This window comes from Pelodiscus sinensis, chromosome 22 (assembly GCF_052426305.1).
Source record: "Pelodiscus sinensis isolate ZL-2025 chromosome 22, ASM5242630v1, whole genome shotgun sequence".
Lineage (NCBI taxonomy): Eukaryota > Metazoa > Chordata > Testudines > Trionychidae > Pelodiscus > Pelodiscus sinensis.
The window spans coordinates 22398805-22520700 of record NC_143073.1 but is presented as its reverse complement, the minus strand read 5'-3'; the positions used below and the strand labels follow the sequence as shown (position 1 = coordinate 22520700).

General features: G+C 53.3%; 5 protein-coding genes and 2 long non-coding RNA genes across 14 annotated transcripts; 2 read left to right on the top strand and 5 right to left on the bottom strand.

Annotated features, from left to right (window-relative positions):
* The first annotated feature begins 12692 nt into the window (after positions 1 to 12692).
* On the top strand, positions 12693 to 16024 carry HAMP (hepcidin antimicrobial peptide). Its single transcript, XM_075907520.2, has 3 exons — positions 12693 to 12874; positions 14002 to 14064; positions 15739 to 16024. The coding sequence occupies exons 1-3, from the start codon at positions 12797 to 12799 to the stop codon at positions 15841 to 15843; spliced, it is 246 nt and encodes an 81-aa protein (XP_075763635.2). The 5' UTR covers positions 12693 to 12796; the 3' UTR covers positions 15844 to 16024.
* Positions 16025 to 19112: 3088 nt separating this feature from the next.
* LOC102448662 (uncharacterized) lies at positions 19113 to 35645 on the bottom strand. Of its 5 annotated transcripts, none has more exons than XM_089772264.1 (14): positions 35293 to 35645; positions 30498 to 30851; positions 30145 to 30277; positions 29278 to 29421; positions 27603 to 27815; positions 26888 to 27253; positions 26358 to 26657; positions 25312 to 25677; positions 24782 to 25081; positions 23541 to 23906; positions 23049 to 23348; positions 22558 to 22854; positions 21320 to 21405; positions 19113 to 20967 (listed from the first exon to the last, which is right to left on the bottom strand). In XM_089772264.1, exons 2-14 carry the CDS (start codon positions 30699 to 30701, stop codon positions 20464 to 20466), a joined length of 3579 nt encoding a protein of 1192 aa, XP_089628390.1. In that variant the 5' UTR covers positions 30702 to 30851; positions 35293 to 35645; the 3' UTR covers positions 19113 to 20463. The 5 variants fall into 5 exon arrangements, with proteins under 5 accessions (XP_089628390.1, XP_089628391.1, XP_089628392.1 ...); XM_089772265.1 differs by having other exon boundaries at positions 30498 to 30829; XM_089772266.1 differs by lacking the exon at positions 29278 to 29421.
* Positions 35646 to 35724: 79 nt separating this feature from the next.
* On the bottom strand, positions 35725 to 54187 carry USF2 (upstream transcription factor 2, c-fos interacting). 4 transcript variants are annotated; one of them, XM_075907890.2, is made up of 10 exons: positions 53382 to 54187; positions 48001 to 48047; positions 47698 to 47855; positions 47005 to 47124; positions 43742 to 43895; positions 42749 to 42836; positions 41839 to 41897; positions 39228 to 39322; positions 38055 to 38183; positions 35725 to 37525 (listed from the first exon to the last, which is right to left on the bottom strand). In XM_075907890.2, exons 1-10 carry the CDS (start codon positions 53432 to 53434, stop codon positions 37436 to 37438), a joined length of 993 nt encoding a protein of 330 aa, XP_075764005.1. In that variant the 5' UTR covers positions 53435 to 54187; the 3' UTR covers positions 35725 to 37435. The 4 variants fall into 4 exon arrangements, with proteins under 4 accessions (XP_075764005.1, XP_075764007.1, XP_075764006.1 ...); XM_075907892.2 differs by having other exon boundaries at positions 47698 to 47813; positions 53382 to 54181; XM_075907891.2 differs by lacking the exon at positions 53382 to 54187 and adding an exon at positions 48622 to 48653.
* Positions 54188 to 67992: 13805 nt separating this feature from the next.
* On the bottom strand, positions 67993 to 69302 carry C22H8orf90 (chromosome 22 C8orf90 homolog). Its single transcript, XM_075907671.2, has 2 exons — positions 69174 to 69302; positions 67993 to 68847 (listed from the first exon to the last, which is right to left on the bottom strand). Exons 1-2 carry the CDS (start codon positions 69229 to 69231, stop codon positions 68105 to 68107), a joined length of 801 nt encoding a protein of 266 aa, XP_075763786.2. The 5' UTR covers positions 69232 to 69302; the 3' UTR covers positions 67993 to 68104.
* Positions 69303 to 78075: 8773 nt separating this feature from the next.
* LOC102461094 (chemerin-like receptor 1) lies at positions 78076 to 79344 on the top strand. The gene has a single exon (XM_006129867.3). The coding sequence runs from the start codon at positions 78092 to 78094 to the stop codon at positions 79031 to 79033; it is 942 nt and encodes a 313-aa protein (XP_006129929.3). The 5' UTR covers positions 78076 to 78091; the 3' UTR covers positions 79034 to 79344.
* Positions 79345 to 82766: 3422 nt separating this feature from the next.
* Positions 82767 to 90934, bottom strand: LOC149521857 (uncharacterized). The gene is made up of 6 exons (XR_016347728.1): positions 90813 to 90934; positions 88445 to 88477; positions 87138 to 87158; positions 86626 to 86646; positions 85446 to 85469; positions 82767 to 83129 (listed from the first exon to the last, which is right to left on the bottom strand). It is a non-coding gene; the product is annotated as an uncharacterized LOC149521857 (long non-coding RNA).
* A 4377-nt stretch (positions 90935 to 95311) lies between these two features.
* LOC149521856 (uncharacterized) lies at positions 95312 to 97952 on the bottom strand. The gene is made up of 4 exons (XR_016347738.1): positions 97930 to 97952; positions 96857 to 96877; positions 96489 to 96521; positions 95312 to 95648 (listed from the first exon to the last, which is right to left on the bottom strand). It is a non-coding gene; the product is annotated as an uncharacterized LOC149521856 (long non-coding RNA).
* Between the last annotated feature and the right edge of the window lie 23944 nt (positions 97953 to 121896).

Sequence of the window (121896 nt, the reverse complement as noted above, 5' to 3'; positions counted from 1 at the left end):
GCTGCTGCCCCAGACTGAGTCCTTATGAGCAGCTTCCTGTGTTAACCCTTTCACTGCTGCAGTGAAATACCAGCCAGACCCAGCACCTCTCTGGCTGAAGTTTTATGTTGCCTCAGTTTCACTTTGGGGGGGAGGGGTCCCCTTGCTCTTTGACCTGCTCAGCTGCGGCAGGACATTCACTGCCCAGGCCTGAGAGCTACAGTGTGTTAGGAAGAGGCTCATGATAAATAATGCCTGGTGCTGAGATGCAGCCACCTCTGGGGTGGGGCAGCTGGGAAACAACCCCACAGAAACCCCACATGCCTGGGAGAGGGGGGGCGGAGGAGTGGCACATCCAGTGTTGTCGTGGCTGGGGGGAGGGGATGAAAGGACTCCTGGGTTCTGTAGGAGGGGAGTGGGGTCCAGTGGGTCAGAGGGGAGGAGCTGGGTGCCAGGACTCCTGGGTCCAATTTTAATAACCATGACGACAGGCTGGTGACTGTAAACCCCATGTTTAATGGCCAATAACAAAAAGGCAGAAGAAAGAGTCAATAAAAAAGGCGGGTGGGCGGTGCGGGAGCGGAGCGGCAGAGCTGGGGGGAGCAGGCCCGGCCAGGCAGCGTACTTGGGGCAGCGCTGCTGGGGTCTGTCCAGGTCCATCCGTTCATCCGGGTCAGGTGCGGTAGCAGAACCCGCAGCCCTGGTTGTTAGGGTTGCCAGGTGTCCGGTTTTCGGGCCTTCTGTCCGGTAGAAAAATTCAGAAAATAGCGGCCACGTGCAATGTGCAATGTCTGGTATTTTGTGAATTTCCGGCTGGGCACCGGAGGGAAGCCTGGTAGGGGCAGGGGAGCGACTGGGAGGCGGCGCGCGATTGGCGCTGGGAGCCCTGTGGTCGCGCGCAAACGCCGGGTGGGGCGGGGCAGGGTGGGGGCCGGGACTCCCAGCGCAGCTTTTGCACGGGACCAGAGGCTCCCAGCGCCAATCGCGGCCCCGCCTCCCAGCTGGGAGTCTCTGGTTGGGAGCAGAAGTCGGGGGGGGGGGAGTGGCTTCCAGCCCCGCCCCCGCCCGCCCGCCCCCGCCTTGTTTCTGCTGGCAAGTAAAGGGAGCGCCTGCCGGGGGTGCAACCGGAACGACTCCGGCTGCGGCCAGTGGCTGCACCCCCCCCCCCCACCATGTCTGCTTCCCGCCCCCCTTTCTCTGTCCCCCCCTCCTCCCGTCCAGCCCCACGGCCCCTGATCCCCTCCCAGCTCTGCTTCCCACCCCCCTCTTCCTTCCGGCCAGCCCCGCGGCCCCCTCCACCAGCCCTGCTTCCTGCCCCCCTTCCTCCGAGCCCCCCCATCCTCTCCTCCAGCCTCACAGCCCCCGATCCCCACCCAGCTCTGCTTCTCGCCCCCCCTTCTGGCCAGCCCTCCCCCCCGCCCCCGGGACAAGCATGTCCGGTTTTTTAGCAGGGTCTACCTGACAACCTTACTGGTTGTAGCAGCACTAAGATGGGGAAGGGGCTGTTGTGGGGCGTGGGCCATTGCAGCAGGCCTTAGGGCAAGAGCAAGGTCAGGGCTGCTGGGTGCTCCACAGCTCGGGAGTGGAATGGGGCCTAGTGGTTAGAGCAGGGTTGCTGGGAGCCAGGACTCCTGGGTTATCTCCCTGGCTCTGGGAGGGGAATGAGGTCTAGTGGTTAGATCCCATTCCTCTCCCCCAGGGAGAGAACCCAGGAGTCCCCACTGGATTTGGGGAGGGTCATGTTCCATTCTCTCTCCCAGTCTCTCTGTATTTGGATACAGCCCCCTCCCCCTCCTCCCCCCCCCCCCCCCCCCGCCTCGGCTCCTCAGCTGGGTGTCTGGTTACAGTGTCCTTGAGGTGTTTTGACAGTACCAGAGCAGAACCCACCCCCGGTGGGGACAGGGGCCTGGGGAGCGGGTGGGGGGCAATTCTGGCAGGCAGCTTGGCCAGCCTGGCTGTCGCCCGGCGCCGGCGCCACTGCTGCTTGGCCGGGGCTTGGCTCCGGCGCGGCCCGTCCCCGAGAGGTGTCGCAAGGCCCCAGGCGCTGTTTGCGCAGCGCGTGCCCGGCCTGCAGAGACAGCAACCCCCCAGGTCCTGGGTCCCCCCCAGTCCCTGCCCTCAGGCCTCATCAGTGCCCCCCAGAGGGGACCCGCCCCACCCCCGAGTTGGCCAGTCCTCAACCCTTGGGCTGCAGGGGAGCCCCCCAGAGGAGACAGGCCTTGTGTCCAGCCCCAGCCCCCTCAGCCAGCCAGCAACCGCCCCTACACAGCCAGGTCTGAACCCCCAGCGGGGACAGGCCCCAGGTCCCTCCCCCCAACCACTAAGCCAGGTCCAAGCCCCCCAGCGGGGACAGGCCCCAGGTCCCTTCCCCCAACCCCTAAGCCAGGTCTGAGCCCCCCAGAAGGGACAGGCCTTGTGTCCCATCCCCAGTCCCCTAGGCCGGCCAGTGCCTACCCCTGGCAGCTGGCTCAAGCCCCCTCCGAGGGGCATCCTGCCGCTGGCTCTGCTGCCAAGGGCTATGGGCCGGGGTGGTGTGCGGGGAAGGGGGGGTGAGGTGGGCTGGCGCCGTGGGGTCTGCCGCAGGGCGCCGGCACGTCAGGGCAGGCAGCAGGCACCCAGTTGACCTCGTGCAAGGACAGCAAACAAAGTGAGATAGGGCTGGGAGCAAACAGCCCCCCGGAGCCAGGCGCTGCCCCGCCCGAGATGCGAGAGCATCGAAATGATGCTCTCGCTGGGTCTGGGCAGCACCCGGCACAACGGGGCCCTGATCCTGGCTGGGCAGGGCCTGTCTCTCGCTGGGTCTGAGCAGCACCCGGCACAACAGGGGTGTCCCGATGGGGGGGGGGGGTTGGTTGGGCACAGCAAGTGGGATGCCCAGAAGCCAGAAAAACGGGCACTGGCTGGATAATATGTTAACTCACCTGCAGGATAATTGTTGTGCTAGTTAATTAATAGATCCATCGGGAATCACTGTTGGAATTAACATTAACACTTTTATACTCATCAATTAATGGGGAAGTTAATAATGTAATACTATCTTAATCAATATACTAGCTAGGAAACAAATATAGTCAATAGCTTCACTAATAATAGCTATCAAGGTGATGAATACATTAGCAATGAAAAGATTAGTTGTATCTCTATGTGTTTATTATATTTAATAAGCTAGACAGTTAATTAATCCAGTAGGTGATTAATACATTGATTAATATTTTATTTAACTATTTGTTTAGTAAATATACTAGCCAATTAAGAGATAAAAGTTAATGAGTATTGTTTAATATGTTAGCTAATTAATATACTACCAATACGTGCCTTGTTAATTAATGTATTATCTTAATCAAAGTAGCATATGATAAATTCATATAATATAGACTACACCATAGAGTGTATCAAAATGGAAGTTAATATCATAGCAAGTTAATTAGTATACCTTAATTAATGCTGTAGATAATTAATAAACAACTGATTATTATATTGTCCAATTATAATTTCTCTGTTAATTAATTGCGTGATTTCTTTTGAGAGTACTAGAAATAAATTACAGAAATAATTTCATAAATTAGATTGAAAAAGTCACTTCTGGAATCAGTAAAATTCTCACTTTTTAAAATGAATGTTCATTGTTTAAGGAAATCACTAGAAAAAATGTATTTAAATATTTTAATAAATACAATTTTTAAAATCCCTACTTATTTTTTAAAAAGTTGCAAAATGAAACTGCTTACCAAAGAAAATTCAAATGTTTCTGGTTTAACTATTTTGTTACCTATATTTAATGTTTTAAAAAATCATGTTTTTTTCTATGTAGTAATACTGTTTATTTTTTAAAATACTAGAAAAATGCAATTAAAATAATTTCAAATGTCTATCAATTAAAATAATATCCTGTGTTTAATCAATTAGCATGCATTAATTAGTTAAAGTTTAAACTATTGCAATAATGTAATATATTTTCATACCTTTTTTCTTCAAAAATTTCCAATGAATTTCCTTTTCTCCAACCAATAAAATAATTATGTTTACCTAATTAATTAAACAAACTACTGAAATAGTTTATGAAATTAAATTAAAATGCCCACCCCCAAAACATCTTCAAATTAGTTTCCTTTAGACATAAAATTCCTAGAATCAGCTAACTGAAAACAACTTGCTACACTGACTTTTTAAAAAGTCACAGTCTTTGCTTATTAATTTAATTAATTTAGTTCCTTTTGGCAAACAAACAAAACAAAGTAATTTAAGACATATATGTTTAAATAAGCTATTTACATTTGGTGGGTTTTGAAACAATAAGTCATTTTACACAGGTAGCAAAATTTCTCTTTCATTTGAACGTTCTGTTAATAGTTTGTGTGATTTGTAAAGGCCAGTTATTGAAATAAAGGAATAAATCAGTGTTTGGCTGCTGGGTCTGATGTTGCTAATATTCTCAATGCCTTTTGTGTCATGAAGCTGGGTCTGTAACGTTGTGACTTTTTTCTTTGTAATAGTGATTATTAAAAACGCCATGAAGCCACTCCAGGCTTCGGAGAGAACTTTGCTCTGTCTTTGTTTTTAAATTCTACTTTTGCAGAGACGTCCTGTTTAATCTCTAAATCTTCAGGCTTCACGGAACTGATGCAAACGACATGAAATATCCCTCCCTGGAAATTGTTTATTTCCCATAACCCGCCGGAAAGGCGAGCGCGGCTCTTAGCAGTCAAGGCGACGCTCACCTTTACCAAAAAAAAATCAATGTGGTTTTTGTTTGAACTTTGGCGCCGTTTCTACTAATCATCTGAGACGTGGCTCGCAGCAAGGTCCGTGAACCCCTGGGGGTACGTGCCATCATCCAGGGGTACATCAGCACACGTAGCTATTTGCCTGCTTTTACTCCAGGCAAGGTGAAAAGCCCCCGCGCAGTCATTCCATGCACATTTCGTGCAATGGTGCATTGATAGTGCACTGCAGGCTAGACACCGAAATGTCAAAATGCACCAAAATGCACTATTTCCATTCCAGTGGATCGATTTGGTCCCATGAGGGTCCCACTGAGGAAGCCAGCGCTCTGTCCATGCTGCCTCGCTGTGACATGGCACAGTCTTAGGCTTGACTCTGTACGTGAGGCATGTTTAAGGGCCAGGAATCTTGGGGGTACGCAAGTCAAACCCAGCTCCTGCACAGGGGCAGTCTGGAGAGCCGGAGATGTGAGCGGTGCCAGTCGCTTGGGTCTCTCGGTGCCATTCCGCAGAGCGGTGGTTGACTGACACCAGCTGGAAATCAGGCCATGAATTCCAGTGAAGCTACAGGTGGCTGGGGGTACAGCCCTGAGTGGCTACAGGTTGAACCTCCCAAATCCAGGACTCACTGGTCCAGCAACATCAGTGGATTGAAAGGGCCACGGATGTTACTGGACCAAGAGCCCCAGAGCCCAGGAGTGGGAGCCAGCTGGGAGAACACAGGAACTGGGGAGTCCCAGCTGGGCCAGAAGCAGCTAGGCTGGGAAACCCCAGCATCAGTGGGGCCAGAGCAGCCAGGAAGTCCCTGCCCCAGCCAGGACCCCCCAACATCTGTGTCCAAACTCAGAGTAGAGTGACTCAGGTCTACCACAGCAGGGACTCCCTTCCCCCAGCTATGAAACCCTTTCACACTTGTGACCAACCAGCCCTGTGCTCTTGGGGAGCCAGGGAGTGACATTCATGGAAATGTCATGTAGCCCCCCCCCCCCCCCCCCCCCCCCCCCCCCCCGGCCTCTGCTGGAATCAGACAAAGCAATGAAAAGGCCAGGGAAGACACACCTAAACAAACTGAGGAAACACCCCAGCCTCATCTGCATTGAAGATAGAACTCATTAGCATACAGAATGGAGAGCAGCTCTTCCAAGGCAGGAATCGCAGTGAACTATGGGACACCGAAAGCAGAGAAGCACTGCCTGATGGGAAATCTCTACTCCAGATGCTAATGAATCCTGGCCTGCTCACCCCCAAATTAGTCATTATCAGACCAATTCTAATAACGATCCTATTGACATCCAAAATACTGAAACTGCCTAGTTGCATTGTGAGCTCCTTCAAGGAACATCCCCCATAACCAGGGGTGATCAGTCTCTATCGTCTCGCCTCTTTCTCTTTGAACTATTGTCGTAGCCCTATAAAAACTCCTACGTTTGCCCAAGAAAAACTGTTCTGATACCTGGATTTAAACTGCATCAATTCCATTGAGACTTCATCATCTCCTGTCTGATCGGGCTGGGGACTCTGTCCTGCTTCTCTCCTGCCCTCTGGACCCCCAGTGCCCATTACCATCTGGGAATCCCGATCAGTGCAAGCTCCATGGAGTGGTGAGATCTCTCTCTCTCTCTCTCTTTCTCTCTCTCTCTCTCTCCTCCTCCCCCCCACCCCAACTACCTATCTCTAAGCCTCTGCCCTATGTAAACTGTTATATGGTTAGCTAGCCCTAACATTTGTATTCAGTTCCAATTTAGATTTAATATTGTAACTGTTTTGTGCGCTTGGCTCCCTATATATATAATAAATAACTTTCATTGTTAAGCTGGTTGCTTCTCTTTCTTTCTCTTTTGCTCACTCTGTGGATAAATCCCTGGAATATTATCATTCTCATATAACTTTGTATTAAGATCTTGTCCTTTTAGATATACCTTTGTTAAGTGTTCTTATAGAATCTCTGTAACATTTCTCCTATCATTTTTGTATTGAGAAACTTTCCTTTTCATATATATAGATCTTGTAAGAAAAAATGTTTTTTGAGCTCTCCCCCTTTCCTTGATTGTCCTGTTGAAATGAATGAGGTGTGAATGGAGAATGAAAGGTGAGCCCTTCTAGTAGCAGTTGCAAGGGTGGAGAAGGTCTGGGAGCCAGATCCAAGACAATACCTGTCTTGGTATTGTCTTGGATCTGTATTGAGCTCATTAAGAAGACTGGACATACAGACACCTTGGGAGTCAAGCAGCAAGTGCTGCCCTTGGAAGAACTCGCTTTGAAGCAGCATTAAGAAAGGCAAGGTGATGACTAATTGGTAAATATGAGGCATCTTGCAGAGGGACCCCAGGTTTTCGTCTTGTCAACATGGGAGCATCCATCCGGATCGGCAGAAGCCTCACTCCACCCCTCCCCCATCTAACTCACCTGGCCAGTGCAGTGAGGGGGGCAACTTTTGGTAACAAGAAGACAAGTGTGCTTATGTGTGAGAGAGAGTGCACGAGTGTAATATGTCATATGCATATGATAAGTATTGATTGATCTATGTATGTTCAATAAATGTGGCGTGTTGCATTATCCCGCTGAAAAAGATCCCGGGTGCTTCTTTTAAGCTCAGCATTCTGGTGGAGAATGCAAAAGGGGGAAGGTACCACGAGCATTTACAGGGTAATGAAAAGAAGTATTGAAAAGTATTGAGAAGTATTGGAAATTGATCGATCATTAAGGCATGCATACCCCCGGCTGTAGAATCCCCGGGTTAGGAAGAAGGATTAGAGTCCTTGCTTCCCCCTCACTAGGTGAGGGTGTTAAGAGAAACTGGTGAAGAATTGTTTTCAGGTATCTATACACTCAGCCATAGAGTCCTGAGAATTGGGGAGGTTTAGAATCCCTGCCCCAGTCCACGAATGGGTATAGTAATTGGTATAAGATACCCTCTGCCGTAGAGTCCTGAGACAAGATCGGAGCTTAGAGCCTCCAGCCATATGGTGGATTTGCAACACTGTGTGTTGGAGATATTTGCTTATAGCACAGTGTGCTGGGAATATTTAATTAGTAACATTGTGGGAGGCTTTTACTTTGGGATACTTTGTAACATTGTGGGTTGGACTATTCTTAATGTTTAGAAAAAGGGAATCTAAGGTCAGGCGAGGTGCTGTAGCCCTTAAAAGAGAGGGGAACTTGTGTAAAAGAGATTCCTTTTAAATATATCCTGCATACATTTGGGAATAATTCATGGATGAAACAGGCTCTTGTTGACATCCACATAATTTAAAACCTAGGGAGAAAAAAGCTAAATAGTGAAAAAGAAAAAAAGGAAAAGAAAAAGCAGACACAGTTTGGCTCCTATGAAACCTGTAATGAGGTGTTCCTCAAATTGACTGAATATAAGAATGCAAATGTGAAACTGCAAAATGTAAAAGCCTCTGCTGCAGAAGTGGAGAGGTAGAAATGCATGTCCCTCAGTATCCAGACACAGCAAGACTCCCTTAAGGATGGGTACTGAGAGTTAAAGCAACTCTCAGATTTTTCAGGAATATGCTTAAGAAAAAGGACCAGGAGGTGTGGGGCTTAGTGAACAAGGCCACCCTCCTTGCTAATCTGATAATGGGACAAAGCCTGAGTCTGTGGAAAGGAGCCACTTTCCATTTAGCAAGAAAAACAGGATCAGGCCCAGACAAGCAGGCAGGCAAAAGATAGATTGAAGGCATTGTGGCCAAACTGAGAAAAAGCAGTAAGTACAGGTACTGGAAATCTAAATCCTTAAAACAATACTTACAAGCATAATGTCTGAAACAAGGCCTGTTTTCATTTTAAGAGATAAGAAAGTGTTTTAAGAAAAAGAAAACTACAGAGAAGTTAACTCTACAGAGAATGGAGGGAATTGAGCAGTTGTGAAAATGCTAAAATGGTATAGGAAAAAAAATTGGTTTCTTTGCAGCCATTCTGAAGGAAAAATGGGCCCTTTTCCAAAAGAATGTCTGTAAATAATCCAGGCAAATGTGACTCAAATCCATACATTTGATTATAGATACTGCTAAAAGAACTTTAAGGGGGTTTCTGTTGGAACTTAACTACCCCAATGAATAAAGGGAAAGTAATCGTCGTGTAGCTATGTAGAAATAGTGTAAGAAATGTTCAGAGAGAATGTATGTGTATCTGTGTGTAAATATATATATAGTGTAAATAAGTGAGGTTTTTGAGATCCAGTAATCCTGTTTTGTAGGTTAGTGAACTGTTTTGTAGGCTTAAAACAAATTGGTTTGGTTTATTTTCAGTAAGACCATTTCAGTCCATCTTGTTCAATGAAAGTACAGGAAAACTCTGAGAGCATAAAAGAAAGAGTTACACCCTATGCAAAGTGTAATATGGCTAAGTAATGTTATAAACAAAGACTGCACATTTTCCTGTGGCATGCCATGTATATTGTAGAAGGGGTAAAAAACAAACAAACAAACAAAAACTGCAAACAAATCAAAATCCTGTGAAAGCTCCAGGAGCCACAATAGGTTGTACTTTCCTTTTCAGGTTGCTGTGTGTGAAAGCAGGACTTAAAAGTAAAAACTCAAAACTGTAAATCTCTGGCAAAAGTGATTGTGTCTCTTTTTAAGACAAAGCTACAGACAGCTTTGAATCTAAAAGCAAGCCAGAAAGTGTGCTGTGGTGTAAATGCCCTAGCTGGCAGCACAAAGAAGCATTGCAGGTAATAGCTAGTTTGATCAGCAAAATACCTGAGATCAGAAAGTTCAAACTGTAGCCCTCCAGAAAGAAAGGTGGGAAAAAGGAGTCAAACCTAAAAAGGAGAATCTAAAAATCTCAAGATCTAAAAACAAGCAAGAAAAAGGATTTATGTTTGTACAATGCTAAATGTGAAAACAGATACAAAAGGGGGTCTGTATAAGCAAAGATTTAAAGATGCTATTAACAAACTGGTCTCAAAGATAAGTAGTCTAAAGGAATGTTTTTAGAAAAATGGTCATTGGAAACACAACTGACACTGAAAATCCTCCAGAATTACAGTAATAATGCTTCTTGGCTATTCTCTACACATAAACCTAACACAGCAGAAACTTGCTAACCTAGTCTGCAGTACAAGAAGAACACTGAAGTACACCTCCTGAATTTGATGATTACACAATGGGGTAATTCACCCAAAAGAAGGGGTAGAAACCATTGAAACCTGTTTTGCCTACAAAACAAAAATATGTAACTATAGGAGTAATTGTAAGCAAAGAGAGGAATGAAAGCATATTTGTAAAAGAAAAAGTATGTAAATAATAATGTGCCACCCCCAAAGGGGTAGAAGTATGTTCTTTTTTTTTGTCTTTCAGAAAATCAGGACAAGCTGGTACCAGCTGAACTCCCCTACAATACCATGGATGTATTGTTGCAACAAAGATTGTTTTATGTTTTATGTTTGTCTAATGTCTGTCTGTCTTACTAGCTCGTATACTGTGTTAAAAATGATACTGCATTAGGCAGGAAAGGTTAATGAGCATTATGCATTTTGAGTGTATTTACAGAAACCAGTATCTCAAAAGAGTAGAGGCCAAGGAATTTGAATCTTGCTAATTGGAAAAATTAAGGTTCATTTAAAAGAAAAACTATGCATGAAACACAAAGTTTATCTATTGATAAAAAACTTGAAGGAATAAACATAAAGCACAAGGTTAAATTACTAAACAAAGAGGATAGATATGTGAAAACATTGGTCAAAAAAAATCAGTGTTCATTGGAATGTTTAAATCAACTTTCAGCCTGTAAGGCCAGGTGAATGCACCCGGATGTTGCATACACTTGGAAGTTTAAGGCCATTGTAACCCCATCCCTGACTGTAAGGGGCAGTACACTGCCAGTATTTCCCCCTCTGACAATTATGCTGTTGTTAGCAGGGAATTTATGGGATCAATACAGGAGGCATTTCTTTAAACTCCCTGTGCAGCAATGTATATGATGTAACTACATTTTACACATAAGGGTTGGTCACTCACTTGGACTTCCATCCTATTACAAAATATTGTTTATTAAAAGTGTTGTTGGATAAAGAGAATATTTATTGAATTACAACCACAAGCTCAAATTGCTTCTCAGTATATTGCCATTAATTAGTTATATAAAGTGTGACCCACTCAAGAATTGTTCTTGAGGGGTCAAAAGGGGGACAATGTGGATAAATCCCTGTAATATCATTCTCATATAACTTTGTATTAAGATCTTGTCCCTTGAGATATATCTTTAAGTGTTCTTAAACAACTCTTCCTCAAGGGGTGTTGTTTTGACTTCCCCATTCGCTCTGCAACAACACTTCTCGTACCCAAGCTAAAGATCCCTGTAGTGCCCAAAGTCCTGTTGGGTTTGCTCATCGTGTGGTTCACCAGTAAATGATTGTGGTGTGAAAGTGGGGATAGGGAAGTGCTGAACCTGAAGGCTTATGAGGATGGTAACTTAAAGTGCTGTTTAATCTAGCCCACTGAGTCCAAAGGCTCACGAGGGCATTGCTGTTAACCCAGCCTGCTGCATCCAGCGACATATGAGGGGTCAGCTTGTGAGTGCTGATTACCCTGTCCTTTCTGGCGTACTCTTTTAGTGGGTGTGAGTGTCTGTGTGTGTTGCTAAGGTGGGAAGGACCCCAGCCTGGGGAATCTAGTCCCTGCAGGAGAGCTCCAGCGGGACAGGGAATTGGCCGCAGGGAGAATTCAGCTCCATATGAGAGCACAAGTAAGCACAAGCAGCACACTGATAGAACTGATAACCTTCCCCAGTCCCATGAGCAGGGCTTGACAAGCAGCGGCGAGCCCCGCTTGCCAGCCGCGTGGTTTGGCACGCTGAGCATGCACAGACCATGCTGCGGATGCACTGATTGCGTTGCGGCGCCGTGCCAGCTTCAAATCTACTCGCCCCGAGTGAGTAGATTGACTCATTTGTGGAGCCCTGCCCATGAGAGTAACCCTAATAAATGAGCATACCTCATAGTACTAGGCAAATCTGGTAACACCCTGCTGTAAGCTGTCACATCACGTGTTAGGGCTGGGTTTTGCTGGGGGCTCTCACTGATTGGCAGTGGGAAGTGGCAGCATCTCCTGTGGAAATCACGAGGGAAATCTCTAGAAGACTGATCATTGAGACTGAGGGAAGCAAGCACCTGACTGGAATCAAACTCCCTGTTGCTTTTTGTGCCTGACTGGCCGTTTACCTGCGGAACTGCTCGCCACAGGATAGTCCCCCAAAGCGACATCCGACTTAGTGCATTGAAAACAGTAAGGCCAGGCTGCTTACCTAGATCACACAAACCCCCATTTGGAATTGCCAGAGTGAAATCAAGGGAGGGGAGTGTGGGAAGCGGGAGAAACCGGGTGAGACGGGCCCTGATGGTACGGGCCTATGCTCAGATTCGGGGCTGGTTGCTGATTAGGACATGCTCAGGCATAACCCGGGCTGTGATGGAAATCAGTAAAGCGCTCCCCTTCACCCTTAGAAATAGCCTTAGCTAATGGGCGGCCAGGACCAATCCCCCGATGGATGCCTGGCTCAGCGGGGGGCTGGGAGGAAAACTTCCAAACTTGGGCAAGTTGCAAACAAAGCTGAGGTGAGTTCCGGCCCGCTTGGATCCTAGCCGGGAGGATGAAGCGACAGAGAGTCTGGCTGTGAAATTTACTGTAAATGTTTTGAAATCCTACCGGGACCAACGCCAGTCGCAGGCCTGCAAGAGGGAATGTGGCTCCACTTCAAAAACGCCACCAGTGGAGGGGGAAGGGGAGCGGCTGGCCCCATTGACGCCAGGGGCGTCATGTCCCTTTGACACCATCAGGGATCTGGCCCCACTGACTCCAGCAGCGTAATGACCCATTGACACTACCCGGGGAGCCAGCCAATGGTACGTCGGCATTTCTAGCCCCGCTGCGATAACCTTATTGACGTGCTGTGGACGGTTTCCCTCTCCTCACCTGTCCTTTCCTGGCACACGGGGGATTGGCTGTGTCCCGGCGGGGGCAGGAGCAGCGGGGCTATAAACGCAGCCCTGCGTCCAGGCAGAACTCAGCAGCCAGACCAACCCTTCGCAGACAGAGCAGTGAGCCGGGCAGCGGAGACAGGACGAAACCAGGCAGAAAAACACCACGATGAGGCTTCAGATCACCTGCTTGATTCTCACCCTCATCCTCTTCTCCGCCCAGAATGCCTGCGGCTTCCAGGGCCAGGTAAACACTTTTTGGCCTTTTTTTTTTGTATGATGGCTGTCCCAGGTGCTGCCCCAGCTGGGGTCAGTGCCCTCTTGTGCCTGGCCCTGCCCAACTGGGATCAGGGCCCCGTTGTGCCAGGCACTACCCAGACCCAGCCAGAGACAGGTCCTGCCCCAGCTGGGATCAAGGCCCCCTTGTGCCAGACAGGATTATCAGTTCCTTTTTCCAGGGATGGGGAAACTGAGGCACGGAGCCACAGAGTAACTGGTTCTGGGTCACATGGGCACAGTGCTACAGAGCCAGGAACAGAACCCGGGAGTCTGACCTGGGGATGTAAAATCCCATTTAATTCAGTAATTGGTTAAACGTTAAGTTTAACCAATTAAATGGAGGTCTGGGCTGGAATCCGCCCACCCCCTCCTGCACCAGCTGAAGGCTGTTTTGGCCAGGCTGCAGCATCCCTGCCCCCAGGGGGGTCCGTGTCTGATCCCAGCACTGGCTTGGTTTGGTTTAGTATTAAGCTGATACAACATATAATGACCCACATACGCACAGGCAACCCCTCCCCCTCCCCCATCCTCGTTATTCCAGGCCCCGGCCCTGCGCCGATGAAAGCCAGCAGGACGTGTGTAGGGTCGACACATGTGGAGTTGTAGTGGTGTTGTGGGGGGCGGGGAATGACCCTTTCTTTTGCCCCACAAAACATCCAGCTTGGTTCCTAACCCGAATCTCCATTTCCTCGCGGTGAACATCTGCATTGTGGAATAAACTCCCTGCAGAGGCCCAGGAGCCCGACTGGGACACGAAATGGGGCTCGGAGTGAGTCTCCACCGTCTTTGCAAGGACGCCTTTTTAAAGCTGTTTTACTATTTTCCCAACTTTCCCAGGAGGGTTGGGGTCAGACTCCGGCCTTACACTGTGTGCGTCAGAATGGAGCATACCTGTCCTGAGGGGCAGAAATAGGGGGAGCAAGCTAGAGGAAGAACTGGAGCCAGAAACCCAGAGCCCTGATTCCCAGGCCCTTCCCCTCCCCCTACTCCCTGCCAGAGGCAGGGCAAAACCGAGGTCCCCTGGCTCCCAGCTCCCCTGGCTCCAGCCCTCTGCACCTAGCACTTAGCTAAGGGCTGTTGTCTCTGTCTCTGCAGACAGCCAAGCCTGCTGCTGTAACACAACACGTGGAACCCAGAGAAGAAACCCAGGGCCTGCAGGTAAGAACTGGATGGGGGCTCTCCCCTAGCAGGCAGGATGGGCTCCAATACCCCAGCGTGGCACTAGGGGGCGCTGTGCTGCAGGGAGCAGGGTGAGGCGCTCCCCTGGCTCCAATACCCCAGCGTGGCACTAGGGGGCGCTGTGCTGCAGGGAGCAGGGTGAGGCTCTCCCCTGTCTCTGATACCCCAGCGTGGCACTAGGGGGCGCTGTGCTGCAGGGAGCAGGGTGAGGCGCTCCCCTGTCTCTGATACCCCAGCGTGGTACTAGGGGGCGCTGTGCTGCAGGGGCAGGGTGAGGCTCTCCCCTGTCTCTGATACCCCAGCGTGGCACTAGGGGGTGCTGTGCTGCAGGGAGCAGGGTGAGGCTCTCCCCTGTCTCTGATACCCCAGCGTGGCACTAGGGGGCGCTGTGCTGCAGGGAGCAGGGTGAGGCGCTCCCCTGTCTCTGATACCCCAGCATGGCACTAGGGGGCGCTGTGCTGCAGGGAGCAGAGTGAGGCTCTCCCCTGTCTCCCATATCCCAGCATAGCACTAGGGGGCGCTGTGCTGCAGGGAGCAGGGTGAGGCTCTCCCCTGTCTCTCATACCCCAGCGTGGCACTAGGGGGCGCTGTGCTGCAGGGAGCAGGGTGAGGCTCTCCCCTGTCTCCCATATCCCAGCATAGCACTAGGGGGCGCTGTGCTGCAGGGAGCAGGGTGAGGCTCTCCCCTGTCTCTCATACCCCAGCGTGGCACTAGGGGGCGCTGTGCTGCAGGGGCAGGGTGAGGCTCTCCCATCTCTCATACCCCAGCGTGGCACTAGGGGGTGCTGTGCTGCAGGGGCAGGGTGAGGCTCTCCCCTGTCTCTCATACCCCAGCGTGGCACTAGGGGGCGCTGTGCTGCAGGGAGCAGGGTGAGGCTCTCCCCTGTCTCCCATATCCCAGCATAGCACTAGGGGGCACTGTGCTGCAGGGAGCAGGGTGAGGCTCTCCCCTGTCTCTCATACCCCAGCGTGGCACTAGGGGGCGCTGTGCTGCAGGGAGCAGGGTGAGGCTCTCCCCTGTCTCTCATACCCCAGCGTGGCACTAGGGGGCGCTGTGCTGCAGGGAGCAGGGTGAGGCTCTCCCCTGTCTCCCATATCCCAGCATAGCACTAGGGGGCGCTGTGCTGCAGGGAGCAGGGTGAGGCTCTCCCCTGTCTCTCATACCCCAGCATAGCACTAGGGGGCGCTGTGCTGCAGGGGCAGGGTGAGGCTCTCCCCTGTCTCTCATACCCCAGCATAGCACTAGGGGGCGCTGTGCTGCAGGGGCAGGGTGAGGCTCTCCCCTGTCTCTCATACCCCAGCGTGGCACTAGGGGGCGCTGTGCTGCAGGGGCAGGGTGGGCTGCCCCAAAAGCTGCAGCACCAGCAGCACAATCCTTGTTACTTACAACCTTCCCGATGAACTGAATGCCAGACATTCAGGCTCTGAGCCAGAGTGCTTCCTCAGGGGCAGCACTGGGGCTAGAAACCCAGCTGTCATGCCTCACAGTGCCCCCTTCCCCCACTCTAACCACCAGGCCCCACTCCCTTCCCAGAGCCAAGGAGAGAACCCAGGAGTTCTGTCTCCCAGCCCCCCTGCTCTAACCACTAGGCCCCACTCCACTCCTGGAGCTGCGGAAAACCCAGGAGTTCTGACCTTGCTCTCGCCCTCCAGGCCCTGCTGCGACGGCCCAAGCGCCACAACAGCCACTTCCCCATCTGCACCTTCTGCTGCAAGTGCTGCCACAACCAGGGCTGCGGGTTCTGCTGCCGCACCTGACCCGGATGGACGCACCTGGACAGACCCCAGCAGCGCTAGGGGGCGCTGGGGCCTCCCACCTCAAGCACCTCGCCCGGCCGGGCCTGCTCCCCCCAGCTCTGCCGCCCCCCCACCCGCCTTATTTATTGACCCTTTCTTCTGTTTTTTTGTTATTGGTCATTAAACATGGGTTTTAAAGTCACGAGCCTGTCGTCATGGTTACTGAATTGGACCCAGGAGTCCTGGCACCCAGCTCCTCCCCTTTGACCCATAGACCCCACTCTCCTCCTACAGAACCCAGGAGTCCTGCTTCGTCCCTTTCCCCCAGCCACGACAACACTGGATGTGCCACTCCTCCGCCCCCCCTCTCCCGGGCATGTGGGGTTTCTGTGGGGCTGTTCCCCAGCTGCCCCACCCCAGAGGTGGCTGCATCTCAGCATCAAGCATTATTTCTCATGAGCTTCTTCCCAATACACTGTAGCTCTCAGGCCTGGGCAGTGAATGTCCTGCCACAGCTGAGCAGGTTAAAGAGTGAGGGGTGAAACCGAGGCAAACATAAAACTTCAGCCAGAGAGGATCTGGGACTGGCTGGTATTTCGCTGCAGCAGTGAAAGCTGCTCATAATGACTCAGTCTGGGGCAGTAACTGCCTCTCGGGTGTGTTAGAGGAGCCCAGAGCAGCCCCCGGGGTGTGCTCAGAGGTTGGGAGGGAGGCACTGCCTGGACACAGTGAGAAGTAGGCCCTGCCCGGGCTGAGATCGGGGCCCCGTGGTGCCGGATGCTGCTGGAAACTGAGGCACAAAGCGGGGCAGGGAGTTTCTCACAGGAATTCCAAAGCAGAGCTTGGCATCTGGAAACCCAGATTAGAGCCTTAGTCACAAAGCCTTTATCCCACCGCTCCCACCAGCACTCTCCTCCCCCGCCCCTGCCACTCCAGCCTTAGATGCTAGACTAACTATTTTCTTTGGGAATGGTGCCCTGTCACCCCTATGCCCTGGCCAACTTCCTCCTCCTCTTCCTTCTTAAGGGTTCCTCCTCCCCCTGTGCCATCCTGTGTGGGAAAAATAAGGGTAGCTGGGCTGCCATGCCCAGGGGCAGGGACGGGCAGGGGAACCAATGGAGTGTACTGGGGGGGGAAGGGGAGGCCGAGATTCCAGCAGTGTAATTCTGGAAGCAGGGTATGGGGGGGTCCCAGAGCCCATGTGGAGTGGGAGGAGGGAACCTGGGGGGAGTGAAGGCTGGGAGAGAGGCTGGGGGGGCTCAGGCTCTGGATAACCTGCCGGAGGCCAGGAACCCACCTATCTGGGGGAGGGAGCTGTAGAGGCTGGACGTGTAACCCACACGCGGCTTGGTTGTGGCGCTGGCCCCTCTAGTGGCACTGAGATCACATGCAGAGAGAATGAATCTGCTCCCCAGCCCCAGCTACCAGCCAGCAGCTCTTAGCTCATGCCTCAGAGGCTCCTGCACTGAGGTCCCTGGTTCGATTCCACCTGCAGATGACTGAAAAGACCTGCCTGGTTTCAGTCCCTCGGCCCCGGTGGGCCCCTGCTTGGGTGAAACATACAGCACCCAGTCACCTGCAGCAGGTCTGTCCCCAGCAGGGGGATCGCTCTGAGGGGGCCGTTGGGAACGCCCTGCCAGGAGCAGGCTTTGGTGCAGAAGTTGACAAGTGAAGGCCCTTCTGTTGACGCTGCGGAGAGGAAATGTTTGTGGTGCCGGTCGGCTCTCCCCAGTCTGCAGCAGCGTCTCCCGGAGTCTGATCCGCCTCCCCGCGCTGGCTCCAGAGCCTGGCCTCCGGATACCCCCCCAGCAGAGCCGGCAGGAGCAGCCAGCTGAGATCAGTGCAGGGGGGAGCGTTTGAGCCCTGAGGGGAACAGCACCCGACAAAGGGAGCTGCAACTTTGGCCTGTCCTTTGCCCTCGCTGGGGGTCCACCTGCCCTGGGGGAAGGGAGAGGGATTCTGCTCCTGCTGCGGCCAGGCATGATGGCTCAGCCTCAACAATTCCACCGCTCAGCTGAATTGGCTGTCCAGAATGAAGCTGTATCTGCCCAACCACAAGGGGAACCGCGCAACACCAGGCCCAGGGGATGCTGCTGGAGAGGAAGATGCTGCAGCTGGCAAGCGCGTTAACAGACTCATGGGATCCTGCCCCTCTGTGCCGCCCATGAAAGCTCCGACCCTAATGGGCACGTTGGGCTTAGGGTGCCACCGGTTCCTTGCTGTCGGTGCTGAAACAGACGAAGGTCACCTCTCCGAAATGCCCCAGCCAGGCCGCTTGGCCAACAGGAGCTTAATCTCCATGCGAAAGGGGGCAGAGGGGTTGGTAGGGACATTGGGGCTCATTGCTGGGGGAGGGGGGTTCATGGGCTCTTTTAGGTCACCAATCTAAAAAGGGTCCTGAGTGAAGTGTCCTTAGACAGGGGTGTGATGGGTTGGATCACCAGCTTGGGATTCGTTGGTGTGTCCCCCAACCCAGGCAAAGAGTTGGGGTAACTGCCCCCCAGAAGAGCAATACAGACAGTGAACCGGCTCGCTCCTGGACATCTCAGCTGCAAGGCTGTTGACCGCTCCCAGGAACACAGCCCCAAAGGGACCAAACCCCAAATAAATCTGAGTTCCATGAGTAAAAGCTGTACCCAGAGAACGCTCATAAGCTTAGACCCCCTTTATCAATCAACAGGAGATACGCACAGTGGTTGCTCCCCCCAGGTAACATCAGAACATAAGAGCGGCCAGACTGGGTCAGACCAAAGGTCCATGTAGCCCAGTGTCCTGTCTGCCCACAGTGGCCTGTGCCAGATGCCCAGGAGGGAGCGAACAGAACAGGAATCACCATGTGATTCCCACCTGTCACCCACTTCCAGAGAAACAGAGGCTAGGGTCACCACTGCTACCCATCCTGGCTAATAGCCATTGATGAACCTAACCTCCATGAATGTAGCTAGCTCTTTTTTGAACCCTGTTAAAGTCCAGGTCTTCACAACATCCTCTGGCGAGGAGTTCCACAGGTTGACTGTGCTGCGTGCAGAAAAACTTCCTTTTGTTTGTTTGAAACCTGCTGCCTATTGATTTCATTTGGTGACCCTTCGTTCTTTTATTCTGGAAACAAGTAAATCACTTTTCCACATTCACTTTCTCCAGGGCAGTCATGGAGACCTCTGTCATATCCCCCTGAGGCTGCTGTTTTCTAAGCTGAAAAGTCCAAGTCTTTTTAATCTCTCGTCATATGAGACCCGCTCCAAACCCCTCATCATTTTTGTTGCCCTTATAAGCAATTGTTTACGAAAGGCCTGATAAAGAACAAAGGGTTTTATTAAGTTTAAAAGGTCAGACCTAAGTGGTTGCAAGTGAAACACTCAGATCAAGGGACGTTATTTGTGACATGCAAATTCTCACCCTGAGACTTGTTCTAATCGGATTCTCTCACCAGCTGGGAAACCACCTGGGTTGGGCCCAGTTCTGACCACTCTTCAATCTTAGATATTCCCAACTGGCTTCTTGGGGGGTAAATCGGGGGTCTCGTGTAATCTGGCCACTGCCCCTATTCCCCCCTTTCTACCTCTTTGCGCAAGGCAGGAATTCTTTGTGTTCAGTCCAAACTTGTCTCATCTTGAGTTGGAAAGTACCAGACCCAGAATGGGTTCCAGCATCAGCTGGCCTGGCCACAGGCCTTTGTAGAGCCAATTACAAAACAGGCTTACAGGAAAAACAAGCCCATTGACAGACTGTGATCTTGAGCACTGGGCCATTGAGTTCCCCAGTGCCACTACAGGCTCACATGCCAATGTCTAGATTGACCCAGATTCACACTTCACTTTTCCAACTGCTCACACAAGAAAGATCCCTGCACAGAAAGTGAATATGGACATGCAGCAGATCGTAGCTTTAAAAATGCTACGTCATGTGATTGATTTTGCCTTCAAGTCACGCTTATTCATACATCTATTTTCATAAACCATGGGGAGGGTGGTGGCTGTGAGTTCTTTGGTTTAACACTGATATGAGTGCTCCCCTCCTCCGGAGATAAATCTACTGATCCCCAGTGGCAGGCAGTCCTGCAGGCTAACTCCCCAAATAGCAAGAAGCAGGGAATCCCAGGGGTTAACCCCTCTAATTCCCAGAGGCAGGGAGGAATGCAGACAAGTCCAATTGATACAGCATGGCGGGAAGTCTTGTTAATAGCTATTGGCAGGGGGTTCCAGAATTTAAAGATGCTAATAGCCAGTGGCAGGGAGTCTTGCAGATTAAACTCAGTATTATAATATAATCAAGCCACTGTGAATGCACTGAAAGTACAAAAGCAGATCCATGTATTCTGAAACATTTTACAGTAAAATCCATCATTGACTTGGGGCAAAACAGTAAGGATGGCTCTCAGGATTTCAAAAGAAAGCATGGGGTGATACAAGCACTTGCTTAAATAGAAGCACTGTCAGCTCGTCCACTCCCGCTCTAGGGTGAGACACTGGAGTAGATGTGGTCAGATGGCAAATGTGTCTGCCAATTGCCAATACTCTATTAGGCTCCATCTCCTCCTTCTGCTAAATTCTCATCATTTTCCACTTGCTCTCTGTTCTCATAGTCATCAGTGCTCAGCTCTGCAAAAAGGAAGGGTTGGTTCACACAGTGTCTTAGGTGCAGCTACTTCTGGGGTGGAGCAGCTGGGGAACGGCCCCATACAACACCGCATGGGGACAGCTTATTAAGTGTCAAGCTGAAGCCAGGGGCAGGAAGGAAGACTAATGTATCTAGGGCACCAGCATGGCTGTTTGGAAGGCAAATACCATTAACTATCTGGGAATCCGGCAATATCAGCCAGATCCATGACCCCCAAACTCTGATAAACAGAGGAGACATCTGGTTACCAACAGCACTGGAAGGCTCTGGCCAGTATCTCAGGGAGAACAACGGCAGCACAGTGCCCCCTAGTGCTGCGCTGGGGCACTGGGGCCAGCCCTGCCTGCCAGGGGAGAGCCCCCACCCATCCAGGGAAGGCATGTGTAGAGGCCCGCAGCCCTCGTGTTCCCCACCTCTCCCCCTGCACTGGCCTTGTACTAGTTGAACTTCTCCTCTTTCTTCGCCTTGCTGGGCTTCTCCCCATTGCCTCTGTTGTCGTAGCTTGAAGGACCCTCTTTTGTGTCTTTCCTGCAGAAGTGAAAAGCTTTAGCTCAGTTCCCACAGCCCTGGAGTCCTAGAGGTTAATGCAACCAATCCCCAGTGGCAGGGAGTCCCATGGGTTAAGGATTCTATCATTTAGTGACAGGGGATCCTATGGGTTAAATTTGATAATATCTGGTAGCATGGAGTTCCACAGGTTATCCCTGCTACTACCCAGTGGCAGAAAGTCTGTAGGCTAATTCTGTCTTAGAGGAGCCTCATGCTACAGGAGAGCAGCATCCAATCCCTTCTCAGTTCCCTGTTTGTTAATGGATTCACCACCCTCAGTCCTCCTCGGCCAGTTCTCTTGGTCTGTCTGCCCTCATTTGCCTCTAGCTACCTTGCAGACCATGATCACCAGCATCAAGAGGAGTAAAATGCCGCCAATGACTCCACTGCAGACTCTAAGCAGGAAATTGCCATCACCTGAGGAGAGACACGGACACTGTTGGTGTGAGAAGTGGGATGAATGGCGTCAAGCAGGGCATGGGGAAGCATGTGTATGAGGGTAATTACAGTTAGCTACATCCTGCTCATGCATGGGGGGAAGGTGCTATTGTCCCCTCCCCTCAGAGACATTGGGCAGGGGCATGGTGTATATCTAAGAAAATACGGTATGAGCTCACTAGCTACCCACTGCTTCCTGGGTTTCCCTGGCCCTGAGGTAAGCTGGGGGTGGCTTCTGTTTGGGTTTGAGAATATACGGTAACCCCAACCCCAATCTCAGTCTATAATAAATAAAAGGCAAATTATATTTAGGCTAATCTGTGTAGCAGAGTAATTACGGTACTAGCAGACATGACTGTGTATGAGCATAATTATAACAGCAGGATGCCCCATGCCAGCCCCCACCACCCAGTCGCCTCAGCCCTGCAGCTTATACCCAGGCTGGGGTGTATATGTGAGTAATTGCGGTAGCAGGGGCCCCCACACCTGCTCCCTCGGGTCCTGGTCCCTGCAGGCATGAGGGGCAGATTGGCCAGGCTCTGCCCATGGGCGTTAGCGGCAGCACAGGACAGGTTGGCCAGGCCCTGAAGCTCCCCGCTCTCGGCTTGGTCTCCCAACCAGGACTTGGCCTGCAGCTCGGGGCCCTCAGAGCCACTGAAGGAGGGGAGGGGAGTTCCCCTCGGCCGCGCAGTAACACGTAGCCACCCCCCCGCCCACTGCCCCACACCGAGTAGTACTCCCCTATCAAGTGCTCAGGTGCGTCTCCCGTGGGACAGAGGGCATGTGGGGGATTTGCCTCCTAGGACCCCAATGACCTCCTGGCTCTTGGCTCCACCCCCTCCCCAACCACTAGACCCCACTCCCCTCACTTTGCCAAGCAAAGAACCCAGGAGTCCTGCCTCTCTCCATAACCACTAGCCCCCACTCCCTTCACGGCCAATCTGCGTAGCAGAGTAATTACGGTACTGGCAGACACGACTGTGTATGAGTGTAATTATGACAGGAGTACACCCCATGCCAGCTCCTACCACCCTGCTGCACCTGCAATGCAGCATATACCCAGGCTGGGGTGTACATGTGGGTAATTATGGTAGCAGGGACCCGCCCCCCACTCCCACGGGTCCCAGGTACCTGCAGGCACGAGGGGCAGCTCGGCCTGGCTCTGCCCATGGGCGTTGGCAGCGGCGCAGGACACGTTGGTCAGGGCCCCAGCCGGGCCCTGCAGCTCCCCGCTCACGGCCGGGCCTTGTGCCCAGGACTTGGCCCGCAGCTCAGGGCCCTCGAAGTCTCCGGGGACGGCGCGGTTGGGCAGGCGCCACTGGAGGTGGGGTGGGGGGTTCCCCTCGGCCGCACAGTAACATGTGGCCACCCCCCCGGGCCCGCTGCCCCGCATCGTGCAGTTCCCTCCCGGCAGCAGCTCCGGCGCGTCTGCAACAGGACACAGGGCGTGTGGGGGATTTGCCTCCTGGGACCCCACTGACTTCCTGGCTCTCAGATCCACCCCCTCCCCAACCACTAGCCCCCACTGCCCTCACATTGCCAGGCAGAGAACCCAGGAGTCCTCCCTGTCTGTGTAACCACTAACCCCCACTTCCTTCACGGAGCTGCACAGGGAGACTCACAGCCGACGTGGAGCCGGAGGGCTCGGCGGGTGGACAGCCCGACCTCAGGGTATGTGACGGTGCAGCCGAGCTCTTTGCCATCGTGCAACAGGGTGGGCGTGAAGTGGAGCACGGAGCTGTAGGAGACGCTGCCATTCCCCTGGGGCTCTGAGACGTCCATGGCCACGGAGTCGAACCCTCCTGTCCAGGTGATTTGAGGAGGGGTCCCAGAGCAGGTGCCTGGAGCCTGGCAGGTCACATTCACTGGCTGCCCGGGCTTCAGCACCTCAGGGACCCTCAGGACTGGCTGCTCCGTCAGCTCTAGGCAGGAGAAACCATTAAGATTCAGCCCTGTGGGAATTACTGTGGTGAATCCCTGGAACTCCCTGCTGCTGGATATTATTGAAGCTAACCCATGGACCTCCCTGCCACTGGGTATTTTCAGGACTGAGCCATGGAACTCCCCGCCACTGGGCATAGCCAAACTCAGTATTACTGGGGCCCCTGCTGCACCTGTGACGTTCACCAGCAGCTGGAACTCCAGGTAGCTGTATTTGCTCTCTCCCTTCTCGAAGCGGAAGTAGTAGCGCCTCCTGTCATCAGCCCACACGTCGCTGATGATCAGGGAGCAGTCGTCCTCGGCCTCCCCAGCCAGGCGGATCCGACCCCTGGACTCCTGTGGGGGCCTGTCCGGGTTGGTGCTGGCCACAGGCACACCGTGATCTTTGTCGGCGCCTTCAAGGAACCAGTATTTGTAGAGAGGCCCGGGGGACTCGAAATCGGCTGTGAAATGGCAGGGGAGCAGCACGCAGAGGCCCTGCTGCACCGTGACATGGGGCGCCACCTGGATCCGATAGACCTGCCCCTGGGAGAGCTGGGCTGCAGGGGAACAGACCAGCACTCCTAGTACCCCCGGATCCTGACCCACAGCCCCCAGCTCTGCCAGTACCCCCCCAACCCTGACCCACAGCCCCCAGCTCTGCCAGTGCCCCTCAACCACAATCCACAGCCCCCAGCTCTACCAGTGCCCCCCAATCGCGACCCACAACCCCTAGCTCTGCTAGTGCCCCTCAACCACAATCCACAGCCCCCAGCTCTACCAGTGCCCCCCAATCGCGACCCACAGCCCCCAGCTCTGCCAGTGCCCCTCAACCACAATCCACAGCCCCCAGCTCTACCAGTGCCCCCCAATCACGACCCACAGCCCCTAGCTCTGCTAGTGCCCCCAAAACCGTAACCCACAGCCCCCAGGTTTGCCAGTGCCCCTCAACCGTGACCTGTAACCCTTTCCAACTCAGCCCGTGGGCTTTGGCGGTGGCACAGAACACGTTGGCCAGGGCCCCGGCCGGGCCCTGCAGCTCCCCGCTCACGGCCCGGCCTCGCGCCCAGGACTTGGCCCGCAGCTCAGGGCCCTCGATGTCCCTGGGGTGGGTGCGGCTGGGCAAGTGCCACTGGAGGTGGGGCGGGGGGTTCCCATCGGCCGCGCAATAACACGTGGCCGCCCCCCCGGGCCTGCTGCCCCACACCGTGCAGTTCCCCCCGGCAGTAGCTCTGGCACGTCTGCAACAGGACACAGGGCGTGTGGGGGATCTGCCTCCTGCGACCCCAATGCCCTCCTGGTTCTCCACTCCACCCCCTCCCTAACACCTAGCCCCCACTCTCCTCACATTGCCAGGCATAGAACCCAGGAGTCCTGCCTCTCTGTGTAACCACTAGCCCCCACTCCCTTCACGGAGCTGCACGGGGCAACTCACAGTCAACGTGGAGCCGGAGGGCTCGGCGGGTGGACACCCCGACCGCAGGGTACGTGACGGTGCAGCCGAGCTCTGTGCCATCGTGAGCCAGGGTGGGCGTGAAGTGGAGCACGGAGCTGTAGGAGACGCTGCCGTTCCCCTGGGGCTCTGAGACGTCCATGGCCGTGGAGTCGAACCCTCCTGTCCAGGTGATTTGAGGAGGGGTCCCAGAGCAGGTGCCCGGAGCCTGGCAGGTCACATTCACTGGCTGCCCAGGCTTCAGCACCTCAGGGACCCTCAGGACTGGCTGGTCCCTCAGCTCTAGGCAGGAGAAACCATTAAGATTCAGCCCTGTGGGAATTACTGTGGTGAATCCCTGGAACTCCCTGCTGCTGGATATTATTGAAGCTAACCCATGGACCTCCCTGCCACTGGGTATTATTGGGGTAACCTTTGAAACTCCCCGCCACTGGGTATTTTGGGGACTGAACCATGGAACTCCCCGCCACTGGGCATAGCCAAACTCAGTATTACTGGGGCCCCTGCTGCACCTGTGACGTTCACCAGCAGCTGGAACTCCAGGTAGCTGTATTTGCTCTCTCCCTTCTCGAAGCGGAAGTAGTAGCGCCTCCTGTCCTCAGCCCGCACGTCGCTGATGCTCAGGGAGCAGTCGTCCTCGGCCTCCCCAGCCAGGCGGATCCGACCCCTGGACTCCTGTGGGGGCCTGTCCGGGTTGGTGCTGGCCACAGGCACACCGTGATCTTTGTCGGCGCCTTCAAGGAACCAGTATTTGTAGAGAGGCCCGGGGGACTTGAAATCGGCTGTGAAATTGCAGGGGAGCAGCACGCAGAGGCCCTGCTGCACCGTGACATGGGGCGCCACCTGGATCCGATAGACCTGCCCCTGGGAGAGCTGGGCTGCAGGGGAACAGACCAGCACTGGTAGTACCCCTGGATCCTGACCCACAGACCCCAGCTCTGCCAGTACCCCCCCAACCCTGACCCACAGCCCCCAGCTCTGCCAGTGCCCCCCAATCACGACCCACAGCCCCTAGCTCTGCTAGTGCCCCCAAAACCGTAACCCACAGCCCCCAGGTATGCCAGTGCCCCTCAACCGTGACCTGTAACCCTTTCCAACTCAGCCCGTGGGCTTTGGCGGTGGCACAGAACACGTTGGCCAGGGCCCCGGACGGGCCCTGCAGCTCCCCGCTCACGGCCCGGCCTCGCGCACAGGACTTGGCCCACAGCTCAGGGCCCTCGATGTCCCTGGGGCGGGTGCGGCTGGGCAAGTGCCACTGGAGGTGGGGCGGGGGGTTCCCATCGGCCGCGCAATAGCACGTGGCCGCCCCCCCGGGCCCGCTGCCCCACACCGTGCAGTTCCCCCCGGCAGTAGCTCTGGCACGTCTGCAACGGGACACAGGGCGTGTGGGGGATCTGCCTCCTGCGACCCCAATGCCCTCCTGGTTCTCCACTCCACCCCCTCCCTAACACCTAGCCCCCACTCCCCTCACATTGCCAGGCATAGAACCCAGGAGTCCTGCCTCTCTGTGTAACCACTAGCCCCCACTCCCTTCATGGAGCTGCACGGGGCAACTCACAGTCAACGTGGAGCCGGAGGGCTCGGCGGGTGGACACCCCGACCGCAGGGTACGTGACGGTGCAGCCGAGCTCTGTGCCATCGTGAGCCAGGGTGGGCGTGAAGTGGAGCACGGAGCTGTAGGAGACGCTGCCGTTCCCCTGGGGCTCTGAGACGTCCATGGCCGTGGAGTCGAACCCTCCTGTCCAGGTGATTTGAGGAGGGGTCCCAGAGCAGGTGCCTGGAGCCTGGCAGGTCACATTCACTGGCTGCCCGGGCTTCAGCACCTCAGGGACCCTCAGGACTGGCTGGTCCCTCAGCTCTAGGCAGGAGAAACCATTAAGATTCAGCCCTGTGGGAATTACTGTGGTGAGTCCCTGGAACTCCCTGCTGCTGGATATTATTGAAGCTAACCCATGGACCTCCCTGCCACTGGGTATTATTGGGGTAACCTTTGAAACTCCCCGCCACTGGGTATTTTGGGGACTGAACCATGGAACTCCCCACCACTGGGCATAGCCAAACTCAGTATTACTGGGCCCCCTGCTGCACCTGTGACGTTCACCAGCAGCTGGAACTCCAGGTAGCTGTATTTGCTCTCTCCCTTCTCGAAGCGGAAGTAGTAGCGCCTCCTGTCGTCAGCCCGCACGTCGCTGATGCTCAGGGAGCAGTCGTCCTCGGCCTCCCCAGCCAGGCGGATCCGACCCCTGGACTCCTGTGGGGGCCTGTCCGGGTTGGTGCTGGCCACAGGCACACCGTGATCTTTGTCGGCACCTTCAAGGAACCAGTATTTGTAGAGAGGCCCGGGGGACTCGAAATCGGCTGTGAAATGGCAGGGGAGCAGCACGCAGAGGCCCTGCTGCACCGTGACATGGGGCGCCACCTGGATCCGATAGACCTGCCCCTGGGAGAGCTGGGCTGCAGGGGAACAGACGAGCACTGGTAGTACCCCTGGATCCTGACCCACAGCCCCCAGCTCTGCGAGTACCCCCCCAACCCCGACCCACAGCCCCCAGCTCTGTCAGTGCCTCTCAACCCCTGCCCACAGCCCCCAGCTCTGCCAGTGCCCCTCAATCCTGACTCCCAACCCTCAGCTCTCCCAGTGCCCCTCTACCTTAACCCACAGCCCCCCACTCTGCCCGTGCCCCTCCCACCGTCCTGTATCTGACAGTCTCAGCTCTGGCACAGGAAGGCGTCTGAAGCCAGGAGTCCTGGGTCTCTCCCCGGCGCTGCGGGATTCCTGCCCCCGGCTCCCTGCGGCTCTTACCCTGGCAGAGCAGCGCGAGGAGGATTCCGAGGCCTCGCCTGGTGCAAGGGGGCGTCTGGCCGGCTCCTGGCCCCCACATCCTCTCGCTCTGCGGCTTTGGGGGCAGCCTGGGATCACGGGTGCCCCGATTCACCCTTTCCAGGGGGTCCCTGCGTGTGGAGACCCTGGGGAGGAATGAGCTGGAGGGTGTCCTTGTGGTTATAAAAGGGGCTGCTGGGAGGAGAGTGAGGGCTAGTGGTTAGAGCTGGTGCACTGCAGAGCCTGGGACTCCCACCTCTCTTGGGGAAGTCACATCCAGCCGGCCCCACCCAGCCCCATGTGCACACAGAGCTGGGGCAGCCAGCGCGCTCTGTGTCCATCCCCCACAGCCTGTGTCCTCAGCACCGCGTCAATCACACCACCGCTCTGGTTTCACACCCCCTGCTGGGAATTTCCCGTTTGACGGGGGCTGACACTGGACAGGATGCGAGTAGGGCTGGAGACCAGCCGTGTCCCTCCTGCCCCTCACAATGCTGCATCACTGGGAAACACTCCCCACTCCAGCCTCTGCCCACCCCTGTGGGAGCTCAGACAAAGTCCATTAATTTAACAAAGGCCAAAGCAGCCTGGGAAGGTGGTGGGATTTGAGCTTCACTGAGGAAATATACATTTCCCATCAATACCCTCCCTCTGTCCCTTCTGCCCTGCTGGACAACAGCTCCGTAACACAGGGCTGGGCCCCATGTGCCTTTGTCTCTGAGAAAATTGTGTAGGTGTTACCCGGAATTACAGCAACAGCCATCCCGTAGAATCTTCAAACTTCATAAAGTGTTGCTCCCTGTATTTCACCAGGACCATAATGTTCAGCGGGTTATGAGTTTTTGTATGATACCCCCACAGGGCTCACACCGTCCTAGTATTATCATAGTTTTATGAACATGGGAGAGGCAGGTTGTCACTCGGGCAGCCCACACTCTGTGCTGTATGTCAGTGTGCCCTACTTGTGGCCCACAGTCACACCCCAGCCCGCTAGCCCCCTCACCTGGGGGTGAGGTACAGATCACTATTTCTGGGACTTGCTTAGATCAGTTTCCAGAGCCTTCCCTTGGCTTTTCTTTGACTTTTTAGCTCATGCTCAGTCAGAGAACATTCACTTGGGGTTTATTATTCGCCCTTCCTCTTCGCTCACAGCCACTGGGATGTTACTCCTGCAGACAGATCTTGGCACCATCATGGGTAGGTCTCCCATAGTGTCACTGTCTGTGCAAAACGCTCATGGGGCAGGAAATGGTGAGCAAATTGCCTAAAGCCGCAGTAGAAATGTGCGGGATGCCCGCCTGCCCTTGGGGTGTGGCCGGTGGGTCTGTCCTCCCCCAGCTCCCAGAACAGCCCCGAGGAAGCAGCACGGGTGACGGAGGGTTGGCATCACGTTCCCCATGAGCTGAGAACCTGGGGATGCGTTGGAGTCCATAAGAAGGGAACAGAAGCCGGAGAAGTCAGTGAAAAGGGGGCCCTTGCTAATGGCATCCTAGGGTGCATTAGGAGGAGCATTGCCAGCAGATCTAGGGCAGTGATTGTTCCCCTTTATTCAGGGCTGGTGAGGCCACAGCTGGAGTAATGTGTCCCGGTACAGAAAGGATATGGACGCATTGGAGAGGGCAATGACAATGATGAGGGGCTGAAGTGCGCAACCTACCAGGAGAGGCTATTTCCAGCTTCTCACCCACTGCAATCCCCAGGTCCTCTTCTGCTGAACTGCTGCTTAGCCAGTCGGTCGACCTCCAGGAAGTCAGTGGCTCGGGCTGACCTGGTGCCTCATTTCCACGAGACCGGCGGCTCCCTGGGTGGCGGTCGCCCGGGCAGAGGGACTCACAGCGGGCTGGGACAGAGGCCGGCCAGGGCAGGGGGAGGGGATCTCGCCAAGGAGCCGGGCACACAGCAAGCGCAGGGGGAGACGGTTGCTCACACACAGCGGGGGTGGAGACCGGTGGGGGGGTGGGATGGGGTAGGGGAAGGGCTGTGGCCGCTCAAGGAGGGGTTGGCATGTGACCTGGCCTGACTCCAGCGTGGCTGTGGGAGGGGAGGCGTGTGTGGACTACCCCACTCCGCTGGGGTGGGGCAAACATCCCTGTAGAGGGTACCCGGAGTGGGGGGGGGGGCGGGTTGAACAGGCTGTGGGGGCTGGGAAATCGGGCCCCAGGCCACCCCCCTCTAGGGGGCGCCACCTCCAGGAACTCCAGACACTCAAATCCACCCCCCAGCACGGCCCAGTGAGTACAGCAGGGGGCCAATCAGCCGCCCAGGCCTGCACAGCCCGAGTGCCACGGCCCCAGCACCGAGCCTGAGCCCGGGCGTGTGCGCGCCCCAGTGCAACCCCCCACACGCCTGTGTCAATCGCCCGGAGAGCAGGGAGTGTGGGAGAGTCTGACCCGGGGGGTCCCGTTCAGCCCCGCAGGCAGACGGGTTCACGGCGGGTCCCACCTGCTTTCCTGTCCGCCCTTCCCCCCCGGCCCTGTTCACCCAGAACTGCCCCAGCCAGACAGGCCCTTTGCCCTCAAATTACCTTCCGCCTGGCCCACAACTGCAGCGTAAACAGGTGAGCGAAGGCACGTTCCTGGCCCACTCTGGTGCCTCAGTTTCCCTCGTGCACGACAGGGATCCCAGCTCCAGCCTGCCCTTGGGACGCGCCGCAAGTGCTGCCCTTGGAGAATGACCAAGGCTGATAGTGAAGTGACAGGAGCAGCTTGACTGCTGCTGTTTTGTCTGGCCAGAGGCCTGGGGGAAATGGGTCAAATCCTGGGGAGTTACCCTGGGCTGGCTTCAGGAAGCAAGGGGGTGGGGGGTGGGGAAAGGAAGTGGCTCCCAGACCACCACAGTGGAGGTAATTCTGAAGAAATTCCAGAGAACTGGACTCACCCATCTCCACTTCCAGTGGGGAAAACCAATCACACGGCTGGGCTGCCTGGTTGGAAGAGTAACCACAAGGCGAGGGTTGCCTGCACTACATCTGAGTTTGCCGAGAGCTTGAAACAGCAGCTGGGAGAGGCCTGAACGAGGCACTCCCAGAGGGCCTGGATTTGGAAGCACGAGGGATGGAAACAGGTGACTTCCCAGAGACATGGCAAGTTCGTGCCAAGGCAGAATTTGGTCCCATGGTGCGGTAGAAGGACGCTGACAATAATGCAGGAGCCAATGAGCAGGTGGCAAATCAGGAGCGTGGACAGCAGCAGGAGCATCAGAACAGCTGCCTGGGACACAGATAGACAGCGGCTGGATGGACACACAGGAAGACTCACTCAGACTTTGCCGTTTTTATTGCATTGCCATTTTAAACAGCCTTAAAACAAACAAAAGGAAGTTTTCTTCACTCAGTGCAAAACCTGTGGAATTCCTTGCCAGAGGATGTTGTGAAGAACAGGATTTTAACAGGATTCTAAAAGAGCTAGATAAAACTCACGGGGGTTAGGTCCATCAGTGGCTATTAGCCAGGATGGGTAGGAATGGTGCCTCTGGAGGTGGGTGACATGGGGAGGGATCACATGATGATTCCCTGTTCTGTTCCATCCCTCTGGGGCATTGGCCACTGTGGGCAGACAGGACACTGGGCTGGATTGATCATTGGTCTGACCCCGTCTGGCCACTCTTATGTTTAATCTCTCCCATAAGGCCACGCCGCTATGAAAAAGGAAAAGGAACCATCTAACAAATAACCCTCTGCCAGAAACCACAGCAAGTGGGAAAACCAAACAACAGGTTTTATAAACCAAAAAGATCATTTGCCACCCCCCCCCCCAGCCGCCACTCAGAGGCCGGAAGAGGCAGCCGCGTTACCGCATCCTCGCCCACAGCAAAGCCCGGGGCTGAGCAAGTGACTTAGATTTGTGCACGGTCCACTTCCAGCTGGCCTAGCAAAAGGGGAACTGGTCCTAGGGGCTCTGAGTTACTCCAGTTCCACACCCGGGCCAGCAACACCGCCTGCAGCCAGCCAGCCGGGGCCTGGCGCCCAACACCGCCTGCAGCCAGCCAGCCGGGGCCTGGCGCCCAACACCGCCTGCAGCCAGCCAGCCGGGGCCTGGCGCCCAACACCGCCTGCAGCCAGCCAGCCGGGGCCTGGCGCCCAACACAGCCTGCAGCCAGCCAGCCGGGGCCTGGCGCCCAACACCGCCTGCAGCCAGCCAGCCGGGGCCTGGCGCCCAGCACCGCCTGCAGCCAGCCAGCCGGGGCCTGGCGCCCAACACCGCCTGCAGCCAGCCAGCCGGGGCCTGGCGCCCAACACCGCCTGCAGCCAGCCAGCCGGGGCCTGGCGCCCAACACCGCCTGCACCCAACACCGCCTGCACCCAGCCAGCCGGGGCCTGGCCCCCAACACCGCCTGCACCCAGCCAGCCGGGGCCTGGCGCCCAACACCGCCTGCACCCAGCCAGCCGGGGCCTGGCGCCCAACACCGCCTGCACCCAGCCAGCCGGGGCCTGGCGCCCAACACCGCCTGCAGCCAGCCAGCCGGGGCCTGGCGCCCAACACCGCCTGCAGCCAGCCAGCCGGGGCCTGGCGCCCAACACCGCCTGCACCCAGCCAGCCGGGGCCTGGCGCCCAACACCGCCTGCAGCCAGCCAGCCGGGGCCTGGCGCCCAACACCGCCTGCACCCAACACCGCCTGCACCCAGCCAGCCGGGGCCTGGCCCCCAACACCGCCTGCACCCAGCCAGCCGGGGCCTGGCGCCCAACACCGCCTGCACCCAGCCAGCCGGGGCCTGGCGCCCAACACCGCCTGCAGCCAGCCAGCCGGGGCCTGGCGCCCAACACCGCCTGCACCCAGCCAGCCGGGGCCTGGCGCCCAACACCGCCTGCACCCAGCCAGCCGGGGCCTGGCGCCCAACACCGCCTGCACCCAGCCAGCCGGGGCCTGGCGCCCAACACCGCCTGCACCCAGCCAGCCGGGGCCTGGCGCCCAACACCGCCTGCACCCAGCCAGCCGGGGCCTGGCGCCCAACACCGCCCGCACCCAGCCAGCCGGGGCCTGGCGCCCAACACCGCCTGCACCCAGCCAGCTGGGGCCTATCACCCAGCACCACAACACCGCTTGCAGCCATGGGCCTGCCACCCACCAGCGCAATAACGCTGCCACACACTGGATTTTGCTTTTCTGAACTGTAGGCACAAAGGATGCTTCACGAACATCTTCCCCATGCGAGTCACTCTGCAGAGAGCCTGGCTCCTCTCGACCTGCCTGGGGGACTAGGCTTCTCCCCAAAGTTGTTCTCGTCCCCCCCGGCGAAGCGACTGACCAGGCCAAGTCGCTTGCCGGGGTGCGAGCCCGTGTCGATGACGTTTCACCTGGGGGGATCCCCGGTGGCGGATATAAGGCAGGGCGAGCGGGCAGCTGTGCTTCAATAGGCCCCGTGCCAGCACCGGGGGCGGACTAGCCAGGCGGGATACCGGGAATTTCCTGGCTGCTGGAGGAGGCGGGGGATTTTGACAGAGCACGGCAGCCCTGCACTTGAAATTCCCATGCTGGCCAGTACGGGCCACGTGGGGCCGAGGGAGCCCATGCACGGCATGCTGAAACGCCACGCAACAGCTGAGAGGGGAGATGCCTGGGCCTGACGTGATGTCATGGCCCAGGACTTTAAAACCGCGCTGCCCAGAGTTGCACCAAGTGGCCCGGCACGTTGTCTGGAGCCTGGGCCGGGGCTGCGGCCGCCCTGCAAACTGGAAGGCAGAAGATGGGTGGCAGAGGAAGGGGCTTGTGCTGAGGGGAGGGGGGCAGGTCAGGAGAAGAAAGGGGAAGGCACCAAGGGGCAGGGTGGAGGAGAGACAAATGCCAGGGGGCCAAGTGGAGACAGTGAGGAAAAGGGCAGGAGGGGAGGTGTCAGTGGGAGGGGGGACAGGGTGATGCTGGGAGAGGAGAAGGTAAGGGCATTGGGGGCTAAAAGGGGGAGGGGGAGGTGCTGGGAGAAGGCTTGAAAGAAGGGGTGGGCATGAGGAAGGTAGGGATGGAGCAAGGCACGTGTGAGGGCACAGAAGGTGGTGAGGGGGTGGGCATTAGGGAAAAGGAGGGCAAAGGGTGCAGGGGCAGTGAGGGAGGGGAGGCACCAGGAGGGTGCAGGACTAAGGGAAGGTGCAGGTGCCAGGGGATTCTGGGGGTGAAGCAGAAGGGCAGACACCTGCAGGGGAGGGACCAGCACCAGAGGAGAGAGGCAGGGCAGGTCTGGAGAGGGAGGTGTTAGAAGAGGGGATGAGGAGGGGCAGCTCACACGATCAGAGTGGGGCTATTGGAGGAGTGGGCACAGGGGGACGCCTTTTTTCTATTCTCCAAAAGGGGGCCCCATAAAATTATGCTGCCCTAGGCCCCTCAAAACTCTCATCCGCCCGGGATCCCTGAAGCCACGCGCTCGCCCCCCGGAGAGGAGCATCCTGCCTTCCGGTTGCTAAATGCAACGTCACTTTCCGCTGCCCTGGCCGGTGTTGGGAGCCAGGTTGAGGGGACCTGTGGCCAGACACAAACGGCAGTCAGGGCATTTCCCACGAGGCAGCCCGCTGGCCCCCAGAGGGGCCACTCGCAGCAACCTGGAGACCTTCCACAGTTCGTCTAAACAGCCTTGAGGCACTGCTGCGCCAGCCGCCCTCCCCCGGCAGGGAGCTGGGGCTGGGACCCTGCTGGAAAGCCAAGCGTTCCTGCCGCACACCCTGGCCTATGCCCACCGAGCTCCCCCCTGGAGTCAATCCAGAGTCAACCGCTCCTTGTTGGAGTGACTCCAGGCCTGGCAGAAAAGTGGTCACCCCTCACCTCTCCTCAGTCATCCCTGCACTGCAGCGTAAATCCAGAGTCACTCCGCCTAGGGAGGCTCCAAAGAGGCTGGAGAGGGTGTTCTCAGCAGTGGTGGATGCAGAACAAGGAGCAATGGGCTCAAGTTACAGCGGGGGAGGTCTAGATTGGAGATTAGGAAAAGCTATTTCCCTAGGAGGCAGGTGAAGCACTGGGATGGGTTCCCTAGAGGTTTTTAAGTCTCGCTTGACAAAGCCCTGGCTGGGTTGATTTAGTTGGGATTGGTCCTGCCCTGGCCAGGGGGCTGAATTTGATGACTCCAGGGCTGTGTCTAGACTGCATCCCTTTTCCGTAAAAGGGATGCAAATTAGACACATCGCAATTGCAAATGAAGCGGGGATTTAAATCTTCCCCGCTTCATTTGCATAAAAATGGCTGCCGCATTTTTCGGCTCGGGGCTTTGCCGGAAAAAAGCGCCAGTCTAGACGCGGATCTTTTGGAAAATAAACCCTTTCCCGAAAGATCCCATTTTAAGAGGAATAAGGGATCTTTCGGAAAAGGCTTTATTTTCCGAAAGATCCCCGTCTAGACTGGCGCTTTTCTCCGGCAAAGCTCCGAGCTGGAAAAAAGCGGCAGCCATTTTTATGCAAATGAAGCGTGGGGGATTTAAATCCCCGCTTCATTTGCAATTGCGATGTGTCTAATTTGCATCCCTTTTATGGAAAAGGGATACAGTCTAGACACAGCCCTGAGGTCTCTGCCAGCTCTAGGATTCTAACAAAACGACTCCACGTGACCGAAGCAAGACGTATGCCCAGCCCCCCACCAGGAAGCATTTTCATTTCTGCTTGGGGAAAGTGTCAGATTAAGGGAACTGGGCCCCCAAGCAGCAGATCTGAAGATGACCCTGCAGTCTCCAGAGGTGAGGCCGCGGGAGGCCCCTTACCTTGGCGGTAGCCCGAGAGATTCCTGGGGCGAGATGGATGGGTCCTAGAGGCTGGTTTAGCTGCTCTGCTCTTCCCTAGTCTCCTTGCAACTTAAAGCAGGGCAGAGAATCCAGCAGGGGGCGATGGTCCCGCAGGTGCCTGAGATGCCCCACCTAGCAAGGGACAGACAGCCCTAGCACAGCTCTCACACCCTCCAGCAGGGTGCAGAGGTCTGTCCCCCATGTGACGCAGCTGAAAGCTACTTTCTCCAGCCAATGGCATGTACCCCACCCCCTCCACCCTTCCCTTTTGCCCCCCCCAGCAATGCTCCATGTCTCTGCAAACCCCCCCTCCCCCAGCCTTTGGCACATCTGTTCCTCACCCGGGGATGCCCCATTTACCCCCCCTCTCCCTTCTGTCCCCACCCCACAAAGAAATCATCCCGTACAATATTACATCTGCACAGTTTTTTCCTCTTTTATATATAAACAGAATTAATTTCCTACTTTCCAACATTCAAACTCTGCAATTCAACTCATTCCACTTAGTTTTTTTTTTTTTTTTTGCTTTTCCTTTAATCTGATTCGCCTTTTTCTTTCCTTGATTCATTCATTCTTCCATTCTGTGGGAAGCGGGGACCAGGACAGAAAGGTTACACGTATTTCCAACTCCATCTGAAAGTCTTGCTTCTCTTTTTTTCCTGTTTTTTTTTTTTTTTTGCCGGTATATAAAAAAACCCAAAGCTAAAAGCTCGCTATTATAAACTTTTTTTTGTTGATTTTTGTGTATTTTTGGTTTTCTTAGAGCCATGCTTATTTAAAAAACAAAAAACCAAAAAAAAAAAAAACCAAAAAAAACCAAACACAAAGCCAAAAAATGTCGTGCTTGCAGGAGAGAAATCAAGCCCAATTGAAAAATCGCAAGAAAAGGGAACTGAAGAGATTTCCTGATTTTGACCCAAATATTGCAAGATCGATTGCTGATTTTTTTTGTTAAAAAATTATATATATATGTATATATATATATATGCAAAAACCCTCCACAGAAAACAACCATTTAGTCGACCTCAGTCAATATTAAACTCTCTGGGCTCGAGCTATGATACAGACGTACCTCTATACAAATGCATTTGGAACTAAAAAATAAAATATAGATTAATTACAAAAAAAAGTGTAAGGGTTTGCACTCCGACGTCCCTCTGTTAAAAACATAATTACAATAGAGGGAGGGATGAAGAGGAGATCAGACGAGTGGCCAGGTGCGGCAGCCACGGCTTTCGGGAGCGAACTGGCTGGCAATTTCGTGTCTCTCTGCTTTTGTTTCCGGCTGCTCAGCAGGAGATGCCTTGGGAGTTTTTATTGGAAGTCCCAAGAGGCCCGATTTCCATGGAAGAGGCAGCTGGGATTTGAAAGGCAGGGAAAAAAATAAAGTAAGAGCTGGAAATCCCCTAGCCAGGTACTGAATTGCTTCTGCAGTTGCCAGCTGGTGAAACACGAGCGGATTAGATCCCGCTGGGACCGCACCGGCTGGCGAGAACTTGCCAAACTGGGGTAGGAGTTTGGGGGGGGGGGGTCCCATTCCTGCCCCTCCAAGTTGCTACATTTGGGAAGGGGTGGGATTTTTCAGAGGCTTGCTGCCTGGAGAGGAAAAACACCCCCCCTCCGGGTGTCCAAAATGGATGGCAGTCACAGACTCCCCCAACGCCAGAGCGACCTGCCGGGAGACACGGGTGGCTGGCCCCACGCAGCCGCCTCCTCCTCACCAAGCAAAATACGTGCCGCGGCCTGAAGAAAAGGAACGCTAGGAAAATGCCACCGCGTGGCTACGACTCGAAGCCGGAAGAGGGAGGATTCAAACCTGTTGCTGGGCTGGGGGAGGGGAAAACACGCCCCGGGGCCGCTATCCTGTGTTAAAAACCTACTATAAAAAAAAACCCCGTTTGTTTGCTTGAATCTTAACATTTCCTACGCGTGGGGGGCGGGCGGGCAGCAGCCGAGGGGGGCCCCGGGGAAGGGGGCCCGGCCAAGCAGGGGCTGTGCGGCTGCCCCCCAGTTGAGTTTGGCCACGTGGAGGTAACACAGGGAGGTCTCTGCACCAGACGAAGGGCGGGCGGGGGGACGGAAGGAGGCGGGGGGATCCCGTGTGAAGGAGCAGGCGGCAGGGTCACTGCCCCGGGGCGTCGCCCACAGTTTCGATGCCGTGCTGCTGCAGCTGCGCGCGGAGGAGGGCGTTCTCGTTCTTCAGCTCCTCGACCTGGGCAGGAGAGAGGGAAACCAGAGAGTCAACCACGGAGCTGGGCAGGGTCGCGGGACAGGGGAGGGGGCTCTCCCTCAGCCGGCAGGGCCAGCCCTAATGCCTCTATGAGGCACCAGGGGGCGCTGGGCTGCAGGGAGAGGGGCAGGGGCTGCAGGGGGCGGGGTGGGGGCTCTCCTCAGCCAGTCAGGCCTTGAGGCAAACCATCCCAGACTTCTCCTTGGCATCAGAGATGAGAATACTGGTCAGATACCAGGGAATGGGTAGAGACAGGGAGGTCGCGGGCTGTGGGGGGTATCAGGGGACGGGCTGAGACGAGGGGGGAGGGTAGCAGGGGATGGGCAGAGACGGAGACAGCGGGGGAAGGGATGCGAGGGTACGGGGAGGGCAGGGGATGGGTGTGCGTGGGGGGGTAGCAGAGGGCAGGCTGAGATGGGGAGGGTGGGGGGGGGTGGAGGTGAGAGGGGGAGCAGGTAGCAGGGGACGGGCCGAGATGGGGAGGGCAGGAGACGGGCGCCTCCCTGGCTACCTGCTGCCGTAGGAGGTCGTTGTCCATCTGCAGTCGCTCGGCCTCCTTGAAGGTCTCCTGCATGCGCTGGTTGGTCTGGCGCAGCTCCCGGATGTAGTCGCAAGCCTTGGACAGGATGCCGCCTTTGCTCTGCATGCACGGACGGACAGACAGACAGGGGAACCCTTCAGCACACAATGCCCTGACACCCCCTTGGTCCCATCACCCGCCTTGTACCCCACAACCCCCCCAAAATCCACCCCGCCTCCGCTACCATGGAAACCCCTCTACCCAAGCTCCCCCACTCCCTACTGGCCCTGGAACTCCCCCCACGACCTCGGCGCTAGGGATGGAAAATCCCGTTGAAAACGTTAACGTTAGCTGGCTGAACGACACGGTTAACCGGCCGGTTCACTGGTTACTCTGCCGGCCAGCGGGGAGGCGTTCCCAGGAAGTAGGAGGGTGCTCGGGGGGTTCCAGGGCCAGTAGGGAGTGGGGGAGCTTGGGTAGAGCGAGTGCAGGGAGGGGCTGATGTCGGGGGAGATTTTAGAGCACTGGCTTACCGGGTGGCCTACTGGGGCAACCAGCTACCCCTTTACATCCCTACTCAGCGCCCCACCCCGATACCCCCCAAAACCTCCCCCACCCCTGAAATCCCCACAATCTCGGACATCCTTCGAACGCCTCCTACTGACCCTTTCCCCCCCCCGAATCTACCCGCCCCCAACAGGAAGGGACAAAGCCAGAACTTGGGGGCAACTCCCCCCACACTGAGGTTTTCATCGCTCCCCTCTGCTGTCTCCCACCTTCACCCCACAGGGCTCTCGGGCTCTGTGAGCCCTGGCTTTGTTATTGTAGAGTCTTCTCAGGCCCTGGGGTGTCACTCTAAGGTTTTGGGAGCCCTGGAGGAGTATGTTATTGTAGGGTCTCCTGGAAGCAGGGCGCCAGAGGCACCAGTTTGTTACTGGAGGGTCTCTCAGACATGCCAGGGCCCCTCAGCGAGAGATGGCTTTGCAGAGCGGGTGGGAGGAGTGGAGTTTTCCCATGCCCACCCCTCCAGGGAAGGCTGGAATCCTTCATCCCGCCCTCTGCACTCTGGTTTTTTGGGAGACCCTACAAAAACAAAACCAATGCACAGCCTTGGCCAGCCTCCCCCTCGTCCCCCGCCATCCCCTCCCAGCCCCTGCCCCTCACCGCGCCCGTCTTGCTGTTGTCAGTGTTGCAGTCTGGAATGATTTTCGATAGCTGGACAATCCAGTTGTTAATTTTGTCTCGCCTCCTCCTCTCCACTAGGGGGCAAAAGAGAAAAGCACACGGGTTATGCACAGCACCCCCACCTGGCACCTCCGCCCAGCCTCTTGGCAGGTCACAGCAGGGCTGGAGTCACCGGGAAAACAGGGAAGGAGGCCAGAAAATGAACAAAAAAACAAATTTGAGTTTTGGCCAAAACTCTAAAAAACTCCTGCAAGGGCCTTCTGGGAATTGTAGTAGAGATGCCACCTGCTGCAGCCCACTGTACTGAGTCATCTCTCTGGCAAGACTACACCTCCCATGATGCACCAGTCCTGCCTCCTGGTCAGATGTGATCAGAACAGTTGCCTGGCCATAGTGCATCTTGGGGGATATAATCTCACAAGGGAGCTCAACCAACCAAAATGCATGAGTCACCACAGTGCATCCTGGGAAATGTAGTTTCACCAAACAGCACAACACAGAGGCCAGCAGGCATGAGGCCACATGGTGGAATTTAAGAAAAATTGGTAGGAAAAAACCCTACCTAAAACCAGGTTTCCATTGGATACCTTCTTCCTTAAACCTGAAATCCTACTGAGATGGACGACATTTGGTTTAAAAATATTAGGGGGCTGTACCCCCCCTCTGGGGGTAGGTGTCCAGCTGGAGGGGGAGGGTGCAGGAGCAGGCTGGCGGGGTGGTATCTCAGCCAAGGCGGTGTGTGGGGGGGGGGGGGGGAAGAGAGAGCTGGGAGCACCAGAGGGGAAGGAAGATTCGGGGAAAAAAAGAAAATCTTTCAACTAGCTAAGTTTAAACGGTTAGTTTCAACATATTTTGATATTCTAAGTGTTTAAAAACAGAAAATGGTCTGTATTGACACCCCAAACTACACTTTAGAAAATATGTTTGGTGCAAAAAACAAACAAACAAAAACTACAACCACCCACCCAACACCCCACAACCCCCCCCCTCCCACACACACACACCCCCATCAACATTTTGGCTTTTTGGCCAGATTGGCAGAAAAAAATGTAATGTCTCCAAGGCTACGTCTACATCGAAGCTGTTTGCCAGCAGAGAGTATGCTAATGAAGTGCTCATTAGCATTTGCTGCACTGTCATTTGCATATTCTCCGCCGTTGCTTTTTGTGCAAGAGGTTTTTGCGCAACAAGCTGCTGTGTAGATGGCGCTATTTTGTACAAAAACCCACTTCTGCGCAAGAGCCTCAAAAAAGAAGGTATAACAATCTTGTGCAAAAGGGTTTTTTGGCGCAAAACAGCCCTGTCTACCCTGCTTGTCTTTGCGCAAAAAGCATTGGCAGAGAATATGAAAATGACAGCCCGACAAATGCTAATGAGCGCTTCATTAGCATACTCTCTGCCGGCAAAAACCTGCAGTGTAGACATAGCGCAAATGTTTTGCCGGATGGAAAGTCGGTTTTCAGAGCATTGAAATATTCAAGTATCAGAGGGGTAGCCGTGTTAGTCTGAATCGGCAAAAGCGACGAGGAGTCCTGTGGCACCTTATAGACTAACTGAAGTGTAGGAGCATAAGCTTTCGTGGGCAAAGACCCACTTCGTCAGATGCATGTAGTGGAAATTTCCAGAGGCAGGAATAAATATGCAGGCCAGGATCAGGCTGGAGATGACCAGGTGGATCCAATCAAGGAGGATGAGGCCCACTTCTAGCAGCTGATCTGGAGGTGTGAATTCCAAGAGAGCAGAAGCTGCTTTTGTAGTTAGCAAGCCATTCCATTCCACCTGGTCATCTCCAGCCTGATCCTGGCCTGCCTCTGGAAATTTCCACTACATGCATCTGACGAAGTGGGTCTTTGCCCACGAAAGCTTATGCTCCTACACTTCAGTTAGTCTATAAGGTGCCACAGGACTCCTCGTCGCTTTTGAAATATTCAGCATTTCTGCTTTCACCCAAACCAGGGCAGTTTTCAGATTCAGCAATTGTTTGCAGGAAAAAAAATAAATTATAAAAAAAAAAAAAATCAGAATTTCCTATAGGGAGGAAAATGGTTTTGCTGTTTTGTTGCCTCAAAAAAATTCATTTTCCATCTAATCCCATTCCAATAGCCAACCCCTTGCTACAGACACACTGACTGCTCCCGAGCCTAAGAGTTTCAGAACCCCAATAGCCCAGTCCTCTCTGTGATTTGCAGAGAGAGATTTCTCCCCTTTTCTCCACCGGCGCACACCGGTCAGTTTCACGTTCCCTCTCGTTGCTTGCACTTCAAAGGCCGGGATGGGAAACGACTCCCAAACCCAGACGCTCTGCCCAGGGCGAGCTGCTCTGGGGTATTGGCCAACTGCTCAGAGACATCCCAGCGCAGGGCCCTTGGGGGCCGGAAGATCCTATTCAAAGGACGAGACGTTTCTCCCACGGCCGAATGGCTTTGGGAATGACGGTCGTAGAGCCAGATGCAGTCAGCTTGTCTGGCAAGGGTCGGAAGAGCAGGAACCGCGAGGAGGGGGCTGTGTGTGGGAGGGGAAGTCCCGGGATCCCTGGAGTGAAATGGCACCATGGGGCCAACGCCCAGCGGGGGTCTGAGCCGCCACCCACCTTCGTTGTGCTGGGCTCGCCGCCTCTCGTCGCGGGGCGTCCGCGTCCCGTCCATCTTCCTGGGGTGGCACCAGAGGGAAGAGGACGTTATTGGGGGCAAAAAATATTTGTCCTGACACCAGATCGCCGTGCTGAGTCCAGGATGCACCAAGTATGGATCTTTCGGCTCTTGCCTCGCGCACACGCGACATGCAGGGGCAGCATGCACACAGAACAGATCCAGTAGGGGGCAGCGCTCACAACCGCCCCCCCCCCCCCGATTCAGCAGGGAGCAGCATATATGTGCGCGTACACACACACACACACACACACACACACACACACACACGGCAGATCCAGCACGGGGAAGCGCAAACATACACACAAAGCAGATGCAGCAGGGGGCAGTACACACACACACACACACACACATCCAACAGGGGGCAGTGGTGTCTCAACTCCTTTCCAAGCCCCCCTTTCCTCCTCCCAGCCACACTCAGTCCTGGGACCTAGCGCCCCCACCCGGTCACCCGCTGGCTGCTCTGCAGGGGGCTCTAATCCCCTTGAGGCCGATGCCCGCGTGGGTAATACCAGGGGCGGGGGAGAGGAAGGGGGTTACCCAGGGCCTGCTGGTTCCAGGCGAGCTGCTACGCGAGGCAGGTGGCAGAGGGGGGCAGAGCTGCAGGGAGGGGTTGTCTGGTACAGGCTTTCCCCTAGCTGGGGAGGTGGTTGGAGCAGGAGCTGGCCGGGGGAATCCCCAGGAGCGAGGCAGGAACCCAGGAGCCAAGACAGGTGGGGGGAGCCGGGCAATCCCCTGGGGCAGCCCCTCCCCCCAGCAACCAGCCCCATGGGGGGCCCTCCCCACATAGCGGAAGTTGAGCAAGTCGTGGATTTTCAGCCCCCCCCCCCCTCAACTCCACAGGCTACGTACGGGGAGTACGGGTGGGTGCGGGGAGCGATGGTGCGTTGCGTCCCAGTCTGCAACACCTCCTGGGGGGTCATCATCACGTAGAACTGGCCTGGGGGGGACGACAGAGGGGTCAGACGGACGCAGAAAGGGACACCTGGAAACCAGGACTCCGGGGCTCTATCCCCTGTGCTGGGAGGAGAGTGGGGTCTAGTGGCTAGAGCAGGAAGCGGGCCGGCTGGGAGCCAGGATTCGAGGGGCCAGGCGACAGAGGGGGAGGCTGGCCCCGCAGACGGGCTAGATGCTGTGGGGGCCGGACCAGGCCCCGACGAGGCATTAACGAGGGGAGAATTAACACCCTGCCAGTCACGGATACCAAGGGGACTGGGCAACTGGGAACAGTCACTGGTGCCAGGATCCCATCACACTGGCGCCCCCCCGAGCGGCTCGTGCACCAGGAAGAGGAAACTGGCTGCCTGTTTGGGGCATTTCCTTGGGGACCCTGGAGCCAGCCCGGAGGCGGGGAGATGCTGCAGCCGCCTGCTCAGGGCTGGGCTCAGGCAGCAGAGGCAGAAACCCGGCTCCATTCCCAGGAGTCTCTGCTCCCAGGGGCTGGGCAGAAAAGCCCCAAGCCGGGAACGAGCGAAACTGACACCACCTGGGTCTGCCCGGAGCCCGCGCCTGCCGCTGCCCTGAGCAGGACCAATGCAACCTGGATCTGCCGTGGCTGGGAGCTGCCCAGAGCCCACGCCCGTCACTGGGAGAAAAAGGGGGCTGCCCCACATGCAACTGATACAGATGCTGCTGAGGGCACCACATCCGCCCCCTCCTGTCTCCCCAAAAGCCCCCCCGGCTCTGCTAACCCTTTCGAGGCCCCTCAACAGCCAGCCCGGCTGCGCTACTCCAAGCCAGGTTAGCCCCTCCCAGCGAGGCACCCTCACCCAGGGAAGCAGGAGCCGCCCCCGCGGTGGCGAAGGCCTGGCCCCAAGGAGCAAGCAGACCCCCTGGGGCTCTCACCTCCAGCCTGTGCCAGGGACTGATCCGTGGTCTGGACCGACACCGCCGTGGCGTCCCCGACCGTGGAGGCGGGGAAATACGCGAAGCGGGCCTCCCCACTGACCGCGTCTGCCGCCGGGCTCCCGCCATTGCTGAACGGGTTCTGGATCACAGCCTGAGAGGGGAGTGGTGTGTAGTGGTTAGAACATGGCGGCTGACAGTAGGACTCCTGGGTTCTATCGCCGGCTCTGGGAGGGGCGTGGGATCTAGCCTGATTGCCTCCCTGCCCTCTGATCAGACCAGCCAGCCCATCTAGCCCGGCATCAAGGCTCCGGTACTGGGCAGAACGAGCTGCTGCAGACAAAAGCGCCCTCTAGTGGCCAATGATGGAATCGCCTGCCAAGGGACAGATTTCCTCCTGATCCCACCACCCTGCAGCCCAGACCCCTCCGTGCCCCAGTGAGGCTGGGGCAGATCCAGCCTGCGTGGCGCAGGGAAGCCAGGAGGGGCGCTGTGCTGCAGGAGGCAGGTGGGCACCACCACTGCTGGCCTGAAATCATGGCCAGGATCTAGAATGATGAACCATCCCAAGAAGGTTCATTCCCTGCTGCTGGTTAAAAATCTGCCCCTTAACTCCAGCCTGAATTAATCCGCCCTCTCCCCCTCACTTGGCCTGCCCTAGCCGGGTTAACGGGCCCTCTGCTCTCCCCCAGGGAGGTGCTGACAGACCCGGATCTGGTCCCCTCTGAGGCATCTCTGGAGAAACTTCCCCGATTGGAGCTCCCTCCACGCCTGGCCCTCGGGCAGGATTTCCAGCCCTCGGATTGGCCCCGCCGTTCTACCCTGATCCCTCCCAAATTTCCCCATGTCCTGTTTGACATGCGGCCCCCCCAGAGCTGGGCACAGTCTCTAGTCGGTGCCCGCACTTCCCAAAGTGGCCACAGGGGCCAGCCTATAGCCAGACAACAAATAGCCACCACCACCACCCCCGTCCCCCGAGCGCCTTAGCAGAAACACGCCCCCAGCAGCCAGCACCATTCGCCTCATGTCACTGGTGGGGAAACTGAGGCACGGAATAAGGGGATTTGGTAAAGTTACTCGGCAAACCAGGCTGGGAACACACCAGCACTCTGCTCAGCAAGCCGGCCTGCCCTTCACAGCCTTGTGATGGGGACGCACCCCCCTGGTCCTGGGCGCAGAGCCCAGGCCCTTGGGAAGGGCTGGGGAAAACGGTGAAGTCAACCACAGAGTGAGGGGGGGGGAGGAGTTTGCCCAAGAGGAGATGCACTTGGGGACTCTATGGACGGAGGGAGTGATTAGCCCCGCCCACAGCAGAGGGGCCCTGGTCACCCGTGGAGCTGGCCCCCGAGGAGCATCAGGCCCAGAAATCTCTGGGGTTCTAGGACAGTCAACACGGCAGCTTCCTGCCACAGAGAAACACCCTTGAGTTTGGAGCAAGACCTGCCTGAGATGGACCAATTGTCAGCACTGACAAGAGCACCCGCAAGGCAGTGCTGCCTAGTGGATAGAGCAGGGTGGGGCTTGGGAAATCTAGGTTCTGTTCTCATTCCTGACACCCCCCGCCTCAGTTTCCCCTATCTGGGGGGGGGTAATGCTCAAAGTGCCCGGCGATCCACTGACAGAAGGGAGTGCTATTATCGGCCCCCAGGCTGGTCCGGCCACCCACCGCGCCAGGCGCTGTACACGCGCCCCCACTGCACCGACAGCCCGTGCCAAGCAGCTGGCAATCCAGTGGGTGGCGCATTTGGCTGCAGTGAAGAGGCACCATGTGTGCTCCGTGGGCAGCCCTTGTCCCACACGACCAGAGCAGCAGGCAACACCTGGCCCCGACCACCTCTGAGCGAGCGCACGCGGGAGGAAGGCGCCTTCGCAAGGCCAGGCTAACCCATAACCACCAGCAGCATGTGGGGGAGGGAGCCAACCCCGAGCTCCAGCTCCCAAGGGAGGGAAACACTGGCTGGGAGCAGCCGACACCCCGGCTCAATTCCCTGCTCTGCCGCGCCCTTCAGATGGGCCCAGATCCCAGATAGGCAGCGCCTGGCACAACGGGGCCCTGATCCCGGCTGGGCAGGGCCGTGTCCGGTTGGGTCTGGGCAGCGCCCGGTACAACGGGGCCCTGATCCCGGCTGGGCAGGGCCGTGTCCGGTTGGGTCTGGGCAGTGCACGGTACAACAGGACCCTGATCCCGGCTGGGCAGGGCCGTGTCCGGTTGGGTCTGGGCAGTGCACGGTACAACAGGACCCTGATCCCGGCTGGGCAGGGCCGTGTCCGGATGGGTCTGGGCAGTGCACGGTACAACAGGGCCCTGATCCCGGCTGGGCAGGGCCGTGTCCGGTTGGGTCTGGGCAGTGCACGGTACAACAGGGCCCTGATCCCGGCTGGGCAGGGCCGTGTCCGGTTGGGTCTGGGCAGCACCCGGCACAACAGGGCCCTGATCCCGGCTGGGCAGGGCCGTGTCCGGATGGGTCTGGGCAGTGCACGGTACAACAGGGCCCTGATCCCGGCTGGGCAGGGCCGTGTCCGGTTGGGTCTGGGCAGTGCACGGTACAACAGGGCCCTGATCCCGGCTGGGCAGGGCCGTGTCCGGTTGGGTCTGGGCAGCACCCGGCACAACGGGGCCCTGATCCTGGCTGGGCAGGGCCGTGTCCGGATGGGTCTGGGCAGTGCACGGTACAACAGGACCCTGATCCCGGCTGGGCAGGGCCGTGTCCGGATGGGTCTGGGCAGCGCCCGGTACAACGGGGCCCTGATCCTGGCTGGGCAGGGCCGTGTCCGGATGGGTCTGGGCAGTGCACGGTACAACAGGACCCTGATCCCGGCTGGGCAGGGCCGTGTCCGGTTGGGTCTGGGCAGTGCACGGTACAACAGGGCCCTGATCCCAGAAGGGCCCTCAGGCGCTGCCCTAGACACCTAACCCAGCCGGCTTTCGCCAGGCGATTTCTCAGACGTGGTGGCTGTGGAGCGCTTTGTGAACGATTCATCTGGGCTTCCCCAAAGGGACAGCACGAGGAGGCTCCTGGACTGAGTCTCTGGACTCCTGAGCTCCATTTCTGGCCCTAACACCTGCTTGTGGGCTGACCCCAGCATGTCACCTCACTGCCCCGTGCCTCAGTTTCCCCAAATGCTCTAACAGGCCTGGGGATTCCAGCCTCCTTTGGAAAGCGCCGGGGGGCCAATGGAAGTGTCGTAAGAGCCCCCTCCTGTCCAGACCCCCATCCCTTCCACCGCACCCGGACGGGAAACAGGTGCAGCCCGTCCCTCACCTGGGCAACAGCCTGCTGGCCTCCAGCGAAGGCTGCTGTCGAGACTACGCTGACAGCCCCCGTCGCGTCCGTCTGTCCATCCAGCTGACTGTCCGTCACCTGGACCACTCTGTATGTCACCTGGGAGGATGAGAAAGAGAGAGCATTTGAGACAGAGAAATGGGAACAGAATCCCCAGATGCTGCAGCGCCCCCTAGTGCCAGGGGAAACCCTTCCCCCCCCTTCCTCCAGCACAGCGCCCCCTAGTGCCTGGGGGGGGAAGAGCCCCCCCCTCCAGCACAGCGCCCCCTAGTGCCAGGGGAAACCCTTCCCCCCCTTCCTCCAGCACAGCGCCCCCTAGTGACAGGGGAAACCCTTCCCCCCCCTCCTCCAGCACAGCGCCCCCTAGTGCCAGGGGAAACCCTTCCCCCCCCCTTCCTCCAGCACAGCGCCCCCTAGTGCCAGGGGAAACCCTTCCCCCCCCCTTCCTCCAGCACAGCGCCCCCTAGTGACAGGGGAAACCCTTCCCCCCCCCCCGCAGCACAGCGCCCCCTAGTGCCAGGAGAGAGCCTCCTCCCTCCAGTGCAGCGCCCCCTAGTGCCAGGGGAAGAGCCCCCTCCCTGCAACACCCCCTAGTGCCAAGGGAGCCCTCCCCCATCCTTGCAGAGCAGCACCCCATAGCGTCGGGGGAGCCTCCTTCCCCCCAGCTCTGACCTGTCCTCCATTGTTTTCTGTGCGGAACTGGTACTGGATATTGTGGTCGGCGAAGGCGGCCTGCTGGACACTGGCTATGGCCACGGCCGTCTGCTCCTCCGCGCTGGTGACGTCCCCTGCAAGGCCGGAGAGAGCAGAGCTGTGGTGCACACAGGAGCCTGCCGAGGGAGAGGGCGGGGCTGGGAACTCCTGGGTTCTCTGGGGTGCAGGGGCAGCCCGAGTCCCACCCCACTGGCTGAAAGGGACCAAGGCGGCTCTCTGGGCTCCCACAGACAGCCCAGGGCCGCCTGCTCCCTCCCTCACCTTCCTGCAGCTCGACGCCTTCCTCAGCTTCTTGTCCTTTCTCGTGGCTGGAAGACAGAAGGAGACAACACCCAGCGTGAGCTGCTGTGCCCTGGTTCCCACCCCTCTGCTCTAACCACTAGGCCCCTACTCCCCTCCCAGAGCTGGGGAGAGAACCCAGGAGGCCCCACTCCCCTTCCAGAGCTGGGGAGAGAACCCAGGAGTTCTGGAGCTAACCACTAGGCCCCACTCCCTTTCTCTGTTCTCCAAGAGGACGCCAGAGGGAGCAGCAGACCCTGGGAGCCGCTCGTGCTAGAGGAGGCAGTTAATTCACTCTGCGACTGTGCGCCAGGCCGTGTGGCTCTTGGCCACCCCAGGATGCGAAGACCAGACACACAGCCATGCCGCCAAGCCACCGGACTGAGCAGAAACCGAACAGGACCCAGCTGACAACATTTGAACCGTCCCCTGCACCCAGCTCGCGGCTGGAGAAGGCTTCGTTCGCCAAGGACACCCGGACTCCTGCAAAGAGCTAATCCTGCCCCCACCTCCTCCCCCTTCCCTTCTAACCTGCTCCGGGGCTCTCCTCGCCTTCCTGTCCTACACTCGGCACCGTTGCTGTGTGCTGTGGAAGCGCCTCACCCCAGATGCAGCTGCATTTGCGGCCGGATCAGTTTCGCCCGACCTCTTTTGCCAGCACTCGCTACCCTCTCCAGAGAGGTGGCGAGCAGGAAGAGCGACGAGCTACCGCCTGAGGAGCTAGAGTAGGAACTGGGTTTGAGTCCTAGTCTGTCAGACTCCCTGCCCCAGGCTCAGAGACTGTTTCTAAGTGTCTGGGGTGGGGGGGCACCCCCCATCTTGGCTGGGGCAGGATTTGCCTCGCGCAGTGGGTCTGACACTGACAACACTCCCTGTAAGTCCTACCATAAACACAAAGGAGCCTTAAATCCAACCCAGATACTTCCCAAAAGTTTCCAGCTCCAGTGCACATGGCAATTTTCTCAGCTTTCCCGCCGCGGAAGGCTCAGGCAGCTGCCTTCGCCATCGGGTATTAGAATTGGTTTAACTCTAACCCTGCCCGTGGGCCAGGCAAGACAAGGCCCATGTCCTAACCGGAAGCCAGCGTGGAACATAACTGCCAAGGGATGCTCCTATGCACGGGACTCGGACGGCGCGGAGATTTACTTAGCAGCTTACACCAGGCTGGAGCCCTTGGGTTCCTTTCCACCTGGTCAGTTTCGTGCGTGCCTGCTAGCCCCAGGTAAACCAGGGGCCTTTGACCGCACCCCTGAAACCTCACCTCACTGGCCATCCTCTTTCACACTAGGGGCTACAGCTATCAGATGGAGGCAACGGGTGGGCACTTGGCAACGCGGCTGCCCCACAACGTGCCCGGACTGTGTTTGCAGCTTTGTTTTTGTAGGGTCGCTCCTGACTCAGTGACCCTGAGGTGTGAGTCACTCCCGCGTGCCTAGGTCAGGAATGGCAGGAGTCAGCGACTTCCTCTGCATGGCTGGAGCAGGTGACGCCAAAGGCACTTGCGCTTTGAGATCCACTGGTCCCCTGGTTCTAGCCCTGCAGAGGAGGGAAGGGGGGGAATGGGGGAGCGGGCGTTACACACTGATTAACGCCCTGCGAAACATCACCCTAAGAAATGCTAACGCCCCAGGTCAGCATGCAGAAGGGCCCCAACATGGACCGGGCTCCGGCGCTGCTCCGGAACAGCCTGGCTCAGGGAATAGCAGCTAAGGACCATCACATTTCATCTGGCCCCAGGGCGGGGGCTCAGAGAGGCAGGGTGGGGGGGTCTTTCCCCTCCTCAATCGACCGGCAGCCCGTCAGAACTGGCTATGGGGGAGTGAAGGAAACCAGGGGATACATCCGGACCCTGTTTTTAGTGACAGTAAACGAGTCAGACCCTGACGCGCGGCCCCGCCCGGCCTTCACGCTGACAAGGAGCCATGCGGAAATCAACAGAGTTATTCTGGAATTATGCCAGACGTTGTGTTCACCGACACCCAGTGGAACACAACTGTCCCCCCTCCCCCCCTCGGCCTCTCAAGGCAGCCCAGACATCCCAGGCACTGCAGCTGGTGACTCCACATCTGCCATCCACCAGACCCAGGATGGCACCTCTCAGGGTGGCGTCAGGACTCAGATACTGGGCCTCGAGTCCCATTCTCAGGTCCACCGCACGCTCCCTGGAACACCCCCCCGCCTCCACTTCCCCCTCCCCCGAACGGGGGACAAACCCGCCTGGCCTGGAAAGAGAGTCTGTGCGAGGCGCATAAACACTGAGACCCCAAAGCAGAATCAAGTCGGAGAAATTGATTGGTTGGGGCTGGCCCTGCCTTGGTCAGGGGACTGGACTTGATGACCTCCGGAGGTCTCTTCCAGCCGTGGGAGTCTATGAAATGCAGCCGCCCCAGCCCCAACCCCCACACACATCTGTTGGTAAAAACTGGGGCCCTGAAATACTGTCAGTGGAAAATGCAATTGTGGTGCCTTGTGGGAGTTAGTGTCCTGGAGAGGTTGGACTACATCTCCCATCATGCACCAGGCTTCCCTGCTTGGATTAACCCTGACCCAAGCTGCGGCAGGGCCTGTCTCTGGCTGCGTCTGGGCAGCGCCCAGCACCCTGATCCCAGCTGAGGCAAGGAGTGGCTGCTTCAGTAGCCAGGGAAGGGGTCACTCACTGAGTTAATTACAGTTGGGGTAGCAGGGAGAGCCCCCCAGATCTCCCTAGCAGCCCGCGTTGCCAGCTGTGCCCGGGGAGGCACCTTCTGCAGGCTCTCGGCGTGCTCAGTGCCCATGGGCGCAGGGACCCATCTACTCTGACAAGAGCCAGATGTGTCAGCATCTTGTACTCTGCAGCACAGCGCCCCCTAGTGTTGCCCTGGGGTACTGGGGCCAGGCCCCTGCAGCACAGCACCCCCTGGTGCTGCAACGGGGCACTGGGGCCAGCCCCCTGCTTGCCCCCCCACAGCACAGCATCCCCTAGCGCTGCACCAGAGCACTGGGGCCAGCCCCCTGCCTGATGCCCTGCCCCTGCAATACAGTGCCCCTCAGCCCTGCCAGCTCCCTTCACAGGCATGGGCTCCGTGGGTTCACAGGGGCTGCTGCTTTGGTGGCCTGGGGGCTCCGTGGGTTCACAGGGGCTGCTGCTTTGGTGGCCTGGGGCTGGCCGCCCAACAGCTGCTCAGCTTTGGCCCTCTGCCTACCCTGCCCCTGCTGTACCCTGAAGGCAGGAGGGGGCAGCGAAGGGCCAGTAGCAAATAGCAGGCAGGCAGCTCTGGGGGAAGAAGCAGGCATGGGAAGAGGCAGATGGGGGAAAACCCAACCATCAGCACCTCTCACAGGCCCAAGAAAGTCCCTGGCTCTGAAGCGTATTAACCAAGTTTCCTCCCAGAGACCCCTCGATTCCTGGCCTGTCCCCACAGCGAGCGACAGCCTCTCCAGCACTTCGAGAGCAAGGCAGGGGAATTGATTCAGTTGCCTTACAGTGCAGGAAGCAGAGGGATGGAGCAGCGGGGGGAGGGGGAGCTGATCAGAGGACTAGGGGTGTGTGTGTGTGTCAGAGAGAGAGAGAGAGAAGAGGGGCGTCCCCTTGTGAGTCTTGCTCCATCCCAGTCTCAGCCACTAATACACAAAGCCTGGAGGCGTGAATGACCTTCAGAGTCTGCCAGATACAGGGCCAAGCCCCAGCTGTCAGCCATAGCTCCACCCAAGTCAATGGGGCCAGACCCCAGCTGGGTCAATGGGCCGTAGCTCCACTGAGCTGGCCCACAGTGTACGATTCCCCGCCCATACACTGAGTGTTTATCGCCTCCAGCCACCCCCCTCTTTCACACTGATCCCAAACAAGCATTTGCACCCCAGGTCTGCCCCTGGACAGACTCCAGGCTCCCACAGGCCTGCCCTAACCCTGCCCCCACCACAGTCACCGCCCCCCCCCCCACTCCCTCCCGTCTGCTCCCTGCAATCCCGCCCCAAAATGTGAGAGGGAGGGAACTGTCCAAGCACAGATTCCCACGCCTGTCAGAGCCTATGGCTGCCCCCTCCTCCCCAAGGCTGCCACCAACTGCAAGGGACAGATATGGAGCATGGGCCTCCCAACCCCCACCCCTCCATGACCCCCTGCTGCCCCCAGACTTTCCACCTCCCCAAGGCCATCAGACCGTCCCTCCCCTCCCCCCCTTATGTCTCTGCTCCCCCCCTCCTAGGTCTCCCAACCCCAGTCCCTTTGGCACAGAGGGCCCCCAGAAGATGCCCCCTAACTGCAGCCTCCCACCTCCAGCACATGGCCCTTCCCCCAACATACACACTCTTCTATCTCTCGGCTGCCTGCTTTCTCCTAGACCCGGGGCCCCTGGACAAATCCTTCCCAGAGCTCCACACTCTCCTTCCACCACCTGGGCCACAACCCTCACCTATAGTGGTGCCCTTTTCCCGCCACGGCCCCGACCCCCCCCCCCACTGCGAGGCTTTGGGGGGGGGAGATCCTGGAAGCTAACTACTTGGTGGGCACCCTCCCCTGCCTCTCAGTAGAGGTCACAGGACCCTTCCCTGCTCCGCCCCACCAAGACACAAGAGCTGGCTCCCTCCCCGCCCCACTTTCCCAGTCCTCTGCTTTGCCCCCTCATCCCAGACCCCCTCCTCACACTGAGTCACTAGGACCCCAACAGCCACCTCTGTCTCCGCCCCGCCCCCTCCCCACCAATTCACTCTGCTGGCAGACCTGGGAGCTCCCTCCTTCCCCATCTGCTCCCCCCTCATCTCCGCCCCCCACCAGCGTGAGACCCTCCCTCCACGCACCCTGCCTGTGCCCCGTCAGGTCCGTCCCCAGCAGCCCAGCCCCCGCCTGCCCCCAGCATAGACCCCAGCCCCCGCCTGCCCCCAGCACAGACCCCAGCCCGGCCTCCCGCGTCCCCCTCCCGACACCAGCTCTCTGACCCCGGATTCCTCCGGACCCAAACCACACAAGTCACAGGGCCCCATCCGCGCCCTTCCCAGCACCCCCCAACTCCCTGCCCCCCTGCCCACAGCGCGCCCCCGACTCCCTACCTCCCGGCTCACAGCGCGCCCCCGACTCCCTGCCCCCACATCTTCCCCTCCCCACCCCACACTCCACGTCGCCCTAGGTCATGGCCCCCCAGATCCGCTCCCTGTCCCCCCACCCAAGCTTCTCTCCCGACCCCAGCCCGCTTCCCCCCTTCCCCTCGGGCTCTCTCTGCCTCGTCCTCCATTTTGTTCTCCCCCTCTCCGCGCCGCGGCTGCAGGAGGATCATGGCTGGCTCCCTCCCCTCCCCCCACCCTGCCCCTCCGCAGGCCCAGCGAGGGGGTGGGAAGAAATCAGGCCCCCCAGAGAGGGGGTGGGGAATTTCCTCCCTTCTCCCCCTTACCTGGAAGCAGCAGAGGCGGTGGCTGTGTCCAGGCCGGGATCCAGCATGTCCATGGGGGGAGAGGGGGGGAGGGGAAGGGGAAGGGGGAAGGAGAGGGGTGGGGAGGCCCCTCAGCACCAGGCCGGGGCGGGGGGGGGGGAGGAGAAGAGGGAGAGGAAGGGGGGCGGGTGAGTTTAAATCTCACGCCGGATGGAGGCAGAGGGGACGCGGAGGAGACACGGGAGCCGAGGCGCTGATCACGGGGACAAACACTCGGGTCATGTGAGGAGGAGAGCGAGAGCGATCCTCTCCCCCCCTCCCCTTCCCCCTCTTCCCCTCCCTTCTTCCCCAGCTGGGAGCCCGGGACACGTGAGGGGGGAGCCGGCGGAGCCGCCGATCGAGCGCGGCCTGGACCCGGGGGAAGCGTCGCGGGCGGCGGCGGCAGCAGCGGATGGAACGTTGCAACAATCCGGGGAGGAGAGTGGGGGAGGGGATAGAACGTTGCGACGGTCGAGGGGGAGGGGTGGAACGTCGCGAGCGGATGGAACGTTGGGGAGCCCCTCGGGCCGAGCGTCGCGAGCTGCCGGCAGGGAGGGGGCGGTGGAAGGAAGGTTGAGGACCCCCCCCCCCACGTCCGCAGATGGAACGTTGCAACAGTCCAGCGGGAGGGGGCAGAAGGTTGCGGCGGGTGGAGCGGGAACGTGGCCAGCAGCCCAGGTCGCGGGTGGAACGTTGCTGGGGAGCCCCGGATCCAGCGTTGCCATTGGCCGGCTTGGGGAGGGGGTGCGTGGAGCGGGGGCTGGAAGTTAGGGACCCCCGGTGGAACATGGCGACACTGTACGGGATGGGGGGCAGGGCAACAGGACGCGGGTTGAGGGACGGGAGGGAGCCTGGGACGTGCTGGGGAGCGGAGGACACGTGGGGGACCCCCTTGTCGCTGGAGGGGTGGGGGATGGAATGTGGGATACCCCGATGGAACGCTGCGACAATCGGGTGGTGGCGGGAATAGAACGTTGGGGGGCGGAAGGAGCCTTGGCGATGGAATATTGCTCCGATCGCACGTTACTGCAGTCCGGGGGCGGGGGAGGAGACAGAAGGTTGCCTTGGTCAGTGGAGGGAGGATGTGTGTATGGGGGGGGGGGGAGGTGCGGAACGCTGGGAAGCCCCCAATGACTCGCTGTGAGAAAATAGCGGCGTCGGGGATGGGGGAGAGAACTACCCACGCGGGATCAAGGGCGCAGAGCCTGCCCTTGCCCCCGCGCCTGCGCGGTCGCTAAAGGGTGGTGCCAGCTGCTGCTGGTTCCTCCCCTTCCCGCGCCCACCTCTCCCCCCCCCCCCCCGGAAAAAAACAGGAAGGAGAAGGGATCTGTGCGTGTTTGACCGGCCCTTGCACCTACCTCTGCATGCAGGGCCTGTTCGATGTCTGGGCAGAGCAGCCCTTTCCCCCTCTTGGGTGAGATCTGAGCCCAGGGCAGAAGCAGGGGGCGCTGTGCTGCACGGAGCCTGGCGAGGGGCAATCTCCTGGGGGAGTCAGGGCTGGCCCCTGTGTCCAGGCTGGTGCTGGGGTCACTTGGGGATGAAATGACACTTTCCCCTCTTAGTCTCTCTAGCTAAACTGGGGCATGAATCGTTCCATCCTGCTCCCAATCTGCCCGGATCCAGCTGTCCTCACTTCCTGTCCTAAACTGCCCTCCCGCTTTCCCTTTGCTGGCTTAAAGTTACCGGCGCCAGCGTTCTGTCCCATGCAGATCTACCCACAGGCGCTCCCGGGCCTGGCTACCCTCCCAAGCCAGCCACCCAGCTGGAGTGGTGCCATTCTTCCAGCACATGGCTCTTCCAGAACAGCTCCCTACAGGCCCCTCCTGCTTATCACATCACTTTGGAAAGGAAGACGGTGACCCAGCAACCCCAGTGTTACAGCCAGAAGGATTCCAGGCAGAAAGAAGGCATTGGGTGTTCTCTGGGAGAGATGAATCGTTGAAGCAAAATCCACAGGGAAGCATTGGTTACTCTGTCACTGCTTGGACTGCGTGCCTCTTCAGATGTTACTGGGCTCAGTGCAGGGGCCAGGGGAGCTCACTGGTTTGGATCCCAGTGGTCAGATGAAATGATGTAACAGCCCCAGTCTGACGTCGCAGTTCGTTGGCAAATGCGAGGGATTTACAATTGTCAGGGATGGATCATCAAAACACTGACTGCAAAGGGGGAATACCATGCCTGGGGAAATGGAGGCACAAGGCGATCCTGTGTTTTGCCAGGCTCACTCAGGGCATCACAGATCCAGGAATTGAGCTCATAGCTCCTGCGCCTCACTCCTGCCACCAGGCCGCCCTTCCCAGTGACTCCTTGTGGTTGTCCCCAGCTGAGAGGCCAGCGATGGAGGAGGCCGGAGACTGATGATATGTGTCATCCCAGGCCAGGCAGGAGGCAGTTACAGGGGCATAAAAGCTCATGAGGGAGACTTGAAGTTTGGGGTTGATTCCTAGCTCTGCCAGAAAGGTTGGCAAGTGGATCATTTCTGAGTGCCTTTGTCCCTCCTCTCCTAAATGAGAATAATTTTGCCTTTGTCTGGATGGATTGTAAACTCTTTGGAGATGGTTTCTCACTGTGGCTACGTCTACACTGGCCCCTTCTTTGGAATAGCCATGCTAATTTAGAACTTTGGAATAGGGAAATGTGCGGGGGATTTAAATAAACATGGCCGCCGCTTTTTTTCCGGCTTGGGGAAAAGCCGGAAAAGAGCGTCCAGACTGGCGCGATCCTCCGGAATAAAGCCCTATTGAAAGTAGGAATAAGAGATCCTCCGGAATAGGGCTTTATTCCGGAGGATCGCGCCAGTCTGGACACTCTTTTCTGGCTTTTCCCCAAGATGGAAAAAAAGCGGCAGCCATGTTTATTTAAATCCCGCGGGGGATATTTAAATCCCCCGCGCATTTCCCTATTCCAAAGTTCTAAATTAGCATGGCTATTCCGAAGAAGGGGCCAGTGTAGACACAGCCTGTGTGTCTGGGCAGTGTCTGGCACAGCAGGGCCCTGATCCCAGCTGGGCAGGGCCTCAAATTAGGGATGTTAAGAAGTGGGTAATTTGCTAATCATCTAGTTGCTAAAATTTTTATTGACTACACGATTAAGTCCCCTGCTGTGGCTCTGTATTTAAATGCATGTAGTCGATAGCATTAATCGATAAGCTTTTGCTTATCGGTTAATCAGTTAATCGACAACACCATTGCATTCCTACCTCACACAACGGGTCCCTGATCCCAGTGAGGGCACGGCCTGTCTCTGGCTGGGTCTGGGCAGTGTCTGGCACAGTACAGCCATGATCCCAGCTGGGAAGGGCCTGTCTCTGGCTGGGTCTGGGCAGTGCCTGGCACAATGGGGCCGTGATCCCAGCACTGTATGAACAGTGTCCGTTTTGCCCTCTGCTGGCCATACCGGCTTGTGTTAAAGAGTCTGACCTGGGCTCCTAACCCCAGCACGTCCGATCAGGGGCTAGTGCATTTCCCTGCCTTGCAGCATGTGATACTGATACTTTCCAACAGCTGCTCCGTGTGCTCACTGAGAAGAGAAGGGAAGACGCAAACTGTCTCTGGAGCCAGTGCAGGCTGTTCACCGCGGGTGAGAAGTGCGGCTTTTTTTTACTCAACGAGCTGCAGCATGGAGATCTCTGTGCCAAACATGCTTTTCTGCCCCTCGGCCCAGTCCAGGGCAGTTATGACACAGAGCTCAGACTCTTAGGCTCCTTGAAGGGTTGGCTCAGTGGCACAGCTTGCCCTGCAGGGGGCGTTCCAGGGAGTGGCATGGACCATGTGCATCCCAGTCAAGTCAGACCCGTGGGCTAGCCCAGTGTTTCTCAACCTTTTTTTTTTTTTTTAATAAAGTATCCCTTTTTCCAAAAAATAAATAAGTACCCCCAGTGTCTACAATTTTCAGACAATTTTTTTCTACATTTGCAACAAATTTGTTCAAAGAACTTAATCGTAACTGTTTGGTTGGAAGACATTGCGTATGGGTAATAAACTTGCCAACGTACTTATGATTGTGCAAAAAGGATACATTAAAAAATGAGATGAACATAAAATAAGTCCAATTTTTTTATTTATACATACACACATATGTACAGGGCTCGCCAGCCGTGCGGTTCTGCGCTCTGCGCATGCGCCGGCTCTTCCGGGGTGTAATCTACTCACCGTGGGTGATTAGATCACACTGTTTGTCGAACCCTGCATATGTATATACTTTTATACAAACATCAATGAACAGTGATCAATAAAATTACAAGAAAATTTATAATTGAATGCAAAATTTGAGCTTGTTTGGATGAAATCAGATTTTCAGATCTAGGGTTCAAACTGCTGAGGGCCACAATTAAATGATTTTCTGAAGACATATGACTTCTTAATTTAGTTTTTAATTCAGTCATAGCCAAAAAACTTGCCTCACATACCTAAGTTGATGTAAATGGGCGGAGTTCTGTGAGAACCATGTTACTCAGTTGTTTATATTCACTTTCATTTTCTGCCAGAACATTGGAATGTATCCAAGTCCCATGCCTTGCATCTTTAGTACACTGTCAGTAGAAAGCTCAAAAAGTTGCTTCTTCATTTCTTCTGAAATCCCTGCTTTCTCAATAGCATTGTCATCAAACAGATTCAAAATTCAAAGCTTCTGCCTGTGTTCAGCTTCATCAAAGCTCAGAAAATATCATTCAAAATTTAATTCCAAATTTATCAAATGTTCCTTTATTGATGTTTTGACATGTTCATCCAAAATAATTTTATTTTCCACACAAAATTCCGAAAGATGTTGAAATGATACACAATTTCCAGATAAAGCATTATTTTTCCAGAATGTTAATTTTTTCTTGAATGCTTGTATTTTATCGTGCAAGATTGAGATATTTGTATTAAAACTTTGTAACTGTAGGTTCAAGTTACTGATTTTATCAGATGTCACAAAGTTAGGCTAATCTGCAAATCCATAATTCGTCTTGACAATAATTGTACTAACTCAGATTTGATTTCTGTGAGCAACTGCAACTTCAGCCTTTAGCTCAAATAGATCGTTGAATAATCTTCCACGGGACAGCCATCAAATATTGGAATGAAGTAATACAGTTATATGTTCAGATCCCATATCACGGCACCGTGATCGAAAAAGACGTGAATTTAGAGCCCACGACTTTGAGATTAACTGTCTTTGCTGCAATCTCTAGCATAGGGTTTAAATCTTTATTCAGCTGTTTTAAAGCCAACGCTTCTCCGTGAATGATACGAGTTCACTTTATTGAAGAGTTTATAGTTTTTAATTGAGCAATAAGACCATTTTGGCAACCTACCATTGCTGTTGCTTTGTCTGTACACACAGATATGCACCACTCCCATGAAAAATACATGTTTCAAAATCTGTTCATTTAACAAGTTAAAAATTTCTTCCCCCGTTGCTTTTATGTTAAATTCATTACAGCAGTATATTTTCTCACTTTTTCATCTTCATCGTCAATGTATCTGACAAACACCCTTAATTGTGTGCAATTGGAAATATCTGTTGATTCGTCAAATTGTAAAGTGAACTGTTTCTTTGAATAATTTTTTCCAGTAATTTGTTTTGTTTTATTACGTCATCTGCCATCTCTTCAATTCTTCTTATCCCACACTTGACCAATACAATATTTTTACTTTTGGCGACTTCTTTTTCACTAATTTCAGTGATTCTGAAAAGCTGGAATAACAGGTTTCTCAGCAGTGGTATGTGGGTATTTTGGTTTTGCTATCATTTGTGTGATTTCCTATGAAACTTGAAAAGCTTGTTGGGAGCTTTGTGTGTACACTTTCATAGCAGCACTAGATATATTGGTACCTTTACATTTTCTTGTAAAATAATCAATTGATTTATCTTTTAACATGGGCTGCTTTGTATTAAGGTGTCGTTTCAACAGAGACGGTTTCACACAGTGGTTAGATACAGTCAGCAAATCCCGCAAAGTGGCAAAGGGGGGTACACTTCCGTTTGTCGTAACCCGGAATTGTAACTGCGCATTTTGCTTATCTTAGAAGAATTTCCACTTCCAACACTGGCGCCTGGTTTTTTCACTACAGGTTTTTTCACTAAAATGTTTGATATGGTTTCTTGTGTCCTACCTTCTTCCAGATCTGCACTTTTATTCTTTGTTTTCACAAGAAATTGGCCCATTTAAAACACTTCAGTTTAAACACTCATCAAATGTCACCATATAGTAACCCAATACCCTTCCCCTCCCCCAGAGCCAGACACCTGCCTCGGTCACTTGTCTGCAGGGAGCAAGTGGCCTACCAGTGCCGGGCTTGCTGCGTGGGGCTGTGCGCTCCCAGCCTAGCACCCCCCTAGTATGGCGCCCGGGGGCAACTTCCCCCTGGCTACTCCTCTGGCCAAATCCACCCCCCAACTTGGAACAGCTCTGGGTCTCATTGGATCTACCGCTGCAGCAGCCACGTGCTTCATAATGAGGAGTGCTGACCAGCACCTGGTGACTAAGGGGTTAACTAATGTCTCCTGTACCTAGCCAGGTATTGGGTGGTCAACCAATAACAATGCAGGTAGGAATTTCAAACTGGAAGAGAGGGGTTTATCTTTCTGTTCTGTGTTTGAGAGGCAGAGCAGTTTCTTCCAAGACTGAGGGAGATGGGAGACACCTCTCTCGCCAAGAACGGACTCCTTACAATGTGTAAGTGGGGAAGAGTTTAGCTAGTCCATCAGGATTTGTTGGTTTCCTTGTTTGGGAATTTGGAACTAATGTCTGAGCTGATAATTGTGTTTTCTTTCTTTGTAACTAAGTTTTAGCCTGGGGTTTTCCCTGAGTACCTATATCAATTGGTGGCTCTTTCCATCTAGCCACTTTACTGTGCTTGCAACTGTAGTTTTGTTTTGATAATAAAGGATTGTTTTCTTTTCTAATGAACTGGGATTGGTTGATTGTTGTGTCCTTAGAACTCAGCGCCTAGTTACAAGGGCCAAGCCCATTGTTGTCTGAAAATTCCCTGTTTTCCCAATTCCAGGTAAAACAGGTTGAGGCAGGGGGAGAGTTTTACCTTAGGCAGAGGATTTCCCAGGTGATCTCTTCCCTGGTTTTCTTGGAATTACTTGGGTGGTGGCAACGGATACCCCAAACTCCAGATATAAGAATTTTTTGCGGGGTGGGAGAGGGAGTTTTGTGCCAGAGCCTGTAGAGATCGGGTGTTGGAGAGCTCTTGTGGGCTTTCACTTCTCCAATCGTTGTGCCAGAGTGGCGAACAGCCTTGACCATCTCACCGGAGTCGCTGCCACTGCTACGTGCTTTTCCCACCAGTGCTGGGGCGCGCGCACAGATTGGCTATTTATGTCCGGGCGTGTGGCTCCGAATGTTGGATTTGACAACCACGTGCCGCTGGTCCCTCCCTGTTCTCTTTTGAAGGGCAAAATCCTGGACATTTTTTGCAAAATGTCACTTGTGTTGACGTACCCCCAGACTTCTCTGGTGTATCCCTAAGGTACCCGTACTGCTGGTTGAGAAACACTGAGCCAGCTTAGCCCCAGGGCCTGCTGTGCCGTATGTCAGATCAGACCCCTGGGTCCTTCCAGCCCAGTTCCTGCCTCCTTGGATCAATGCGTCCATCTAGCCTGCGTCCCACCTCCCTGCTGCCGTGGATCTGGCCAATGGGGCCATCTGCCCTCGTACCCAGCCTGGGTCAGACGGACGCTCTGCTGGGGATCCACCTTTCAGGGGCGCATTGGGGGGCCCACAGACTCAGCCCCAACAGTGCCACTGTGTCACAGCCATGCTCTTGTAACCGCGAGAGCTCCCTCTGCTGCCCAAGAGAACCCCAGAGGCCTGGTTCCTTACCCCCCCCCCCCCCAACATCCACTGGATATTAGCCTCATGCTACAACTGGCACAGGGATAGAAACCAGGAGCCATGACTGGCAGGCTCCCCCTGCTCTAACCACTAGCCCCTTGTACTGATCACTACGCTAGGCGCTGCATAAACACCAGCAAGGCAGTCCCTGCCTTCAAGCTTCCAGCTCAAGCAGCCAGTGGTTCCAAAGAGGAGCACGCGCTCCCCAGTGAGGCTGGCATGGTAGACACGACTAGCCAAAATCTCAACTGCCTGAGCATTGGCAAGGGGTTCGTAGGAGTCATGGAAGAGGGGAGTTTGCTGGTGGTGGATGCTGGTAAGGACTCCCCCCTCCGCACGGAGCTGTCAAGCCATCTGCTCTCCTCCGGCCCCACATTGGAGGCTTTTTGTGAATCTGTCTCAATCTCTGTGTTATTTGCTGTTTTGTGCTGTAGTTGGGTTTGCGGCGTAAGCGAGGGATCGAACCGTAGCCTGCCTGAACTTGTCTGACAGGCCCTGTCAGTGACCCCGCCTGGGAAGGGAGGCAGAAGCTACATGACACACAAGCAGTAGCTGCTACAGCCCTGAAAACCAACTCACCAGAGAATTCACGCTCCAGCCATCAATATTTCTGAGTTTGATTGAGTGGGTCTAGTAAAGACCTGCTAAATCGAAGGCTGAGGGTGCCCCTGTTGACTGCGGTACTCCTTGCGAAGGGAAGTTGGTGGGAGAGTTTCTCCCTCTGTGGGGCCACCCCAGAAAATCGATGTGAGGTTCTCCAGCTATGCAATTGCACCGATTTTCTCCACTGGAGACCCGGCCTTAGTAACATCACCTTGCTGCGCTAACCCCTAGACCAGTGGAGGGCCAGACGTGGCCCATCAGTGCTCTGTTTCCTGACATTTTGCTTGCCGTTGTCCATGCGCGGGGTGGCCAGATTCTGCTGGTTTCCATCCATGTCGTTTTCCCTACCGGCATTGCAGACGTGACACACACGTGCAACGAGGTGGGTGCCAGTTGCACACAACACTGCGAGCCAGGGGCTTGCTCCTCAGCCAATCGTAACACTGCCATGGCTCAATCTGCATACCCCGCCCCCCCCATTCCAAGTCTGCAAGCGCCAGGAGCAAAACCGCTTGTCCCAGGAGACCGTCTTTTGTCATGACAATCTTGGGGCCCGCTGAGAGGAAGGGCCACTCTTGTGAGTCACTCCCTGGCTCAGACAGCCCGTCACTTTCCTAGACTCTGCCCCTCTCCCAGCTGGGAAGATGCCGGCCTTCTCCCAGGGCCCCTCTACCCAGCAGGGTTAATGTCAAATTAAGCGACGCAACTTGACCTACGTCAATTGCGTACCTGAAGTTGCAATAGCTGAATTGGGCTGTTGGCGCCGTCTGCACAGCAGGAAGTGGAAGGCAGCGTGCTCTTCCTCCGCCTTCCCTTACTCCTGGGGAAATGACGGTTACCGGAGACGTCCTCCAGCTCGACTGTATTTCGAAATAACGGCTTGAACCATCGACGCGCTCTTTGGTATTTCGGAATGACGCTGCTGCGTAGACGTAGGGCTGGAATGGAACGGAACCCTGCAGCTTCCCATGCTCTAACCACTAGTCTCCTCTCTCCTCCCCTAGTGAGGCCTGGCTTCCATGTTTTTTTGGGGAAAAAAGCCTTATTTCTATGTTTTGCCACGAGGTGGCGATCCAGCCATAAAAACCAAACGGCAGCCAAGTGTGCTTGGCCCGGAGCCAGGACAGAGAGGACGGGGCTAGAGGAGGTCATTCGGGGGCAATGAGGATGGGGCCCAGGGTGGCTCGATGCTCCGTCCAGTCCCCTGGAGAGCCAGGCTGGCCTGGAGTTAAATGAGGACACCAAAGAACTGAGTTTGAGCCGTGACTGTGCCACGGAATCCCTGTCTTGCCCTCCGCGAGCCCTGGCCTCCCTCTGTGCCTCAGTTTCCCCTCTGCACCGTGGGATGCAGACTGTCGCTGGTTGTGCCGCACCCAGCACAATGGGACCCTGGTCCCTGCTGGGCCAGGGCCTGCTTCTTGCTGTGGGTCTGCGCAGCACCCGGCCCCAGGGGGTCCTAAACTCTGTTACTCCTTTTAATACAAAACTAGCCTTCCCTTCCCCGGTAGGAGCAGAGCACCAGGGACTCCTCGGAATTACTGGCTTGGCTTAAATAGGGGGAGCAACTTTGTTCCCGAAAGGAAAGAGAGAACGTGCTGGAGACAGTGAACAGCCCCCGTGGGCTGAAAGGGTTGGGGGGGGGGCGTGACCGGGCCCCACACGGAGTCTTTGGAAGGCTGCACAGTTCTCTGGCGCCATGAACATCTCGGCATTTCTGGAAGCTGCAGGATAAACTTTGCTGTGCAGCTGTTACAGGGCATCCATGTTCCACCCCAGAGGCAACTGCATTCCTATGCCAGGCAAGTGAGCTCCTGATCTGCCCCGTTCCCTCCTCCCCCCGTGTCCCACCCACACTGCTGTATTTCTGCATTGGCTGAATCAGCCCTGGGCAGCGGCTGTGCTGCTGATCCCGACCAGACAGGGGTGCATGGGTGCAGGGACACACACACACACACACACACACACACACACACACACACACAGAGCAGGGCTCGCACCTCTCTCTCTCTCTCTCTCTCTCTCTCACACACACACACACACACACACACACACACACACACACACACACACACACAGACACACACACCCTCTCCCCAGGGCTCACACTTTCCAGCAGGGACAGACCCTCCCCCCCCCCCCCTGTGCACAAGCTCCAGCTGGGATCAGGGCTGGGAGGGGGGGAAGGATGACACTCTCCTTGTCTCTCTCTCTCTCCATCCAGCAGAGGGCAGTGTCCCCCTGCCGAGCAGGGCTCACCCCGGTTGACAGGGCCACACAGGGACAGAACAAGGATGGACACACACACACACACACACACACACACACTCCATCCTGCAAGGGGGCGGGGCTTGCGGCTCCTCAAGGCGAGGCCGGGTAGCGGCGCACGAGGGCGTCTCACGAGGCTGCCACTTTCCGCAAGGGGGAAGGTCTAAGCAGCAGGCACCTCTCCCAGCCCCACTCGACGGAAGCCCCTTTCCCCCGTGAGCCGACTCCGTCTCGTGTGGACAAGGGGCGTGAGGTTACTCGGCTCTTTTCCCGGACCCGCTCGGGTTGGTGCGAGAGGCTCCCTGGCGCTCGGCCTCGGGTGGTTTAGCCCTCGGGGTGGCGCCGGTGCCCAGAGCTGGTGCCCACCATTCCAGGAGGACGTTGATACAAGGGAGAGGGGAGTCAGAGACGACCCCTGAGCACGATCACAGGGTCAGAAAACCTGCCTCCCGTGGCGGGCCTCGAGGCCCCTGGCTTTGCGGTGAAGCTGAACGAGGAGGCGGGTGCGGGGCGATTTGATCCGTCTGCCGGTCGCCGCGTGGCGGGCCAGGGTTTGTGAGCAGGCTCTGACCCAGCCGGGAGAGATCAGTGGCCGGCGGTTGAAGCTAAACCCCCTCAGCCTGGAAATAAAGTGTCAGTTTGTAACCATACGAGGAATTCATCCCCAGGACAATTTTCAATCTGGTTAGCTCCTGCCAGTATATCTACCTGCTCAGCTGCAGATACAGGCGATCGCAGCTCCCATTGGCCAGGAACGGTGAGCTGCAGCCAATAGGAGCTGTGACTGTGATCTCCATACCTGCAGACGCACAGGTAAATATGGCGATGCCGGGGGGTGGATCGGGGGGCCCCCGCAGATCCCACCAGACCCTGACAGACTGGATCCGGCCTGCGGGCTGGTGTTTGCCCACCCCTGGGTCACAATGGTCCCATCTGGCCTTAGGAGTCTCTGAATTGATCTAACCGGAGCTGTGGGGAACCAACTTTCGGTGCCCCCGATTCAGTGTGGCCTTTATAGGGCGGATGGACGTGGTGCTGTGACATCAAGCCCTTGTGCTGGTTGGCAGAAGGGACCTTGGTAGGGTTGCCAGGTGTCCAGTATTGGCCTGAACAGGTCTAGATTTTGTGGCCTCTGTCCAGTAGAAAAACCAAAATACCGGACATGTAAAATGTCTGGTATTTTTTTTCTTGGATGGAAGGCCACTTGGAACATTATTCCCCCACCACGTCTGGCGGGGGCGGGGAGAAAAGGGAGCATGGGAATTTAAAGGCACAGTGACTCTTTTTTTGTGGTTTTTTTTTTGCTTAACAACTTTGGTCCCCTGTTTTTGTTTTTTTGCTCAACCAATTTTTTTCCCGCCATGTTCGGTATTTTTTTGTGAAAGTATCTGGCAACCCTAGCCCATGGTGGAGAAGTGGGAGGGGCTGTAGGGTTATACAGGGGTGCTTGGGACAAATACATGCTGAATAATTCACCGAAGGATGGCATGAGAGATCTCTGCCAGGAGCCAGCAGGCATCGCCAGTGGGAAATGTGTGTCGGATCGTGCTTCGGAAGCTAGGTGTGCAGCCGGGGAGGAATGCCTGGGTACATTGGGAGTGGCAGGCTCTGTTCAGGTGTGTGTGGGGGGGAGTTTTGTGCTTCTCTCTTGGGCTGATCCCCAAGTACCGTGTCCCTCGGAATGGTCGCCACATCTCACGAAGTCCCCGGCTAATGGAGATTGTGAAACCGACAAGCGTGCGTGACGCTTACAGGAAGGCATGCGCAGGGGGAGAGCGGTTGGGTTTGAACAAAGATCAAAGGCCTGCTTTGCCATAGCTGAGCTTGCAAAGAAGCAGGCCGGGGCCTTCTAGGAAGCAAGCGGCGTGTTTGCCTCTGAACACAAGATCACAGCCACACAGGATGTAGATTGCGGTGAGGTATTTGGGGAAGCAGCCCTTAGCTAGACAGAATGACTCGGTGAATTGCCGAGGCCCTACCATGCCTCTTAGGCGTTTATTTCACAGGTAACCTTGTATATTCGGTTACTCCTCCGTGCTGCTAGTTGAAAGCTGCTCTTTGTTCAAGACACTGGTCTTTGCTTTCCCCACTAGCAGCTCCCAGGGCTGGGATTAAGCAGAGTGCTGTTCGGAAAGTGGGGGATGCCGGTCTTCGGAGAAACCACCCTGGCGATGCCTGGCCACCCTGGGAGCTGTGCAGGGGGGCTGGGGTGTGCACAGGAGGAGGGCCTGCTCATGGTGGAGTAGGGCAGCTGGCCCATGGCTCGCTCATGTTAAGGGCGGAGGATAGCAGGGGGCCTCCCAGCCCTGGGTATCCCAGGAGCGACGGGGAGGGCAGAATTTAGGAATTTGTCCTCACCCTTCTGTGATGCAGAGCCCGCTGCAGAGAGGGGCTGGATCTGCCCCGTGGAGGGTAGCAATGGGTCTGGATTAGGGGTGGGAAATGGGTTCGGTGTGGAGTTTGGGGCAACACTTTCAGGCTGTGTCTAGACTGGCAAGTTTTTCCGTAAAATCATCTGCATCTCATGTAAGATCGTCAGTGTTCTTGCGGAAATACCGTGCTGCTCTCGTTCAGGCAAAAGCCCTCTTGTGCAAAAGGGCCAGTGTAGACAGCACAGTAGTGTTTTGTGCAAAAAAGCCCCGATGGCTAAAATGGCGATCGGGGCTTTTTTGCGCAAAAGCGCATCTAGATTGGCCATGGACGCTTTTCTGCAAAAAGTGCTTTTGTGGAAAAGCGTCCTGCCAATCTAGACGCTCTGTTCCGAAAATGCTTTTAACAGAAAACTTTTCCGTTAAAAGTATTTCCGGAAAATCATGCCAGTCTAGACGTAGCCTCACTGTATTTCCATTCTGAAATGGTGCTTCGGGCTCTCCTGCAGGACCAGCCCTGGCTGGAAATCTCCCCACAGGGGCCAGCCGGCTCCTCTCTTAGCAAGGGGGAGCCGGGGGCCGTTGTACAACCATGATGCAGCGTGGCCTCTGACCGGGGCCTCGTCCACAGAGAACACTCCGAGAACGAGTCCCCCAAACTGCAGCTCCCACAAGGCCCCTGGGCTGGATACCTGGGGCTTGGGACGTACCTTCTGTGACCGGCCTTCATCTGGGTGCTGTAGCCTCCATCTTCTGGGGCGGTTTTAATCTCTGACTGTGCTGCAACAGGTGCCAGTGGTAAGGGCCGCTGAGTCCTGCTGCCGGTACCAGGACTGGGGCCCTGGGCCCGACCGGGAGGGACGTGGCTGGCGGGTGGAAGCAGAGCCACGTGCCTGCCCACGTGCCTGCCCACGTGGCCACGACAGAAGCAGCATCTAAGATCCAAGATGAGCCCAAGCGGATTCCCTGTTACTAACCTTTGCCCCGGGACGCTCTGTGTTCCACTGGGGGAGGGTCCCTCGCCAGCCAAGGGGTGGGGCTTTAGGAAACTTTCCGGCCAAGCTGTAACACAAGGGTCTCCAACCTTTTGGAGCATGAGATCACTGTTTGAATTTAGGTGTAATCCAAGATCTACCTCAAATATCAACACCCTGGCCCTGCCTCCTTCCCGCCCCTGCTCACTCCGGGTATGTCTATACTACCCTCCTAGTTCGAACTAGGAGGGTAATGTAGGCATACCGCACTTGCAAATGAAGCCCGGGATTTGAATTTCCCGGGCTTCATTTGCATAAGCGGGGAGCCGCCATTTTTAAAACCCCGCTGGTTCGAACCCCGTGCAGCGCGGCTACACGGGGCACGAACTAGTTAGTTCGAACTAGGCTTCCTAGTTCGAACTACCGTTACTCCTCATTTCACGAGGCCGGCTGCGGCAGCTGGCGCCCCAGGTGGAAGGCGCGATTGGCGCCCCCGCCTGCACGGCTGTCAATGGCCATGACATGAGCATTAAGACGGGTGGCTGCCGGAGTTTGTAAACATCTGGAATATTATTGAGCGTTCACAGGGGCCATGTGATGGATTCGTAAACAGCTGGAGGGTCCAGAGGGGCAGCGTGCAGGGGCACCCCCCTCCCCCGGGGCCTAATGCATGGTTCCACGGGCTCCGGTGGGGGGCAGGAGCCTGGGGGTTCCTAGCGGTGGTGAGGGGGGGTTGGCGCCCCCCACCAGGGCAGCCTGGATATTCCGGAGGGCTTTGCCGTCCTGCAGGAGGAAGGCAAGTTCTCCGGAAGGGGCCTGGGGCAGGCCGGTGACCATGACGACGTCCGTCCGCGTCGGGGGCGTGGCGGCAGGTGCCCCCTGGGCAGCCTGGCTGGCGTAGCTGAGAGCCAGCTGCTCCAGGCGCCGCTTCTTGAAGAAGGCCTGGGTGGTGGCGTGCAGTGGCTGCAGGAGCCGAGGCACCGGCTGGCCTGGATGCAGGAAGAAGTCGAAGCCGGAGCAGTCGGCCGGGCTGCCGGACGGCTGCGGGGACGCCTCCCCTTCCGCCGGCCAGGTGAACGGGAAGGGCAGGGTGAAGTCCTCAGTCAGCACCCGGATGGCGAAGTCGTCCTCCTTGCCAAATTCCTTGTAGGCCCGCTGGATGCTGTGGAAATGCACCTCCCACTTCTTGGGGTCTCCGTCGTAGATGTCTGGGAAGGCGCCCGGCATGGTCTGGACCAGCACGGAGGGGGAGGACACGGAGGCCTCCATCAGGCTGCAGCTTGGCAGAGCTGGCTGGGGGCAGATGGGCGGTGGGGGCAGCAGGAATTCTTGCTGGCTGCTCCCTTCTCTTCCTCCCTTGGGCTTGGTGGCGGCTGGGGCAGGCGCAGCTGGGTTCCCACCATAGCCTGCAAAACAAGGCGAGAGTCCCAGTACGGAGAAGCAGGGAACAGGCAGCGTTGTGTGGACTGGAGACCAGCATGGGGATGGGGGGATGGGGAGGAAGGCTGGAGAGACCCGCTAGGCTGGAGAGACAGCCGAAGAGAGACAGGATGGGGAGGTGGGTCGAGAGGCAGAGAAGCTCGTGGCTGGCGTGACCAGGGGGCGGTGTACCTCCGCTGAGAGGGGGAGAACCATCCGGCCTGCATGTGGTCCTACCCCGTCCTCTTCTCAGGCACCCCCAGAGAGGACGGGGTCCCTCCCACGCTCCCGGCCCGGGTTTGCCGGTCAGTACCTTGGCTCGGAGGCAAGTAAGTAAACTGGCCTGGGGCAGAGGAAGCCATTGGCCCCATGGGACAGCAGAACCCCCGGGGACTTGTTTACCGCGTCGCCTGGGCGATGCCGGGCTGCGTGGTGACGTCACACAGGAGAAAGGCGAGGCGCGCCCAGCAAGGGAAGGGCTGCCCCAGCTAAGGCACGACTTGCCCCCTCTTGCACCGCACCGGAGCTCTCTGCGGAGGGGCAGGCTTTTCCCAAAGGGCTGCCCAGAGTCCACCTCCGGGATGGGCAGGTGGCGCTTCGTAGGTAGGTGTCCCCGGGCAGGGGCAGCGAGAGTCCGGTGCACCGTCTCCCGCACGAGCGTTTCGCACGTGCCACCAGCCCGCCCGCAGACGTGGGAAGACTTCCCATCCCTTTTACACACCAGCTGTTTGGCGGTAACTCTGCTCCCGATACAGTCTCCCCACGTCGGAGCTTTCAGCGTAACAGGCACCCGGATGAAACCTCCCCCCCTCGGATCCTCCGTCTGACACGAGGTCTCGGTCTTCGTAACACGTGTCCCTTGGAGTCTCCGCTGCTTGGGAAGCGCGGCAGCCCCTGTCCAGACACCTGCCTGCAATGTGGCAGGACTCTCTGTCACGGCGCCTCCTGCTGGTCACTCAGGGAATCAGCTTTTCCACCCTGGAGCGCCCCCTTTGGGCCGGTGTCTCACCTACTGTTACTTTTTTCCCTCCATTTTGTGATAGAACCTGCGTCCCTCCCAGACGGTGACTGCCCTGACGCAGGGCCCCCAATCTCTGGGGTCCTCCCTCCCAGGGAGCCCCCAACCCTCTAGACCAGGGCAACTCAACTTTGGCATCCCCGGGGGCCACAATGATACTCCCAGCACATGCTGAGGGCTGCAACTTACATGTGGTTGCATAGACATGCAAATATATATGCAAATATATGCAAATAGCTTCTTGCACACTGACGGGCATGAATATGAAGATTAAGGCAAAACTACCCAACACACAGGCCCCGTTTAAGTCAGTTCTGCTGATATTAATAAAATGCAACGTTGACCCAATTTCCACCCATACGACGGCACTTTTAATGAGCAATGACAGTCCTACGAAAATGCATCTCAACAGGAGACCGTTCTATTGACGCCTTTTTTGTTTTGGCTCCCACCTGGGGGCTGCGTGTTGAGCCCCACGGAAACCCAAACTGCACCACAGGCCACAGACAAACAGGGCACAGGCCATGTGTTGAGTAGCCCTGCTCTAGAATCATAGACTCCCAGGGCGGGCAGAGACCTCTGGAGTCATCGAGTCCAGCCCCCTGCTCAAAACAAGGACCGACCCCAACTCCATCATCCCAGCCAGGGCTTGGTCCAGCCGGGACTTACACACCCCTAGGGATGGAGATTCCACCCTTCCCTAGGGAACCCAGCCCAGCGCTTCCCACCCGCCTAGGGAAATAGTTTGTCCTAATCTACAATCTAGACTTCCCCAACACCCACCTTGCCTCAGTGACCCCCACCTGTTGTCATCTAGCCCCGGCCTGGGGGCAAACAGGCATCTGACATGGCCCCTCGTTGACAAGGGGGGGTGACCCTGCTGTCTTCTCCTGCCCTGGCTGTGTCCCTTAATACCCTCAGGCCTTGCCTCGGGCCCTGCAGCCTCCCCAGGCCTGCTTTGTCTCAGGAAGGCCCCAGCGTCCCAGGTCCCTCCTGCTCCCCAGCTGGAGCAAGAGTGAATCAGTCTCCCCTGCCTTCCAGGGCTATGTCTACACTGGCGGGTTCTTGCACCAGAAATATGCAAATGAGGCTAAGCGTGGAATATTGCCGAACCTTTGCATACCTAACGGGCCGCCATTTTTTGCAGAAGAGGCTCTTGCGCCAGAAGGAGCTGTCTACACTGCCCCTTCTTGCGCACGAAAAATCCTCTTGCGCAATGTCGCTACGCTGATTATTTTCAGGAAAAACGGCACTGCGCAAGAGGGGTTTTCTTGTGCAAGAAGGAGCCGTGTTGCCAGCTCCTTCTGGCGTAAGAGCCTTTTCTGCAAAATGGTGGCTCATTAGGTATGCAAATGAGGCTCGGTGATATTCGCCGCTAAGCCTCATTTGCATATTTCTCGTGCAAGAAGCTGCAAGTGTAAACATAGCCCAGGTGTTCTACAGCCCTCAGCTGGGCCCTAATTGGCAGTATCTGCCTCAGCTGTGGGCTCCACGCTCCGCCCTCTCTTTTAACCCTTAAAGGGGCAGTGCGGGGCAGATGCCTTGTCAGCAAACCCAAGTCTAAGGACTGGGCATCCTATATCCCAGCTCAGGGATTCATCACAGGTGAGGAAGATGGTCCCAGCTTTGACTAGCTGGCATCTGACTTTCCCTGCTCGGTGAGATCCAGCAGGTAGGAATTATTAGGAAAGGGATAGAAAATAAGACCCAGAATATCTTACTGCCCCTGTATAAAACTATGGTACCGTACTCCCACATCTTGAATACTGTGTACAGATGTGGTCTCCTCACCTCAAAAAAGATATTTTGGCCTTGGAAAGGGTTCAGAAAAGGGCAACTAAAATGATTAGGGGTTTGGAACGGGTCCCATATGAGGAGAGGTTAAAGAGACTGGGACTTTTCAGTTTAGAAAAGAGGAGACTGAGGGGGGATATGATAGAGGTCTATAAAATCATGAGTGGTGTGGAGAGGGCTGATAAAGAAAAGTTATTTATTAGTTCCCATAACAGAAGAACTAGAGGACACCAAATGAAATTAATGGGTAGCAGGTTTAAAACTAATAAAAGGAAGTTCTTCACACAGCGTGTTGTCAACCTGTGGAACTTCTTGCCAGAGGAGGCTGTGAAGGCTAGGACTATAATAGAGTTTAAAGAGAAGCTGGATAAATTCATGGAGGTTAGGTCCATAAAAGGCTATTAGCCAGGGGATAAAATGGTGTCCTTGGCCTCTGTTTGTCAGAGGCTGGAGAAGGATGGCAGGAGACAAATCGCTTGATCATTGTCTTCAGTCCACCCTCTCTGGGGCACCTGGTGCTGGCCACTGTCGGCAGACAGGATACTGGGCTAGATGGACCTTTGGTCTGACCCAGTACAGCCGTTCTTATGTTCTTATGTAGGTATCCCTGTGGTGCCCTCAACAGGCGGGTGGTGGAAAGTGTCCCTGGTTTGTGTCTCTCCCGTTCCGCTCTCCTGCCGCCTGGGCCATTTGAGGCAAGTAAACCCGACCGCTAGCCAGCTCTGGTGCTTCTTTCTGTTCCCGCCGGCTGCGTGGCTCCAGGTGGCCCCGTTCCCTGGTGTGTAGGGAATCGCTAGCTCCCCAGATCCCTGCTTTCCTGAGTCTTGCTGTGCTGTCCCCGTTGGACACTGAAAATGCTGGCTCTTTCCGTACACACAGCCAGGTCTGACATTTGCCCGTCTCCTCCCCCTGATGGGGATGAGGGCCAGACGCCAAGAGGTGAATCAGAGGCGCTGTCGGCTTAGCTCATCCGGCAGCACCTTCCCAGCCGTGGGAACCGAATCGTGGGCATTAGCTCTTCCGGGCTGTGGCACTGGGGCCCGGCACTCACGGACGTGTGGCCTCCTCACAAGGCAGAGACCTACACGGCTGCTTTGCTGGCTGCCCTCCTCACACAAGCCCTCCGGCAGCCCACTTGCTGGTGAGAGACGCCATGTTCAGGGAAGCAAAAAGAGGTCTCAGTAAGAACATCAGAATAGCCAGACTGAGTCAGGCCAAAGGCCCATCTAGCCCAGTGTCCTGCCTTCTGACAGTGGCCAAGGCCCGGTGCCCCAGAGGGAATGAACAGAAAAAAGACTCATCAAGGGATCCCCCTGTCGCCCATTCCCAGCTTCTGGCAAACAGAGGCTAGGGACACCCTCCCTGCCCAGCCTGGCTAACAGCCATCAATGGACCTAACCTCCATGAATTTATCTGGTTCTTTTTTGAACTCTGTTAACATCCTGGCCTTCACAACATCCTCCAGCAAGGAGTTCCACAGGTTATCTGAAGACATACTGCCTTTGGTTTGTATTAAACCGGCTCGCTATTCATTTCCTGTGGTGGCTCCTGGTTCTTGTGTTCTGGGAAGGAGTCGATCCCTTTTCCTTAGTCACTATCTGCACATCAGCCATGGGTCTATAATCCCTTCCTAGGGGCTGTTTCTCTGTTGACGCTGTGGATCCTGAGTACAATCAGCCACGACTTGTGCAGCAGCCTAATTAGAGCTGGTCTCATAGTATCCCAATCCTGTTCTGTACCCAGCCGCAAGGGTTTCTGAGGCTAAGCCCTGAAATCCAGTGAGGCTGCCACCAGGAGGTCTGCGTTTGGTTTCTGGGGGCCTAGCACTTAATAGATTTTGAGCACAGAAAGTGCCATGTAGTCTGGCTTCATGCGTGGCCCGGGCCAAAGAGCCGCGCCGGACGCCTCTGCAGCAAGCCCACATCTTCGCTTTGGGCTGTTAAGTACCTTTTAGGAAGATGCGCAGCAGGTGTGAGGGAAGAGGAGAGGCTGCGAGTCAGGATGCCTGGTCCCGCGCTCGGTGCTGCACGGGGAGTTAAAGCCCTAACTCCTGGGACTCCTGGGTTCTCTCCCTGGCTCTGGGAGGGGCTCGGGGTGCACGGTTTAGAGCGGGGTGCGACTGAGCAGCCCGTGTGCTCGGGACATCTGCCTGCCTGTAACACACAGATGAGACTGTCAAACCCCATCCCCCCATACACACACTTTCCACCACGAACATCCCTTCCTTCTCTTTCGGAAACCCACAAGAACAGCTTCCTGCCCAGTGCAGAGTGAGGTCCTGCCGGCTGTCTGGATCCTGGCCCGAGAGGAGATTACCTCTTAGATTAACCTGAACCACAGCCCGGCAGCCCGCAGGTAAGAAGGGATCTAACCCCTCAACCCGGCCTCCGTGCATTGGAGGCTGGATCCGTAGGGAGCCCTCGCTGGTGGTGGACACGCAGCTGGCTGGTCACGTCTTGCCGACCCGTCGTATTCCTAGCTGCTCAGCCTGGGAGCAGGAGCCAGAGGCACATGGGCCGTTTGCTGCAAGACGTTTTGTTGGAACCCATGCTCCTGGGCGTTCTGAAGTCATGAATGGGAGAGCCAAGGACCAGACAATGGGGAGCCACAGGGCGGGGAGGGGGAGGGGCTGGGCGACTGGAAACGGGACGGGAGACGGGGGTCAGGTGAAGGAGGCCAGGTGGGGAGATGGGGGGCAGTGAAGGGGCAACCAGAAGGCAGGTGGGGGTCCAGCAAGAGGGGAGGCAACGTCTGGTGAGGGGTGGTGGGAGTAGGTGGGGCTAGGCAAGGGAAGGTGAGGGTGGGGACAGTGGTGGCTGGGTGGCTGGGAAGGAGAGAGAAGCCGGGTGTCATGCGACAATGGGAAAAACTATTTCACTAGGAGGGTGGTGAAGCACTGGAATGGGATACTGAGGGAAGCAGTGGAGTTTCCATCCCTAGAGATGTTTAAGTCTTGGCTTGACAAAGCCCTGGCTGGGTTGATTTAGTTGGGATTGGTCCTGCCTAGAGCAGGGGGCTGGACTTGATGACTCCTGAGGTCTCTTCTAGCTCTATGGTTTTATGATTCTATGAATGGCAATGCGAGTGGAGCTGGGAGGAGTTTTCACCTGGCGATGGCCAATGAGCCGGCAGGTCTCTCTTAAAACACTGCCCAGTCCATGGAAGAGGTTGAGAAGCCCTGGTCAGATCCACAGACTTGGGGTTTATTCGAACCTCGAGCTCCGCCGGGACCGCGGCTGTGGAGGGGAGTTTATACAAACATTTCCTCAGTCGGCTGAGAGGTGTTTATAAATCCTGTGGAGCAGGGGTCCCCAACGTGGTGTCCACGGGTGCCATGGCACCTGCTGGGGCATTCATGTGTGCCTGCCGAATCATCTGGGCCGGCCCCGGGCGTGTGGCACATGGGCAGCCCCTGCCCTGGGTGAACGGCACATGCGCGGTGTCAGCCCTGGGCGCAGGGCATGTGGGTGCTGGCACCGTGCATGCGCCGTGCGCCCAGGGCAAGGGCCACCCATGCGTCTATACGTCCATACGCCCCGCCCCTGGATGCCCGGCATGTGAGCGGCCCCGCCCCCAGGCGCCTGGCAGCCCCGAAAAGTTGGGGACCACTGGTGGACGCTCAGTGGCCTTCCCGGGGATGGTATGGAGTAAGATACACAGGGGGCTTATTTTGATGCATATTAGCAACTTGATTTGGGCAAAATCAAATATTTCCTCTCTCAGGAAAAGCTGTGGCTACGGAGAAGAATCCCAGTCTGAACCGAAACCAAATAACACCACTTTACTGGGAAAGAAAATTCGGACTAGTCCCTTCGTTTTAGGCCCTTTGGAATGTTTTGTTTCCATGTCGATCTTTGGAAACATTCACTTTTTTGTGCAACGTCATGAATTTCATTGTTAAGTAAAAATGCCGAAAAGCTTTGCTTTGTTTTCAAAAAGGAAATTGGATCAACATGGGCCTGTTTTTCTAGGTGATGTGATTTCAACGAAACCGCTATTTTTGCACAGAAAAGTCTTTGTGATTAAAAATGTCCAGGAAGTTCTGTTAGGTGGCACAGTCCATAAATGGGTCCACAAACTCTAAGGGTATGTCTACACTACCCCGCTAGTTCGAACTAGCGGGGTAATGTATGCATACCGCACTTGCTAATGAAGCCCGGGATTTGAATTTCCTGGGCTTCATTAGCATAAGCGGGGAGCCGCCATTTTTAAATCCCCGCTGCTTCGAACCCCGTGCAGCGCGGCTACACGGGGCTCGAACTAGGTAGTTCAGACTAGGTTCCTATTCCGAACTACCGTTACTCCTTGTGAAATGAGGTGTACCGGTAGTTCGGAATAGGCACCCTAGTCCGAACTACCTAGTTCGAGCCCCGTGTAGCCGCGCTGCACGGGGTTCGAAGCAGCGGGGATTTAAAAATGGTGGCTCCCCGCTTATGCTAATGAAGCCCGGGAAATTCAAATCCCGGGCTTCATTAGCAAGTGCGGTATGCATACATTACCCCGCTAGTTCGAACTAGCGGGGTAGTGTAGACATACCCTCGAGGAGACAGGCAATTTGCACTTTATTTGGCCATCTTAGCGCTTTCTAGAGCTTTTAACAGAACTCAGCTAGAGTGTGGGTGTGTAGCGGCTTCCTGCTTGAGACAGCGCCACCTGCCACCGAGTTGGGGAATTAGCACTGAGGGCAGGTGGCCGGATCCCCTTCAGGACACTGCCCTCCGGCAATGTCCACAACAGCCTGAGCTTTTCCCCCCCTTCCGGGGGCAGTTTATGCTAGGCCGGTCGGCCTTCAGGAGGCAGCTCCTCCACCTCCAGCACCGGGAGAGGCATGCCTGTCTCCCTGCGTTACCGCACCTTCAACTAGTCCGGGCGGGCAAGTCTCTTCCCGGCCTTCCTTCAGGTCGGGCCAAGAGGTAATTGTTCACGCGCCCGGCCTTGCTTCAGGTCCGGGCCGCAGAGAAATAAGCCCACCGCTTGTCAGTCTAGTATCATCCAGTTTGGGCAGGGCAACCCTTCTAGTCCTGTCCCTTTAAGAGTTCCTGCCCGATGCACGGACGGTAAATGGCGGCCAGGCCCTGACGCCAGGCGTGGCGGCGCCCAAACTCCCGTTTGTAGACGCTTCTCGGTCAGGAGTGGGCCCGGGAGGGCACCAGCAGCAGCAGCGGTGACGGGGGAGACTGCCACCCGGTTAGGGGGTGACGGGGGGGAGGGGCGCAGGCCCACCCACCTCACTGCACCCCGGCCCAGGGGCCCTGATGGCAGCCGTGCTGCCGCGCTGGCTCAGCAGGGTTCCGGCCCGTAACTTGCTGGCCGCGGGCGGCTCTCCGCCCGGACTACCCCCTGGGCCACTTCTCATCTCCCCCCTTCCCGGTACCTGTAGCTCCAGCAGGTCCGTCAAGGAGTCGAGGCCGGTGTTGTCCCAGCAGGGTCCAGGTGGCCCAATCCAGGGGTCAAGAGGTCGGAGCTTTGTAGCGTCCCGCGGGCTTGTCTGGCCCCGGCGTTCCAGTACCCATCAGGGTTCCAGCTGGTCCAGCAGCTCGGTCCCGTCCGCTGGGTCCGCGGGTGGTTCTTCTGGCGGGCCTGGCCAGGCCTCCGTAGCCCGGTCAGGGAAGCCCTGGCCGGCCTCCTGGAAGGTGGCTGAGGGTGGCCTAGCCCAGGTCTTAGCCTCCCCAGGCAGGAGCTCTGGACAGGCCTCCGTCTCCTTCAGAGGCTGGGCACTGACTGAGCTCCCTGGCAGCCTTCTTATAGTCCTAGCCCCGCCCTTTGACTTCCGGTCAGCTGATGGGGCGGGGCTAGGCTGGGCCCAAAATGGCTCCCGGAGGGGTTCCTCCACCTCCGGCTCAGTGGGGGACCACTCTACCCCACTACAGGGTGTTATTTACAATTTGCTCGCCAACCTCCAACCTTTTATGTAGGTGCTAGAACTAAGGGTGCTGGGGGGGCTGCACCCAGGCCTGCCAATGTGTGTGGGGGGAAGGGGCAGTAGCCTTGAGGCCCAGAGATGAGGCAGTGGCTGGAGACTTGGGCCCCTTTGAATTGCTGCTGGAGTGTGCTCAGCAGGGCTCTGAGGGCTGGGGGATGGGGGGCAGAGTGCCATGGTCTGGGCAGAGCTAAGGGCTGACTGCCCTTGGCCCTGCCCCTTCTGGGGGCGTGGAACTGCCCCACCCTCCTCCACACACTCACCTTGCCTCAGGCCCCGCAGTGGCTGTCAGCCCCATTGACTGCACCCCTGGCTTGAAGGGTTTTCCTCCATATTCAAGATTTACAGTTTGGGTCAATGGCTCTGAGCGCCCCCCACCCCGATATATCATTCCAGCACCCCCATCCATCTCTCCTGACCGAGTTAAGCTTTTCAGAAACATGATATTTGTTCTTTGTTTGGTCCGTACAAGGGCTGCACTGCCTGAGCCTACCCCTAGATGGCAGCCTTCGGAGCAGAGGACATGATGCACCTGGTCTTCCTGATGGTCTATGGCCTGGCCTTCCTCCTGGGTGTGGTGGGAAACGGCTGCATCATCTTCCTCACTGGCTTCCAGGGGAAGAAGACAGTCCCTGATCTGTGGTTCCTCAACTTGGCCATTGCTGACTTCATCTTCTCCTCCTTCCTCCCCTTCCGAGTTCTGCCCAGAGCACTGGACTCGCAGTGGCCCTTGGGCAACTTTCTGCGCAAGTTGACCATTATCGTCACCTCACTCAACATGTTCGCGAAGGTTTTCCTGCTCACTCTCATGAACGCCGAGCACTGTATCTCCGTGGCCTGCCCCGGGCGGCCCTGGGCCCGCAGCTCACCCCACCTGGCTTCCGTCGCCATACTGGTCGTGTGGCTCCTGGCCCTTGCGTTCAGCTTGCGGTACCAGGATCTGTGGGAGTCCATGAGCTCATCTTCAGCCTGGAAAGTCGCCTCTGGCGGGCTGCACCACGTCCCCGAGAGCCTCCCGCTGACAGAAAGGTCGATGGGCAGCGCGGCGACCCACTTCCTGGCTGGGTTCCTCATCCCATTAGCCTTGGTTGTCACTTGCTACGTTCTTCTAGCTGCCACGCTGAGGAGAAGCCATTTCAGTCCGTCTGAGAAGCCCCACTCGGTCCTCCTTGTCTTGATGCTGGCCTTTTTCCTCTGCTGGCTCCCGTACCACATCTTCAATTTCCTGCAGGTCTCAGGGGACGCGCTGCCGGCGGAGATTAAAACATCCCTGGACATCGGCATCCTCTTTGCTTATGGCGTGCTCTGTTTGAGCAGCTGCTTCACTCCCCTCGCTGTCCTTTCCATGGGCCTGCCCATCCCAGCCTGCGGGCGAAATGGGGGGGGGGACCCTGTCACAGTGCAGTTCACCTGGGACCAAAGCCAGGTGAATGTCACATAAAAAAGCCATATGTAGGCCTGCAGGGGTTACATTTGTATTCCTCTAGGCCAGGGGTGGCCAAGCTGCAGCTTGCGAGCCGCATGTGGCTCTTCTCCCCCAAAAGTGCAGCTCACGAAGCCACTCCTGCCCCTCCCAAACGGCCCCTACCCCCTGCCCCCGGCTCCTCCCAGCCCCCGGCTCCCCTGTGCTCACCGGAGTGGAGATTCAAAATGACGCCCAAGATGGCGGCCATTGATGGGAGCCTGATATGGCCAAAAACCCTAAGCTTGTTTCCTAAAGGGGCAGCCTCCCTTTTTTTTCCCCTTGATAATTCCGGCGCGGCTCTTCTGCCGCTATTTCTGCTCTCTTTGTTAAATGGGGTGGCCACCCCTGCTCTAGGCCAGCCATGAGCCCTGCTGGTGAAAATACCAGGTGTTCTTTATCAGACGGCTTTCATCAGCTGCAACTCCCTATGCTTGCTAGCTGAGAGCTGAGTATAGGATAAATAACATGACCTCAGTTCTGAGCCCCAAGAGAACACTGAGAGTGGCATTGGGCCAACTCGCACACACTCAGTCAACAGCTAAAGTATAATATCACTGGGAGTCCCACCCCTTTGTGAGTCTCACCAGGGACCTAGACCTTGAAGGGTGCCCCGGGTCCCCCGCAGCTGGAGCCACATCCACTGTGGCCGGGTGTGAGATGACCGGAATGGGACTCCCCGGAGACTGAAGGGGTGTAAGCATTTCCAAGTGCCTGTTACACTTTTATGCATTGCTCTGCCTGTGCTTATTGGCGTATTGCTTTGCAGTAGCTGTGTAACCTTCTCGCAGTATTATGCCTGTAATAGTAGTGATGTAGTAGATTAATAAAAGCAACTATTTATCCCTAATCGACTCTGTCTTGAAGTGAATCCACAACCCTGTTGGCCCGTGCCCCAGAGAGAAAAGTTCCGAAGGGGGAGCTGGGATCCATTCACAAACCAAATGCTAGCGCAGGCTTATGGACTTCCTTAGGAGCCTTGTGTCCCTCTCCAGCAGGGGTCTCAAACTCAATCTACCTTGGGCCAGAGTCAGTCCTCTAATCCTCCTAGCAAGCCGGCGGGTCTCCCCCTCGCTCCTGGCAGGGCCCTAATCCTCCTAGTGAGCCAGAAGGCACCCCCTCTGGTAGGGCCCCAGGTGGGCAGGCGGTGGTGTCTCTACACGTTTCCTTCCCACCAGATTTAGAACCCAACAAGGGCCCCCCACTGCCAGCCCTGGAAATTCAGTAGGGCTAGAGCGGCTTCCTGCTGCTAGCCCCATGCGGCTGCCAGCACGTCCCTGTGGCCCAGGGAGGAGTGTGCAGACCCTACCCATCCAGAGCTGTCAGCTGTGACACTGTTCACTCCCTTTGTGAAACTGATTAGCGATCGGGGCTGCCGCCCCCCTGGTTGGATCACAAGCCGCCTGAGGATAAGTGGGGCTTTTGCTCCCCTGGAAAGCCCCAGCCATTAGAATGAAGCCAGATCTGGGCACTTCACGACCGGAGGCCTCCTGCACCGTTATCAGCTGCAATCGCTGCAGCTCTGGAGCTTCTGCTGGTTTGTGGTTCAGGGTATTCGAAGAGACACCTCCTGGCTGCCTTTTGTTTTCTGTTTTCAGGCAGAGACTTTAGATCTCGTGGTGTGTGGAGAAAATCTAGAACACGCCCCGAGTTCAGCCTGAGACCTCAAGCCCCCGATGGCAAATACAAGCCCCCAGGAGTGTTGTTAGCTGGGATTTCAAGATGCCCTTCCCCTGTGGAGGATTATGCTCTTGCTCTAGACTGGGATTTTCAGTCCTACTGAAGGAGGCTAGGGACCCAGCTCCTGTCACTCCTTTAGGGTTCTTTGCCAGTAACGACCCCAGTGCTTTCAGAGAAAGAGATTCTGGATCTCACGGAAGAGAGAGAGATACCGTCCAGACATATGGAGGTGGGGTGCTGAGGCTGAGATGCCAGTGGAAGCGGCTGATGCTCAAAAGAATTTATAACAAATGAAGCCGTCTCTGGTTTTTGTGCCATAATCTGTGTCCCTTGCAGCAACACTGATGTGTAGTTTCTGGGCTATTTTAAGGGAGTGGTTTGTGGTCTGATGTTCAGGCCAAAAGAGTGAAACTGTAGGAGAAAGCAAGGCCGCCTCTAGGCACCAGCAAATCAAGCACGTGCTTGGGGCGGCACATTTCCAGGGGCAGCGTTTCCAGGTAAGCAGCTGCCCCCGACAATGCCCAGCTCCGCCCTGCCAATTTTAAAGGCAGAGCTTGGCTCTGGCTGCGTGTCCCCGGGAGTTGGCTACGGAGCGTGTTGTGGCCAGGCTCTGCCCCACCCTGCCGGCTCCAGTACTGCTGCAGCCCCAGCCCCCTTCGCCAGCAAGAGACCTCTCCCTGCCGACTGCCCGGCTCGCTGTGCCCGCCCCGCTCCATGCCCCTCTGGCACGCTCTGCCAGCTCCCCACACTGCCCCTGTACTCCGCCCCCTAGTCCCCTGCACCCTGGACCTCCTGCCCTCCCTGTTCCCTGCGACTCTCTGGCTCTGCGCCCCCTCTGCACCCCACAGCCACTTTTCCCTGTGCCCCTCTTGGTCTGTGCCCCCCACTGTCCCTGGACCCCGTTCCCTCTGCCCCTCCCGTTCCCCACATCCCATTTCCCATGCCTCCTCTGCACCCTGCTCCCCCGATCCCTGTGTCCCTCTGGCTGTGTGCCTCCCGTTCCCCGTGCCACCCCTGTAGCCCCCCACTGTTCCCTGCACCCCTCTGGCTGTGTGCCATCCCTGCACCCTGCTCCCTCTGTGGGTTGGGAGTGAGGGGTGCTTGTCCATGGGGCGGGGCTGGACAGGCCAGGGAAAAGGCTGTTGTGATCCAGCAGCGTGTGAAAGGGGAGGGGGAGTTTACTTGAAGCACCTTGGCTTTTATGGAAAAAAACATTAAAATTCTATTTGCTATTTATAGGGCTAAAATGCCGGGACAAAAATGAAAACAAAATAAAAAATTGCAAAGTGAAAACATGTAAAAGCCAACAAAAAAGGGGGGGGGGATTTTTTGCTTGGGGCGGCAAAAAACCTAGAGCCGGCCCTGGTAGAAAGGGACCATTTTATGGAGTGCGGGGAAGCATCTCCAGACAGTTGGGAATTATGTGCTAGAACATCTACCCTGAAAGGAAAACTTGCCGCATGTTCTCCCGTCACAGCCCTGGTAATGTGGCAAATACTCTTCTCTCCTTTTCAGGGAGGCAGCCGCTCCATTGCTCATTTTTACCACAGTTAGAATCATAGAATCATAGGACTGGAAGGGACCTCAAGAGGTCATCGAGTCCAGCCCCCCGCCCTCAAGGCAGGACCAAGCTCCACCTACACCATCCCTGACAGATGTCTATCTAACCTGTTCTTAAATATCTCCAGAGAGGGAGATTCCACCACCTCCCTTGGCAATTTATTCCAATATTTGACCACCCTGACAGTTAGGAATTTTTTCCTAATGTCCAATCTAAACCTCCCCTGCTGCACTTTAAGCCCATTACTCCTTGTCCTGTCCTCAGAAACCAAGAGGAACAAATTTTCTCCTTCCTCCTTGTGACACCCTTTTAGATATTTGAAAACCGCTATCATGTCCCCCCTTGTTGCTTTCTGGGTTCCCCCACGGAGGGAGAGGGAGCAATACTGGAGAACATCCCTTCCCACCATAGAACAGTCATTGCTTACAAAGAGCGGGGAATTCACTAATGAAAGTGGCAGACTCTGCATCTACCGTGGTACAAATCCTATCCCAGCCTGGAAGGAAACGTAACTTACTAAAAACTAAGAAACAGCTTTTTGTGCATTTCTATTTATTTTATTTGAAGATTTGCAAAGCTCTCACCTCCCCCAGGCAGGCGTGGGACAGAGCTCAGTGTCCCTCCACCCTGTGTTACATCAAAAAGCAGCACAAATCAATGACCATCCCAGGAATTAGCCAGAGGCCCTATCGGTCGGATTGACGTTTTCATTCAGCGTGTGATTGGTGGAAAGTTGTCCGGCAGCAGCATGGGAAGGGGAATGGCAAGTAACGTGCTCGAAGTCAGCCAGGCCGGTTTCGTCAGCATTGGATGGTTAACTCCAAATTCTTAGTGCTGGGGAGAGACGACAAACAGTCATTATAGCCCCAGTAACCCACGGGGAGCAGACAAGAGCTCTCCCCCCACTCCCAGATATCATTAGTCCTTTCCTGCCCAGATACAGCTGTGCGTAGCCCGTGGCCCACTTACACTAGTGTGCGTTGCACAGCAGTGCCCTTTGCAAATGGTGACTGATGGCACTGGATGGGCCAGAGAGGGAGGAGAGGGTCGGGGGAGTTTTGGGAGGGCTGGAACTGAGGCCGAGGGGTTATTTTAGAAAAACTGAAACTGTCTTTGGGGATGTGAGCGGGCACTAGGATTCACGCAGTGGTTCCCACACGTCTCAGATCCCTGCCGCTTGTCAGCACTCCCTGTGAGAGAGTATTCTGAGTGCCACGGGGCTGCTGTTTCGATGAGACAGCATCGCACTTCCCAGCATTACAGCCAGTGGAGGATGGGGTGACCGGGTGACGGCAGAAGAACTTTGCTGCTTGAAGGGGGCAGGCCAGTGCTGCGGAGAGGAGCCCTCTGTCCCTCTGTCTCCTGCTCGGTGGTGCATGAAGCTCATGGGGATGTGGGAACAGAGCTCAGCACAGCAGTGACATGGATGCTTTCTCCCCCTCAGTGCTGGCTTTAGGGATACAGCGACTTGGGGTCATTGGAGAGAACTGACTTTAATTGCAGATCCCAGGGACCCCCCCTTCCTTCAGCCTGATCCCCGCACCCTGTTGGAGAGATGCTGAGAAATGCAGGAGGAGGTACTGTCTTTTCTGTCCAACAGTCAGCTCCCTTTGGCCAGAGCAGGCCACCCTGTTTCCAACACCCACAGCAAGTCAGGTTCCTCCACATGGGCTCTTTGGAGAATGGAACCCCGGGATCTCGGCGTCTGAAAGCAGGACGCTCAGCTGCCTGAATTGAAAGGCAATGGCTGCGAGGTCAGAGGCCCCAGAAACACCACCCAGGGCCTGGCCCGTAACATGGACAGACAGAAACACCGGATTGGCCTGGATGACCGTTCTCTCCCTGCCCCCTCATGGCACAGATTTCGTGAACTGTTTGAGGAACTTGCCGGCAAAGCCCTTGAGAAGGGCCGAATAAGATGTAATGACTTGGATCTAAACAGTCAGTGGTGTTCTCACCGGATCCTTTCATGTTTGTTCTATCCCTTGTGTCTAACCTGAGCGCGGGATCAATGGGAGTAACAGAAATAAATTTTGTCGTTCATTCCCATAGGCTACTGAGGATGCCACTAAGGGACTTAGAAGTCCAAGTCCCATATTCAACGTTGAGGTGAGCCGTGTGGAGCCTAAGTCCAGGGATATGAGGAGCTTAAGTTTATCTCACATCTCTAAAAGCAGCTTGTGAGCTTAAAACATGTAAGTGCTGGAGAGGACTTTACGTCCTTTACAAATCATGGGGTAAATGCAGGGACGGCTGGTTGAAATTCTCTGTTTTATGCAGGTCAGACAAACTGACCAGAATGGTCCCTTCTGTCCTTAGAAAGTAAGGGCATGTCTACACTGCATTCCTCCTTCGAGAGAGGAATGCAAATGCAGACAAATGAAATTGCAAATGAAGTGAGGATTTGAATTTCCCATGCGTCATTTGCATAATGGCAGCCAGTCGCTTTTCCGAAATAGCATATTTCAAGAAAAAAAGTAGAGTTATTTTGAAAAGAAACCCTTCCTTCGAAATAACCCTTACCCCTTAAAAAATGAGGTTTAAGGGTTATTTCGAAGGAAGGTTTCTTTTAGAAATAACCCTGCGTGGACCATATTTTTTTCCTCGAAATATGGTATTTTGGAAAAGCAGCCGGCCGCCATTATGCAAATGAAGCACAGGAAATTCAAATCTGTGCTTCATTTGCAATTTTGTTTGTCTGCATTTGCATTCCTCTCTCGAAGGAGGAATGCAATGTAGACATATCCTATGAACCATGAATTGTGCTAGTGCTGTTCTCTGCTGTTAACATAAATGTGAGCCTGGTTCTTACCAGCTTCTCTCTGACTGCCAGACAAGCAGGAAAACAACACCTCAGATGCTGACAGGTAACGGTTTGTTTCTGCTCACTGGTTGTTACGCTGTGGCATGGACTAAAAGCGGCAGGTGAGACAAAGAGCTTCATGCCATACTCGGTGGGGGGCATGTCTGGGTTGAGGCTGCTGTGCAGCAGCTAGGGGGGGGGGGGGCACTTTTCTCCTTCACTGATTTGCACCATAAACTGTACTAATGGTGCCTCCTTCAACTCAAAGGGCTCCAGTCTCAGTTCCCACGGTGAGAGCAGACAAGAGACCACAGAAGCTTCTGAAAGAGAGAACCGGAGATACTCACCGCAGATCATTTCCCTGATTAGCCCTTTAAGAAAAAAACAAAGAAGAAAGTTATTGGTTCCACTGAAGTCCTGTGCCATTGCAAGGAGGGTGGTTAGCTCCTCCCAGGACAGAAGCAACTGAGTTGCTTGTGCCTTGAGAAATATTTGTTACTGTCCCAAAGTTCCTACAGACTCTAGTGTAGCCCCGGGTGTTTGGTACCTTTTGAAATCAAACCCCAGACATCTGTGCTTGAAGCCCACAAATGTGAAATCCTGAAATGAGGGACCACTTTTCCTCTTGGTGACTTAAATGTGTGAGGGAAACGGCACTGTGGGCTCTTGACAGTCAGGGAGGGCCTCTCTCTTTCTCCAGCACACAAATTTCTTAGAGATATGGGCTGAAGCTGCTCTTAATTTATTAGAACACAATATTAGATGTAAAGAATATTTTGAATAGGCGAGGAGAACCCTGGATCCAACGCAGACAACCCGAACTCAGACACAGGGGATGCAAAGATACTGTCCTTGAACAGTTCCCCTTTGGGAAGAACAGGAAAGATCTCATTTCTGAGAGAAAATCATCAGTATTATAGACTTGGCTGGAACTTTTGGGCAGGGACAGAGACAAAGAAGAGTGGCAGCAATAGATTGTTACTGTCTACCAGGCTATGCAGCAAATTCTAAAACTCCACATTTTGAAAGAAGAGAACCAATGTACTGGTCTGATTTCCAATCATGAGGCATATGAGGACTACTTTTAGCTGAATGTCACCCATTGTTGTTCTATCCCCAAATATTTTATGGGAGTGAAACTGATTTACTTCTCAGATCTCCAATCTGCTCCCTTATACAGATGAGATCACGTTTGTGACACTGTTGTGTCCTGTCTGAGGTGTGGAGATTCACAGGATTGCCAGGGATGCAAAACACACATTAGATGTTACTGCATCTGGGAAGTGGTTGTGATAAGCAGCGATCACAGGCACGCAATGTCCTGCCTACTTGTGTAATGGGAGAATTGAAACAGCAAAGAACAATTGTATGAATTCCTCAGCATCTCTGATGAGTGAGGAGTTTTGTGCTTTGCCTCGCTCTTTCCTTGTGTTTCTTGGCTATTCCAGCAGAACACTGGGCTCAGGGTCCAGGCTAGCAAAGGGGTACTAAGGTAATATAAACAGTAAAGTAATGTTGAGTACTCACCTGAAGGCCACCTGGGAGCTGCTGGAAGGAAATAGAGCAGGATCAAGAAAGTCAGTTCTGATATCAATTCAGTGTAGTTGATTCCTCACCATGACAATGGCAACCGCTTTACTAGCTGGCTCTGCACTGAGAACACGTTACCAGTACAGGTCTACCAGTGTATTAGTGTGCTGTAACCAGTATAGCATGTGACACTGTTGTATCCTGTCTGAGGTGTGGAGATTCACAGGATTGCCAGGGATGCAAAACACACATTAGGTGTTACTGCATCTGGGAAGTGGTCCTGATAAGCAGCAATCACAGGCACTCAATGTCCTGCCTACTTGTGTAATGGGAGAATTGAAAGGGCAGAGAACAATTGCTCAGCATCCCTGGCGAGTGAGGAGTTTTGTGCTTTGACTCGCTCTTTCCTCGTGTTTCTTGGCTAATACAGCAGAACATTGGGCTCAGGGTCCAGGCTAGCAAAGGGATACTAAGGTAATATAAACAGTAAAGTAATTTTGAGTACTTACCGGAAGGCCACCTGGGAGCTTCTGGAAGGAAATAGAGCAGGATCAAGTAAGTCAGTTCTCTGATATCAATTCAACATAGTTGATTGCTCACCATGACAATGGCAACAGCTTTACCAGCCGGCTCTGTGCTAGGAGCGCTTTAGCAGCACAGTTCTACCAGCGCACTAGCGTACTTTACAAGTATAGCATATTACAGTCTGCCAGCAAAGTGTCCACTTTATAGCCTCTGTCCACAGAGTTTCTAGAGTAGATGTGGCGTATGCAGACAGAAGGGCTTTTTCCGATATAATAACATCACCTCCCTGATTGATGTTCACTAAGCCAACCGTCACGCTTGTGTGTTTGGGCAAAGTTTGTAAAAAAAGCTGTTTCGGTATTTTTTCCAAAAAGGGATTTAAGAAATCAAATAACAAAATCGAAAATATTTGGGGTTTCATTTTCATTTTTTCCATTTAAGAATGAGAGAAAATGGAAGAAACTCTTCTATTAAAATATGTGTTTGTTTTGGAAAAAAACATTCTCTCATAAAATGACAAACTTCCAGCGGTTCTACATTATTCCGGTTGCAAAAATGTCCGAGCATACTGCTTGTTGTTTTGAAAATTAACTACATTTGTTAGTAGCATGAAAGTGCAACTTACAAATGTAGCTATATTTGTAAGAACTGCACTCGGTAACTAAGCAATAGAAAACATTAGTGCCTGCAAGTACACTCAGTCCTACTCAATCCGAATTTTAAGAGTCTGCAGTGTCTTCCCAAAGATGAGTGAAATGGGATGCGGTGTATGTTGTCAGAAGTGTTAAAAAAGAAAAATTGTCATATAGAAGGTACCGACCCACCGAAAATGAAAATTAACTGTCTCTTGGTGCAATCTGAGTCAGATGATGAGAATGAACGTGTGTCGATCTGCACAGCATTAGATCATTATTAGGCAAAACCTGTCATCAGCATGGAAGCTAGTCCTCAGGAATGATTGTATAAAACAATCACACTGGAAAGTGGTTCAGAGTATCCACCCCAAGAACACCCTGAAGGGGAAGCAAGGCTTCCTGTAAGAATATGGCAAGAGGAGGATGAAGAAACGCCCTTCTCCAGTATCACATCAATGTAGCTGATTCCTCCCAGTGGAAATGGCAAAGGCTTTATCAACCTGTTCTACACTAAAAACACTAGGCCAGCACAGTTCTACCAGGAGACTACTGTGCTTTTTATGGTATATCGAGCAGAACCAGAGATCAGCATGGAAGCATGGCCTTGGAACGGTTATGTGCAACAGCTGGAAAGCACCGTAATTCTGAATATTTACCGGAAGAACATTTTCTACTGGAACTGCGTCCTTCTGCATGGAAACAGAGCAGGAGAAAGAAATTCAGTTCTTGGATATCATTTCAATGTACTTAGCTGTTCCCAAAGAATATGGCAATAGCTTTTTACAGGTGAGTTCTGCACTCAGAGTGCTGTGCCAGTACAATCCCACCACTATAGCACATTCTCTGCTGCAGGGGATATGAGGCCATGTCTATGCTACAGAGCCTGTGCCTACATAGCTGCTAGCGTAGATGCTGTGTATGCAGACTTAAGGATTTGTTCCGAAATACCACCACCACCTCTCTGACTGACATTCAGGAAGGTGACAGACTTGCTCTTGCATCGATCTAGGTCATGATAAGCAGCAATCACAGGCATGCAATGTCCTGACTACTTGTGTAATGGGAGAATTGAAACAGCAGAGAACAATTGTATGAATTCAACAGCATCTCTGACGAATGAGCAGTTTTGTGCTTTGCCTCACTCTTTCCTTGTGTTTCTTGGCTTTTCCATCTGAACACCAGGCTCAGGATCCAAGCTAACTAAGGGGTTTTAAGATAATATAAACAGTTGGCCAACAAAGTAATTTTGAGTATTCACCAGAAGGCCACCGATTAATGAACCCGAGAGCTCCTGGAAGGAAATAGAGCAGAATCAAGAAACTCAGTTCTCTGATATCAATTCAGTGTAGTTGATTCCTCAGCATGACAATGGCAACAGCTTTACCATCCGTCTCTGCACTGGAAACACTTTACTAGTACAGCTCTACCAGTGTACTAGTGTGCTTTAATCACTATAGCATATGGCACACTTCCACCAATATGAGGCTGTGTCTACATGGCACAGCTTCTGTCCACCGAGCTCCTAAAGTAGATGTGACATATGCAGACAGAACGGCTTGTTCTGGCATAATAACACCATCTCGTCGATTGATGGTTATTAAGCCAACCGTCACCCTGGTGTGTTTGGGGGAAATTTAAAAAAAATCTGTTTCAATATTCTGTCAAAAAAATCAAATAACAAATAAAAAACATTTTTTGGTTTCATTTTCTTTCTTTCCATTTAAGAATGTGAGAAAAGAGCAGAAAATGTTCTATTAAAATATTTGTTTTTTTTGTAAAAAATATTTTCTCATAAATTGACAAACTTCCAGTGGTTCTACATTATTCTGGTTGCAAAAATGACCGAGCATCCTGCTTGTTGTTTTGAAAATTAACCAGATTTGTATGTAACGTGAAAGTGCAAATTACAAATGTAGCTATATTTGCAAGACCTGCACTCAGTAACAAAGCAATAGAAAACATTAGGGCCTGCAGTTACACGCAGTCCTACTTCTTGTTCAGCCAATCGCTAAGGAAAAGAAGCTTGTTTAGTGGAAATAATGCTGCCCACTTCTTATTTACAGTGGGACCTGTCAGTGTCACCAGGCTCAGATATTCACATGGCACTTTTGGAACTGGATTGGCAAAGTATTTACATGCCAGATATCTTCAACATTCATCGGCCCCTTTACCCTTCTGCCTCTGCTCCAAACACAATATTTCATGCTGATGATGTTTGTTCAAAAAAAAGTGTCAATTAAATTTGTGACTGAACACCTTAGGGGAGAAAAGTATGTTTCCTGATCTGTGTTAACTCACATCCTGCCATTTGTTTCATGTTCTAGCAGTCTTGGAGGATGGCCCAACATATATTGCTCATTTTGAGAACACTTTCACCGCAGATTTGACAAAAAGGCAAAGAAGCCACCAATGTGAGATTGCTAAATATCGCTCCAGCACTCAATCCGAGTTTTAAGAGTCTGCAATGTCTTCCCAAAGCTGAATGAAATGAGAGGCGGTGTATGTTGTCAGAAGTCTTAAAAGAAACATTGTCATACAGAAGCTACACACCCACCAAAAATGAAAATTAACTGTCTCTTGGTGGAATCTGAGTCAGATGATGAGAATGAACGTGTGTCGATCCGCACAGCATTAGATCATTATTAGGACCAGCATGGAAGCTCGTCCTTAGGAGTGATTGTATAGAACAATCAGACTAGAAAGTGGTTTGGAGTATTCACCCCAGAACACCCTGAAGGGGATGCAAGGCTTCCTGTACGAACATGGCAAGAGGAGGATCAAGAAACTCTCTTCTCCCCTATCATATCAGTGAAGCTGATTCCTGACAATGGAAATGGCAAAGGCTTTCTCAGCCTGTTCTACATTAGTAACACTTGGCCAGTACAATTCCACCAGGACACTACTGTGCTCTACGGTATAAGAAACAGAACCAGTCATCAAGCAAAACCAGAGATCAGCATGGAAGTATGGCCTTGGAACGGTTCTGTGCAACAGCTGGAACGCACCGTAATTCTGAGTACTCACCTCAAGAAGACTTCCTGCTGGATTCACGTCACTCTGTACGGAAACAGAGCAGGAGAAAGAAATTCAGTTCTCCGATATCACTTACGTACTTGGTTCTTCGCAAAGAAAATACACAAAAGGGGCAAAACACTGCTACCCTTTGGCAGAGTTAGCTGCGAATTTTCTGAGGGTGCAACCCATTCCCTCAGCCAGGTCATTAATAAAGATGTTGAACAAAACATTTACAATATCCCCTGAAAGTGAGAACAGGAGTCAAGATAAGATCTTTGCATATGACGTTCATGGTATTTACATGCCAGGTTTGGTAAACATTCTTCTGCCTGTTCAAGCTTTTCCACCAACAGTCCAGAGGACATGCTGACGATATTAGATGTAAAGAATATTTTGAATAGGAGAGGAGAACCCTGGATCCGCCTTCCCGCTCACATAGGCAACATGAACTCAGACACAGGGGATGCCCAGATACTGTCCTTGAACAGTTCCCATTTGGGCAGAACAGGAATTGTCTCATTTCTGAGAGAAAATCATCAGTAGAATAGACAGTATGTTCCTCCTGCCATTGCTGCCATTTTTACCAGTCCCACTTGGATGGGACTTTTGGGCAGGGACAGAGACAAAGAAGAATGGCAGCAATAGATTGTTACTGTCTACCAGGCTATGCAGCAAGTGCTGATACTCCACATTTTGAAAGAAGAGAACCAATGTACTGGTCTGATTTCCCATCATGAGGCCTATGAGGACTAGTTTAGCTGAATGTCACCCATTGTTGTTCTATCCCCACATATTTTATGGGAGTGAAACCGATTTACTTCTCAGATCTCCAATCTGCTCCCTTATACAGATGAGGTCACGTATGTGACACTGTTGTGTCCTGTCTGAGGTGTGGAGATTCACAGGATTGCCAGGGATGCACAACACGCATAAGGTGTTACTGCACCTGGGAAGTGGTCATGATAACCAACGATCACAGGCATGCAGTGTCCTGCCTACTTGTGTAATGGGAGAATTGAAAGGGCAGAGAACAATTGTATTAACTCATCAGCACACCTGATGAGTGAGGAGTTTTTTGCTTTGACTTGCTCTTTCCTTGTGTTTCTTGGCTAATCCAGCAGAACACTGGGCTAAGGGTCCAGACTAGCAAAGGGGTACTAAGGTAATATAAACAGTAAAGTAATGTTGAGTACTTACCAGAAGGCCACTCGGGAGCCCCTGGAAGGAAATAGAGCAAGATCAATGAAATCAGTTCTCTAATATTAATTCAACATAGTTGATTCCTCACCATGACAATGGCAACAGCTTTTCCAGCCGGCTCTGCACTAGGAGCTCTTTAGCAGTACAGTTCTACCAGCGCACTAGCGTGCTTTAACCAGTATAGCATATTCCAGTCCGCCAGCAAAGTGTCCACTACACAGCCTCTGTCCACAGAGTTTCTAGAGTAGATGTGGCGTATGCAGACAGAAGGGCACTGATTGATGTTCACTAAGCCAACCGTCACGCTTGTGCGTTTGGGGAAAATTTGTAGAAAAACCTGTTTCGGTATTTTTTCCAAAAAGTATTTTTTCCGTATTATATCAGTGAAGCTGATTCCTCACCGTGGAAATGTCAAAGGCTTTCTCAGCCTGTTCTACACTAGAAACACTTGGCCAGTAAAATTCCACCAGGACACTGCAGTGATTTTTACGGTATAAAAAACAGAACCAGTCATCAAGCAGAACCAGAGATCAGCATGGAAGCATGGCCTTGAAACGGTTCTGTGCAATAGCTGGAAAGCACCGTCATTCTGAGTACTCACCTCAAGAAGACTTCCTGCTGGATTCACGTGACTCTGTACGGACTCATGTGACTATCCCCACATATTTTATGGGAGTGAAACCAATTTACTTCTCCAGATCTCCAATCTGCTCTCATGTACAGATGAGGTCAGATATGTGACACTGTTGTGTCCTGTCTGAGGTGTGGAGATTCACAGGATTGCCAGGGATGCACAACACACATTAGGTGTTACTGCGTCTGGGAAGTGGTCATGATAACCAACGATCACAGGTACGCAGTGTCCTACCTACTTGTGTACTGGGAGATTTGAAAGGGCAGAGAACAATTGTATTAACTCATGAGCACACCTGACGAGTGAGGAGTTTTGTGCTTTGACTCGCTCTTTCCTTGTGTTTCTTGGCTAATCCAGCAGAACACTGGGCTCAGGGTCCAGGCTAGCAAAGGGGTATTAAGGTAATATAAACAGTAAAGTAATGTTGAGTACTTACCGGAAGGACACCTGGGAGCCCCTGGAAGGAAATAGAGCAGGATCAAGTAAGTAGGAAATAAAGCAGGATCATGACAATGACATCAGCTTTACCAGCCGTCTCTGCACTGGGAACTCTTTGCCAGTACAGGTCTACCAGTGTATTAGTGTGCTGTAACCAGTATAGCATGTGCCACTGTTGTATCCTGTCTGAGGTGTGGAGATTCGCAGGATTGCCAGGGATGCACAACACACATCAGGTGTTACTACATCTGGGAAGTGGGCGTGATAAGCAGCAATCACAGGCACTCAATGTCCTGCCTACTTGTGTAATGGGAGAATTGAAACAGCAAAGATCAATTGCTCAGCATCTCTGACGTGTGAGGAGTTTTGTGCTTTGCTTCGCTCTTTCCCTGTGTTTCTTGACTATTTCAGCTGAGCACTGGGCTCGGGGTCCAGGCTAGCTTAAGGGTACTAAGGTAATATACACAGTTGACCAGCAAAATAATTTTGAGTACTCATCGGAAGTCCACCCAGGACTCAGGAATGATTGTATAGAACAATCACACTGGAAAGTGCTTCAGAGTATCCACCCCAAGAACACCCTGAAGGGGAAGCAAGGCTTCCTGTAAGAATATGGCAAGAGGAGGATGAAGAAACGCCCTTCTCCCGTATCCTTACAGTGGAAATGGCAAAGGCTTTCTCAGCCTGTTCTACAGTAAAAACACTAGGCCAGCACAGTTCTACCAGGAGACTACTGTGCTTTTTATTGTATATCGAGCAGAACCAGAGATCAGCATGGAAGCATGGCCTTGGAACGGTTATATGCAACAGCTGGAAAGCACCGTAATTCTGAATACTTACCGCAAGAACATTTTCTACTGGACCCACGTCCTTCTGCATGGAAACAGAGCAGGAGAAAGAAATTCAGTTCTTAGATATCACTTCATTATACTTGGCTGTTCCCAAAGAATATGGCAATAGCTTTTTACAGGTGAGTTCTGCACTCAGAGTGCTGTGCCAGTACAATCCCACCACTATAGCACATTCTCTGCTGCAGGGGATATGAGGCCATGTCTATGCTAAGGAGCCTGTGCCCACATAGCTGCTAGCATAGATGCTGCATATGCAGACATAAGGATTTGTTCCGAAATAACACCACCACCTGTCTGACTGACATTCAGGAAGGCGACAGACTCGCTCTTGCGTCGGTCTAGGTCATGAAAAGCAGCAATCACAGGCATGCAATGTCCTGACTACTTGGCTACATCTAGACTGGCATGATTTTCCGGAAATGCTTTTAACGGAAAAGTTTTCCGTTAAAAGCATTTTCAGAAAAGCACGTCTAGATTGGCAGGATGCTTTTCCACAAAAGCACTTTTTGCGGAAAAGCATCTGTGGCCAATCTAAACGCGCTTTTCCGCAAAAAAGCCCCAATCGCCATTTTCGCCATCGGGGCTTTTTTGCAGAAAACAAATCTCAGCTGTTTACAGTGGCCCTTTTGCGCAAAAGTTTTTCAGAAAAAGACTTTTGCCCGAATGGGAGCAGCATAGTATTTCCGCAAAACACTGACAATCTTACATGAGATTGTCAGTGGTTTTGCGGAAATTCAAGCGGCCAGTATAGACAGCTGGCAAGTTAAGATGAGGTCTTTGCACATGGTGTTCATGGTATTTACTTGCCAGGTTAGGTAAACATTTTTCTGCCTCTTCAAGCTTTTCCTCCAACAGTCCAGAGGACATGCTGACGATATTAGATGTAAAGAATATTTTGAATAGGCGAGGAGAACCCTGGATCCGCCTTCCCGCTCACGTAGAGAACCCGAACTCAGACACAGGGGATGCCCAGATACTGTCCTTGAACAGTTCCCCTTTGGGCAGAACAGGAATTGTCTAATTTATGAGAGAAAATCATCAGTAGAATAGACAGTATGTTCCTCCTGCCATTGCTACCATTTTTACCAGCCCCACCTGGCTGGGACTTTTGGGCAGGGACAAAGACAAAGAAGAATAGCAGCAATAGATTGTTACTGTCTACCAGGCTATGCAGCAAGTGCTGAAACTCCACATTTTGAAAGAAGAGAACCAATGTACTGGTCTGATTTCCCATCATGAGGCCTATGAGGACTAGTTTTAGCTGAATGTCACCCATTGTTGTTCTATCCCCACATATTTTATGGGAGTGAAACCAATTTAGTTCTCCAGATCACCAGTCTGCTCCCTTGTACAGATGAGGTCAGATATGTGACACTGTTGTGTCCTGTCTGATGTGTGGAGATTCACAGGATTGCCAGGGATGCACAACACACATTAGGTGTTACTGCGTCTGGGAAGTGGTCATGGTAACCAACGATCACAGGCATGCAGTGTCCTACCTACTTGTGTACTGGGAGAATTGAAAGGGCAGAGAACAATTGTATTAACTCATCAGCACACCTGACGAGTGAGGAGTTTTGTGCGTTGACTCGCTCTTTCCTTGTGTTTCTTGGCTAATCCATGAGAACATTGGGCTCAGGGTCCAGGCTAGCAAAGGGGTATTAAGGTAATATAAACAGTAAAGTAATGTTGAGTACTTACCGGAAGGACACCTGGGAGCCCCTGGAAGGAAATAGAGCAGGATCAAGTAAGTAGGAAATAGAGCAGGATCATGACAATGGCATCAGCTTTACTACCCGTCTCTGCACTGGGAACACTTTGCCAGTACAGGTCTACCAGTGTATTAGTGTGCTGTAACCAGTATAGCATGTGCCACTGTTGTATCCTGTCTGAGGTACAGAGATTCACAGGATTGCCAGGGATGCACAACACACATCAGGTGTTACTACATCTGGGAAGTGGGCGTGATAAGCAGCAATCACAGGCACTCAATGTCCTGCCTACATGTATAATGGGAGAATTGAAACAGCAAAGATCAATTGCTCAGCATCTCTGACGTGTGAGGAGTTTTGTGCTTTGCTTCGCTCTTTCCCTGTGTTTCTTGACTATTTCAGCTGAGCACTGGGCTCGGGGTCCAGGCTAGCTTAGGGGTACTAAGGTAATATACACAGTTGACCAGCAAAATAATTTTGAGTACTCATCGGAAGTCCACCCAGGACTCAGGAATGATTGTATAGAACAATCACACTGGAAAGTGCTTCAGAGTATCCACCCCAAGAACACCCTGAAGGGGAAGCAAGGCTTCCTGTAAGAATATGGCAAGAGGAGGATGAAGAAACGCCCTTCTCCCGTATCACATCAATGTAGCTGATTCCTCACAGTGGAAATGGCAAAGGCTTTCTCAGCCTGTTCTACACTAAAAACACTAGGCCAGCACAGTTCTATCAGGAGACTACTGTGCTTTTTATGGTATATCGAGCAGAACCAGAGATCAGCATGGAAGCATGGCCTTGGAACGGTTATGTGCAACAGCTGGAAAGCTCCGTAATTCTGAATACTTACCGCAAGAACATTTTCTACTGGACCCACGTCCTTCTGCATGGAAACAGAGCAGGAGAAAGAAATTCAGTTCTTGGATATCACTTCAATGTACTTGGCTGTTCCCAAAGAATATGGCAATAGCTTTTTACAGGTGAGTTCTGCACTCAGAGTGCTGTGCCAGTACAATCCCACCACTATAGCACATTCTCTGCTGCAGGGGAAATGAGGCCATGTCTATGCTATGGAGCCTGTGCCCACATAGCTGCTAGCGTAGATGCTGCATATGCAGACATAAGGATTTGTTCTGAAATAACACCACCACCTCTCTGACTGACATTCAGGAAGTCGACTAAGGTAATATAAACAGTAAAGTAATTTTGAGTACTTACCAAAAGGCCACCCGGGAGCCCCTGGAAGGAAATAGAGCAGGATCAAGTAAGTCAGTTCTCTGATATCAATTCAACATAGTTGATTCCTCACCATGACAATGGCAACAGCTTTACCAGCCGGCTCTGCACTAGGAGCTCTTAAGCAGTACAGTTCTACCCGCGCACTAGCGTGCTTTAACCAGTATAGCATATTCCAGTCCGCCAGCAAAGTGTCCACTACACAGCCTCTGTCCGCAGAGTTTCTAGAGTAGATGTGGCGTATGCAGACAGAAGGGCACTGATTGATGTTCACTAAGCCAACCGTCACGCTTGTGCGTTTGGGGAAAATTTGTAAAAAAGCTGTTTCGGTATTTTTTCTAAAAAGTATTTTTTCCGTATTATATCAGTGAAGCTGATTCCTCACCGTGGAAATGTCAAAGGCTTTCTCAGCCTGTTCTACACTAGAAACACTTGGCCAGTACAATTCCACCAGGACACTACAGTGGTTTTTACGGTATAAAAAAACAGAACCAGTCATCAAGCAGAACCAGAGATCAGCATGGAAGCATGGCCTTGAAACGGTTCTGTGCAATAGCTGGAAAGCACCGTCATTCTGAGTACTCACCTCAAGAAGACTTCCTGCTGGATTCATGTGATTCTGTACGGACTCATGTTACTATCCCCACATATTTTATGGGAGTGAAACCAATTTAGTTCTCCAGATCCCCAGTCTGCTCCCTTGTACAGATGAGGTCAGATAGGTGACACTGTTGTGTCCTGTCTGAGGTGTGGAGATTCACAGGATTGCCAGGGATGCACAACACACATCAGGTGTTACTGCGTCTGGGAAGTGGTCATGATAACCAACAATCACAGGCATGCAGTGTCCTACCTACTTGTGTACTGGGAGAATTGAAAGGGCAGAGAACAATTGTATTAACTCATGAGCACACCTGACGAGTGAGGAGTTTTGTGCTTTGACTCGCTCTTTCCTTGTGTTTCTTGGCTAATCCATGAGAACATTGGGCTCAGGGTCCAGGCTAGCAAAGGGGTACTAAGGTAATATAAATAGTAAAGTAATGTTGAGTACTTACCGGAAGGACACCTGGGAGCCCCTGGAAGGAAATAGAGCAGGATCAAGTAAGTAGGAAATAGAGCAGGATCATGACAATGGCAACAGCTTTACCAGCCCTCTCTGCACTGGGAACACTTTGCCAGTACAGGTCTACCAGTGTATTAGTGTGCTGTAACCAGTATAGCATGTGCCACTGTTGTATCCTGTCTGAGGTGCGGAGATTCACAGGATTGCCAGGGATGCACAACACACATCAGGTGTTACTACATCTGGGAAGTGGGCGTGATAAGCAGCAATCACAGGCACTCAATGTCCTGCCTACTTGTGTAATGGGAGAATTGAAACAGCAAAGAACAATTGCTCAGCATCTCTGACGTGTGAGGAGTTTTGTGCTTTGCTTCGCTCTTTCCCTGTGTTTCTTGACTATTTCAGCTGAGTACTAGGCTCGGGGTCCAGGCTAGCTTAGGGGTACTAAGGTAATATACACAGTTGACCAGCAAAATAATTTTGAGTAGTCGTTGGAAGTCCACCCAAGAGCTCCTGGAAGGAAATAGAGCAGGATCAAGTAAGTCAGTTCTCTGATATTAATTCAATATAGTTGATTCCTCACCATGATAATAGCAACAGCTTTACCAGACGGCTCTGCACAGGAACACTTTACCAGTACAGTTCTACCCGCGCACTAGTGTTCTACAATATCACTTCAGCGTACTTGGTTCTTCCCAATTAAAATGGCAATAGATTTGTACAAGTCAATTGTGCATTCACAGCACTGTGCTGATCCAATTCCACCACTATAGCACATTCTCTGCTGCAAAGGAAATGTGGCCATGTCTATGCTACCGAGCATGTGCCTGCCTAGCTCCTAGTGTAGATGCTGCGTATGCAGACATAAGAACTTGTTCCTACACACCAACACCGCCTCCCTGACTGACATCCAGGAAGACAACAGACTCGTTCTTGAGTCAGTCTAGGTGCCTCTATATTGGGGATTGTTCAGCACAGCTGTTTTCCAGGAAGGCTGATATATTTACCCTGCTGGTTGATAGGGCTGTGCTGGAAGATCTTTCAAGTGCGGCATTTCAGTCAGGAATGAAATTTCATCACACCCTGTACTGATAGAGCTTTGCCAGCAGAATTCTGCACTGTAGACACGTGCACAGCTCTGCCATAGGAAAACGTTCTCCCTACCTTGCTTCCCACAGGGCAGATTAAACTCCTTCCGGGGATTTGGTACCTTCCTCACTTAGCTCTGACTGCTCAAGCTAAGGATGACAATTGGTGGAAATGTTTTCAACAACATTTTTGTTACATAATTGTTGATTTTTTTTCTATAAAAACTGTATTTTCTTGACTCAGAAAGGAAGGTGTGTGTTTGGTCATTTGCTTCCTTCCCTGCCCTCTTCCCTCTTTTCTGGAGCTGTTTCAAAAATTGGAAGTTTGTTTTGGAGAAATTTCTAAAAAAATGTTTCTATACTTTTTCCATAAAGGAGGATTGAATAATCAGATAACAATTTGATCTTTTTTGGTTTAGTTTTCATTCTTTCCATTGAAGAATCAGGAAAATGGGGAGGGGGATCTAGAAAAAAATATTTATTTAAAATGTATTTTCTCATGAAAGTGACCAATTTCAAGGAGCTCTCGTTTACAATGTAGTTTTGCTCCCACGAGATTTCAGTGTGGAGCTGTGGTCTCAGAGAATACAAGCTCAGCTGCAGGTTGAATAATTCATTCAGGAGGAAAGGGAAAAAGTGACATTTCACAGCAAAACTCCTCATTGCAATCGAAAGTGTAACTCCTGGTCGTGTTTCTATTTTTAGCAGTTGCGCTTCAAGTGGCAAAACACTGGTCCCCTTTGCAGGGGGTGTAGGCGTGAATTGAAAGGCAGGCATGTTCGGAAGCTGAATCCTGCTTCCCCTTCCTTTCTTCCAAAGTTCAGATTAAAACTTGGGGAGGGGTGGTGATAGTAGCTCTCCCGAGTCGTACCTGTCATTGGAAACCTGACTGCCCAGACCCAACTGCCCAGGGATCAATGGGCAGTGTCAATAAGAAAGGTTGGAGAGTTCATGTCACTCCCCTGCCATAGGGCTAAGCGCTGTCCCTATTGCTTCGGAGCAGAGCCTCTATGGTGTGTAAGGGGGGTGTAAACATACCTGGGCCTCTGATGCCTCTTTTTCCAGTAGCACCTGTTCAGGACCCTTTTATTGCTTCCTGTGGTTTTCATTGGGGTGACAATGGGGCTGCTAAGGCTCTCTCACCCCATAGATTGCAAAGCCCACCCGGGAGGGGAACTGGTTTCCAGGCTGTAACTGGCCTTTGGCTGCTAAACGTGTCAGCGTCGTGGACCAGACTCTTTAGCAAAGGGGATTTCCAGCAGCCCCACGCACAGCCCCCCGGCATTGCCAGTCCCTGCCCAGCCTCCACTGGAAGCTGCTCGGCGTAGCCGGGAGCACTAACTGCAGGGCAGCCGGGCTGACTTACACCCCTTTGCAGTCTGGCCCATTGACGGCAGTGACTATCGATCATTCACCCAGCTGGGGATCTCTCGTTCTCATACGCCCCAGTGGGACAGGGAAGCCCATTGCTGTGGGTTTCACCTTCCTCTTTCCACATAGAGCTAGGCTTTTGCTGCTGGCCACTGGGCTCAGGCTGGCTAAGAGGTCCTGAGAGATATCAGGTAGCTGCACAGCAAAGTACTCACTCCTGCAACATCTGTAGAGCTACTGGCAATGCTCCTCGGAATGCACCCTCATATGCCATTAGCCTTCTAGGCCACAAGGGCCCCCTGTTGACTCATATCCAGCTTCTCATCCACTGGAATCCCCAGGCCCTTTTCTGCCAAACTGCTGTTTAGCCATCAGTCCCCTGCCTGTAACAACACTCGGGATTCTTCCATCCCAAAGGCAGGACTCTGCACTTGAACCTCATCAGATTTATTTTGGCCTGTGACGGGTATTAAGGGTGCGACCACCCTCTCCCACCTGGAAGGGGGGTTCAGCGGACCCACCACCTAACTTGAGTCTGGTCCTTGGGTCCCTGGCCCCTTGGGACCGGTCCCTTGGGTGTGATCTCCCTCTCCTGGGTCGGGAGGAGGGGCTCAGGGAACCCGTGGGTCCCCCTGGGAAGGGGTTGAGCAGGGTCCCCAGCCCTGAAGTCTAGCCCGTCCCCAGGCGGGGTCCCGAACACGTATATAGGATCTGGGTTGGGGTTCTGGCTTACTGGTGTGCCAAGAACCCTGGAAATAGGCCTAGGTGGGGGAAGGGGGACCCGGTTCTGCTCTCTCCTTTGGGTCCCAGCCCGAGGCCTAAGTGCAGGGTGAGATGCTCCCCTTGCACGACGGATGGGGGTTACTCTCGAAACCCATCTGCCAGCGGGCGCTGCCCCGGGCTGCTTCCTTCCCCCCTCCCGGGTAATCGGGCCCAGGAAACCGTCGCGAGGCCTCATCCCCGCTTGGTCCAGCTCTGGTCCTCCTGGGCAGTCCAGTGACCTGTGGATCCTGCACAGTTTCCTCCAGGATGGGGGCAGGTCCTCCCTTTCTCCGCCAGAACAGGGCCGCCTCCTCTGTGCGCGCCCCCCTCGTCTCTGGCCCGGCCACTTTTCAAGCAGCCCGGGGCCGGACGCTGCGTGATGGTACCCTGCCCCCTTTGTGGTGTCCTGTGCCGGGATGTCGGGCGGCGTGATGGAGGCCCTGCTCCCTGAGCCTCCCAGCGTTTGCTGGCTTGTATGCTCTCCCGGCCTCATGCCGGGGAGTGCCGGCGTGGCTTGGCCCCGCCTCCCATGCGGTGGAGCTGCACCGCTTCCCTGCTTGGCCCTGGCCCCGCTGAGGCAGAAGCTGGGGCTGTTCTGGCCGGCTGTGGCACCAGCTTGCCTTTCCCGCTGCGGTGGGGAATGGGGCCTCCCCCTCGGCAGTGCGGACGTTACATGGCCCAATCCTCCAATTTGTCTAGGTCACTCTAGACTCCCATCCCCACCCTGCAACAAATCTACCTCTCCCCAATAATTTATTGTTATCCGCGAACTTGCTGAGGGTGCAACTCATCCCCTCAGCCAGGTCATTGATAAAGATGTTGAACAAAACATTTACAATGTCACCTGAAAGTGAGAACAGGCGTTAAGATATTTGCACATGGCGTACATGGTATTTACATGCCAGGTATGCTAAACCTTCTTCTGCCGCTTCAAGCTTCCACCAACAGTCCAGAGGACATGCTGACGATATTAGATGTAAAGAATATTTTTAATAGGCGAAGAGAACCCTGGATCTACCTTCCTGCTCATGCAGAAAATGCAAACTGTTTTCTTATAGGGTCTCACGGCTCCATTTGAACAAACCTTTGTACTGTATTGTCAGGCTGGTTTATATTATTTCAGTACCCCTGAGCCAGTCAAAACCCAGGCTATGTCTACACCACAAGGTTTTTGCGTAAAAAAACCTGCGGAGCATCCACAACTCAAATGTGGTTTTGTGCACGAAAGTCTAGTCAATCGACAGAACAAAGAGCTTTTTGCGGTGTAGGTAAACCTCCTTCTACAAGGCATAACTCCTTCTTGCACTACAGCTCTTGTACAAAAACGCATGTGTGAACTCTCAACAGGGGTTGCTTGCGCAAAAAGAGCCTATCCGAAAAAGCACTGATGCTCTGATGGCCATTCTGTGAATGGCCATCAGCTTTCTTGCGCAAGAGCATCTATTCAGTGTGGACACTCTCTTGAGCAAAAGCACATTGCCTTTGCAATGCGCTTTTGAGGTGTAGATACACTTTTGCGCAAGAAGATTTTGCAGAAGATCTCCTTTGCAAAAGGCTTCTTGTGCAAAAACCCTGCAGTGTAGACAAAGCCTCTGTGATTTTCAGAGCACATCTACACTTCAGAACTATTTCAATGTACTGGAGTGAACCCGAAATAGCTATCCCATGTCTTTTAAATGCACCCATATTTTCAAAATATTTTTTGAAATAATGGGCGCGCTATTTCGGCATCCCTGTAACCTTTGTTCCACAAGGTTTAAGGGAAGTATTGAAATTGCACGTTACTTTGAAATACAATCGAAATAAGATTCTTTCTCTTCTCAAACGTGGCATGGCATCCTGTTTGTGACTTTTGCTAATTTTAGTAACAGGGAGATGGGGGATTTCTTTGCACTCCCCAAAATGTTCAGCAATTTTTGGGAAAAAGACCAAGTCATCTGATCATGGGGGTACATCTTGGCCTGAGGTATAAGGGACATGCATCTGACGAAGTGGGTCTTTGCCCACGAAAGCTCATGCTCCAACACTTTAGTTAGTCTATGAGGTGCCACAGGACTCCTCGCCACTTTTGGAAAATACATAGTAAGTCCTGTGGTCAATGACGGCCTCTCTTTCTCCTACACACAAACTCCTTTGAAGCATATGTACACATTGAATCGGAACTAAGGAACAGAATGAGCTTTGGAGATATCGCAGCATTATAACAGCGCTAAAGAATTTTCTTAATACATGAGGGAAGCTCTTTAACCTCTTCCCCCCAATTCCTGCTGCTTGGCCAATTCACACTCAGCTCAGCTCTAAGATACCGTCCCAGAACCATTCCCCTCAGGAGAGGGAGGAAAGAGGAGACATTTCAGATCAGATCTCACAGAGGAAACTGTCATCCTAATAGAAAGTACCACACAGCCAGGAGTGAGGTGTCCTTACCTTTGCGCTCACCGGCACACTGTTCCCTTGTGGGGAAAGGATGGTGATGAGGAGAACGGCAGCCAGAATCTGGACCTTCATCTTGGCTTCTGTGTGGCTCTTCCAGGTCTGATGTCCCAGAGTGCAGGTGGTGGGCTGAGCGGCTGTATTTATACCCTGGGTGCTCTGTGGCTTGATTGCCCAAGCCCAATGCCTGCATTGTGGAGGTGACCCATCACCTTTATCTACACGTAAAGGTCAGATGCTTCATCTGTCACCCAGACTCACCCTGCGGAATTTGAGTTCTGTTTCCAAAGGCGAAGCGCCAACTTCAGCTTGAAGAGTAAACTATTATTCTCCCTCAACTCGTTATCAAAGTGACTCATCTTTTCCATTCTAGCGTGAAGAAGCAGAAACGGCTTTATCTTCCTCTTTGCCCCATTCCCGATGCCCACAGAACAGAAATCATTTGTACAGGGGTACAAGCTCTGGGCTCACTGTTTCAATATTATTTCACATCTGTACAGAGGGAGGCTGATGTTGTGTTGTGCCAGGCGCTGCACAAACATGGCCGACGTGATTCTCTGTCACATGGGCTGCTCCTCACTGCACAGCTAACATGAGCGATCGCTTTAGCGCTGTCCCAGTCCCCACCCAAGCACCTTTCGCTTGAGGGCGGGGAGCTTTTGCTAAAGCTGGGTAAAGGTGCGGGCTAACACTAGGGATGGTGCCACTCGGGAGCTGCTAACATGACAGTTCTGTAAAGTGGATGTAGTCTCCTGAAGAACTGCTGGTCCTCCAGTGCCTTCCCACAGTTCCCCTGGTGCCTAGAAAGGACAGACAAGTTGTCCAGCCGCCCCCTATGGAAGTATCCCTCGGGCAGCAATCCTGACGGCAGGTCAAAGAGCCATAAGCGGTGCAGAGCGTCACACGGGGACGTGCGGCTTCAGGGTGGACATCGCAGGGGGAGGGAAATGGCTCGGCTCTTGTACTGAGGTGGTGACTGGTCCGAGTCTAAACACGTTTCCCTTGTGTATCGACTGGACAGCTCACTGGGTTTTGAAGAAGGGATCAGTCAGTCCCTACGAGCAGGCAGCAGTCTCTGAGCAGCGTGAGATCGGCGTCGGTCGGGGATGAACATGGCAGGTGGGGAGGACAGGCTGTCCGGTGGGGAGGTGTTTTCACAAGAGCTCCTGCCTGAAAGAGCTGTGCCAGCAGAGCAAGGCCACCAGCAACAGGTGAAAGGTGCTGTGCCCAATGAGGCACAGTGGAGCCTCGCATGTTTGTGCTGCACTTGGCCTGGAGTCCACGGGGAGCACACAGTGAGAGAAAACAGAGGCCCGGATTCTCAGGCTTTGTCTACACAAGAAAGAGACATCGTTTGAGGCATGGTGGGATTTTAATTGAGCGAGTTCAACCAAGAAAACCCCTAAAGGGAGGATCTTCTCTCCTTTCCCATCAGGCTTTCTAAAACTGAGCAGGGCCCTGAGCTCTGCTGGGGCTGGAGACCGTCTATCCCTTCTCATGTGTGTGCCACCTGACACAACAGGGCCCTGATCTCATCTGCCTCCTGTTCCCTACCAAGATACAGAGATAAATAGTAATCAGAATCTGATTTGGTATGAGAATTCCGGTCTGCTTCGTGATCCCACCCAGTTCTGTGCCACACAGCTGCACCAGGGCGGGGCTTTGCTGATGTTTCCAAGGGGTTGCATGCACAAGGAGGTCAGACTCAGCGTTCTGGGCGTGATGGTTTAATGAGGTGGGGAGAGAGGGAGTTTGTCGTTACAGGGTCCGACACGGAACTTGGCCCCAGTGAGCTGGGGACTGGGAGTCCCAGCTTGCAAGGCACAGCCGTTCGGGCCAGGTGAGGACAATGGGCTGCCGAGGGAGGACCCCCATGACCTGATCAGCTGGTTTAAGGACGGATGAGCAAGCTGGAGAAGAGAGGGCTCCAGGTGACCTGGATTACCTGGACAGAAGACAGAGGATGAGGGAGCAGCTGCTGGAGAGGGGTTTCAGAGACTCTGCTGGAAGGAGGGGGCTTCCTGGACTGGGCAGAGAAATCAGGCAGAGTTCATCTGGATGCAGGGGAGACTCAGATGTGCAGTACTGAGAGAGGCCAGGCCGGAGGGCCCTGAGAGTTCCTGTGCTGGGTTCAGATGCTCAATAAAACTTCCTGTGTGACACTGCCCGAGGGTCGCTGCAGTCTGGAGCACAGGGCTGCACTGTTTCCTCTGGGAGTGCAGGCCCCGGGTGCCCAAAGCAAAGGGACTCCCCGAGGGGGCCAAGGCGAGAGATGTGCATGCTGAAGGCTGAGGGCCCAGGAGGTGGAATTATTTAACCACCAAGAGTGGCCCCCCCAAGAAGGGCTGTTGCACTGAAGGGGGTTCCTTCTAGGTAGCACATGAGGCCAAGAGTAGCCAGGACCTGTCAGTCGGTGACATGAGGTAAGCGCCAAAAGGGCAGGTCCTTGGGGTTCAGTGACGCACCTCAGACCCTAGAGCATCAAGAGCTGCACAGCCTGCTAGGATCTGAAAAAAAGTCTCTTGGGACAGTAGGGTATCAGCAGGAGTGATCCTGAGAACCTCTGACTGCGAGGTCATTTGGGGTGGGTGACCCATGCTAAGTGTCCTTTCCAGTCGCTGACGTGGACAATCCTTGTTACATCACCACTGCGGAAGGGCAAACAGCTAAGTGCTTGTTTTGAGGTGATGCCCGATCAGACTCTAAACAGGCTCCTATTGTTTCTCCAGTGGACACTTCATTGGGTTTTGAAGAAGGGAACAGTCAGTCCCTAAGCGCAGGCAGCAGAATCCACGTCTCTTATCAGCGTGAGATTGGCATCTGCCAGAGATGAACACGGCAGATAGGGAGAACAGGCTGTCCGGTGGGGAGGTGTTTTCCCAAGAGCTCCTGCCTGAAAGAGCTGTGCCAACAGAGCAAGGCCGCCAGCGACAGGTGAAATGTACTGTGACCAGCATAGCAAAGATAGGGCTCACATGTTTTTATTATACGTGGTTTGCGGCCTGGGGATGGGTGGAGAGAGAGAAAAGAGAGGCCTGGGTTCTCAGGCCTGGTCTACACAAAAAAAGAAACGTCATTTGAGCCAGGGTGGGATTTTCATCTGAGTTAATCCATGAAAACCTCAGTGTGGAGACTCTTCTCTCCTTGCCAGTCAGGCTTTTGTTTTGTTACCCTCAACTCACCCGGGATCGGTCTCAATGGAACGGACATAGAGTCATGCTAAAGTGAAAAACGTATCCATCAAACAGTCCGTAGCACTCATTCAACCGACTCACGTTATATGCTCTGTCATCAGTATTATGTGGCCTGCTAGCACAGTACCTCAATCATTAGCATCTGTCTTCTGAAAATACCACTGAGTTGAGGAAATGCTGCCTCCCCCACATTGTGCAGATGGCAAACAGAACCTAGATCATGTGCCCCATATCTCATGAGGGTCCTGTAGTGGAACAAAGAATTCAGCTCCTGACTAGGCCCGAACCAATGGACCAAGCTTCTTGTCTTAAATATGTTGAACGGAAACAAAGGGTAGGGATATTTATAAATGATCCAGAAAAGGGGGCAAACAGTGAGATGGCAAAATTAGCAGATGATACAAAACTTCTCATGACAGTTAAGTCCCAAGCATCTGCTATTATTTTCCCCAGTCACCCTGTTTGGGAAACAAAGAGTAGGAATAAATAAATGCTCAGCTTGCAGAATGGAGAGAGGGAGCTAGTGGTGTCCTGTGGACGGGTCAGTCCGCTGGGACCAATCCTATTCAACCCGATTCATATTCACATCCACACAGCACAGACAGTCATGGTTACACCTCCACTAACATGCCCACTAGCTGGAGAACCTAATATATGGATGATATATTTACACACATTAGGTTAACCTAAGGGAACCGGGTAAAAGTATGTTCAAAATAATTGGGAAAGAGTAGATGGGGAGGAAGATTCTGTCCTCCTTGTCTTGCCATACAAAAAAAAAAAGGGGCGGGGGAGAGAAGGGATACTCAATGAAATTGAAAGGAGGTAAATTCAAAACTGATTCAAGGATCACACATTGTGCAGTATGCCTGTGGAACTCATTGCCACAGGATGCTGCTGAGCCAAGAACTGGGCTAGACTGTTCATTTATGTAGGTCAAATTATATAGGACTAGGAGGATGATGTTAGAGGGAGATAAAGCAGGTGCTGTGTATATTCACTGTGTAGCCGTTATCTCACCGGGAGCAGGGACAGTCTCCCACTGCGTGCCTGTGCAGTGCCTGGCATAACAGAGTCCTGATATCGTCTGCCCACAACTGCTATCATAATGCAGTTGATAAGTAATGATATTAATAATCTCATCTGGTATGGGAATTCCTCTGTGGTTTGCACAGACTACTTAGTGATATCACCCAGCTCTGTGCCACACAGCTCTGCAGGGAACCCCCAGGTAAGAACGGAAAAGGCAGAAGCTTGGGATTCAGGTGCACGTCTAAGCCTAGAGTACTCTAGGAGCTGTGCAGCCTGCTAGAATCTGGAAGGAAGTCTCTCTGATGAATGGGAAATCAGCAGGAGTCATCCTGGGAACCTCTTACTGCAAGGCCATTTGGAAAGAGTTATTCACACTAAGGCCTGGTCTACACTACATGGCTAAGTAAACATGAGCTGTCGAGTCAATCGATCTGTGTGTTTGTCTTCACTTCAACTTGGCTTCCACCAACATAAGTGCCTTTCTGCTGCCTTAGTAACATCATCTCCCTGGGCGGTGCAGAGTCACAGCTGATGTAGTTAGGTCGACACAATCTCAGGCTACGTCTAGACTTCATCCCTCTGTCGACAGAGGGATGCAAATCAAGCACTTCGAAAGTGCAAACGAAGCGGGGATTTAAATATCTCGTGCTTCATTTGCATAAACATGGCTGTCACTTCTTTTTGAAACAGAGCTTTTTCAGAAAAAAATGGCAGTCTAGACACAGATCTTTCAAAAATACAACCCTGTTTCGAAAGATCCTTTATCCCTCATAAAATGAGGTTTCCAGGATCTGTTGAAAAAGGGTTGAATTTTCGAAAGACCCGTGTCTAGACTGCTGGGTTTTTTTTTTTTCGAAAAAGCTCAATTTCCGTGGGATATTTAAATCCCCCTTCATTAGCAATTTCTATGTGACTAATCTACATCTCTCTGTTGATAGAGAGGTGTAGTCTAGACACAGCCTGTGCTGCTTAAACCAAGTCTGACTGACTTTCATCAGCCAGCCCATATTGCCCCACACAGAGAGTACAATTGGTACAAGCGCTCCTGGTGGGTATGTACAATCCTGCCCTATGGAGCCAAACATGCACACACACAAGCAATTTAATAACTGTGGTGGCTGTGTGCTGACATCAGTGAACTCAGCATCATAATGCAGCATAGACCTGGCTTAAGGAATGTTCTTTCAGGTCTCTGACGTGGACTGTCCTTGTTGCATCACCATTGCTGAACAGCAAACGGCGAAGCTCTTTTTGGGAGATGATACCTGTAATAAACAGGCTCCTATTGTCTCTCCAGTGAACAGTTCACTGGGTTTTTAATCACGGGAACAGTCAGTCCCTAAGAGCAGGAAGCAGAACCCATGTGTCTTATCAGCGTGAGATTGGCGCCGGCCAGAGATGAACATGGCAGATAGGGAGAACAAGCTGTTGGGTGGGGAGGTGTTTTCACAAGAGCTCCTGCATGGAAGAGCTGTGCCAATAAAGCAAGGCCTCCAGTGACAGGAGAAAGGTGCTGTGCCCAATGAGGCACAGAGGGGCCTCACAAGTCTTTGTTGTACTTGGCTTGGAGACCTCAGTGTGCACACAGTGAGAGAAAATGGAGGCCCAGAGTCTCAGGCCTTGCCTACACAAGAAAGATACAGCCTTTCTCTGAGTTGATACGGACCAAACACTTGGCCATAACTCAAAGTGTTCATAACTCAGACCCCATTGAGTTACATAGTGACCACGCTGCTTGTAAGCACGGATCATGTTTGTAAGTTGGGGACCGCATTTACGACCGCTTCGGTTGTAAATGCGAATGGTTGTAACTGAACTGTTCGCAACTCAGGGACCACCTGTACTTCGTTTGACCCGTGGTGGGATTTTAACCTGAGTGAGTTCAACCATGAAAACCCCACTGGGGAGACTTTTCTCTCCTTTCCCATCAGGCTTTCTTGTGTTTTCCTGAACCTACCAGGAATTGGTTCCAGCTGAACTAAACACACCAGAGCTCACCTGAAGTAAGTGTCCACCAAGCAGTGGGTAGCTCTGGTCAACCAACCCGCTTTACACTGCTCTGTCTTCAGTACCTACGTGGCCACCGGTGCCATACTAGCTGGAAGGTCACAACCATTGATGTATTTCTCCTGAAAACACCCCCGTGACACAGGGAAGTGCTGCCACCCTCATTATACAGCTGGCAAAGAGACAGCCTGCTTGTGTGCCTGACATCACACAAGAGCTCTGTAGAAAGTTCAAGGCTTGACTAGAACCTATTGGCTGGATCAAGCTTCCTCTCTAAAGGCCTTACAAGGCGTGAGAATTCAAGGCATCTTTATGTCGCCATTAGCGTCAAAAGGACATTAAAGAGCATCTTCACTGCGGGGTTAATTTGTGTTATCTACATTCATGTTGCGCCTCTCAAGGGAGAACAGCCAGGCTGTAAAATTCTCCTCCTTCTACTGTGGGCACTGAGTCTGCACTTCCCCTGCCTGGTGCTAGTGTTCCTGGGGGAAGAGCTCATGGGTCTTTGAGCTGAAATAAGCAGAGATGCTCCAGGGATACTTTGCTGGTGAACTGTAGGACCCTTGACTGTCCCTACTCCGCCCAGCTCGGGAACTATGGGAAGGCACAAGAGGACTAGTGGAACTTGAGTAGCTTACATCCACACTATACAACCATCATGAGCAGCTGACAAGTCACACCTACCCTAGCTTTAGCCTGTACTTTGTGACTGGCAAGACACCTCCCGTGAAAAGCTCATCCCACGGAAGCTAAGGGGCGCTGTGAGTGGACAGGACTTGAGTGAGGGGCAACGCTGAACTGATTGCTCAGGTTAGTTTTGCAGCAAAGACAAGCCCATGGACCTGGGAATCACGTCTGCCATGTTTGTACAGCACTTAGAACGGCAAAACACCGACCTACCTCCGTACACATGTTAAAAATCAGAATGAAACAATGAGGGTCCAGCTGATCTGCTTTGGGGGGTCTCTCCAGACTGACTCCCGATCTACATTATAGCATGGAGGGTTAGAGTCACACTTCACACACATCACTGTTTTAGTCAGTTACGGCTGGTTCTCAGCAATGTCACAAAATGACTCTGGTCTTGAGAACTGCCAACAGAGGCATGTAAATTAGACATACCGACATAGTCAATGAAGGGGGATTTAAATATCCCCCGCTTCATTAGAATAAAAGTGGCTGCCGCATTGTGCCGGCTCAGCTGTTTGTTGGTTCAAAGCAGCAGTCAAGACGGAGATCGGTCGACAAGGAAAGCTGTTGTCGACCGATCCTGTAAACCTCATTTCACGAGCCATAAGGGATTGGTCGACAACAGCTTTCCTAGTTGACTGATTCCCGTCTTGACGGCCGCTTTGAGCCGACAAGCAGCTGAGCTGGCACAATGCGGGAGCCATTTTTATCCTAATGAAGCAGGGGATATTTAAATCCCCGCTTCATTGACTATGTCGTATGTCTAATGTATATGCCTCTGTCGGCAGAGGCATGTAGTCTGGACATACCCCAACAAGTGTCCCAGACATAGGGCCCAGGGCAACCCTCCTGCTTCAGGCCATTCCCCACCACACCTCAGCTCAATCCCCCGCCCCACACCTTCCCCCAATTCCTGCCCCAGCTCCGCCTCCACCTAGCCCTGCTCTGCCCCCTCCTCCGAGTGCCTATGTTAACACTACCAGACCAGGCTCCAAACTGCTTGTGGGGGCACCTCCACCAACATCCCCACCAGCTGCTGAACCACGTACGTGAGATTTACCTGCAGGGGCCCGATTCAAGTGTGTTACAAATGAATGGGAAGGCGGCTCCTGTTCTCCTTGTCATGTAATACGGCAAAAAGGGGCTCTAGCCAATCACATCGAAAGGAGGTCAATTCAAAACGAATCCAAAAATCACATGACATGTACTTACACCGTGGAACTCATTGCTACCATATGTTGTAGAGCCAAGAATTTAGCTTCTCTGGACATTTATGTGCATAACATTATACTGGACAGGGTGGGGATAATGTTTGGGAGAGGTAAACCAGGGTCTTCTTGTACACACTGGGGCTACGTCTACACTGGCATCCCTTTCCGGAAAAGGGATGCTAATGAGACGAGTCGCAATTGCAAATCCACGGGGGATTTAAATATCCCCCGCGGCATTTGCATTTACATGGCTGCTGCTTTTTTCCGGCTTGGGGATAAGCCGGAGAAAAGCGCCAGTCTAGACGCGATTCTCTGGAAAATACGCCCTTTTCCGGAGGATTTCTTATTCCTACTTTCAATCACGTCTAGACTGGCGCTTTTCTCTGGCTTAACCCCCTAGCTGGAAAAAAGCGGCAGCCATGTAAATGCAAATGCCGCGGGGGATATTTAAATCCCCCGTGGTTTTGCAATTCTGACTCGTCTCATTAGCATCCCTTTTCCGGAAAGGGATGCCAATGTAGACGTAGCCTGGCTGTGTCTACACAGGCCACTTATTCTAGAAAATCAGCTGCTTTTCTGGAATAACTTGCCAGCTGTCTACACTGGCCCCTTGAATTTCTGGAAAAGCACTGACAATCCGATATAAAATCGTCAGTATTTTTCTGGAAAAACTATGCTGCTCTCATTTGGGCAAAAGTCCTTTTCTGGAAAACTGTTCCGGAAAAGGGCCAGTATAGACAGCCCAGATTTCTTTTCCGCAAAAAAAAGCCCCGATCGCGAAAATGGCGATCGGGGCTTTTTTGTGGAAAAGCGCGTCTACATTGGCACAGACGCTTTTCCGCAAAAAGTGCTTTTCTGGAAAAGCATCCTGCCAAAGTAGACGCGCTTTTTCCAAAAATGCTTATAACGGAAAAGTTTTCCTTTTTAAGCATTTCCGGAAAAGGGTGCCAGTGTAGATGTAGCCACTGTGTGCCTGTGCAGCGCCTGGCACAGCGGGGCCCTGGTTCAGCTGAGGCTGGGGACTGTCTATCTCTTCTCATGTGTGTTCCACCTGACGCAACAGGGTCCTGATCTGGTTTCAGGATTTGGAATGAGAACGTCTATATGATTTCCCTGGTCTACTTGGTGATACCACCCGGTTCTGTGCCTCACAGCTGCACAGGGAATTGCCAGGTAAGAAAGGAAAAGGCAGGTCTTTGGGTTTAGCTATGCACCACAGACCCTAAAATACCAGGAGCTGCACAGCCTGCTAGAGTCTGGAAAGAAGTCTCCCCGGACAGTGGGGAATCAGCAGGAGTAACCTGAGAACTGCCTACTGCGAGGTCATTTGGGGTGGGTGACCCAGGCTAAGATATTTCCTTTCTGGTCACTGATGTTGTTACATCACCATTGCTGAAGGGCAAACAGTGAAGTTCTTGTTTTGAGGTGATTATAGGCTCACTTAACTGGGTTTTGAAGACGGGAACAGTCAGTCCCTAAGAGCAGGAAGCAGAACCCATGTCTCTGATCAGCGTAAGATCAGGGTCTGCCAGAGATGAACATGGCAGATAGGGAGAACAGGCTGTTGGGTGGGGAGGTGTTTTCACAAGAGATCTTGCATGAAAGAGCTGTGCCAACAGAACAAGGCCTCGGTTGAGAGGTGAAAGGTGCTGTGTCTAGTGAGGCAAAGCGAGCTCTCCGTTGCTCTGCGTTTTTCTTGGATTGAGTCCTGGGGGTTGATGGAGAGAGATTATTTACATCATCTCTTCATTTTCCTATGTCTAGTAAACTCATCTACATGGTTCCGTCGACGGAGCCATGTAGTCTAGACATACCCTGCCAGTGCTGGAGGGGGCTGCAGAGTGAGATAGGTCTCAGGTCGAATCCAGGCTTGCCATTTTTTCTTCTGGAAAAACACTCGTGATTTGCTAATGGGGCCGGGACTGACGGATGTTTCTGGTGGGGATGGCCGGAGGCCATGGCTGTGAGAGGGAAGTTCAGGGAGCATTACTTGGAACTGGGAGACTTGGAGAACTCTCGGCCTCCTCTTTCTACACTATTGTCAGCTAACCAGTAGACAAGTACAGCCAGTGGCAGCACACTCCACTGGTATCTCTGCGGTAATAGAGTCTGAGCATGCTTGGGAGCAGATCTGAATCTAGTCCTGGCTCTGTTCATGCCTCCAGGGATGGCTTGCGGAACTCAGCCAGTGGAGAAAGTGTTGCCCAGTGGTTACAGCATTAGCTTAGGACTCAGAACACCATGGCTCAATGCCCTGCTCTACCTCAGACCCCTGTGTGGCCCTGATAAAGTCACGGAGTCACTCTGTGCCTCAGTTTCCCATCTGTAAAAATGGGGTTGGGAGGTAAAGCACATGGAAGACTGGAAGGTACTTTAACTACAGGGGGGCATATCTGTACCCCTGATAGACACATATCTAGGTTGAGGGTAGACTTTGGTTCTGGACCACAACCAGGGTATGTCTACACTACAGCACTAATTCGAACTAATTTAGTTCAAATTAGTTAATTCGAACTAAGCTAATTCGAATTAGCGCATCTAGACTTAAAAACTAGTTCGAATTAGCGTTTTGCTAATTCGAACTAGCATGTCCACATTGAGTGGACCCTGAACCGAGGTTAAGGATGGCCGGAAGCAGTGCCGGCAGAGCATCAGGTTAGGACTTAGAGCGTGGAGCTGCTGTCTCAGGATAGCCGAGGGCTGTGATTAAAGGGTCCCAACCCCACCCCGATGAGGTCCACGATGTCTGCACTAGACCAGGCGGGCGCCCGCCTCTTGCGGACCTGGGCAGGCTCCTGGGAGCCGCCAGCCTGGTCCCGGGAAGAGGCAGAGGACTGGGTGGCAGCGGGTGGCTGGCTTGAGCCATGCCAGGTGCAGGGTCTGCTGGCTGGGTGCTGGCAGGCTTGCACCTGGCACGGGCACCGTAGCCAGCCCGTGCCCCTTTAAGGGCCCCAGGGCCGGGAGGGGGGCAGACGAGTTTCCCTGGTGGTGCCCAGAGTGGCCACCAGGGCAAGCTGGGGAGGGCTAGCCTCCCACTAGTTCGAAATAAGTCGCTACACAGCCCTTAATTCAAACTACTTAATTCGAACTAGGCATTAGTCCTCGTGGAATGAGGTTTACCTAGTTCGAATTAAGCGCTCGGCTAGTTCGAATTAAGTTCGAATTAGCGGTTTGTATGTGTAGCGCCTATCAAAGTTAATTCGAACTAATTTCTGTTAGTTCGAATTAACTTTGTAGTGTAGACATATCCCAAGAGAATAAAGAAGCAGGAGTGGAAGACTACAGGGTCTGGGCTTAAGAAGAGGGTAAACACAGACTTGTTGGTTGTACTGGACAGATCGATGGTGGACTTGAGAGCAGGTTAGATCAGACTCATTGCCCCTTCACGGTAACAGGCCATGGGGCCTGGGAGAAGCAAAGAGGCTGCAGGAGTAGCGATGGGATTTCTGATTTGTTAGCAGAAGCTGTGGGCATCGGGAGGAAGACAAAGCAGTTTCTGCTTCTTCATGCTAGAAAGGAAAAGATAAGTCGCTTTGATAACGAGTTGAGGGATAATAATAGTTTATATTTGAGGCTGAAGTTGGCGCTTCGCCTTTGGAAACAGAACTCAGATTCCGCAGGGTGAGTTTGGGTGACAGATGAAGCGTCTGACCTTTCTGTGTTGATAAAGGTGTTGGATCACCTCCACAATGCAGGCATTGGGCTTGGGCAATCAGGCTTGTAATGCCACCGAGCACCCATGGTATAAATACAGGCGCTCAGCCCTTCACCTGGACACCAGACCTCCAAGAACCTCACAAAAGCCAAGATGAAGTTCCAGATTGTGGCTGCTGTTCTCCTTGTCGCCATCCTTTCCCCACAAGGGAGCAGGGCACAGGTAAGGATGCCCCGCTCCTAGCTGTGTGACACTTTTTATTAGGATGACGGTTTTCTTTGTGAAACAGGATCTGAAATGTACCAGAGGGGTAGCCACATTAGTTTGAATCTGCAAGAAAAACAAGAAGTCCTGTGGCACCTTATAGACTAACAGATTTATTGGAGCATAATCTGTCGTGGCCAAAGACCCACTTCGTCAGATGCATCCAATAAATCTGTTAGTCTATAAGGTGCCACAGGACTTCTCGTTGTTCTTGCAGGATCTGAAATGTCTCCCCTTCCCTCAGTCTCCCGAGGGGAATGGTTCTGGGACGGTATCTTAGAGCTGTGCTGAGTGTGAATTGGACAAGTAGCAGGAATGGGGGGGAGATGGTTAAAGGGTTTCCCTCACGTATTAAGAAAATTCTTTAGCACTGTTATCATGCTGCGATATCTCCAAAGCTCATTCTGTTCCTTAGGTCTGATTCGATGTGTGCATATGGTACAAAGGGGTTTGTGTGCTGGAGAAAGAGAGAGGCTGTCATTGACCACGGGACTTACTATACATTTTCCCTTACATCTCAGGCCAAGATGTGCTCCCATGATTAGTGACTTGGGGCAGGAGTGGGTTCTCGTTCTTTGTAGGCTCAAGCACAGATGACTTGGTATTTTTTTCCAAAATTGCTGAACATCTCGGGGAGTACAAAGGACTCTCCAATCTCCCTGTCACTAGAAGTAGTGAAAATCACAAACAGGATGGTGTGCCACATTTCAGAAGAGAAAGAAGCATATTTTGATTGTATTTTGAAATAACATGCTATTGCAACACATCCTTTAACCCTTGTGGAACCAGGGTTACAAGGATGCCAAAATAGCATGCCCATTTTTTCAAAAAAGATTTTGAAATAACGGGCGTGTTTAAAAGATATGGGTCAGCTATTGCGGGATAGCTCCAGTATCCCGAAATAACTCTGCAGTGTAGACACACCCTGGAAATGACAAACAGGATACTGTGCCATTTTTCAGAGGAGCAAGAGGTAAAGTTGGTTCGAATTTCTCACCTGAAAAATCCATAATTTTAGAAAAAAATTATTTTATTTTTTCAAAATGAAAATTGTCATGGAAAAGAATATGTGTACTGAAACTGAAATACATACAAAGCTTTTTTTAAGTTTTGGCTGTTGATACCCCCACCCTTCAAGTGGCAAAAGAACAAAGGAAACATTTTCAGCTATAACCTGTTCATTTAAAAAATGGAAACATTTTCTAATATTTTTGAAAAAATGATTAAAATCTCTAATTTTCCAAAAAATACACAAAGGCCACTTAAAAAAAAAAGAAAAAAAGAAAAGAGGAAGGGGAATGAATATGAAAACATGGAAACTTTTCCATTTCTGCTCTTATCAAAACCATTGACAACATTATCACAAAATTCATTTGGAAAGCCTCTGACTAGCTTTAATTCATCTCCCAAGGAGTCAGACTCAAGGAAGCAAGCTCCCAAATTCTAGTCTTGGAGATTACTCCCAGGCTGGAGAAATATTTTCTATCCCAGAAGGCGCTGAAGCCAGATCTACACTTCCAATCTCTGCTCTCACAGCTGTAGGGGCTGGAGTATGGGAAGGTTTGATCCCTCACCAACATGGACTCGAGGGCAAAAGCCGCTGGGGCAGACAATACCCAGCAGAACTGGGCTTTTGACCATAGCCTGGTCTACACGGCAACATTCTGCCAGCAGAGTTATGTCAGCTTGGAATGGGAGAAACTCACATCTCTCGGTGACACAGCTACGCTGGAGAATCCCCAGCGTAGAAGTAACTCCGCCAACGGGATGTTCCCCCGTGATCAGTGATTTGGGGTGGGGCAGGTTCTCATTCTTTAGGGGCTCAAGCACAGATGTCTTGGTCTTTTTCTCCCAAAATTGCTGAACATCCTGGGCTGTGCAAAGAACTCCCCCAGCTCCCTGTCACTAAAAGTAGTGAAAATCACAAATAGGATGCTGTGCCATGTTTCAGAAGAGAAAGAAGTAAAGTGGATTGAAGTGTGTCACTTGAAATTTGTTAATTCCCCTCTCCCCCAATTTTTTTTTTCAAAATGAAAATCATCATGGAAAAGAATACATGAATTGAAACTGAAACAGAAAAAAGGTGTTTTTTTAAAAAAATGGCTTTGATACCCCCCCTTATGCTTCAAGTGGCAAAACAACTAGGGAGGAGACTGAGGGGGGATATGATAGAGGTCTATAAAATCATGAGTGGTGTGGAGAGGGATGATAAAGAAAAGTTATTTATTAGTTCCCATAATAGAAGAACTAGAGGACACCAAATGAAATTAATGGGTAGCAGGTTTAAAACTAATAAAAGGAAGTTCTTCTTCACACAGCATGTTGTCAACCTGTGGAACTCCTTGCCAGAGGAGGCGGTAAAGGCTAGGACTATAACAGAGTTTAAAGAGAAGCTGGATAAATTCATGGAGGTTAGGTCCATAAAAGGCTATTAGCCAGGGGATAAAATGGTGTCCTTGGCCTCTGTTTGTCAGAGGCTGGAGAGGATGGCAGGAGACAAATCGCTTGATCATTGTCTTCGGTCCACCCTCTCTGGGGTACCTGGTGCTGGCCACTGTCGGTAGACAGGATACTGGGCTAGATGGACCTTTGGTCTGACCCAGTACGGCCGTTCTTATGTTCTTATGTTTTATGGAACATTTTTCAGCTATTATTTTTTTCATTTAAAAAATGGAAACACTTTAAAACATTTTTTGCAAAAATGATTACAATCTCCTATTTGCCAAAAATACACAAATGCCTCTTTTCTCAAATAAAGGAAAGGGAGAAGGGGAATGAATATGAAAACATGGAAAACTTTTCCATTTCTGCTCTTATCAAAACCATTGGCAACTCCTTGCCACATTGGCAACCTTGTCACAAAATTCATCAGGAAAGATTTTGACCAGCTTTAATTCATTTCCTGAGGATTCAGGGAAGCAAGTTCCCAAATTCTAGCCTCTGGATCTTACTCCCAGAGAGAGGATGTTTCCTATCCCAGAACTTCCTGGAGCCACTTTCTTCTACACTTCTGATCTCTTCTCTCACAGGTGTAGGGGCTGGAGTATGGGTAGGTTTGATCCCTCACCAACATGGCCTCGAGGTCAAAAGCCGCTGGGGCAGACAGATTGATACCCAACAGAACTGGGCTTTTGACCATAGTCTGGTCTACACTGCAACATCCTGCCAGCAGCGGCATGTCAGCTTGCAGTAGGAGAAACTCACATCTCTCGGTGACATGGCTTTGCCGGAGAATCCCCAGCGTAGAAGTAACTTCACCGACAGGAGAGATTTGGTCAGCTTGCTGCATGCTGTTCAGGGGGAGGTGTTAGTATGCTAGCAGAAGAAGTCCTTCTGTTGTCAAGCACAGCATCCACCCTAGAGTCTCTCATGTTCACCAGTTCGGCAGTGTACACATGGCCTTATTTCTCTTGATGAGGGTAAGAGCTGGAATTAACCAGCCACAGTGCACTAGAATAATTTGGACCAGCCAAACACATACTAAATATCAGCGAGGAGCCCTTTGGCACCTTAGGGTATGTCTAGACTACAGGGTTTTGTCAACTGAGCCATGTAGATTTGTTTTTTTTGGCAAAGGCAAATGAAGCCGCGATTTAAATGATCGCGGCTTCATTTAAATTTACATGGCTGCCGTGCTGAGCTGACAAACAGCTGATCAGCTATTTGTCGGCTCAGCGCGCTAGTATGGACGCTCCCCTGCCGACATCAAAGCCCTTTGTCGGCAGCCCCGGTAAACCTCATCCCACGAGGAATAACGGGGCTGCCGACAAAGGGCTTTGATGTCGGCAGGGGAGCGTCCAGACTAGCGCGCTGAGCCGACAAATAGCTGATCAGCTGTTTATCGGCTCAGCACGGCAGCCATGTAAATTTAAATGAAGCCGCGATCATTTAAATCGCGGCTTCATTTGCCTTTGCCTATCTGTCTAATCTACATGGCTCCATCGATGGAGCCATGTAGTCTAGACACAGCCATACTGTCGACAAAGCTTCTGTCGACAAAGAGCGTCTGGACTACATCCAGTTCTGTCGACAACGCAAGCCACTTTGTCGACATAACAGTGTGGACGCAAAGGACAGTGTAGATGCAATAATGCCTTCTATCGACAGAACTCTGTCGACAAAAGGTGTTATTCCTCGTAGAATGAGGTTTACATAGGTCGACAAAACTGCTGAGTTTTGTCGACGTTATGTCGACATAACTCAAAGGCAGTGTGGACGCAGGTATAGTTTTGTCGACAAAACCCTGTAGTCTAGACACACCCTTATAGACTAACTGAAGTGTTGGAGCATAAGCTTTCATGGGCAAAGACCCACTTTGTCAGATGCAACGAAAGCTTATGCTCCAACACTTCAGTAAGTCTATAAGGTGCCACAGGTCTCCTCGCTGCTTTTGCAGATTCAGACTAACACGGGTTACCCTTCTGATACTAGATATCAGGATAGCTCTGCTGACAGAGGGCTCCAACTAGAGACTTGGCTGGATGAAGCAATTGCCAGCCTGAGGAATCAGCTACATTTAAATCATACTGGAGAACAAGCAGGATCAAGTAACTCCCAGCTCTTTCCTTGCAGGGCACCTTGAGCATAGGTGGAGGCGTTGATGGGATTGTGCCTGTGAGTATTCAGAATTTACTTTGCTGCCTATCTCTTTAATGTTCCCCCAGTTCCACTTTGCAACCCCCAGCCCAGAGCCCTGGGGTCAGCTGGATCGGAAATGTCTCCCTTTCCCCCTCTATCTAAAGGGGAATTGCTCAGGGGCAGGATCTGAGCATTCCCTGAAGCTGAGTTGGAAATTGGCTCAGATATTTGCCTTAGATATTAGGAAAGCGGCTGTTGCTCCAACCTTCACATTCAAATCCGAGAGGTTTGTGTGCTGGAGATAGAGAGAACCCCTCACCAGCTGAGAACAGCTTGTCATGCCATTTCCCTTCCACATGTAGCGAGTCATGCAGATCTCATTCTTGGGGGCTCAACCACAGACAATTTGGACTTGATCCCCCAAAGTGCTGAACAGCCTGAACTGTGCAATCAGTTCCTCTCGCCATGTTCTATATCGGGGAGAGCAAACACCGGTCCATAGGCTGGATCCAGCTAGCCCCTGCCTGGCCCCCATATCGCCATATTTACCTGAACCTCTGCAGGTATGGGGGGAATCACAACTCCCATTGGTCAGGGATAGCTGTCCCCGGCCAGTGAGAGCCGTGATTGCCAGCATGTCCCAAAGTGCAGGTAAATAGAATGGCAGAGGTTCACCAGAGGCTAACCCTGGTGAATTGCAGCTATTTTGTTGCCCATCCCATTCAATATTTTTTTGAGCAACGAATGAGATGGTCAGCCATCTTTGAAAGGCAAAACATGTATAGCTGGTTGAAATTTGTCTCATCTATTTTATATTTATCTAAAAATGAATGTTTTGATAAGAAAAATTGAAATGTTTCTCCCATTTTTTGCTAATTTTTTCCTAGAAAACAGTGAAAACCAAAACGTGTTATGAGTTCTATTCCATAATTTTCTAGGGATCTTTTTCCAAAAGGGTTGACGCCCATGTATTTCAATTTCCCCAAAGCACAATTACAATTTTTCAAAAGCTATCCAAAAAAGCAAAGGAGGAAGGAGGGGTAAGCCAATCCTGCACCCCCCCCCCCCCCATCTGATTTTTGTCAAATGAATGAACCAAAAATTGTGGGAAAAAAAAATATATATATATTAACAAAAAATGCATTTGGAAAAATGTCTTCTGGCTGTTATTTTCTGGTGTGGCTGGGGCCTGGCCTAAGCTACAGGATTGTGTCAGAATAGCCATCTCAGCGAGGAGAGAGAAAAATCTGCTGGGCAACAGAACCCCAGTCTAGATGCAGCTGTATGGACAGAAGGGTGATGCTGGTGTCACATTGAACGTTTATCGGGGAGATTGTGTCCCAGCGGCATGAGACCTTCTGTCAGTACACACAGCATCTACTAGCTGCGTAGTGTAGCCATGACCTTCTCTCATTCTTGCCGGGAGTGGGGAGGAGAATATGTTACGCTAGTGAAACGTTCCTAGCATAGGCTTGGCCTGGTAAAGCTGTTGTCATTATGAGGCTGAGTTCCATTCAAAAATATTGGAGAAGGTTGGAAGTTCCCTGATCCTGCTCTGTTTCCTTGCAGGATGTGTCCAGTCTGCCTGGAAATGCTCTTGGGGTGAGTACTCAAGAAAAGTGGAATTATTCGGTTACTTTATATTACATCCATATCTCTTAGGAATTTCCCAAA

Bases quoted from the DNA above. Each gene is read 5' to 3' on its own strand.
- HAMP (XM_075907520.2), top strand. From the start codon at position 12,797: ATGAGGCTTCAGATCACCTGCTTGATTCTCACCCTCATCCTCTTCTCC. The intron at 12,875-14,001 runs GTAAACACTTTT...CTGTCTCTGCAG, and splicing joins CCTGCGGCTTCCAGGGCCAG to ACAGCCAAGCCTGCTGCTGT. The intron at 14,065-15,738 runs GTAAGAACTGGA...CTCGCCCTCCAG, and splicing joins AAGAAACCCAGGGCCTGCAG to GCCCTGCTGCGACGGCCCAA.
- LOC102448662 (XM_089772264.1), bottom strand. From the start codon at position 30,701: ATGTCTCTGGGAAGTCACCTGTTTCCATCCCTCGTGCTTCCAAATCCA. The intron at 29,422-30,144 runs GTAATTTGAGGG...ACCGCCACCCAG, and splicing joins AGTTGTGGGCCAGGCGGAAG to GGAGCCGCCGGTCTCGTGGA. The intron at 27,254-27,602 runs GTAAGAGCCGCA...GTTCCCCTGCAG, and splicing joins CCTCGCGCTGCTCTGCCAGG to CCCAGCTCTCCCAGGGGCAG.
- USF2 (XM_075907890.2), bottom strand. From the start codon at position 53,434: ATGGACATGCTGGATCCCGGCCTGGACACAGCCACCGCCTCTGCTGCT. The intron at 47,856-48,000 runs GTGAGGGAGGGA...CTCCCTCGGCAG, and splicing joins AGGCGTCGAGCTGCAGGAAG to GCTCCTGTGTGCACCACAGC. The intron at 47,125-47,697 runs GTCAGAGCTGGG...TCATCCTCCCAG, and splicing joins CAGAAAACAATGGAGGACAG to GTGACATACAGAGTGGTCCA.
- C22H8orf90 (XM_075907671.2), bottom strand. From the start codon at position 69,231: ATGGGGCCAATGGCTTCCTCTGCCCCAGGCCAGTTTACTTACTTGCCT. The intron at 68,848-69,173 runs GTACTGACCGGC...CTTGTTTTGCAG, and splicing joins TTACTTGCCTCCGAGCCAAG to GCTATGGTGGGAACCCAGCT.
- LOC102461094 (XM_006129867.3), top strand. From the start codon at position 78,092: ATGGCAGCCTTCGGAGCAGAGGACATGATGCACCTGGTCTTCCTGATG.